Source organism: Oryctolagus cuniculus, chromosome Y (assembly GCF_051225735.1).
Source record: "Oryctolagus cuniculus isolate XC-2025 breed Fujian yellow rabbit chromosome Y, ASM5122573v1, whole genome shotgun sequence".
NCBI classification, from domain to species: domain Eukaryota; kingdom Metazoa; phylum Chordata; class Mammalia; order Lagomorpha; family Leporidae; genus Oryctolagus; species Oryctolagus cuniculus.
In genome coordinates, this window is record NC_142889.1 from 14,026,642 (window position 1) to 14,170,820 (window position 144,179).

At 46.5% G+C, this 144,179-nt stretch overlaps 1 protein-coding gene, 2 long non-coding RNA genes and 2 pseudogenes across 5 annotated transcripts; 3 read left to right on the forward strand and 2 right to left on the reverse strand.

Annotated features, from left to right (window-relative positions):
• The first annotated feature begins 43,951 nt into the window (after positions 1-43,951).
• On the forward strand, positions 43,952-52,716 carry LOC149119257 (sodium-dependent neutral amino acid transporter B(0)AT1-like). The gene is given in 13 exon segments (XM_089325307.1): positions 43,952-44,100; positions 44,627-44,730; positions 46,609-46,749; positions 47,148-47,282; positions 47,466-47,647; positions 47,754-47,868; positions 47,932-48,034; positions 48,815-48,934; positions 48,994-49,149; positions 49,703-49,908; positions 49,992-50,151; positions 52,094-52,256; positions 52,513-52,716. Coding segments are annotated over 13 exon segments (1,938 nt in total).
• Positions 52,717-55,182: 2,466 nt separating this feature from the next.
• On the forward strand, positions 55,183-63,045 carry LOC149119258 (sodium-dependent neutral amino acid transporter B(0)AT3-like; annotated as a pseudogene).
• A 3,689-nt stretch (positions 63,046-66,734) lies between these two features.
• LOC149119259 (telomerase reverse transcriptase-like) lies at positions 66,735-76,205 on the reverse strand (annotated as a pseudogene).
• Positions 76,206-77,198: 993 nt separating this feature from the next.
• Positions 77,199-94,688, reverse strand: LOC149119260 (uncharacterized). 3 transcript variants are annotated; one of them, XR_016228663.1, is made up of 3 exons: positions 94,432-94,688; positions 92,215-92,301; positions 77,199-77,244 (listed from the first exon to the last, which is right to left on the reverse strand). It is a non-coding gene; the product is annotated as an uncharacterized LOC149119260 (long non-coding RNA). The 3 variants fall into 3 exon arrangements; XR_016228664.1 differs by lacking the exon at positions 77,199-77,244 and adding an exon at positions 84,006-84,130; XR_016228665.1 differs by lacking the exon at positions 77,199-77,244 and adding an exon at positions 87,288-87,361.
• A 40,654-nt stretch (positions 94,689-135,342) lies between these two features.
• On the forward strand, positions 135,343-137,779 carry LOC149119261 (uncharacterized). Its single transcript, XR_016228624.1, has 3 exons — positions 135,343-135,652; positions 135,761-136,019; positions 137,144-137,779. It is a non-coding gene; the product is annotated as an uncharacterized LOC149119261 (long non-coding RNA).
• The last annotated feature ends 6,400 nt before the right edge of the window (positions 137,780-144,179 follow it).

Below are 144,179 nucleotides of genomic sequence, written 5' to 3' on the forward strand. Positions count from 1 at the left end.
TGCATGATAATAAAAATGTATTATTCTGGATCAAAGTCTGATGTTGTCTTAGGTTCCTTCCAGAAAATAACTTTAGTTATGTATTATTTATTAATACTGTATTATTTACTAATAATCATTTAATTATTCAATGTAAATAATATAATGTGAAATAATTCAATATAAATAAAACAAAGATGGGTAAATGGTCTTAGGATGCAAATGCATCTCTGTTATTAGCATCTCCATACTTTCTGTATTAATAATTTCATTGCTTTTGGGTAACAGTGATAGCTAACACATACAGCTATTTAAGGTGACTTTACATATTAATTCACCTAATCATTAGAATCATCTTATGAAGCAGGCTCTAATGTGCCCTTTTCCCAGATGATGAGACAGACACTGAGAGTTAACTCCCCAAGTTACACAGCTAAGAAGTGGCAGAACAGATTCACACCGGGAATTCTGAACTCAGAGCCCAGATTTTAGTTATTTCTTGTATTCTGCTGTGCCTGAATTACCTTCAGAGGCAAATTACAAGACCAACTTTCCCTTCTGCCTTTCATCATAATTTATGGTTGTTCTCCTCCAAGTGGTATGTTAACATGTAACTGCAGCCCTCCAAAAGCTGACTTGCAGCATTTGCCAATTACCATGGTGTAAATATTCCTCCCATGGCCAATTTCACATCATCCACTTGATGTCACTGAGCATGGAGTTGGGAAGAAGCATGCAACAGCACTCCATTACATCATGCACAATACATATACAACCTCAAGAGAACTGAAAATAATAAAATGCAGTTAAAAAGATAAAGAATGATTAATTTTCAACATTCATTATTTTTAAAAGTATTTACTTGTTTTAATTTGAGAGAGAGAGAGAGAGAGAGAGAGAGAGAGAGAGAGAAAACAAGCTTACATTCACTGGTTTACTCCCCCAAGTCAGGGCTGGACCAGACTGAAGCCAGGAGCCAGGAACTCTGGGTCTCCCATAGAGGTGGCAGGGACCCAATTACCTGAGCCATCACCTGAGCCTCCCAGGTGCACATTAGCAGGAAGCTGGAATGGTGAGTGGAGCCAAGATAGGAACCTATGCACTCAAATATGGGATGCAAGTGTCCCAAGTGGCATTTTAAATGCTGTACCAAATTCTCATTCTTATCTTCATTTTTCATTTAACTTAACTCCAGTTTTTAAAAAAGTTTTGAATTACAGTTGTGGGTTACAGCCTCTATACTGGCTCACTCTGAGCCCTGCTCCAGACAAATCCCTGGGGTCATCAGACTCTCCTCTGGGGAGATCACTGATGGAAGGGCTTGCTCAGTGCAGCCGAATGTTGCTCTGTGCTCCGACACCTGGTGGTTGGAATTGGAACTTGCTCTTTTCTCTGTGGCTGTCTTGCTCCATGTTGCAGGCTTGCCTCACTGACACTGAGAGTATTCTTTACCCACTAGCACTTGCAGCTCCTTATTAGGCTTGCAGAGGGTAATTAGACTCTTTTTGCTTATAATCCCCTGTACTAAGGGCTTTAACCTAAATTCCCAGGCATTGGGCCAAAGGGCACTCAAGTACAAAAGTAACTGAGTTTTTCTCCTTCCCTGAGATTCTCACCCCAACCATACAGTGTAGGGGGAGGAGGACCTCTCCAGGCTTGGCCCATAAGGGGCAGTCAGAGTATCAGTGTCCTAACACAAATCTGAAAGTCCTGTGTCTTTCTTTCTTTCTTTCTTTCTTTCTTTCTTTCTTTCTTTCTTTCTTTCTTTCTTTCTTTCTTTCTTTTTTCTTTCTTTCTTTCTTTCTCTCTTTCTTTCTTTTTGAGATTTGTTTATTTAATTGAATGGCAGAGTTAGAGAGAGGGAGACAGAGAGATCTTCCACCTGCTGGTCCAACTCCCCACGTGGCTGCAACAGCCAGGGCTGGGCAGCAGAGGGTCAAGCACTTGGGTCATCTTCCACTGCTTTCCACATTATCAGGAAGCTGGATCAGAAGAGGAGTAGCCAAGGAACAAACTGGCACCTATATAGGATCCTGGCACTGCAAATGGAGGCTTAGCCTACTATGCCGTGGCACTGGCCCTTTTGTGTCTATTTTTTAAGAAGTTGATAGGGTTCATGTGGGTATACCATGCTTCCAAAAAGGAAAGATTTAATCACATCCTCCATCCCATAAGTCAGCCAAAAGATGCAGGTAGCTGAAGCTGCAACTTAAATCTACTATGCCACGATAAACCAGATATCTTGTCAGATGTAAATGAATTGAAGGTTCCAGTTTGATCTCTGTGATCTGTTGAGCCTTATCCCTATATTATATTATGTTCCTATATCAATGACTCTTCCCACCTTTGTCCTTTCACATTCCCCATTTCGTACTGATCCATTCATACAAAAAGTTTTTTTGGAGCACAGCAAGGTACCAGTTGCTTGACTACGGGATGTGGCTATGCAGATGAGTGAGGCACGGGCCCAGTCCCTGCTCTTGGGGCTCTGTGTGGTGGCAGTAGAGGCCTGGGTACACATTTGAAAGAGTCCGATAGAGCAGGATTTCCAGCAAGCAGGATAATGCAGCCCCCTCTCAAAATGGTGGTCAAGGCATGGTCACTTTTAACAAGACACAGAAAATGTTGGTAAGCCATGTTAGCCATTTCCGGAAAGTCCTGTTCCTTGAAATGAACAAGTGCCCCCCCTCATAAAAAAGAGGAGGAAGAGATAGTATGAGCTGAGTTGGACCAGGACATAAACTTTGTCATTCTAAGGATTCTTTAAGAAATAAGTTAAGGAGCCGGCGCTGTGGTGCAAAGAATCAAGCCACCACCTGCGAAACCCACATCCTAAGTCTATACTGGTAGAGTATTTTTAATCTATGATCCATATTAATATTTTGTCCTTGGCTTACTGATGTCTTCTCATGTTCCCAAGTTCTCCTGCCTTAGCTGTATGTTTCCAGCCTTCTGTAATCAGGAACCATACACAGCCTTTCTTTCTCTTTAAGATTTATTTTATTACTGCTTCCCACCCCAGCTGCTCTACTTCCAATCCAGCTCCCTGCTGATGTACCTGGGAAAGCAGTGGAAGATATCCACATGCTTAGGCCCCTGCCATCCACATTGGAGACCTAGAAGAAACTCCTGGCTCTTGGGGGCCGTGGCCATTTGGGGAATGAACCAGTGGATGGAATCTCTCTGTGTCTCTCTCTCTCTGTAATTCTGCCTTTCAAAAAATCAAATCTTTTTTTAAAATAAATTTATTTTTGTGCAAAAATTTTGAAGTCCATTCATACAAGTTGTGGTGATCATTATTATTATTTCTAAGTGGAAATGTTATCTAACCACCCAGTAGTGGTGGGGAGGGCTCATCTCAGACCCTCACTGACTTAGGGGTCAGGAGCCGGCTGACCAGGGGGAGGGGATGAGTTTCCAGGCTGGGAGTATTGAGTGATGCTGGGACTGCACACTCAGTGCTCATCTCCGGGCCTGTTAAGAGTTGTTCCTGGTGCAAATCAATTGTCTCATGGCTCTCCTTGCTGTAGAAGATGTTGTACCCACAGATCCTGTATGCAATCTTTGCTGTAGTCAGGGAGGTTGGATATCTGATTCTTTGTGCTTTAAGGACAACATGCTATGACTAGATTGTGTCTCTAGGTGGCAGCAAAAGATCAGACATGGAAAAGTCAGTTGGCAAAGCCTTTTGCAGAAGTGTATCACAATGAGTCTGCTTCTTTGAGTGGCTTACAGAAAAGACCTGAAGTATTTAGCAGCCATAATTTCAGTAGATGCAACACATCAATTGAATCATCTTGTGTGTTTTTCCATGTGATTAAAAATATCTGAGGGAGCCAGAGCTGTGGCTCACTTGGGTAATCCTCAGGCTGCAGTGCCAGCATCCCATATGGGCGCCTGGTTCTAGTCCTGGCTGCTCCTCTTCCAGTCCAGCTCTCTGCTGTGGCCCGGGAGGGCAGTGGAGGATGGCCCACGTCCTTGGGCCCCTGCACCTGCATGGTAGACAGCGAGGAAGCACCTGGCTCCTGGCTTCAGATCAGCTCAGCTCCAGTCATAGTGGCCATTTTGGGGGGTGAACCAATGGAAGGAAGGCCTTTCTCTCTGTCTCTCTCTCACTAACTCTATCTGTCAAATTAAAAAATATATCTGAAACCTTCGGTGCAAATATCATACAGTAATGCACTCTTAGCAATTTTCAGACAGGCTGCATATATGATGGTGGTCCCATAGGATTATAACGGAGCTGCAAAATTCCTACTGCCATCGCAACGTCCTTGTGCAATGCATTATTTGTATATTTGCAATTTATTATTTATACACTGGCATAAATAAACCTACTGTGCTGCCTCTCAAGTAAAAATACAGCCACACAATGACATGCAGTACCTGATACCTGACAATGATCATAACGGTTATGCTACTGCCTTATGTATTTTCTGTGCTATACTTTTTAGCATTATTTTACTCTACTTTTTTTTAAAAAAAAAAGTTACTGTAAAACAGTATGCCCTGTTACCCAGGCAGCAGCCTCACACATCCACGTATTCTATTCCTTGATTGCAGTAAGAGGCCACATGGCATGACTGACCTGTATAGTTTAGTTTCCTGCAAGTGCCCGCTGCAGTGTTTAGCTGACAATGACATCGCTGGTCCCCCATTCAGATTTCTCGCAGTAGCTGGTAGGTTTGATTACATATCTTCTTCCTTACTGTATACTTTACTACATTATATCTATTGTTGTCCGTGGTTTTCTTCTTTTCAGATTTCTTCCAGATTAATCAGGACATTAGTTTTAACTAATTCTCTCTTCACTTCTTCTTCTCAAGCAATACAAAATTTTTATTTCATATTTAAAGATCAAAGTCTCTATGAATGTATGTAAATTCAGGGTCACTTGGATTCCCTGAAGCTTTTTTTTTATTGTATTCAAAAGGCAGAGTTACAGACAGAGAGAGTGAGAGATCTTCCATCTGCTGGTCCACACATGGCCACAACAACAGAGCTGAGCCAATCCAAAGCTAGGAGCCAGGAGCTTCTTCCAGGTCTCCCATATGGATACAGGGGCCCAGGCATTTGTGCCATCCTCCACTGCTTTCCCAGGTCATTAACAAGGAGGTAGATCAGAAGTGGAGCAGCTGGGACTTGAATTGGTGCCCATTTAGGATGCCAGGGCTGCAGGCAGAGACCTAAGCTACTAGCCATAGTTCCAGCCACCTGCCTGAAGCTTAAACACCATCACTCCCACTCTCTCCCTACCTTGGGAGACAGAATGTGTTTGGGATCTCATATATTTTCCCATTCTTATCCTCTATATTTTGTTAATTCAATTAATAATTTATATGAGGGTTCAAAAAGTTCATGGAAAAGAAAGTTTAAAGATAAGTTTATTTTGGTGCAAAAATTTGTGTAGTGCAGTTTTTAAAAACAATATGCATTTCCCATAAACTTTTGGATACCCCTCATTTAGGGAGTTTATAATTTTTTTGAAAGCAACTCTAAAATTGGGGAAATTAAAATAGCACAGAGAATATCTGCAATTACCTTCACTCTGATTTGTCAATTATTATTAACATTTTACCCCATTAACTCTTATTGGCTTTCTTTTTTTTTTCTTTTTTAATTTAACAAACGTATACCAATTGTACATATTTGTGGGGTACTTTGTGATATTTTGCTAAATATATATAATGTATAAAAGTCCAATCTGGGCAAATCTATTTATCCTTTCAAGCATTTAACATTTCTTTACTGTGAAATCATAAAAAAAAATATCCTCTAGTTCTTTTTACAGAAATACACAGTAAATTAATATTATCTATCTTTATCCTGCTGTGCAATAGAACCCCAAAACTTTGCTCCTGTTTGGGTATAACCTAGTACCCCTCCCACCCTCTTTTTCTCTCTCTCTCTCCTTTTCTCTCTCCCTCTCTCTCTCACACACACACATAAACACACATCTGTACCATCTGAGGATAAATTACATGTGTGTAATTGTCCTATCCCTTAACACTTCAGTGTGAACTTCCTAGGAAGAGTGACATTCTCTTACATAGTCACAGTGTGGTCATCAGTTTCCTAAGTCTATACTGGTAGAGTATTTTAATCTGTGATCCATATTAATATTTTGTCCTTGGCTTACTGATGTCTTCTCATGTTCGCAAGTTCTCCTGCCTTAGTTGTATGTTTCCAGCCTTCTGTAATCAGGAACCATACACAGCCTTTCTTTCTCTTTAAGATTTATTTTATTTATTTGAAAGAGTTACAGAGATAGGTAGAGACAGAGAGAGATATCTTCCATGCACTGGTTCACTCCCCAGTTGGCTGCAACGGCCAGAGCTGGGCCAATGTGAAGCCAGGAGCTTCTTCTGGGTCTCCCACATGGGTGCAGGGGCCCAAGGACTTGGGCCATCTTTTGCTGATTTCCCAGGCCATAGCAGAGAGCTGGATCAGAAGAGGAGCAGCCAGAACTTAGAACTGGTGCCTCAGCAGGCGCCGTGGCTCAATAGGCTAATCTCTGCCTTGTGGCACCAGCACACCGGGTTCTAGTCCCGGTCAGGGTGCCAGATTCTGTCCCGGTTGCCCCTCTTCCAGGATGGAAGGAGGATGGCCCAAGTGCTTGGGCCCTGCACCCACATGGGAGACCAGAAGCACCTGGCTCCTGGCTTCGGATCAGCACAATGCAGCCATTGGAGGGAGAACCAACGGCAAAAGGAAGACCTTTCTCTCTGTCTCTCTCTCTCTCTCACTGTCCACTCTGCCTGTCAAAAATAAAAAAAATAAAAAAAAGAACTGGTGCCTCTATGGGATGCCAGTGCTTCAGGCCAGGGCTTTAACCCACTGTGCCACAGCACTGGCCCCACACAGCCTTTCTTAATCTGCTGGCACATACACATTCTTTGACAGCTCCCCTGCCATCTTTACAGTTGGATGTTGTTTGATTCTGTGTGATTCAGCACAGGCCTTCTCACTCAAGCTCATCAAGGAGTGTTTTCCTCAGGGTATCCCACTGGAGGCGCTGGGGAAATCTTTGTCCTCCCCTGGGAATGTTAATGTTGATCATCTGATTTCTCTAGCATGATGGTTCTATTTTTTTCCCTTGCAATGGGTAAGCAATCTGTAGTGGTTTATCTTGTTAACATGCACGTATATGCCAAATTTTCTCCCAGATTTACACACTGATGCGTCTTGTTTGACATAATCATTACTAATGATGTTTGCAAAATAGTGGTTTCCCATCTCCATCGTTCCCAAGAGATTTGTCAGTCATCTCTTGCCATTCAACCAGAAGCAAGAACCTGCTGCCTTCTAACTCTCTCTCTCTCTCTCTCTCTCTCTCTCTCTCTCTCTCCCCTAAACAGTGGCTTTGGACTGGTGTCCTCTAAGCTCTTCCGGCGCTGTCAGGTGGTGGCCCTGTGGGCATCCTGCTAGCTCTGGTTGAGTTGTTCCATCAAGTTCAAGGTCACAGTGCCTGTGCTGTGGCTCGCTGAAGCACCTCCTACAGACTGCAGTGACAATGACCTTCTTCAGGCCTTTTGAGGGGGTTGCTTTGCATTGCCGGTCTGTGGCTCACCAAACAGAGGGCTGACGTCTCCAGAGCTGCTCCCCTAAACTCAGGGTCAGTGATGCCCTCACTATGCCTGAGTGCCCCTGGAAGCCGGGAGCCCCGCAGTCATGGTGCTGCCCTGGCTGTGGAGTCACCAAGCCCTTGCTTTCCAAAGCAGCGGGGGACTCTCAAAGAAGGCCTGGAAGCCTTAGGTCTCTGATGGACACAGAACCTCCGCTCCCGCCCACACCTGGGAGCACAGAATCTGCCTTCTAAAATATGCAGGGAGTACATCCAGGGTCGCTGATCACCCTTCCTCATCCCTGAGTGTGACAAGGGCCGGGTCTCGGGATGGCTGCACCTTGGCTGAGTGCGCTCCGTCGCGGCAGGGGCTTCAGGGTCCAGCCACTCCTCCCCGCTAAGGAGCTGAGGAGCTGTCCAGAGCAGCCAGAGCCCCTTGCCCTGCAGGTCTTCACCGAGAGCCGGAGACACCAATGATCCCTAACCCCTACCCCATGTCCGCACCCCGGCAGGGAACAAAGCGGGTCCCTCGACTCCACGCAGTCCGCGCTTTGCTCGGGAGAGCACAGCTCCATCCTGGGCTCCGGCACCGAGCGCGGGGTCCCCGGTGCCTTGTCCCCTTGTCCCCTCCCGGGCCGTGTGCGCGGGCAGCGTCGGGGACTCCCGCGCAGGCGGGCAGAGCAGCGCTGCAGAGAGGCCACACACCTCGCTCTGCAAGGCGCAGGGGGCGCGGGCTACCAGGTGCTGTGGAGCCGGTAGGCGGAGAACTTGGGGTCCCTGGCGGCCAGCCCACACGCATTCTGCCCTCCCGCGTTCCGGAAGATGTAGGAGGGTGAGGCTGGTGGTGCTGTAGGGGACGCCCTGGATGCGGGAGGAGTCGGTGCTCCAGCCCCTCTTCTTGCTGCTTTCCCAGCCTGCAGTTTTGCTCGGTGTTTTTCACTCCCTGGGTGTTCAGCAGGTGGAAAGGGAGCTCCTCCACACCCCAGTGCCCAGCAGCCATAACTGGGTCGATGGGAAGCCAGAAGCCAGGAGCTTCATCCGGGTCTTCCACATGACTGCAGAGGCCCAAACAGTTGGGCCATCCTCCATTGCTTTCTCAAGCACATTAGCAGCGAGATGGACCGGAAGTGGAGCAGCTGGGACTCCAACCCAGTCCATATGGGATGCGGGCACTGCAGGCACCGTGTTAACTTGCTCCATGACAGCACTGCCCCCCCCCCCTCGCCACCAACTCTGTCACAGTTAAAGCTCCGGCAGGTCACTTACTTCCAACTCAGTTCCCATCTCTGAGACTGGGCTTGGGATTTAAAGATCAAACACGTCCAAAATAATGTGATTAATAGCTTTTTGTCATGTTTAGAATTTGTTTCTACCTCTACAAGTGGAAGTTATGGAACCAAACTTCCCTTGCACATGAAACACAGGTTCTGCAGCTACAATTTGATGAGAGGTACAAGGTCAACTGCCCTGCTGGAGCCGTATTTGCTGGATCTCCTGCTGTTCTTGGGACCTGGCCGCTACAATGGCAGGGTGTTTTTAATATGCGTGGAAGACAGTAAAGTCACATGCTCTCTCACAGAAGACATAAGCCCCTTGCTTTTCTGGAGCTTAAACCTAAAACTGGATTATCTTTAAATGTATAACTAAAACCTGTATAGCTTGGTAGAAAATAATGTGCTTATTGGGTCATCAAACTCTAAATTGTACCCTCAGCGTGGGTTACTATTTTGGTAACAGCTTACAAGAGCTTGACTCTTCCTTAGGGCTGCAAAGTCTGAGTCTCCTGAAAAGTGAGACCCCACATTCTTGGAAGAAGTCCTGGAGCAATGGGGGTTCCAGTGGCCTATGGGCTCTGCTGTTGGCTGCAGACGAGGCTGCTCTTGTGTGACAGCAGGACATGGGGAGCCCTTCTCTGTGTTGAAAGAACCACCTATAAATAAAGAAAATGTTCGTCTTGGCAGTGAACTGGGAGATACCAGGTGAGCCTTCTACCATCAGCTCATTAGAGATCCAGTTCAGCTGACCCTTCTCGGCATGTTTTAAAGATAAAATCTTGGGCATCCTAGTGTTTGCAATGGCAATGTCCAAGCCCAACAGACCTTCTCCCTAACTTGTTCACATTCCGGGAATACTTTAAAAAATAAGTAAAAACCCAGACACAGCTTTTTCATAATATTCCTTTCCCATGAGCTTTTTGAAGACCACCATGTATGCATGGATTTCAAAATTGCTTGGCCCCAAAATAAACTTATCTCCTAATTCCATTTCCCACTAATACTTTGACGTACCCTTGCATGAGAAGCTGACACATTTCTCAAAGTTGCTAAGTGACACCAGTTTCTGAGCAGTACTCAAAGAAGTGTGCAGCCCGGAGCCACTTTGGTAATTACTCAGCATGTTAGCATGTTCAACACTCTTGGTCTGGCAGGAAAGCAGTCCATTTCATCTGCTCCAAACCACTTTCTCAAACTGATTTCACACCCCCCCCCCTTTTTTTGTGGAATACATATTGAGAATGGTAATTAAGCAGCCTGTCCATGAAGAAATATTTTACAGATGTTAAAGAGTTAAGTTACATCTCTTTCCAGCTGTCACTTTTCAGATGAAAGAAAAGACCAGGAGTAATGATCAATCTTTGCCCACAGTAACATTGGTTAATATCTAGCTGGTCAACATTAAGATTATCGAATTCTCTTGGGCTTCTACTACATTCACAGTCTTTCTCAATTCACTTGTGTCTAGCTATCTCTTACCTGTATTTTGATTATGTTCTCATTGACTCCAATTACCTGGTTTCCCTCAATTGAGAAAAAATCCCATTTTGGAAATTAACTGAAAGCCTCATAACAAATCGCAGTTGATTTGAGTGCTGTCCATTCTAGATCATTTGCTTCACTAATGATCTAGACAATTAAAATAGGGTACAGGGACCCATTTGGGTTTGCAGTTAAGCTACCTGTTAGGATTCACATGTCCCATACTGGACTATCTGGGTCTGATTCCTGGTTTAGGCTCCTGATTCAGCTTCCTGCTAATATGGATCATGAGAGGCAACAACAAAGTCTCAAGTTATTGGGTTCCTGCCACCCACATGAGAGACCTGAACTGAGTTCTGGCTCCTTGTACTAAGAGCTGCCAGCTGTTGTGGGCATGTGAGGATTGACCAGTGGATGGGATGTGTGTGTGTGTGTGTGTGTGTGTGTATGTGTGCACGTGTGTGTCTACCTCTCAGTATTTAAATAGACCATAATTCCTACAGTAATAGCCGTAGAGAACAAATCAGCCCTAATAGCCCCTCAATCTCAGCTTCTACTTCCAAGACCAACTCTCTTGACTTTGCCTCTTTATGTTCTAGAACAGTATGGCATCACCAAGAAATCCCACCTGCATTAAAGAAAGTCACCAAGAGGAAGAGCATGTGCTGAGCAGTGAGATGTTGTTGGTGAGTCCTGGGATGAACAGAGATGCTGAGGAAGTCTGGGACATCTGTCTCTGAGGAAAATGGTTGTGGGACCTAGTGGAAGAATGTCCCTTGGGGAAAATCCTAGCCAGGTGACAGTATTCAATGGTAACTTCTTGCTGTTGGTGAAGCTGCTACTATGTGTATCAAACTCTTTTTGGAACTCTTTTGTCTTTAGCTTTGATTTTTACCTTCAGCTTTTGATTTTAATAATTAAGGGCTGAATGATGTGAAATATGCATGAAATAGTCATCAAGGCATGAGTTTTTCCTGGACTTCCACAAGGAGCTCAGCCCTATGGTGGGCTGCTGTTGTAGGAGATGTTGGGAGTTTCTCTTAAGACTTATCTCCCTCTGTGAAGTCAGCTAACTTCTGAGTGGCTCAGTCATCTCACTCAGTGTGTGTTCTCTAACTTCAATTCTCTTTTCCCACAGGGCTTGTTAACCTCTTTACAAGTGGACTGACCTTAGTAAAAAGAAGCTGAAACATTCGTATCAGAATTGCTTGTATCTTTCATTGTGTGCTGTTTTAACTTCATTGCAGTGTGCAGCAAGTGGCAATTGCTTAGTGAAATGACTGATATTTAAATTGGAGCAAGTCCTCCAGTTTTTTAGTGGGATATCTGGGGATGTTTCAGTTCGGTCTCCATGCAATCTCAGCTTTCAAATCTCTGGGCACCTGGCCTGGTGCTAGTCAGTTCTAGATTGGAATCTTGCCTCTGACACAAATTTTGAGCTAGCTAATCACTTGGAACTTGCCTTTCCATTATACAAGGGGAATGATCTCTTTACCTTTTAGGATAAATGTCAAGTTTCTGCAGCACAGTGACTGTGTGTTAGTTCCTTGCCACTCCCTAGCCCAGATAAACTTCCCTGCAAAGTTAGTGTCCACTTTTGCTTAAAATTCATAAATAATGCTTTCCTTATGCTCTCATTTTCTTTTCAAGTGAAGAGGTCAGGTGAACACACTTCATAGATACAGAAGCTCAGAAAAATGATTTGTCTAAGGCTTGTTTAAAATAAAGTAGGTGGCTACTGTAGTTGGTGACATGGAGTATAGCTGCAGACCAGGATTCATTTTCACTAGCTCTTGCCTAAGGAGGAGCCTACAGATGCTTAGGCTGCTATGAAGTCCTTTTGCTTCCCAGGTTACTGCTTTAGTCACACCCATAGAAGGAATCCAGTCCATGAAACCTGTGATGGGAGCAAGAGTATGGTTTTGCAACCTTGGGAAAATCATTCTGAATCTATTTCTCTGTCTAAAATTGGAACCACCTCATCATGCCAATGGAGCAGTGAATGAAAACATGAAAATGATTGTGTACTGCCTAGCATGGTTCATGAATCCAATAACGTGAGTCCAAACAACAATAAGTTCAACTTCATTTGGAAAAATATTTGATTTTGGTTCAGATATTTTCTAGGCTATTCATATCTGTGTCTTGTGGACTGCATTCAAATAGGCTGCCAAGCATAATGAGAAGTGGTAGGCTTATTACTTGGATAATAATTAAAAAAAAAACAATCTGTGCTTTTCCATCAGTTAAAACATTCCCAAATCAAGATCACCTTGACCTGAAGAACCAGTGTGAGGGGAGCATGTGTCCTGAGGAGGCAGAGTGAGGACTCTTTAACTGGGAGACAGAGCAGGCATAAGAAGATACCCCAGGGTCTCAGCACCACAGAACCCTACCCTCCTCTCCTGCACAGAAAGTATTAGGTTTCTCTTACTACTCTCTCCCAACTTTGCCATTGCAAATCTCCCTTTGCTGATACACAAAATGCATAAAAGTGTCCAAAAACCAAGCTCAAATGCTTGCATAAGTGATGTCCAACCATATTCCACCTTCTCTGGATAGCCTGTCTTGGTCTCTTTAGACCTTCAGCCTTCCACCAGATTTCCAGGGCTTGTGTCCAGACTAGCTCAGTGGACATCCACAGGCCCCATTGGGAATGTTGCTCTCAGTCCCATCTTTCTACTCTGAAGGCCCTATTTCTAGCTTGAGCCCCAGAAATACTTGCCACTTCCTGAAGGATTTTGGATCCAAAAGACTTCCATAGCCTAGGCAGCTCATGTTGAGAGCCTTGGGGGATAAATGACATCATATGTAAGAGTGTTAACTGTTAAACTAGCAACAAGAGTCATGGCACTAACTTCCCATGCAGGACCTCTGTCCTCAAAGAGAATGGGACCAGGAATGGGAGAGGGAAGGGAAGGAGGGGTGGGAGAGTATGTGGGAGTGTGGGTGTGGGGGGAAGAATCACTGTGTTCCTAAGGTTGTGCTTGTGAAATGCATGAGGTTTGTATTCCTTGGCTAAAAGGTTTCTTGGGGGAAAGATAAAAATAATAATAAATAAATAAAGCAACACAGTCAGAGAAAAAAATGCCAATCGTTAGCATCATGGCCACATCACCAGTCAATGCTCTGTCACATGAGGGAGGAAGCCAGAGACCAGGAATAGAGTGAGTGCCACACTTTCTCACTACAGCCCGTTCTTTCCTTGAACAAACTTGAAAAACCTCTGCTGTCCTACTCCTACTTTTGTCTCTCCATGCTATAATTACTTGCTCCCACAATGAAGAAGGATCAAGGGGTAAGCTGGGCACCACCAGTGACACACCCACCTTTGGTCTCCTGTGAAAGTATTCCCAAGTATTAGCTGCCTGGAATCTAATTCAACACACCCAAGTGTTCCCCACTGGAGAATTTACCAGACACATCACAACATCGTGTTCACTGGAAAGACTTCATTTTATAAACAGAGACTCAAGATTTTATATCTAACAATCCCTAACCATCCTTACCTCCTCAACTGGCTTTTTATGGCCATTTCATAACTTATCCCTATTTGTAGAAACTGCCTGTAATCAACTGCTCCTCTAAGAACCTTGTATTGTGCTCGTCTTAATTTCTTAATCTGATAGATGTAATGGGAAGCCTAAGGCAGATTTAAATCTGAATTTTCTTCTAGGAATTTAACTTGTATGATATAGGTTTGGGTTTTCTTCTGGAGAATAGGAATCTTTAGAAAAGTTACTTGGGGGGCCGGCACTGTGGCACAGTGCATTAACGCCCTGGCCTGAAGCACCAGCATCCCGTATGGGTACTGGTTCTAGTCCTGGATGCTCCACTTCCAATCCAGCTCTCTGCTATGGCCAGGGAAAGCACTGGAAGATGGCCCAAGTCCTTGGGCTCCTACACCTACATGAGAGACCTGGAAGAAGCTCCCGGCTCCTGGCTTCAGATTGGCACAGCTTCAGCCATTGTGGCCAGTTGGGGAGTGAACCAGCAGATGAAAGACCTCTCTCTCTCTCTGCCTTTCCTTTCTCTGTGTAGCTCTGACTTTCAAATAAATAAATAAATCTTTAAAAAATAAAGAAGTTACTTGGTTCATGAATCAAGCCCAAAAGGCCCCACGCTTGGGCCTGAAGTGTGTATTGCTAGCAATTATGAGTTAAATGAAACACTTTATATTCATTCTCTATAGGGAAAAAATGATGATGGGAGCTCTGTGTAGGAAGTTCTGACCATTTGAACTTCTCAGAGGCTATGGAATTCAGAGAAAGGGAGAACTTGAATGGGGAACTTGATCTTCTCCAACCAATAATTAGAACCACACGTCAACCAGCCTCCCAGGTCTCCACCGTTCAAATTCCGTATGTTTCCTCTCAGTCTCTTCTGATTCTTAATTTTTACCCTCGTTATATTAAAGTTGGAGAGGAAGGACCTCTGTTAGATATAATTCCATCTTCCTGCTTTTACAGATGGGGAGAGAAGTCCAGCAGGCACGGGGCTTGTACTATCAGGAGGCATCTATCACACAGTTCAAGCAAACTTGGCAGCTCCGTGGAATCCACTGAACGCAAGGCCTTCATGCTAGTGGGGAAGGAAGGCGGCAGGAGCATTTGCCACTCAAAAGGCAAAGGTGCTCAGGACCTGTGAAATGCATGCACCTACCCTCCTGGACTCTCCACCTACGGGTCACACTGGCCAGCAGGTGGAGCTGCTGGTTCACCTCCTTGTCAGAGTCCGTGTAACCTGGGAAGGCCAGCTGGACAGGAGTTAGAATCCTGTTTGAGTCAGGTCTTGAGCCATTCTCTCCACATGTTATGATCAAGCACCCAGTCTTCTAGTCGGCACTGTCCCCAGCTAAGCTTTGTCTATATATGCTTTGACCTGTGCAGAGAAACCCTTACTTGCGCATGCTCAGACTTGCTTAATGGAGACTCCCTGGCAGAAGTCTTGTGTCATGCAGAGAGTGATAGGGGAGTGTGGGTGCAGTTTGTTGGGAAGATTGCGTGAGTCTCAAACGAGGTTTTATTTGAAGGCATAATTGAACCCTTTATTTTCTTCCCTCTCCATTCAAGGAGAAATATCCCATTTGTAGAAACACCTCATTTGGGTGTCAGAGCCTCGGGCTAGGTCGCTCTCCGTAAGTACAAGGTAAAGGAGCACTTAGGCACAGAACACTTCTACAAGTCACTTATTCAGTTGTTAACAGGCACTGAAGAAGGATTAGGACTACAAGACAAACAGAAACCCATTCTAGGACTACAAGACAAACAGAAACCATTCCTGCCTTCACCTTCAATGTAGAGGATCATGAGAAAGCAAGGTAAGTGGGAAGTCACATGTAACTGACATGCTGAAATACAAGTGTCACTCACATTCATGGGAAATGGAGCTGAAAGCTACATTTATTTTAGTGGAAAAAATTCAAAATCCATGCATATGTTTTTGCATTTTTCATGAACATTTTAGAAACAGCTAGTATGGCACCCCTGAGTTACTAGGGGGTGGGGATATGTTAGGATGTGCTTGTATGAAAGAAGGAAATGAAAATGAAAACTTGACCTTGACCAAATCATGAAATGAATTTGAGCATCACCTGTATAACATCAGGAAGATCCTGAATGACAGACCTGCATTTCGGGTGAGAGTTTGAGACATCCTGTCCTTAACCTGCACCCACTCTCCTCTCTCCCTCCCTTACACACAGTGAAACAATCTCCTCCAGTAATTCTCCATTAATCCCCCGGGGTGGGTTTGGGGGGAGACAAGGCTCAGAGGTTCTGATTTCTTTTCTGCCTTGCTGTATTGTGGGGCAGGGGCTACACTAACAGAATGCAAGGATTCCCATCAGCTAGTCACACATCCAGTTGTTTATAGCTGATTCTGGAAACATGCTATAAAACAGATTGACTTTGCTGCAGACTGTGGGCCCTTCTATAAGAAGCTGTTAGCCTGATAAAGGGTAGATAACACACTTTACTCAATTCCACATGAGCTTCTTCCTGTCCTCCCTGTCCTCTTCTGGGATGAATTGGAAGCAAAACATGTTTGAATCATGCACCTGCTTTCACTAATCTTTCTTTAGAGGGAACTTGGAGTTTGCTGTTCCTGCCACCTGCAATACTCCCCTCCCTTCTTTCACTTCTCTGCCCATGGGTCACCTCTTTTCTTACCACTTTTCTTAAAATGCCACTGCTTTTCCTCCACCCCTTCATCTTGGCTTGTTCTTGTGCATTCTCACATGAGAGTAGCAGGGCCCCAAGTGGTTTTGTTTTCCACAGTGTCCACAAATGTCCTGGCAAAATGTCATGTGTCCCCCAATGTACAGGCATAATCATCTGCCCAGTGAAGGGGGGGTGGGGCAGTTGCTTTGGTATTCTGACAGCTCCTCCCACAGCCTCAGGGTGGACAAGCAGTCAGTGTTCTAAATCTGCTACCCTCCCTAGTGAGGGAGGGAGGGAAGGAGGAAGGGAGGGAGGAAGGGTATGGGTCTGGTTGAGGGCTAGACTGTACAACAGGTGGAGCAGGAGCATCATGAAAGCAGTTTCTGCTCCTCTGTCCCCAATGCCTTGGTGCTCTGGGCAGAACTTGAGTCACCTTGCAAAGACTTCAGTCATAAGTGGGGACACACACTTTCAATGCTCATGGGAAGATAGGAACGGGTAGTGATGGCACATTATGGGTACAGAGGACTTGAGGCAAACAGCAGTTTGACTGCAAGCTGGTGGGCTTACCATGGTGTGGCTGCGTGGCTGGTCAGTTGAGTGTGGGGTGTAATCTCACCCACAGCAGCAACCCCTGAGACCTGGCCTCCTTCATCCTCTTGCACAGACACAGGGAGACAGATAGATCTTCCATCTGCTGCTTCACTCTCCAAGTGGCCACAAAGACCAGGGCTGGTCCAAGCTGAGGCCAGGAGCCTGGAACTCCATCTGGGTCTTCCACATGAGCACAGGGGCAATCTTCTGCTCTTTTCCAGGTGCATCAACAGGGAGCTGGGTCAGAAGTAGAGCAGCCGGGACTCAAAACTGAAGCTCATATGGGATGCTGGCATGGCAGTTGGCAGCTTAACCCCTGGACCACAAAGTTAGCCACAAAGCTGATATTTTTTTAAGATATATTTATTTATTTGAAAGGAAGAGTTACAGAGAGGCAGAGGCAGAGAGCAAGAAAGGAAAAGATAGAGAGAGAGAGAGAGAGAGAGAGAGAGAGAGAGAGAGAGAGAGTTTTCCATCCACCAGTTCACTCCCCAAATAGCTGCAATGGCCAGAGCTGGGCCAATCCAAAGCCAGGGGCCAGGAGCTTCTTCCAGGTCTCCCACATGGGTGCAGGGGCCCAAGGATTTGGGCCATCTTCTACTGCTATCCCAGGCCATAGCAGAAAGCTGGATTGGAAGAGGAGTGGCCGGGACTAAAATCAGCACCCATATGGGATGCCGGAGCTTCAGGCCAGGGCTTTAACCCGTTGCGCCACAGTGCTGGCCCTTTCCAGATTCTTTACTGAGTGAAACCATTCCAAAATATGAGGTTACTAAGGGCAAGCTTTATGGCACAGCAGATTAAGTGGCTGCCTGGGATGCTTTCACCAACCTGCCTGCTTCTGCCACTGCTACCGCTACTGCTGCTCAGGGAAGCATGAGATGACGGTTCAAGTACTTGGTCCCCTGATCTCTGCAAGGGAGACCTAAATTGTATCCTGTGCTCCTGGCTTTGGCCGGGCACTACCTGACTGCTATGTGCATTTGAGGAGTGAATCAATTTATGGAAGATCTGTCTGTCTGCCCTCCAAATGAATAAAAATACATAAAAATTAAAACATGATGTGAATAAAGAAAATTTCCAGACAAAAGTACTAACATAATTAGTCATCAGCAGACCTACACCATTGAATACTGTAGGAAGTCTACAAGCTGAAAAAAATGTTGGAAGATTCTTTATTGGATGTACAGCGACAAATCAGAATCACTAAAGATGACAAGCATGTGCAGTGGTGAATATAGATAATTAATTTCCTTAAAAGAGAGATCGTTATTTGAAGCAAAAGCTATCACACCATGTGTGGCACACATGTGTTAATTCAGTATGTACACATTGGTATAAAAATAGCACATTGTACAGGGATCTTAATGGAATTGTTGTTTGAAAAATACCCTATATTCATATGATGCAGTGCAGTGTTAATCATGTATATTGTGGTAAATTATTCATATTGTAATTCCTTAGAACAATTAATGCATATGGTTATGTGTCAATTGAAGAAAATTAATACAAGAAAGCATGGTAGGGGCCAGCACTGTGGTGTAGCAGGTAAAGCTGCTACCTGCAATGCCAGCATCCCATATGGGCACTGGTTTAAGTCCTGGCTGCTCCAGTTGTGATCCAGGAAAGCAGTGAGGATGGCCCAATTCCTAGGACCCCTGCACCCATGTGGTAGAGCCAGAGGAAGTTTTTGGCTCCTGGCTTTGAATCAGCATAGCTCCGGCCATTGAGGCCAATTGAGGGATGAATCAGCAGATGGAAGACCTCCTCTCTCTCTGCCTCTCTTTTTCTCACTGTAACTCTGACTTCCAAATAAATAAATAAATCTATAAAAAAGAAAGAAATAAAGCATTGTATGCCCTTACTAAGGTCACCATAATTCAATACTATAGACTGAGTGGATTAAACAACAGAAATATATTTTTTCATAGTTCTGGAGAATGAAAATTCAAGAGTGAGCTTCTTCAGACTTGGTTTCTCCTAGGCCTTTTTCTTTGGTTGGAAGATGGCCAAATTCTATGTCCTCACTTGATCTTTCCTATGGCCCATCCTTGGTGTTTCTCTTCCAAAGACAGCAGTTGAATTGGATAAGGGCTCATCCAAAGGACCCTATTAATCTCAATTACTCATTTGAAGGTCCTATGAATGTCCACATACATCTTTTGGAAAAACATGTTTCATCTATAACATAGATCTAAATATACAACAGGAATACCATATGAAATATTTAAAACACTTTATTGGCAATGGCTTTTAGCCTAGTGCTTAGATGTCAGTTAAGATGCATGTGTGCCATATTTGAGGGCCTGGGCTCAGACTCACAGTGCTAGCTTCCTTCTTGGGAGGACCCCAGTAGGCAGTGGCAATGGCTCAAGGGACTTGTGTTCAGACATCTGTGTGAAGTGGGAGGAAGAGCTTCAGTGAGTTCCCAGGTTCTGGCTTCAGCCTGGCTCAGTTGCAGTCATTGCAGGCAGCTGGGGAAGTAAAACAGAGAATGGGAATTCTCTCCATGTGTGTACCAAATAAGCAATGTAAATAAAAAGGTTTTTAAAAATAATTTAAAATATTTGATGACCTCAAAAGAAGGTAGAAAAACAGAGAAACAAATCAAATGAGATAAGCAGAAAATAAATAATAAAATAGCAGACATAATTTCAACCACATTTTAATTAAATGTAAATGGACTGATGATTAACACAGAACTCATCAGGTTTGATTAAAAGAACAAGACATTTCATTATGCAAATCCATAAGTGATCCATTTTAATACAGGTACACAGACTAAAAGTAAAAGAAGATGCACCATGCAGAGTGGGATGTACAGTGTAGGAAAGAAAACTGCATCCCATATTGGAGTATGTTGGTTTGATACACAGTTCTTGCTTCCAGCTCTACTTTGCTGCTAATTCAGACTCTAGGGGGCTGGATGACGCAAGTAACTGAATTGCTGGCTGATGATTTCAACACAGCACAGTCCCAGTCATTGTAGGTATTTGGAAACTGAATCAAAGATGAGACCTCTCTCCATCTCTGCCATTTAAATAAAAATAAATATTTTACAGAGATATACTATATGAACACTAATCATAAAAAGCTCAAGTTGAGGGGGCTGGTGCTGTGTGGCAGTAAGTTAATCCTCTGCTGTGGTATCAGCATCCCATGTGGATGCTGGTTCTAGTCCCGCCCACTCCTCTTCTAATCCAGCTCTCTGCTGTGGCCTGGAAAGGCAGTAGAGGATAACCCAAGTGCTTGGTCCCCTGCACCCACATGGGAGACCAGGAAGAAGCATCTGGCTCCTGGCTTGGGATCGGTGCAGCTCCAGCCATTGCAGTCATTTGGGGAGTGAATCAACAGAAGAAAGAACTTTCTCTCTGTCTCTCCCTCTCACTATCTGTAACTCTACTTCTCAAATAAATAAAATCTTTTTAAAAAAGCTCAAGTGTGTATCATATTTGGTACAAAATAACACTATTTATGTAAAATATGTTACCACAGATGTAGAGACTTTTCTTCACAATAAGTAGCTCATGTGGCATTATGATATAATAATCATAAATGTCCATGTTCATAAAACAAATTTCAAAGGACATGAGGGGCAGCACTGTGGTGCAGCAGGTTAAAGCCCAGGCTTGCAGTGCCAGCATCCCATATGCACATTCATTCGAGCCCTGGCTGTTTCACATCCCATCCAGCTTCCTGCTAATTTGCTTGGGAAAGCAGTGGAATACCACCCATGTTCTTGGGCTTCTGCACCTATGTGGGACCAAGACCAAGAGCTCTTGCTCTTAGTGTCAGATCAGCTCAGCTCTGGCCATCACAGCCATTTGGGAAGTGAACCAAAGGATGGAAGACCCTTCTCACTCTTTCTCTCTGTCTCTATTTCTCTCTGTAAGTCTTTCAAATAAATAAAAAATAAATCTAAAAGAACATGAGACAAAACCCACAGAACTAAATAAGAAACTGAAAAAAATCCACGAAGTTAGATAATTAATACTTTTCTTTTAGTAACTCATGGACCAAACAGATAAAAATCAGCCAGATATATATGAGTGCATTGATCAATGCATGTCAACCACTTTGTGGAACAGTCACCACAACAGAACATTACCTGCACAGTAACTGGCGGACCCCAACTGAGTCATCACAACTGCCTCCTGGGATCTTCATTAGCAAGAAGGTGGAATCAGGAACCAGAACTGGAAGTCAACCCCATGCACTCTAAAGTAGGACTTGAACATTTTCTTTGGTATCATGGCTACTAGGCTAAATGCTAACTCTCTCTTTACACATTTTTTTCCTCTGCTTTATTTGAATGTACTGTACATACTCTTCTGCAAATTCTGTTTCTACTAGGACCACACTGATGGCATTTTATCTTTTTCCCTGAACTTTTCTAGTTTCCTCCACTTAACATAACCCATCTAAATATTCCTTCTGGTCTTCCGTGCATTCTATTCTGCAGTTCTCCTTGTTAAATTTGACCCTCTGTAGTCTGACACTCTTTTTTTAACTTTTATTTAATGAATATAAATTTCCAAAGTACGGCGTATGGATTACAATGGCTTCCCCCCCATAACGTCCCTCCCACCCACAACCCTCCCCTTTCCCATTCCCTCTCCCCTTCCATTCACATGAGGATTCATTTTCAATTCTCTTTATATACAGAAGATCAGTTTAGCATACATTAAGTAAAGATTTCAACAGTTTGCTCCCACACAGAAACATAAAGTGAAAAATAATAGGTGATATTTTAAATGATGATGAAATCAGATCAGACCTATTGTCATGATTAATCCCAGTGAGAGTCAAGTTGGGAATTGATAATTTCTTCTTTTTTTTAACAGAAGATCAGTTTAGTATACATTAAGTAAAGATTTCAACAGTTTGCACCCCCATAGAAACACAAAGTGAAATATACTGTTTGAGTACTCGTTATAGCATTAAGCCTCAATGTACAGCACATTAAGGACAGAGATCCTACATGAGGAGTAAGTGCACAATGACTCCTGTTGTTGACTTAACAAATTGACACTCCTGTTTATGGCATCAGTAATCTCCCTATGCACCAGTCATGAGTTTCCAAGGCTATGGAAGCCCCTTGAGTTTTCCGACTCTTATCTTGTTTAGACAAGGTCATAGTCAAAGTGGAGGTTCTCTCCTCCCTTCAGAGAAAGGTACCTCCTTCTTTGATGACCTGTTCTTTCCACTGGGATCTCACTCACAGAGAGCTTTCATTTAGGTTTTTTTTTTTTTTTTTTTTTTTTTTTTTTTTGCCAGAGTGTCTTGGCTTTCCATGCCTGAAATACTCTCATGGGCTTTTCAGCCAGATCGGAATGCCTTTAGGGCTGATTCTGAGGTGAGAGTGCTGTTTAGGACATCCGCCATTCTATGAGTCTGCTGAGTATCTCGCTTCCCATGTTGGATCACTCTCCCCTTTATTTATTCTATCGGTTAGTATTAGCACGTACCAGCCTTGTTTATGTGTTCCCTTTGACTCTTAGTCCTTTCATTATGATTAATTGTGAACTAAAATTGAACACTTGGACTAGTGAGATGGTATTGGTACATGCCACCTTTATGGGATTGAATTGGAGACCCCTGGTATGTTTCTAACTCTACCATTTGGGGCAAGTCAGCTTGAGCATGTCCCAAATTGTACATCTCTTCCCTCTCTTATTCCCACTCTTATGTTTAACAGGGATCACATTTCAGTTAAATTTCAACACTTAAGAATAACTGTGTATTAATTACAGAATTAAACCAGTCATATTAAGTAGAACAGACAAAAAAACTACTAAGAGGGATAATGTATTAAGTTGTTCATTAACAATCAGGGCTATGCTGATCAAGTCACCGTTTCTCATAGTGTGAATTTCACTTCAGGAGCTTTCCTTTTTGGTGTTCAGTCAGATGTCAGGGAGAACATATGGTATTTGTCCCTTTGGGACTGGCTTATTTCACTCAGCATGATGTGTTCCAGATTCCTCTATTTTGTTGCAAATGACTAGATTTCGTTGTTTCTTACTGTGGTATAGTATTCTAAAGAGTACATATCCCATAATTTCTTTATCCAGTCTACCGTTGATGGGCATTTAGGTTGGTTCCAGGTCTTGGCTATTGTGAATTGTGCTGCAATAAATATTAGGGTGCAGACCGCTTTTTTGTTTGCCAATTAAAATTCCTTTAGGTATATTCCAAGGAGTGGGAAGGCTGGGTAGAATGGTAGGGTTATTTTCAGGTTTCTGAGGAATCTCCAGACTGACTTCCATAGTAGCTTGACCAGCTTGCATTCCCACCAACAGTGGGTTAGTGTCCCTTTTTCCCCACATCCTCGCCAGCATCTGTTGTTGGTAGATTTCTGTATGTGAGCCATTGAAACCGGGGTGAGGTGAAACCTCATTGTGGTTTTGATTTGCATTTCCCTGATTGCTAATGACCTTGAACATTTTTTCATGTGCCTGTTGGCCATTTGGATTTCCTCTTTTGAAAAATGTCTATTGAGGTCCTTGGCCCATCTCTTAAGTGGGTTGTTTGTTTTGTTGTTGTGGAGTTTCTTGTTTATTAATCCTTTATCTGTTGCATAGTTTGCAAATATTTTTTCCCATTCTGTCGGTTGTCTCTTCACTCTCCTGACTGTTTCTTTTGCAGTACAGAAACTTCTCAATTTGATGCAATCCCAATAGTTGATTTTGGCTTTGACTGCCTGTGCCTCCCGGGTCTTTTCCAGAAATTCTTTGCCTGTGCCAATATCTTGAAGGGTTTCTCCAATGTTCTCTAATAACTTGATGGTGTCAAGTTGTAGATTTAGGTCTTTAATCCATGTTGAGTGGATTTTTGTGTAAGGTGTAAGGTAGGGGTCTTGCTTTATGCTTCTGCACGTAGAAATCCAGTTTTCCCAGCACCATTTATTGCATAGACTGTCCTTGCTCCAGGAATTGGTTTTAGATCCTTATTCAAATATATGTTGGCTGTAGATGTTTGCGTTGATTTCTGGTGTTTCAATTCTTTTCCATTGGTCTATCCATCTGTTTCTGTACCAGTACCATGCTGTTTTGATTACAACTGCCCTGTAGTATGTCCTGAAATCTGGTATTGTGATGCCTCCAGATTTGTTTTTGTTGCACAAGATTGTTTTAGCTATTCGAGGTCTCTTATGCCTCCATATAAATTTCAGCACCATTTTTCCAGATCTGAGAAGAAGGTCTTCAGTATCTTGATTGGTATTGCATTGAATTTATAAATTGCTTTTGGGAGAATGGACATTTTGATGATATTGATTCTTCCAATCCATGAACATGGAAGATTTTTCCATTTCTTGGTATCCTCTTCTATTTCTTTCTTTAAGGTTTTGTAATTTTCATCGTAGAGATCTTTAACGTCTTTGGTTAAGTTTATTCCAAGGTATTTGATTGTTTTTGTAGCTATTGTGACTGGGATTGATCTTAGAAGTTCTTCCTCAGCCATGGCATTGTCTGTGTATACAAAGGCTGTTGATTTTTGTGCATTGCTTTTATACCCTGCTACTTTGCCAAACTCTTCTATGAGTTCCAATAGTCTCTTAGTAGAGTTCTTTAGATCCCCTAAATCAAGACTCATATCTTCTACAAAGAGGGATAATTTGAGTTCTTCCTTCCCAATTTGTGTCCTTTTAATTTCTTTTTCTTGCCTAATAGCTCTGGCTAGAACTTCCAGATCTATATTGCATAGCAGTGGTGAGAGTGGACATCCCTGTCTGGTACCAGATCTCAGTGGAAATGCTTCCAACTTTTCCCCATTCAATAGGATGTTGGCTGTGGGTTTTTCATAGATTGCTTTGATTGTATTAAGGAATGTTCCTTCCAAACCCAGTTTATTTGAGTTTTCATCATGAACGGGTGTTGTATTTTATCAAATGCTTTCTCGGCGTCTATTGAGATAATCATATGGTTTTTCTTCTGCAGTCTGTTAATGTGGTGTATCACATTGATTGTCTTGCACACATTAAACCATCCCTGCATACCAGGGATAAATCCCACTTGGTCTGGGAGGATGATCTTTCTGATGTGTTGTTGCATTCTATTGGTGAGAATTTTATTGAGGATTTTTGCATCTATGTTCATCAGGGATATTGGTCTGTAATTCTCTTTCAATGCTGCATCTTTTCCCAGCTTAGGAATTAAGGTGATGCTGGCTTCACAGAAAGCATTTGGGAGGACTCCCTCTTTTTTTATTGTTCTGGATAGTTTGAGAAGAATTGGAGTCAGTTCTTCTTTAAATGTCTGATAGAATTCAGCAGTGAATCCATCTGGTCCTGGGCTTTTCTTTGTTGGGAGGGCCTTTATTACTGCTTCAATTTCTGTCTCAGTTATGGGTCTGTTTAGGTTTTCGATGTCTTCCTGGTTCAATTTAGGCAGGTTGCATGTGTCCAGGAATCTATCCATTTCTGATAGGTTTCCCTATGGCATGGTATATCTTTTTCCAGTCTTTCACTTTCAGTCTGTATGGATCTTTGTTGGAAAGATGTGTTTCTTGTAAGCAGCAAATAGATGGGTTTTGTTCCTTAACCCAATCAGCCAATCGGTGTCTTTTAACTGGACAGTTCAGGCCATTAACGTTCAATGTGACTAATGATCAGTGGTAACTTTGCCCTGCCATTTGTGAAAGATAAGTTCTAATACATGCTTTGAATTCCCTGTGATCTTTTGCTGTGAGGTTTCCTTCCTTTACCTTCTTTCATATTGATGACCGTGTTTCTGTGTTTCTGTGTGTAACACATCTTTAAGCATCTTTTGCAGGGTTGGACGAGTGGCGACAAATTCTTTCAATTTCTGTTTGCTATGAAAGGTCTTTATTTCACCTTCATTCACAAATGATAGCTTTGCAGGATATAATATTCTGGGCTGGCAGTTGTTCTCTCTTAGTACCTGGGCTATATCTCGCCATTCCCTCCTAGCTTGTAGGGTTTCTGATGAGAAGTCAGCTGTGAGTCTGATAGGAGATCCTCTGAGAGTAATCTGATGTTTCTCTCTTGCACATTTTAGGATCTTTTCTTTATGTTTCACTGTGGAGAGTTTAATTACAACGTGTCGTGGTGAGGATCTCTTTTGGTCGTGTTTATTAGGGGTTCTGTGAGCTTCCTGTACTAGGATGTCTCTGTCCTTCTCCAAACCTGGGAAATTTTCTGCTAATATCTCACTAAGAAGGCCTTCTAATCCTTTCTCCCTCTCCATGCCTTCAGGAACTCCTAGAACCTGAATGTTGGGTTTTTTAATAGTATCCTGAAGATTCCTGACAATATGTATTAGATTTCTAATTTCCTCTTCTTTTCTTTGGTCTAACTGTATCCTTTCCTGTTGTCTGTCTTCTAAGTCCAATATTCTCTCTTCTGCTTCACCCATTCTGTTTGTAAGGCTCTCTATTGTGTTTTTCGTTTGATCTATTGAATTCTTCACTTCATTATGATTTCTCGTCACTATCACAGTTTCCTGTTGTACTAGTTGTTTCGTTTCATTTTGATTCCTCCTTAATATTTCATTTTCACAAGAGAGATTTTCTATCTTGTCCATTAAGGATTTCTGTAGTTCAAGAATTTGTTTTTGAGAACTTCTTAATGTTCTTATCAATTTTTTGAGATCTGCTTCTTGCATTTCTTCTATGTCATCATCTTCATAATTTTGAATTGGGGTGTCTTTTTCATTTGGGTGCATCATGGTGACTTCCTTGTTTTTATTACCTCGGTTTTTGTGTTTGTTATTTGGCATATTGGAGATATTTGGTTTCTTCACTGTGGTGCTTTTTCTTGTTATACTATGACTCTAGATTAAGTGGACTGTCTGTTTTTCATGGAGCCTTAGAGGCCTGAGATGGGTGTGGCCTGAGAGCTCTGTTTGGTGTGCCAAAGGTGACACTCCCAGGTTAGGCGTGGTAGATCTCTCTCTCCTTCTTTCTTTTTTTTTGATTCAAAAAGGATGTAATTCTGCACAGCTGAACAAAGTTGGAGGTAGTTAGCAGGCAAATGATACAAGCACAGGAGCCAGAGATTGGGAGCTCTTTCCCAAGGACCACACAGGGAATTTGTTCTGCCCTCAGAGTGGGCTCAAATTCTCCTTTAGTCTCCCTCTGGGTTGCCAAAGTTACAGAATTGTAGCATCTCTGGAGAGTACTCACGTGAATTCTGTGAGTTCTCTCCCCCACCGTCTCTTTTTTCACAGTCTCAGTTCAGTAGCACCACAAATTTACTAGGTCCTAATCTCCTGTTAATTCGCAACACCCAGAGTCAGGTTTTTCTGCTAGGCTCAGGGCCGGTGCAGACCTGAGGTCACTCTGCTTATGACATATGTCCAAGATGGCGGCTGTTCTTTGTCTTGCTCGCCCTTGAGAGGTGAGCGGAGAGAAAGAAACCCGTGTCCGTACCAGTCACCTTTTTTTCTCTCTCTCTCTTCCAGTTATCCTGGTGAACTTCCCCCCCCGGGGGTCATTCCCTCTAGTCTCCTCTCTCTGCTTGCCTGCTGGTGTCTCGGACTATTGAGGTTCGGCTCACCTCGTGTTCCAAAGCTGATGTGTTGAGTCTGCTGCTGGTGTCCCGATCTGTGGGCTCCCATGCTCTCCATGCAGGTCCACTGTGAATCACGTGTTCCGGAAAAGTTTCTTCTGCTGTTTCCTCCCCTACTCTTCCTTGAACCTGCAGTATCTCCACTTTTATTAAACTGTCTCTCCCCGGACTATCAGTGTGCTCCCTTCCTATTCCACCATCTTGCCAGTCTGACACTCTTGTTTCCCTCTAGTTTGGGTCTATCCCACAGCCTTCAGACCAAAGCTTCTACTTCAGAATGAATCCTCCTTTATAGCTGTCTAAATCACACCTCAAGCTCAAAAACATCTAACTTGAAAATCATATCATGGGGGCTGGCATTGTGGTATAGAGGATAATATTGGGGCCAGTGCTGTGGTGTAGCCAGCATCCCATATGGGCCCAGTTCAAGTCCTGACTGCTCCACTTCTGGTCCAGCTCTCTGTTATGGCCTGGGAAAGCAGTAGAAGATGGCCCAAGTGCTTTGGCCCCTGCACCCACATGGGAGACCTAGAAGAAACTCCTGGCTCCTGGCTTCAGATCAGCCCAGCTCTGGCCATTGCAGCCATTTGGGGAGTGAACTAGCAGATAAAAGATCTCTCTTTTCTCTATTTGGCTCTCTCTCTCTCGCTCTCTCTCTCTCTCTCTCTCTCTCTCTCTCTCTCTCTGTAAATCTGCCTTTCAAATAAATAAATACAATCTTTTTTAAAAAGTATATATATATTGCAACCTGAACTTTTTTACCCACTACTCCATAGGGAAAATAAATATAATTATGTATTTTAGTAAACCTTTTTTGGTAATTGTTCCAAAAGACATGCCTCCCTGTATCCAAGTCTTCAAATGGTCCTTCAACACAGTTGCCTTTGACTGTGCCATTTTACTTGGATTAGCCCATGGACCATCAATATATATCAGACAAACAAAGTTTGAAGAGCTTTGCCAGGGCCAGCCCTTTGGTGTAGTGGGTAAAGCCTCTGCCTGCAGTGCTGGCACTCCACATGGGTATTGGTTCAAGTATTGGCTGCTCTATATCTGATCCAGCTCCCTGCTAATGTGCCTGGAAAAACATTGAAAGATGGCCCAAGTACTTGGGCCCCTACACTACATGGAAGACCCAGAAGAAGCTTTTGGCTTCTGGCTTCAGTCAGACCCAGCCCTAACTATTGCGGCTATTTGGGGAGTGAACCAAATGAATGTTTCTGTCTCCCTCTACCTCTGCTTTTCAAATAAATAAATAAAAGCATCCATCTCAATCAAGATATCAGATGATTAAACCCTACTTTATGATCCAAGGAAAGACAAGTCTATGTAGTGTAGCTCACCTCCAAAAGATTGATTCAAAATTACAAATGAAAGGATTGTATTTTCAATCTGCATATCTCTTGTAGGTTCTCTACACATCAAATGCTGATGTATATCAGGGAATAGAGAAGAAAGAACTGAAATTCACCAGCATTTTATAGTCTCACATAGAAGTCACCACAAGCATGATACACGCCAATCACACAGCCATTGTCTGGAGACTATAAGACTATGCTTACTGTTTTACATATGTGTGGGCATTCAATTATGCTATATTTGTATTTAGCAAACTACTTAGCAACAAAATATGATTTTTCCACTTTAAATAAATGAAAATAGACTAACTTTAAAATTCTTTTATATTTAATGTTGCATAGAATGGATAACTCTCATTAAAGGGGGAAAATATAGCAATTTTAACACAATCTTCAAAAGTACAGTGTTACAAATTGATTCATTTCTGAAAAGTATCCCAAAACTAAATATAATTTTTTAACTTTTATTTAATAAATATAAATTTCCAAAGTACAGCTTTTGGATTACAGTGGCTTTTTCCCACCCATAACTTCCCTCCCACCCACAACCCTCCCATCTCCCACTCCCTCTCCTATCCCATTCACATCAAGATTCATTTTCAATTATCTTTATATACAGAAGATCAATTTAGCATATATTAAGTAAAGATTTCAACAGTTTACACTCACACAGAAACACAAAGTGTAAAGTACTGTTTGAGTACTAGTTACACCATTAATTCACATAGTACAACACATTAAGGACAGAGATCCTACATGGGAAGTAAGTGCACAGTGACTCCTGTTGTTGATTTAACAATTGACACTCTTGTTTATGACATCAGTAATCACCCTAGGTGTGTGTCATGAGTTGCCAAGGCTATGGAAGCCTTTTGAGTTCACCAACTCTGATCTTATTTAGACAAGGTCATAGTCAAAGTGGAAGTTTTCTCCTCCCTTCAGAGAAAGTACCTCCTTTGTTGATGGGCCGTTCTTTCCACTAGGATCTCATTCACAGAGATCTTTCATTTAGGTCTTTTTTTTGCCAGAGTGTCTTGGCTTTCCATGCCTGAAATACTCTCATGGGCTTTTTAGCCAAATCCAAATGCCTTAAGGGTTGACTAAATACAATTTTCACTATGACAAAATGCAGAACAATTATCAAAATTAAAGTGGCTGACATCTACAATGATATGACTGTAATCAACTCACTTATCTCCTAAAAATTTGTTCCATCTTTCTTTTTTGTTCTTGCTGTTTTTAAATATTTATTTATTTATTTTAAAGTAAGAATTACAGAGACAGAGAGGCAGTGGAAGAGTGAGACAGAGAAGTCTTCCATCTGCTGGTTCACTTTCCAAATGGTCACAATGGCTGGGGCTGGGCTAGACCGAAGCCAGTAGCCAGCAGCTTCCTCCAGGTCTTCTATGTGGGTGCAGGGGCCCAAGCACTAGGCCCTCTTTTACTGCTTTTCCTAGCACTTAAAGCAGTTGTTAGCAGGGAGCTAGACTGAAAGTGGAGCAGCTGGGTCTCAAAAAAGCACCCATATTGGATGCCAGCATTTTACCTGCTACACCACAGCTCTGGACCATTCCATCTTCCTTGTCAGGTAAAAAGATCGTGGCAATCTTCCTGTGATACCAGAGCTATCAGGATTTAGGAGGCATCAGCACATTTGCAGTCACCAACTTTGTTGACAGACTAGGTTTCAGAGAGCTCCAATTCTGGAAATAATGGAGGTAAAATGAAGTGGTAGAGAGCAACACAAATAGATTGTCAGAAAAGACAGATTATCCCTCCAGTGATAGCCATACCTTTAATAACTTTCTAAGTACTACTTCCTAGATCCTTGCCTGTCCTCAACCCACTCACATATCTCTTCTAAAAGCTTATACAAACTTTCCAACATCACTCTATCTTTGATAGCTTATGGATTAGGTGAGGTATCATCACTTAAATCTTAAATCACTCTTGGCATTAGAGTGAATAATTAATTGCTTGGGCCATGCAAAGCTATGGCCTTCCCCCTTCTAGGATTCCCTTGCTTCTGCTGTGAAGAACTATTGAGAACATTTGGGCCAGAGGGATGTTCCTGCAGGTGAAATCCCTATTCATGGAACCCACTGCTTCACACACCATTAGCTACTTTGTTCTAAACTAAACAGGATCAGGGCCAGCACTGTGGCACGGAGGGTTAACACCTGGCCTGAAGTACCGGTATCCCATATGCATGCTGGTCCTGATCCTGGCTGCTCCACTTCTGATCCAGTTCTCTGCTATGGCCTGAAAAGCAGTAGAAGATGGTCCAAGTCCTTGGGCCCCTGCACCCACATGGGATACCCGGGGGAAGCTCCTGGCTCCTGGCTTCAGATTGGCACAGTGCCAGCTGTTGCAGCCAATTGGGGAGTGAGCCATCAGATGGAAGACTTCTGCCTCTCCTCTCTCTGTGTAACTCTGACTTTCAAATAAAATTAAATAAACCTTTAAAAAATCTTTAAGTGTCTGAAAATACTAGCTGATAGAATAAAAAAGGGAGAGAATGATCCAACATGGGAAGTGAGATACACAACAGACCCATAGAATGGCAGATGTCCTAAACAGCACTCTGGCCTCAGAATCAGCCCTTAAGGCATGTGGATCCGGCTGAAATGCCCATGAGAGTATTTCAGGCATGGAAAGCCAAGACACTCTGGGGAAAAAAAAAAAAAACCTAAATGAAAGATCTCTGTGAGTGAGATCCCAGTGGAAAGAATGGGTCATCAAAGAAGAAGGTACCTTTCTCTGAAGGGAGGAGAGAACTTCCACTTTACCATGGCCTTGTCTAAACATGATCAGAGTCAGTGAACTCCAGGGGGCTTCCATAGCCTTGGCAGCTCATGACAAGAGCCTAGGGTGATTACTGAGGCCATAAACAAGAGTGTCAATTTGTTAAGTCAACAACATGAGTCACTGAGCACTTACTCCTCATATAGGATCTTTGTCCTTAGTGTGCTGTACATTGAGATTTAATGCTATAACTAGTACTCAAACAGTATTTTTCACTTTATGTTTCTGTGTGGGAGCAAACTGTTGAAATCTTTACTTAATGTATTCTAAACTGATCTTCTGTGTATAAAGAGAATCAAAAATGAATCTTGATGTGAATGGAAGGGGAGAAGGAGTGGGAAAGGGGAGGGTTGCAGGTGGGAGGGATGTTATGGGGGGGAAGCCATTGTAGTCCATAACCTGTACTTTGGAAATTTATATTCATTAAATAAAATTTAAAAAAAGAAAAAAAAAACTTTAAGAAAATAAACTAAATGGGATTGGCATTCAATTTCCTAATTGTTCTCACAGAATCCACTGTGCTTGGAAAGCAGATTTTGTGTAAACAAGAGCATGGGCAGGATACACAGTGCAGGAATGGGCCAGAAACTTCATTATCTGAGAAGGCAGCACAAAACCTACTACTGTCTAATAGTAGGGCAGCCTGTGCCACTTCACAGTGAGTTATCTGTAAATTTGGGGGTATTTCACTGGTATTGTTAATATCTTAATGCTACAATGGATAAAATAATGTCATCCAGGCCACTAAAATGATTCCTCAGTGGCTGAGCTGGAAGTGGACTTATACCACAGGCCTCCCTGCTGCTCACACAATCTGTAGGCTCCCCTTTCTCCATTGTCATCTTGGATTGTCCATTCCATCTGTGGAGATTCTGGAACCACATCTGCACATGTGAAAGAACACACTGGCTTTCTGGAACAGCACCCACAACTGAGGAACATCTGTCTCACTTTCTAGGGCTCCCTGTGGGCCTGTGAGACCTCTATTTACCTTATCCCCAACCTTCAGGGAAGCAGAATTCATTCACAGCTTGTGGAGCAGCATTGGGAGAAACACAGGGCCTAGAAAATCTTGGAAGAACAGGGCAGGGCTGAGAAGGATGGCGCATGCTCAGAAGGAAATGGAAAGGCCTTCCGATGGTTCTTCACTAATGGTGTCACAAGATGATGAGACTACATTTCTCATAAGCCTCTGCACCCCTCCACTAAGAAACAAGAAAAGTGGTATGTCTATTTGCTCACTATTCAGTCCTACTGCCTGTGAATACATGTAATGCATTGAGATTGGTCTCTATCCAAGTGGAATTCTCATGATCAATTCTTAGCCTGACAAATTCACATTTGAAAGAAATGTGCTAGGAATGGAGAAATTTGAACATTGCTGTTTAATGCTATTTGTCACTACTTTATTTCTATTTTTCTGTTAACTGTTTTGTAGGTATAGAACACACATCTAGGGGCTGGCACTGTGGCATAGCAGGTAAAGTCACTGCCTACAATGTGGGTATCCCATTTGGGCACCAGTTCACATCCCAGCTGCTCCACTTCCAATCCAGCTCTCTCCTGTGGCCTGGAAAAGCAGTGGAGGATGGCCTAGGTCCTTGGGCCCTTGCACCCATGTGGGAGACCCAAAATAAGCTCCTGGCTCCTTCCAGATCAGTGCAGCTCTGGACATTGCAGCCAATTGGGAAGTGAACCAATGGATGGAAGACCTCTCTTTCTCTCTGCCTCTCTTGCTCTCTCTGTGTAGCTTTGACTTTTAAATAAATAAATATGTCTTTAAAAAAAGAATACGTATCTATTTATTACAGATACTTAAAGCATGAGGAAAGTCACAATGACTCTACATTAAGATACCTAAACAACAAACTAATATTCTGTGGCAACTCATATTTCACCCTTGAAAAAAGAGGCTTTCTCTAAAGTACTACAGTAATTCATTACCTATCAACGGATCATATTTCCCAGTTAAGAAAACTATCCTAGAGCATATACTGGAATAAAATAGTGGGCCTTAAGGTGGATATACCTCAAAATCACTGTACAATCACAGATCTGCCATTGCCTGGAATGAAGGAACTCATAAGGCCTCTCTGTCCAACCCATACACCATCTATCTGACTACCTAATAAATTTTCATTGTCTAACAGCTGAACCTGAACTTTTCCCTCCATTTGTGATTTCTGCCACCAATTAGGCAAGGAGATCAGTGCAAGGGTTTCATGGCACCCCACCCCTATTGCTGCTCTCCTTCCAATTGAGATAAGCCTGTATTCTATAGTCAGAGTTGGTGTAGGTTTGAACAGGGATGTGAAGGCATACTCACTCTTACCCAACAATTTACCCCTTGTTGTTTCTATCCATAAGATATGGTTTTCCCTGTTCTCTGATCCTGCCTTTGCCCTTCAGTGATTGTCTTCTGCAAATTAAGAAACCTGCCTCAAAATGTTAAGCCTAGATCTCTCCATTTCTGATCAGATTGGCAATTGCACCTGAATATGTAGTTCTCAAAGTTGTATTCCTTGAAATAGAAAATGATTTGCAGGAATCAAAGAATTAGCTTGAGGGCCAGCATTTTTGTGCAGCAGGTTAAGCCACTCTGAAACAATGTCATAACATATGGTCACAAGTCTGAGTCCCAAATGCTCCACCTCCATTCCAACACCCTGCTAATGCACCTGAGAAAGCAATGAAAGATAGCCCAAGTTCTTGGGCCTCTGCCATTCACATGGGAGACCTGGATGGAGTTCAAGACTCCTAGCTTTGGCCTTTCTCAACAGATGGAAGATCTCTCTTTCCCCCACTCTTTCTCTGTAACTCTGCATTTCAAATTAACAAATAAATCTTTTAAAACTTTTTAAAATGAATTAGTTTGTTCCATGAAGTAGCTAGTTGATTAGTCCTTTTCTAGTAATTACTGCTCCAGAATGGTGGTAGTCACACACCTCTGTCAGCAGGAGTTGTTCATACTAGGATTGGAATGTGGATTCCATGAGGAGTTCTAATAAGAGAAAAACCTGAAAGATCATATCCATTTATAAGTAGTTGACCTCAGGCACTCACTCCCTCTTTGTCTTACCTGTACTCTCATTTATTTATTTATTTGTTTGTTTGTTTATTTATTTATTTTGACAGGCAGAGTGGACAGTGAGAAAGAGACAGAGAGAAAGGTCTTCCTTTTGCCATTGGTTCACCCTCCAATGGCCACTGTGGCCTGTGCACTGCGGCCGGCACACCGCACTGATCCAATGGCAGGAGCCAGGTGCTTCTTCTGGTCTCCCATGGGGTGCAGGGCCCAAGCACTTGGGCCATCCTCCACTGCATCCCTGGCCACAGCAGAGAGCTGGCCTGGAAGGGGGGGAACCGGGACAGAATCCAGTGCCCTGACCGGGGCTAGAACCTGGTGTGCCAGCACCGCAAGGCAGAGGATTAGCCTAGTGAGCCACAGCACTGGCCACCTGTACTCTCTATGTAATGAGTAGAGCTCATGATTTTGAGCATTAACTAAGTGACAGGAGTTCTCTGATTTGTACCAAATGCATAAGAATTAATAGTCCCTCATGTGATGATAAGGGAAATGATGAACCAGCAGTAGGATTGACTAATTGAGAATACCATAAGGAATAAAAGCTGAAATAAGTCCTTTCTGATACATCACTAATAAAAATATTTAGGCATATACCTGTGGTGTCTGACCATGCTTGGTTATCCATTAATTTAATTCATGAATATATTTTCAAAGAAAGACATATGAGATAAGACTAATATCACCTTTCTCCACCATCCCCTGCCCCAAGTCAATCACTGTATTTCATCCATTTCTATGCTGCCATCACTTTCTCTTGCATTTATATCTATATCTACACATAAATGTGCAGTACAGCTTACATAGGGGAAGTCACATTTTACATGAATTTGAATTTGAAATGCATTAAAAATGTTACATAAAATTTTGATAATTCAATACACCTGGCTAAAACTTTGTCAATATGATATCACTTTTTTTTTTGACAGACAGTTAGACAGTGAGAGAGAGGTACAGAGAGAAAGGTCTTCCTCCTGTTGGTTCACCCCCAAAATGGCCACTATGGCTGGAGCTGTGCTGATCCGAAGACAGAAGCCAGGTGCTTCCTCCTGGTCTCCCATGTGGGTGCAGGGTCCACACTTGGGCCATCCTTCACTGCCTTCCCAGGCCACAGCAGAGAGCTGGACTGGAAGTGGAGCAACCGGGACAGAACCAGCACCCCAACTGGTACTAGAACCTGGAGTGCTGGTGCAGCAGGTGAAGGATTAGCTTAGTGAGCCATGGCATTGGCCAATATCATATTCTTAAGCAGCAGAACTGAGGTATGAATATATTTCACTTACCATGAAATTCATCCATTAAGGGTGTACATACAAGCCACCAGCTTCCAGTTATGTATAACAATAACCACCATTACTTTTAGAATATTTTATCACCCCCAAAATACATAGGGAGAGGCATTTGACCAAGTGGTTAAGATCTACCTGGTTACATTCACATTCTAGAGTGGCTGGGTTTGAGTACCAGTTCCACACCTGATTTAATTCCAGCTTCCTACTAATGTGTGCCCTGTGAGTACATTGCCCAGTGAGCAATAACTTAAGTAGTTTTGACCCTTTGAGCCATATTGGAGACCTGGATTGAGTTCTAAGCTCCTTACTCCTGTTACATTGTGTGTTTTTTTAAATATTTATTTATTTATTTGAAAGGCAGAATTACAGAAAGGCAGAGGCAGAGAGAAGTCTTCCATCCACTGGTTCACTTCCCAAATGGCTGTGATAGCTGGAACTGGGCCGATCCAAAGCCAGGAGCCAGGAACTTCTTCCAGGTATCCCACATGGATGCAGGGACCCAAAGACTTGGGCCATCTGCTGCTGCTTTCCCAGGTACATTAGCAGGGAGCTGGATTGGAAGTGGAACAGCTGGGACTCGAACCATCACCCATATGGGACACCAGCACTGCAGGCAGTGGCTTTACTCGCTATGCAACAGTACCAGCACCTCCCTTGAAGTCTTTAATGAATTAATTAGAAAACAGTAAAAACAGAGAGAGAGCTTCCCTCTTCTGGTTCACTTCCCATGGTGGGCTATATTACAACTAGGAGTCAGGAATTCCACCCACACTTCCCATATGATACAGCACTCTAACATGACATGAAAAAAACAACAGTATGTGAATTTGAAAATATTTATCTTTTGTGTTTACTAACTTATTTAAACAATTGTAGATTTTTTAAGAAACTAAGATATTAAAAAAAAGCATGGTTATAATTTGAAATCATGTCTTGCCAAAGAACAATTCTAGAAACAAAGAGCCTGGTGCTGTGGCATAGAGGGTAAAGCCACCTCCTGCAGTGCCAGCACCCCCCATATGGGTGTTGGTTTGAATCCTAGCTGCTCCACTTCTGATCCATCTCCCTGCTAATGTGCCTGGGAAAGCAGTGGAGAATGATCCAAGTGCTTTGGCCCCTGTGACCATGTGGAAGAACCAGAAGATCCTGTCTCCTGGCTTCAGAGAGGACCAGCTCTTGCCATTGCAGCCATTTGGGGAGTGAACCAGTGGATGGAAGATCCTCTCTCTCTCTGCCTTTTACTCTCTGTAACTCTACCTTTCAAGTAAATAAGTAAATATTTAAACACTAAAAGAAACTAAATTAAATTATACTTCTTACAAATGAAATAAGGAACCTTGCATCACACCTTTTATGCACTATTGTTCTTAGGTCAAAATTATACATTATTTTAAAGTATCTAAGAAAAACAAGTATACCTTTTGCAAGCAAAATAAATTAATGACTCTGAAAACATCTTTAGTTTGTTTTTACCAACAAATTTGAAACAATATAAGGTGTCACATGAGCCAAAATATATTTGGATTAATTTAATAGTTTCAATTTATGTGAGTCATCGTTGATGTATGTCACATAAAATAGAGCTCTTAAGGAATTTTTACCATGTAGGTGCACCATAGAACATATGCACACACACATATGAAACACATATATCATAAGACAGAATAATAAAGCAGTTTCTGTTCGGCACCATGGCTCACTAGGCTAATCCTCTGCCTGTGGTGCCAGCACCCCGGGTTCTAGTCCTGGTCGGGGCTCAAGATTCTGTCCTGGTTGCTCCTCTTCCAGTCCAGCTCTCTGCTGTGGCTCAGGAAGGCAGTGGAGGATGGCCCAAGTGCTTGGGCCCTCCACCTGCATGGGAGACCAGGAGGAAGCACCTGGCACCTGGCTTCAGATCTGCACAGCGCACTGGCTGTAGTGGCCATTTGGGGGGTGAACCAACAGAAGGAAGACATTTCTCTCTGTCTCTCTCTCTCACTGTCTAACTGTGCCTGTCAAAACAAAAATTTAAAAAAAGCAGTTTCTGTCAGGGCTGGTGCTGTTGCATAGTGGGCTAAGCCTCTGCCTGTGGCACCAACATCTCATATGGGAATCAGGTTTGAGTCCAGCTGTTCTACTTCTGATCCAACTCTCTGCACAAGGACTTGGATCATCTTCTGCTGCTTTTCCAGGTTGCATTATCAGGAAGCTGGATTGGGCGTGGAGCAGCTGGGACCCAAACTGGTGCTCCTATAGGATGCTGACATTACAGGAGGAAGCTTAACCTGCTACACCACAACACTGGTCCCTGGGGTCCAGTTCTTCCCACCACTTTTCTTTCTCCTTCCCTCTTCTGGGCAAAGGACTTGCCAGATATGAAATAGGTAAACTAGCTCCCAAGGTTTTATTACTGAATGTTATTAGGTTGGTAGCCCAGATGGTACCAGGAGATTCCTCTGGGGAGCTTATCTTGGGAGAAGGCTAGGACCACCAGTAATGTTATCAGGGTAGGAGTAGTATTCTATGGTGGAAAATGCTAGGCAGGACAGAATGTGTGCTTCTGAGGCTGCTAAGGGCTGCTGCAGTGCTTTCCCTTCTGTGGTGCCTTGTGTTCCTTAGGTCCCTCTTACACGCATAGGCTAATTTTTAATTTCCTACCTAACACATTGGAGCTGAATGAAGTGTGTCATAGAGAAAAATAGTTGATAGTTTTGGAAGTATTAGAGGAGAAAGTTGTCAATTGGTAATGTGGAAAAAGATCTGGATATATAGGCATTTATTGCCAGACTTATTGCTATGGATTGATCATGTTTTGTCCACTCTGTCATTGGGAGATCGAATCCCAATAATGAGTTATTAGGAAATAGAAATAGATGACATCTTATAATGTTATGGACTAGGTGTAGGGCCTAAATTAACTTTCCAGGTTCTTGCTTTTACTTAGAGAAGAATACTAAATACAGGCCCAAACACAGCATGCAATGTGATAAACTTTTTACAAAGTGAGAAACATACACACACCCAAAAGGGCTTAATTAGGAAGAATGGGGCCAAAGAAAGGGAATTATAGCCTGCTCTGCTCCTCCTGAGTCTAGGTGGATGACAGAGAGCTTCTCTTCTTCCTAGCTTTTTATACTCTTAGAAAAATGGAAGTGTTGGGGCCCATGCTGTGGTGTAGTGGGTAAAGCTGCTGCCTGCAGTTGAAATTGGAGAAGACCCCCTAAAATCTACACTAAAAATGTGGCTCTTAAAGTTCTGGGGTGTCACATGTGCTACCAGAATTTGGGGTGCCATACGATTTCACCATGGGCTTGTTACTAAATCCCCAATATTAATAAGCCCTAGAGGGTTCTTGCCTATTATTTAAAGAAGAATTCTAAATATCAGCACAGATAAACGAGGCAGCATGGTACATTTTAAGCTTTTATTTAGTGAGAAAAATGCATAGGAGAGTTGAGAGCTTTATTTAAGAGAGAGGTAAATAGGGGTTCATACCGAGCACCAGGAACCAGCCATATGAAAGAGCATCTAGGCCAGGAAGCCTTGGCCATGTGCCCTGGTGGTGCAGGGCTACAGCCAGCCCCCTCCTGGCAAGAGTCCAGGGAAGAAGAGAGGGCCAGGCCACACCATGTCACACCTTTTAACCCACTTCCAAAGGCAAGTGGTTAATTAAGCTGATTGGCTGGTGGGCACCCAAGTGTGGCCAGGTAGGGGAATGAGGCCACACAGGGCCATGGTGAAGGCATCAGTTAGGGGCATGTGGTCACACAGGGGTGTGGTGAAGGTGTGGCCTTCCAGTTCACAAATCTAATCAATTTTATCCTGTATGTCTGCCTACTTCATAGTGCCGGCATCCTATATGGGTGCCAGTTCATATCCCAGCTGCTCCACTTCTGATCCAGCTCTCTGCTATGGCCTGGGAAAGCAGTAGAAGATGGCCCAAGCCCTTGGGTCCCTGCACCTGCATGGGAGACCTGGAAGAAGCTCTCAGCTCCTGGCTTCAGATCGGCACAGCTCTGGCCATTGCAGCCAACTGGGGCATGAACCATCGGATGGAAGACCTCTCTCTCTCTCTCTCTCTCTCTCTGCCTCTCCTTCTCTCTCTGTATAACTTTGGCTTTCAAATAAATAAATGAAACTTTTAAAAAAGAAAGAAAAATGGAAATGTTTACATGGTACAACCCCCATTTCCTGGGTAAGAGGAGGCACTTCCTGGGGTGGGGATCCCTGATTGACAGGAAGATGAATATGAAAATATAAAGTGAACTAGGTGTGACTTCCAGCTCATTAACTTAAAATTACCTATCTAATCTTCACCACATCAATAAGAGGTGATTAGGATAAGTCTTTTCATGTGATTAATGAGTTATTGCCAGAGGTCTGCTATAGAAATTACTTTGGGGGACTGGCTTTGTGGTATAATGGGTTAAATTGCAACCTGCAATGCCAGCAAGCCATATGGGTGCCAGTTCAAGTACTGACCACTCCAATTCTGATCTAGCTCCTTGCTATGTGAGAGTGGCAGGGATGTCCCAAGTGCTTGCCTCCCTGCACCCATGTGGAGATGGGGATGGCATTCCAGACTCAGCATTGGCCTCATCCAGATCTGGTCATTTTGACCACTTGGGGCATGAACCAGTGGATAGAGGATCAATCTTTGTGTCTCTCTGTGTGTGTATCTCTTAACTCTTCCTCTCAAGTAAATAAATATATCTTTATTTAAATATTTTATTTATTTATTTGAGAGGCAGAGTTACAGATAGAGAGAGGGAGAAACAGGGAGAAAGGTCTTCCACTCACTGGTTCACTCCCCATATGGCCACAATGACCAGAGCTGCAGCAATCCAATGCCAGGATCTTCTTCCAAGGTCTGCCATGTGGATGCAGGGGTCTAAGCACTTGGGCCATATTCTACTGCTTTCCCAAGCTATAGCAGAGAGGTGGATGGGAAGAGGAGCAGCTGGGACATGAACCAGCATCCACATAAGATTCTAGCACCACAGGCGGAGGCTTTGCTCCTTACTCTTCAGCGCCAGCCCAGCAAATATATTTTTAAAAAGTCACTTTGGACTGGCCTCTCCTACATTCCTTTTTTTGGGTTACATAGCCTCTATACCACATCTAAGCCTCTGTCAAAAACAACACTGCAATGATAGACTGCTCCCAACCTTGGATTTGAGCCAAATAAAGCTACTTTTTTATAACTTACACGATAACTCTATAGTATTGTGTTATTAGCAACAGAAAACAGCATCAGACACTGAGGAAGGTCTATGCTAAGAGGATTGGGTTGTGGGCTTGATGATCTGTTTCCCAACTAAGAGTAATCAGGTCACCCCTGGAGAGAAAGGAGGGAGAGAGGACCCTATATGTCACAGCTTCTCTTCCATACATGATGAAGTCTGTATTCTCCCTGAGAATTCGCTCATCCTCACAACACAATTTGGCAAGATTGGCTCTAGGACTGAGCCAAGGAAACTAAATGCAGGGATGAGAGAGCATACTCATAATCCCAGCTGCCAGCCCAGCTCACATCCTGAAAGCTTGAGGCGGTTGTTTCTACACACTCTCCATTTTTCAGCTTCTGAGGTGTTTGGGCATCCTTCTGATGGCTCCTGTGGTGAGGAGAACTCACAGAGCAGCAAACGCTGAGCCACCAAGGGCCTCTCTTGGGAACAGACTAGAGAAGCTGTGTTTGGCAACAACAAGATCAAAGATCCCATATGGTATCCAGTGTTGTCTCAGCATACCTGATTGGACAGTTTGTTCAGCTGGTGATTATACATGACATCAGAAAAGATTCAACCAATCAGAATTGCCCTAGCATATGGGTAGTCCTTTGGGCAGTTTCTGTTGGGGGACATTCAGCTCAAGTCTAAAGCCACCTCATCCTCCTGGGGGCTGGCTCTCTTGACAGCAGCCTGTACTGTCATGTCCCTGATGATTCCACCTGAGATCCCTCAATCCCCACCATGTCTGTGATCCTTCTGGGATCTTGTGACCTAGAACTTAGCCTCACAGTCACAATTTACTAACATTTACTGAGTCTTGAGCCTTTCAGTTTCATCATATTCTTGGCATACTTCTCTTGTATGTCACTTCAGTATTTTTTATTGTTTTGAAGAATATTTAAAGATACTGAAAAGACTCATTTGCTTCTAGTCTGTATCTTTTTCCTTTAAAATAGATTTCTACTTGTTTCTTAGTGATATATAGTAACCCCATTGATGGTATAAGTTAATCTTGTACCCAGGATTCTTGCTTAGTTCTCCTATCAGTTTGTTTTAGGATTATCTCTGTATAGATAGTTTTGTTACTTAAAAATTTATCATTGGGGCCAGCCACTGTGGCGCAGGCATCCCATATGGGCACCAGTTCGACCCAGCTGCTCCACTTCTGATCCAGCTCTCTGCTATGGCCTGGGAAAGCAGTAGAGGATGGCAAGTCCTTGGGCCTCTGCACCCACATGGGAGACCTGGGAGAAGCTCCTGGCTCCTGGCTTCAGATTGGCGCAGTGCTGGCCATTACAGCCAATTGGGGAGTGAACCATCTGATGGAAGACCTCTCTCTCTCTCTCTCTCCTTCTCCTCTGTGTAATTCTGCCTTTCAAATAAAAATAAATAAATCTAAAAAATGTATCTTTATACTCAGTGTTTAAATTTCATTGTTTCATTTCCCTGATTACACTTTTAGTACAATATTGAAAAGAAAGACCCATCTCACATGGGTCTGCTGCCAGAGGAAAGAGCTTTATTTATTTTTTTAAAAAAGATTTATTTATTTATTTGAAAGACAGAGTTACAGAGAGGCAGAGACATAAGAGAGAAGTCTTCTATCCTCTGGTTCACTCTGTAAATGACCACAACAGCAAGAGCTGGGCTGATCTGAAGCCAGGAGCCAGGAGCTTCTTCTAGGTCTCCCACTCAGGTGCAGGGACCCAAGTGCTGGGGCCATCTTCTGCTTTCCCAGGCCATAGCAGACAGCTGGATCAGAAGTAGAGCAGCCAGGACTCAAACCTGGCACCCATATGGGATGCTGGCACTACAGGTGATGGCATTACCTGCTATACCACAGTGCTGGCCCTTGAGAAAAGAGCTTTCAATGTTCCATGTTAATTTTCCTGTTTTTGTTCATTATAGACAATCTTAACTATAATAGGGACATTCCTATAGTTTACTGCTCTGCTAACAGTTGCTTTTTTATGGTCAGATGCTCAACTTAATTAATGCTTTTAAGCATTTAGTTTAAATAATTGTGATTTTTCTTTTTGTATTTTTTAGTGGTTTATTTATTTGAAAGAGTGACAGAGAGAGTGAAATGGAGAGGAGGGGAGAGAGAGAGAGAGAGAGAGAGAGAGAGAGAGAGAGAGAGAGAGAGAGAGAGAGTTATTAAGCTTCATCAACTAGTTCACTCCTCAAATGGCTATAGCAACCAGAGCTGGGCTGAGTTGAAACCAGGAGCCAGGAACTTCATCTGGATCTCCTGTACGAGTGGCAGAGATCCAAGTACTTGGTTCATCTTCCACTGCTTCCCCAGGTGAATTAGCAGGGAGCTAGGTCAAATATAGATCCAGGATTCAAATCAACACTCTGATTTGGCATCACAATTCATAGCTTAACCCACTGTGCCACAATGCCAGCCATTGGTTCTGGTCCTTTTTCTGTTTTAGGCAGTAGCCTGATTGACAAGATTTCTTTTCAAATAACTATAACGCTTGATATCTTGGGAGTATTGCTGTCTTGCCAATGTGGGAAATCTAGTAATGTTTACAAATGAGTAAACTCACAGTATCCCGGAGCTCAGGACACACCTGGCTGTCTGGCGCACGTGGCCGAGGGCTTCAGGCCATGGCCGGAAGGAGACGGGATAACTGCGGGGTGCCAAGGCAGGACCGGCCAGATTTAAGGCCACCCCTGCTGCAGCCCCGGTGGCACAGTGGCACGACACGAAGGAGGCCGTCTCTGCCCAGCGAATATGTTAACTCCGCGAGGAGCCGGTGAGGGGCACAAGGCGGTTCCCAAGGGAGCAGCGGGAGACTTTACCGACACCCACTCACCTCACAAGATGTGCGGAGAAACACTGGAATGAGAGTTAATTGCGGGTACAGGCGGAAAACAACTCCAGGGGAGCAGCTGAACGTCTGTGGCCGCGGCAGCTGGGAGGCAGAGGCCTCTCCCCACACGCAGGTGCTGGGTGCCCATGCTCCTCACACTCAGTTCTCGGGGCGCACTGGGCAGCAGATGAGGGCACAGGCCCAGCAGGTGCTCTGTGGTGGCTCCCCCGGGTTCTGCCCAGGCTTGCAGCAAGATGCAGACCATGGCATTGGGAGCGCCAGAGCTGGGGCCAGGTCGGGGAGGCCAGCACTGGAGACCAGGATGCTTCCAGAGAACCCTGGCCAACCTGGTATGCTGGCGGTGTGACTTGGCGCAGCCCGGACAAGTGGTTAAGTGGCCACAGGGAGAGATCTGTTCTAGAACGTTGATGACACAGAAGTTCATTTCCACCTCTGCCATGTGGCACAGGGTCAGGGAGGCCTCTGCTTCCTGCTCCTGGGCGCTGCCTTCAGCACAGGCCGAGGTGATCCTGTGCCACATCCAGAGACGAGACATCACCCACTGGGTGTCAGGTGTGGGGCCACCGTTGGCATCCAGGCTTCTGGCTGTGTGGTTTGCTGCGTGCCTCCTTCCTGGTGAAGCCCCCAGCTGGAAGGGGGCCACCTTGGCCCACCCAGGGCCTGGGAGGCACCTGTGGACACCAGGTGGGGGCTCACCTGTGCAGGCCATTCTCATGGCCCACTGGACATGTGCAAGCCATGATGGCCTGAGGCCTCTACTCAGTGTTGTCCCAGCCTCAGGCTGACTCGCGCCAGTGGGGACTTCTCCTTTGAGTTTGCGTACAACCTGACAAACTGAACTTTTTGGTCAGTCTCCTGTTCCTGCCCAGCCCTGAATTCCTGTAATTTCAGAATGAGGTCAATGTCATCCACATTCAGAGGTCACTTCCCAGAAGTCTCAGGCCAGAGCTCCCAGGGAGGGCCGGGAGCATCCCCTTAGGGTGAGGACGGTGGGGGAAGCGAGGAACCTGAGATGGGGGGACCTCAGCCTTGGGGAGGCAGAGCTGGCTGCAGACCGTGCCGTGTGCAGTAGGGGCAGCAGTGCCGTGTGCAGCTGATGGTGCCGTGTGCAGCAGGGGCAGCAGGTGGGGCCATGTGCAGCTGCCTCTGCCACCTTCTCAAGAGCTCTATCTCCCCAGCCCAAAGCTGGGTACCCACCTGTCCCTGACTCCCAGGCCCCACCCCAGGCAGCCCTGCTCTGCTTCCTGTCTCTCTGGGGTCCTCCTGTGAGTGAGGGCTACAGGCATTCTTTGTCATCCACTAATGTCACACAGCACCCAGGCCCGAGCACAGAACTCCTCTGCTCCTCTGTCCATCTGTCCATCCATTGGGGGACAGCTGCCTTGCTCTGCAGGGTTGGGGCTGGGTCTTGGGGAGACCTGGGCTTAGCTCTGGGGTGGGCACTCTGATCGGCCCTCATCTACTGAGACGTGGCCCTTGCTGGTCCAGATCTGAGTGATGGTGATGTCTTGAGCAGAGTCCAGCTGCTCTCTGGGTTCCTGGGCGAGAATCCCTGAGGTCAGAATGCACCAGCATTTCCTCACAGGTTGCCACTGTCCCCTGGTGCTGTGTGTTTTTTTACTTAACTAACTTACTTGAAAGACAGCTCTACCTGCTGGTTTACTCCCTGAATGCCAAGCCACATGGGTGCCGGGGAGCCAGGTCCTTGAGCCATCTCCCCGGTGGCAGTCAGTAGGAGGCTGGAACTGGGAGTGGAGCTGGGACTCAAACCCAGGCCCTCTGGAGTGGGCTGTGGGCCCCACACCCCCAGGCCAAACAACCACCTTGGTGTTGTCTTTGGACTGAGAAAAATTCCCATCAATGTGATTCTCATGGAGCACACACAGGGCACAACCAGGAGACCTGACAGACACTGAAGGCCAAGTTTGGTAGTATACACACACACAAGCACACATACACGTGTGCACACATGCACACACTGCACACACATGCACTCACATGCAAGCACACATACACACAAAACACAGTACACACACGCCCACACACAAGCACACACATGTGCATACATGCACACATGTATATCGACATGCACACACGTGTACACACAGCACATGCAAAATACATGCATGCACACACACGTGTGCACAGTTCTGTCAGGTCTGGGGCTGGACATACATGGACGACAGAGCTCCTGCATCTTGGCTAAGCTCACTGGGAGCCCCAGGGGAGCGGCTCCAGGGGCAGCAACCAGTCTGTGATGGATCAGTCACTCAGCTGCAAGGCGGCCTGGTCCTGCCTGGCTCCACGCTGCCGGCACACGCTGGGGCTCCTGGGCAGTCGCGGGCTGGGAGGGCCACCAGTCTGGCACTGCACAGCTGCTACGTGGCCCCTCCAGAAGGGGACCTGCCCTGACTGGTGCTGCCTCCCCAGGGGCCTTCATGATCCCATTCCTCATCCTGCTGGTCCTCAAGGGCATCCCCCTGCTGTACCTGGAGTTTGCCATTGGGCAGAGGCTGCACAAGGGGCCTGTGGGCATGTGGAGCGCCATGCACCCAGCCCTCAAGGGTGTAGGTAGGCCCCTCCCTGGGCACCGGGAAGTGTGGGCAGTATCGGCATAGAGTGGAGGGGCACAGCCTGCCTGCCCAGAGTAAGAGCCCAGCAGGGGGCGCTGGCCACCTGCTCAGGCGGCCTCCATCTACTCCCACACCCTGCCAGCCTGGGGGGTCACTCATTGACCAGCTCTGTGACCGGGGCACTGGCTCCCTCAGACCTCCGGCCAGGGCAGGGGGCAGGGTCCACTGATGAGAGCTCCTGGGGCAGGAGGCCCTTGCCCTGAAGCCCAAGATCCAGGCCTCCCCTGCCTGCCTCTCCTGGTCCCTTCATGCTTGGTTCTGTTAGAGGCAAGCACCTACAGGAGCCCCTGCCCCACCACGTGCAGAATCTCCCCTGAAGCCCCCTCGCCCACGCAGGCATCACCGCCATGCTAGCATCCTTCATGGTCGGGCTGTACAACTCCATCATCGCCTGGATCTTCGGGTACTTCTTCAACTCCTTCCAGGACCGGCTGCCCTGGAGCCAGTGCCCGCTGGACCAGAACCTTACTGGTGAGCTGCACCTGGGGCCGAAGCCAGGGTCCTGGAGGGGCTGGGGACAGGGAGCCCCGAAACTCCGCTCCACCCAGGGCAGCCAAGGGAGAGGGAGGCCGTCAGGAGCTAGGGAGCATGCAGCCCCGGGTGCGTGCACGTGTGCTGCTCCCGCCGACACGCGTCACGGCCGCGCCCTGGCAGGCTACACGGATGAGTGTGCGCGCAGCTCCTCCGTGGACTAATTCTGGTACCGCGAGACGCTCAACATATCCACGTCCATCAACGACACGGGCTCGGTGCAGCGGTGGATCCTGCTGTGCCTGACGTGTGCCTGGAGCGCGCTCTACGTGTGCACCATCCGCGGAATCGAGACAACGGGCAAGGTGCGGGGCGGGCACCGCGCGCGGCTGCGGTGCTGGTGCTGCGGTGCTGCGGTGCAGGGCGCGCCCTCGCCGGCTGCCGTGAGCCCGCCTCCCTGCCCCGCTGCAGGCCGTGTACACGACTTCTAGGCTACCCTACCTCGTGCTCGCCATCTTCCTGATCCGCAGCCTGAGGCTGAAGGGCGCGGGCGCCAGCATCGCCTTCCTCTTCACGCCCAACGTGAGTGCCGCCCGCAGCTGCCCACTGCCCGCTGACGCTGCGCTCTCGCTCTGCGCAGGTCACCGAGCTGGCCAACCGGTCACCTGGCTGGATGCGGGCGGGCAGGTGTTCTACTCCTTCTCGCTGGCCCTCGGCGGCCTCCTCTCCTTCTCCAGCTACAACTCGATGCAGTGAGTAGAGGGTGCAGGGGTCCTGGGGCGCCGGGAGCAGACCACGCCTCAGTTTCTCCATCAGACCTGGAAACCCAGCCACCCTAGCGAGAGCGTGCATGGCAGCCCTTGGTGGGGGCGTGCTGGGGGAGGTATGAGGAGGGCGACCCTGCTGACCCTGTGGCACCTGGCTTCCCGGGTGCTGACCCTTACAGAGGCTCCATCTGGCTGGCAGGACAGGTGGCTCCCACGTCTCCACCACCTCTATCCAGTTCCAGAACATTCTCCCTACCCCACCAGCCCAAGTCCCACCCTGTGACCCACTCTCCCTGTCCTGCCAGCTCTACAGGGCCTTGCGGCTGCTCCACAGGTGCCTGGGGCTCTGTGGCTCTTGGGAACGACCCCACCTCCAGGCACGTGCCTGGGAGTGGAGCTGTGGGTCCAGCCGGGTCTCCATGGCCGACGGCATCATGTGTGTCGGCTGCACCAATGCCCGGCAGGTCCAGGGGCACCTGAGGCCCAGCTGGGACTTGAACCCAGGGATCTCCTGCTCCAGAATCAAGGGGACAGCTGCTCCGGGGACCCCAGAGCCAGTAGGCTGTGGTGGGGGAGGCGTGAAGGGCAAGGGCCAAGGGTCCCTGCTCTGGGCTCCCATGCATGGCATAGCCCTCTGGCCCTCTGAGTCCTCAGCACCTGCACCTGCTTGGAGGGGCACAGGTGGACTCCCGCCCAGCTCATTTCCCAGCAGGCCTTGGGCCCTCAGTCCTGGGCCTGGCAGTGGTGCCTTTGCTGACCTCTGCCTGTGGGGTGCGAGATGGTGGTCATCTCCATCAATGGCTTCATGTCCGTGTAAGCGGCCACAGTGATCTACTCCATCATCGGCTTCTGCACCACCGAGCGCTATGACGACTGCTTCAGCACGTGAGTGGTCCCGCCCCTGCCACGCCCTGCGCCCAGTGTCATCCTGGCTCTGCTCCTAGGAACCTCCTGACCCTCATCAACGCCTTCGACCTGCCGGAGGGCAATGTGACCCAGGAGAACTTCGCGGAGATGCAGCTCTGGTGGAATGCCACGGACCCCGCAGCCTACGCCCAGCTCACATTCCAGAGCTGCAGCATGAACTCCTTCCTCTCAGAGGCAGGTCCTGGGCACCCCAGCAAGTGGGAGGCAGAAGCGCCCCCGCCGGCCCCCCAGGTTGCTCCCTGGGGCTGCCATCCACTTCCCCTTGGTCGCCACAATGCTGGCCGTGGCACATCCTGCTGCCGCTCGGCTCCCCACACACTGCCTCCTCTCTGTTCGGGAGCCCCCAGGTTGTGGGGGTGTCACTACTTCCAGGCTGGCTCCCACAGCACCAAGCTTGGTGATGGGATGTGGCGTCACCTGTTGTCAGCTGTGTGTCACCTTCTGGGCCCCAGGTGGCTGCTGGCATTCCCCATCCCAGCCCAGGCGCCCTCAGCTGCTCCTGGCTCTGCCAGGGCCGGGCACACCTGGCGAAGGGCCCCGGGCCCCGTGCACCCTCACCTCCCGGCCCGCAGCTCCGCTTTACCTGTGTATCTGGAGCCAATAGGAGGCCTAGGATCAGCCTCATTCTTGCTTGGTATGGTTCAGTCAGTGGGCTGTGCGCTGACAGGATGACCAGTGTGGCCGTCAGGGACCAACAGGCCCTGGGTGACTGGGTGCCATCATGCGGGGCATAAAGGGCATGGGCCTGGCCTTCATTGTCTTCACAGAGGCCATCACCAAGATGCCGGTGTTGCTGCTGTGGTCCGTGCTGTTCTTCCTCATGCTCTTCTGCCTGAGCCTGTCGTCCATGTTCGGGAACATGGAGGGCATGGCTGTGTCACTGCAGGACCTCACGCTCATCCCCACCAAGTGCCCTAAGGAGCTGCTCACAGGTGTGTGTGCCACGGGGGGCCCAGCTGTGTCCCCTTCCCACTGGGCCACAGGTTGGGACCCGCTCGGCTCTGTTTCCCTGCAGGCCTCACCTGCCTGGGGACCTACCTCCTGGCCCTCATCTTCACACAGAACTATGGCCAGTACTGGCTCTCCCTCCCAGACAGATATGTGAGCTCCATCCCCCTGCTCATCATTGCATTCTGCTAGGTGTTCGGGATCCTCTACATGTATGGCATTGATAGGTACGAGGGAGGAGGCAGCAGGGAGTTGGGCCGGGGCCAGCCTCAGGGGGCACAGGACAGACAGCAGAGCAGCAGCCCTGAGTCCCGGGAGGGGGCTCTGCAGGGCCCCTCTGTCTTCCAGATTCTCCTACACCTAGCTGTGCAGAGCAAGCACTGACAGCAGCATTGGGAGACTGCCCAGAACTTGGGGTATATGAGCATGGAGGCCACAGCAAGAGCAGGCCCTCTGCCACATGGCTGAGCAAGAGCCTTGGTCTGGGCCCCTCACAGCAGCCTGGGTGCAGGTGCAGCAGAGGAACTATGGGTGGGTGGGCAGTGGGGCTGGGGTCCTCAGCCTGGGGTACCTATGTTGCAGTGGGGGGCTGTTCCTCCTTGGAGTCCAGGCTATCCAGAGCGGGGACTTTCAGCCCCCACTTGGCCAGACATCTGGGCACTCACCTTGCTGGGTGGGGTGGCCACCAGAGAGCAGCCTGAGAAGCTATCAAGGCGAGCTGCTTCTGAGACCAGGTGTGCAGGCACAGGTGTACAGGTACAGGCATGCAGGCCAGATGTGTGAAGGCCAGGCATGTGCAGGCCAGGTGTGCAGGTACAGGCATGCAGAGGCACAGGTGTGCAGGCACAGGTGTGTGCAGGCCAGGTGTGTGCAGGCCAGGCATGCAGAGGCTAGGTGTACAGGTACAGGTGTGCAGAGGCACAAGTGTGTGCAGGCATAGGTGTGCAGAGGCCAAGTGTGCAGAGGCCTGGTATACAGGTACAGGTGTGCAGGCACAGGTATGTGGAGGCACAGATGTGTGCAGGCCAGGTGTGTGTAGGCCAGGTGTACAGGTGCAGGTGTGCAGGCACAGGTGTTTGTAGGCCAGGAGTGTAGAGGCTAGTTGTACAGGCACAGGTGTGCGGAGGCCAGGTGTGCAGAGGTACAGGAATGCAGAGGTACAGGTGTACAGGCACAGGTGTGTGCAGGCCAGGTGTGTGTAGACCAGGTGTAGAGGTACAGGCATGCAGAGGCACAGGTGTGCAGGCACAGATGTTTATAGGCCAGGAGTGTAGAGGCCAGTTGTACAGGCACAGGTGTGCGGAGGCCAGGTGTGCAAAGGTACAGGCATGCAGAGGTACAGGTGTACAGGCACAGGTGTGTGCAGGCCAGGTGTGTGTAGACCAGGTGTAGAGGTACAGGCATGCAGAGGCACAGGTGTGCAAGCACAGGTGTGTGCAGGCCAGGTGTGTGTAGGCCAGGTGCACAGGTACAGGTGTGCAGGCACAGGTGTGTGCAGGCCAGGAGTGCAGAAGCCAAGTGTGCAGAGGCCTGGTATACAGGTACAGGTGTGCAGGCACAGGTATGTGGAGGCACAGGTGTGTGCAGGCCAGGTGTGTGTAGGCCAGGTGTACAGGTGCAGGTGTGCAGGCACAGGTGTTTGTAGGCCAGGAGTGTAGAGGCCAGTTGTACAGGCACAGGTGTGTGGAGGCCAGGTGTACAGGCACAGGCATGCAGAGGTATAGGTGTGCAGGCACAGGTGTGTGGAGGCCAGGTGTGCAGAGGTACAGGTGTGCAGGCACAGGTGTGCACAGGCACAGGTGTGCAGAAGCCAAGTGTGCAGAGACCTGGTGTGCAGGTACAGATGTGCAGTTACAGATGTGGAGGCACAGGTGTGCAGAGGCCAGGTGTGTGCAGATATAGGTATGCACAGGTGTGTGCAGGCCAAGTGTTCAGAGGCCGTGTGTGCAGGTACAGGTGTGCAGCTGAGGGGCAGGCCAAGGTACACAGGGTTGGCCATGCTCTGGTAACATCATGCAGTGTGGGTTTGGCCATGTGCCTGGCCCCACAGCTGTGCAGCTGTGCTTGGCACTGTACATGTCTACACGTCCATCTGTGAAAGGCCCGGAGTACAGGGTGAGGCAGCATCTCACCCAGGTCAGTTGACACCATCCCAGCCTCTGTCTCCAGGTTCAACAAGGACATTGAGTTCATGATTGGGCACAAACCCAACATCTTCTGGCAGCTCATGTGGTGGGTTGTCAGCCCCCAGATCATGCTGGTCATCTTCCCCTTCTACTTTACGGTCAAAGTCAGCAAGGAGCTGATCTACAGTGTCTGGTACCCCAGCTACGTGAGTGCCTGGGGCCGCCCATGCCGGGAGGGTCTCAGGTCGGGGTGGAGGCCCTGCGTGTGCTCAGGGAGGGTCACAGGTCAGGGTGGAGGCCATGCATGTGCTCACAGGAGGGTCACAGGTCAGGGTGGAGGCCCTGTGTGTGCTCAGGGGAGGGTCACAGGTCAGGGTGGAGGCCCTGGGTGTGCTCAGGGGAGGGTCACAGGTCAGGGCAGAGCCCCTGCATGTGCTCACCTCTGGCCTGGTTCTCCCCCAGGAGGAGTTCCTCAAATCCTGGCAGGTCAGGTACCTGCCCTGGGTGTACATGGTGGTGGTGGTCGTGGCTGCCATGCCCAGCCTCATCATCCCCTGTTTCGCCATCTGCAAGCTCATCAGGGGCCACTGCCAGCAGCCAGGGGACCAGCAGGGCCTGGTCAGCATGCAGTCCACGGCTTCCATGAATGGGGACCTCAAGTACTGAGGTCCCCAGGCTGCGTGTGTGTGTGAGTGCACGCATGCACACATTTATGTGTGTGTGTGTGAGCATTTCATATGTGTGTGCACTAGCTTGAATATGTAGACATGTACATTGTACATGTGTATATTCATTCATGTGTATGTGATGTTTCTCCATATGCATGCATGTCTATGCACACGTGTGTGTACATGTGAGTTATGTCAGCATTGTGTGCATGCCTGGATATGTATGTGTTGTGTGCACGTATGCCTGTGTGCATACATGTGCATGTTTTATGGGTGTGTGCATATGCATGTGTATGTGTGTACGTGCATCTGTACATATGTAGCTATATATTTTGTGCACATGTGGACGTGTGCATTGTGCTTACATGTATATGCACACTGCTTGTATGCACGTGCATGTGTGTGCATATCCAGGTGCACACGTGTTCACACACATGTGTGCATCTGTGTTTACATGTTCATGACACACACGTGTACCATGTGGGCCCAGTCTCCTTGTCATGAACACAGTACAGCATGCCACACAGCCCTGAGTATGTCCCCCAAAGTCAAGAGCTGAGGGGTGGGGAGGCTGCACCTGCTGCACCCCAGGTTGCCATGGATGGCCATGGAGCCTGGAGTGTGGGCTGCTGACTCGGCCCTGCAGCCATTCTCATTTCCCAGCCCTCACCCTGTGTCCTCCCCCTATCTACAGATGCTTGACCTAGAGACCCCCGAGGTCAGGGTTTGGGCCCTTTTACCAGAAGCCCATTGAGCCTGTGGTGACATGGCCACACACCCCCTCCATGCCCTGGCCCCACCACCCCTGGCTTAATGAATACTCACCATTTAATCATTGCTTCTGCCTGCCATGGACAGACGCTCTGAGTGCAGCTCAATGCGGCCCAGCCAGAGGAAGACATCAGCTGTTTTCTTACAGGGACATTAACTGAATTGTTAGCCAGATGTTGGGAGAGAGGGTTACAGGGTAACTTGGCCTCGGCCCCTGCCACCAAGGATGCTGTATGCCTCCTGGCTCCCCTGGAGCCCAGGGCTGTGTCAGGGTGGATGGCCCTGGGACTTGGCACCAACCTCAGCCCATGCAAGCTGTGCCTGTGGTGTCTGCTTCCACAAACGGCCACCTCCACGTTCTGCAGAAAAGCCTGAGTGCTTCCCTTCAAGTGGACTTTATAGAATTCTCACAAGTTGGGCTGGGATGCTGGGGGGTCCCCTTCCTCCCAGAGACCCCGGCCACAAACTCCAGTCCTGCAGTTCCAGCTACCTGGCACACTGCAGACACGGAGCAGGGTGGAGCTTGGACATGTTCTGACCACTCAGCACTCACCCCTCCACTGCCCTGCAGTGCCCCTGGCACGGCACGGCCAGGTGTGTCATCCAGGAGGCTGGTGGTTGTGTGACACCTCCAGAACACAGTGCTGCTGCTTGGCATCCTTGTCAACATGACAGACAGGCAGGTTCATGGACATCAAGTGTCCCCATCTAAATAAACCACTGCATCCACTGTCCTCGAGTGTGCATCCAGATGGGTGAGTGTGTCCCCAGGGACAGTGTGGCTGGTGGTCAGCTCCACTCCCCCGTGGGCTGCAATCAGGATGCTGTCCACAAAGCCACATGCTGTGGCCGGGACAGGCTGGGCATTGGGCAGGACTGTCTGCCTCTCAAAGGCCCTGCTGTGCTCAGTGGGGGTCACCCCAGGGACTCCTGTAGCTCTAGGGAGGGTGTGGGCTCCATTCTGAGGCCCCCAGGCTGGGCTAGGGAGCAGGTGCAGCCCCTGGTGCAGGCCACATAGGACTGGCCAGGAAGCCATGGTCAGACTCCTGAGGTGTCAGGAGACAGGTGTGGTCTGAGGACTAAGCCCCCTCCTACGCTGCCCCAGAAGCAGGGAAGCCACAGCCACCACACCACATGTGGCCAGGCAACAGCCTTTATCTGCTAACCCCATTGGGAACTGCATGGCATGGGGAGGTCAGGGGCTGCCAGGGTCCTGGATGGAGGGTGGGGGTCCCTGGTGATGAATGTTCTGGGTCTTGAGGTGTCCACACCCTCGACTCAGCTTCACAGGATGTGGCCACCTTGGTAAACTGAGGGTGGGGGAGGGGAGCAAGGACCTCTGACCCTGTCACAATGAGCATGAGTTTGCATTACCTCAACATCAAAACACTTGTTACAGATAAATAACTAAAAGCCAACTCACCGTGCCCCTGAGCATCCCCAACAGGAGCACACAGCTGACACGGGGACAGCTCTCTCTGTGGTGGTACCAGTCTGCAGCTGACATTGGACACACTCATGGGAAAGGGGCCAGGGATGCAGGCATGGCCAGGCCCCAGGTTACCAATTAACAGGGCTCCACCAGCTTTCCTTTAAATAAACCAGAGGATGTGACGGAGGGGACGCTCGGGCTCTAGGCCAGCAGAGAGTGCAGGTGCGGTGTGGTCTGGATGCTCCCAGACACTGGACCACTATGGCCCAGGACCTTGGCCCAGATCCAGCCTTGGATGCATGGGAGGACGAGAGGCCCCAGTGGGACAACAAGCTCCAGTACATGCTCAGTTGTGTGGGGTTTGCTGTGGGGCTGGGGAACATCTGGAGGTGCCAGACCCACAGTGGAGGTGAGCCTGCCAGCCACATCTGGGTACCCAAGGGACTGGCCTTCCCCACCCCTGACCTCTGGGCAGCACCACTGTCCCAAAAAGCCAGACATGTGGGGCCCCAGGAAGAGCCCAGCCTTGGCATCTGAGCCCTGGGGACTTCAGGGGCCTGCACATGGGGTCCCAGGCCAGCATGCAGCTTCATTCTCAGCGGCACTGCCCCTCAGTGTGGAGCCAGTCTCCAGGGGGTGATCACCCTGGTGTCCATGTTCGTGGGGGCTGGTGTCTCCCAAGGCTCCTTGCAGGATGACAGGAGCCCTGGGCTCACCAGCAGTCACAGCACACAGATGCACCTGTGTGGCCCACACATGTGCACCAGCCAGGGGCTGCTGCCCTCAGGGCTGTCATTGCCCAAGTGCCCCCATGTGATGGCAGGCCTGGGACACACAACCCTCTCCAGTGAGGAACCTGGGGAGACTCCCCCAGGGGCCAGGGCCTCGGGGATGCAGAGGTCGGGGGATGGGGCTTCTCATCAGGGATGCAGGCGAGGGAGGAGTGGCCGCCCCAACATGCTGCTATGGCACTTGTTTCCAGATGCAGCAAGCATGGCCAAACATGCCGTAACATTCTGTCTTCTTACTCCCCGTTCCTCCCCAGGCTGTGCTGACGGGTGGTCTCACCCCAGCCACTCAGTGCCCATCGCCCATCACTCAGAATTTTGTAAAGAGTGCCCCCACATCTTGCACAGCCGCACTCACCCTCCTCGCTTCTGGGCAGTTCCAGGGTCTTCTGAGCTTGTGGCCCTTCCTCATCCTCATGCCAGCTCCTGTTCCAGGTGTCTGCTTGCTGGCTCCACCTGTCTACACTGGCTGTGCCCACTCTACCTGTCCACACTGGCTACACACACTCCTCCTGTCCACACTGGCCACATACACACTGTCCACACTGGCTGCACACACTCTGCCTATCCACCCTGGCTGCACACTGCCTGTCCACACTGGCCACATACACACTGTCCACACCGGCTGTGCACACTCCACCTGTCCACATTGGCTGCGCCCACTCTGCCTGTCCACACTGGCCATGCCCACACTGCCTGTCCACACTGTCCACACTGTCAACACTGGTCGCACACACTCTGCCTGTCCACACTGGCTGCACATACTCCACCTGTACACACTGGCCATGCCCCCTCTGCCTGTCCATACTGGCCACTTACACATCTTCCACACTAGCTGGGCACACTCCTGTCTACACTGGCCACACACACTCCGCCTATCCACACTGGCCGCTCAGACAGCCTCTGAATCTGCTCCACAGTGCTGCCTGGCTGGTTTATTCTCCCATGAGGCTGAGCATGCAGCCAGCAGCTACACCAACCACACCCAGCCAGAACCCAGGCTGGCCACTGGCAGCATGCCAGGTGACCCAATGGGGAGCAGAGGGTGGCCACCCCGACCCCTGTGTCCTGACAGGGGCCTTTTTCATCCCCTACTTCATTGCCCTGGTCTTTGAGGGGATCCCACTATTCCACATCGAGCTTGCCATCGGCCAGCACCTGCACAGGGGCAGCATTGGGGTGTGGACAGCCATCTCCCCCTACCTGGGCAGTGTAGGCAGGCCACCCCCTTCTCGGCTCCCCAGGAGGACCTGCTCTGCACGTGGGTGGCACCGCTCCTCCCCTGCTGTGTGACACTTTGTCCTCGCTGTCTGCAGGGCTGGGCTGCCTCATGATGTCCTTCCTGGTCAGCCTGTACTACAACACCATCCTCACCTGGGTGCTTTAGTACTTCCTCAACTCATTCCAGCACCCATTGCCCTGGAACCACTGCCTGCTGGAAGGCAACAGGATGGGTAAGGGCGTGGCCAGTGTGGACAGGTGACCTCTCCTGTTCACTGGTCCCCGCTGGACCCAGGGACCACCCAGATCCCCATCCGCTCACACACCAAGCCCTGGGCCTCCCTTCCCCATCTCAGCCTCAGAGCGAGGTGAGAGAGCACAGCTGGGCTGGAGGGTGGGGGCCGCTTCAGTGCGCTGGTGCCCGTGGCCCTGCTGGCTTTCGAGGCAGAGCGTGCACTGGGCCCGGGCCCTGTGGCCAGCCTGTGACGGGACTGCTGGCTGCAGGGTTCATGGCAGAGTGCCAGGGCAGCAGCGCCATGAGCTACTTCTGGTACCGGCAGATGCTGGACATCACTGCTGACATCAGCGACAGTGGCACTGTCCAGTAGCGGCTGCTCATCTGCTTGGTCATCTGCTGGGCTGTGGTGTATCTGTGCATCATCAGAGGCATTGAGACCACTGGGAAGGTGAGAGCAGCTTCCTCCGGCTCCGAGGCCCCCTCCCCATGCTGCCAGTGTTGGCTCAGCATGGGGGAGCAGGCACACTCGGGGCCCCATGGGCAGCTTCTCATCCTGGTGACAGTCTCTGCCCTGAACCGCACTCTGTGCCAAGGCAGCCATGCCGGCTCTCTTCTGGTGGCGACTGTGACTTCTCCCTGCCCCTCCATCTCAGTGGACAGTGCCTCTCATAGCCACTGCTCCACTGGGTCTGGCCTGAGGAGCCCCCACTCAGAGCCAGCACCTCCCTGGCGGCTCAGGTTTACCTCTGCCTCCTGACTGTTCCCCGTCTGGTCCTCCTCCTCTGTTCTTTATGCCTCCACTCTACCTCCTGTGTGGCGGAGGCACTGTCAGGCTTCTGACTCTCGCTGGATCCCAGAGCAGCACCAGGGAGGAGGGCACATGTAGCTCACGGTCTGGAGGTTTGGGCTCCGAGATGGGCAGCGCCTTCGGTTCAGGCAGCCGGGCGGCTGCAGGGTGGTGAGGGACCACCCTGGGAGAAGAGACACAGGGGATTCACAGCTCTCAGAACCCGTGCTCCCACTGGAACCACCCCTCAAGGCCCTGCCATGACCTCCCCGGACCCTGCCAAGCCACCAATGGGTGGGGTCTGCACCCAAATCCCCCTGCCAAGGGCATGCGCCTACTGGCTGGTACCGGATCTCAGGGCCTGTCACGGGCCGTCTTCAGGTGACACATGTGCCCCACGTGCAGTGGTCTGCATGCACTGTCCTCCAGGAACACCCCCCTTTTCCCTTCCACTCCTCTCCAAGCCTTGGCCATGTTCTTACACTTACTTAAAACATGTGATAGAGAGCAGACACTGGTTTCTCTCACAGGCGACTGGTGTCTAAGGGCCTTCCCTTGGGGCCACTGGGGCACACGGGTGGGGGGTGTTGAACACTCATGGCATGGTCAGGGCTCCTCACACCCCCTGCCCCAGGGTGGCCCACAAATCCAGCAGCCACCAGCCTGAGCCTTTTCCCACGAGGCTCTGAGGACAGAGCCAGTGACCAGACCCTGTGGCTCTCACAGATCATCCTGTTAGGAATGTGCTGGGGAGGCCCTGTGGCTTTGGTCTGTGTGGGGATGTGGGGCCGGCCCTGGCCCACCGCTGACTGGGAGCCACCAGGACAGGGGAAAGAGGGGGCTGGGCTGAGAGCCTGAGGTGTGCACAGGAGGACCCAAGGCAGGACGAGGGGCAGCCTGGGGTGGGGGAGGGGGCCTGCCTGTCCTGAGTGCTGGTGCCCACCTTAGCAGACCCACGGGTCCTGTGTGACCATACACCTTCAGAGCTTGACCCAAAGCACCATGCCTGTGTGGTCACCTTGGGCCACATGAGTGGTCACAATGGGGCAAGGCCCCTCCCCCGCTCCTGCAGGGCCACTGTGCATCTGACCTGGCATCTCCTCCAGGCCATCTACTTCACGGCCCTATTCCCTTACTTGGTGCTGACCATCTTCCTCATCAGAGGCCTGATGCTGTCTGGTGTCACACACAGGCTCCGCTACCTTTTCACCCACAACATAAGTGGAGGGGGGCAGGGGGCACAGTGGGCAAGGGAGGCGGGCCTCGGGGTCTCAGCAGGGTTGGGACAAGGACTTTGGTCTGGGGTGTGTGGACTGGTGCACCTGCAGGAAGTCCAGGTGCTGACAAGGTAGGAGTGTGGGGGAGGGGCTGGCAGGAATCAGCTGTCACCTGGGGCAGAAACATCCAGCAAGTGTGGCACACAGGACCAAGGGGCTTCTACTCAGAGCCTGCAGCACTTCTAGACCATTCCATTGGTCCAGGATCCCAAGGGGGTTTCCAGGGCTGCTGACCACCACCAGGAGTCAGCTGCACACCTGGGCATGAGGCTGTCTCCCCAGACACCCAGCAGTAGGCAAATGGGGCAATGGGTGCAAACACCCCTGCCCAGGGGCCTCACACGGTTAAAGCCATGCATGGGAGAGGATAGGGAGCATTCCCGGGTCAGAGTCAGCTCAGATCTAGTTCTAAGCCCCACCACCAAGTGCCAGCCACACTCTACCGTGGGCCTGATGAAGCCACAGCTTGCTGGCTGCATCGCAGAACAGGGGAGCCGTGTCAGCTACCACGCCAAGCAAGCTCCCTCCTGGCACAAAGTCCTGAACGGTTCTTGGAATCTGTACAGGTCACACCTGGTTATGGTGTGACCCAAAAGGACCAGGGAATGTTCTAGAACAGCATCTGCTGTGTTCATGTTTCAGAGGCAGATTCTCCAGAACCTGTGGGTGTGGATGGATGCAAGCCACCCAGATCTTCTCCCGGTCCCTGGCTTTCAGTGGACACATAGCCTTTGCCAGCTACAATCCATCCAGGTGGGCACCTGCCTCAGCTTGCTTGGCACCCTGGTGATGCGGTGCCAGCCAGCCAGGGCTGAGCTGGGGATGGTGCTATGGGACCTGCTGGCCTGGGGTGGGCTCCACCTGGCTTGTCTGTTCCAGGAGCTGCTGTGTGTGCCCAGCCTGACTGGCCTGGGGCAGGTCTGGGGCCCACAGGGCACTCAGCACAGATCTGAGCCTTTCCACAAATGGTCAAGGAGTAGAGTGAGGCAGTGGGGAGGGGCCCAGGCTCAGTGGGTGGGGGCCCTCCCGAGGCCCTGAGTGCTCCCGTGTGCAGGAACAACTGTGAGAAGGACACCATGGTCATCTCTCTGGTGAATAGCATGACCTCCCTGTATGCCTCTGTTGTCATCTTCTCCATCATGGGCTTCCAGGCCACCACAGACCATGGACAGTGCCTGGGCAGGTGAGGCTGGGCCACGCCATGGACAGGGGCGGGGCAGGCACGCCAGTGTTCTGAGGACTCTCACTGGAAAAAGGGTCTCAGCAGACAAAACTCGGGTGTGGATGGAGCTGAGGTTGCCCTGGGGAATGTGGGCCCCGAGTAGGGGACAGCCACAGGGGGCAGGAGGGGTGCCCTCTGGAGCCTCTAGGGGGCTGCCACCTGACCCCGTGTGCCCGGGGCCTCTAGGATCACACGCACTATGGATGTCTCCACTCTGAGATATGCACAGTGCACAGCCCTAAGGCAGCCCCAGGAAGCCGATGCTGCCTAAGCAACCCTGAGGCCCTCCACCCGACCATCCAGACACGTCTCATTCAGGGAGTTGGGTGGGCTGCAGCCTCTAGCACAGGGAGCTCTGCCCCTGCAGAGTACACATCCCTGGAGGGGGCTTCAGGCACCCAGTGGGTGGGGCAGGGGTCCTGCTGAACCCGTCGGCACCCAGGATGGCCCCCACATGCAGAGCCAATGGGTGGTGCCTGTGCCAATCCCAGACCGTTCAGAGGGAGGAGGCAGAGGACAGGCCAGCCATGACCAGTGCGGTAGGAGCCGGTGCCTCAGGAACACTGTGTGAGCATGTGTGTGCTTCACACGTGTGTGTGTGTGCCTCATGTGCACCTGTGTGCCTCACATGTGTGTGCACCTCATTTGTGCTTCACTGTGTGAGCCTCACCTCAGCACCACCCTCACCAGTGCAAGAGGGGCTTCTCCAGCTCCTTCACCTGGACCCCAAGGACAGGGTCCTGTCACATCCTCGCTGGATTCCCAGAGTTTCATAGAGCATAGCAAGTGGTGGCCATGCTGCACCATGCAAAGCTGCTTCTCTCTGTTCCAGGGCTCCCACTCCCAGGGTGTCTGCCGACTCTGGGTTAGAGGGTGCTGGGCTGGGGTTCCCACTCCCAGGGTCTCTGCCGACACTGGTGAGGGAGTGCTGGGCTGGGGCTCCCACTCCGGTGGCTGTGCCCACACTGGGGGTGCTGGGCTGGGCTGGGCACCTGGGGCATCAGGATGAGGCTTGCACTTCCTGCCCTGGCTGCACTTGGCCCTTCTCTGCATGGCTGCGTGAGACCCTGCATCATACAAGGCACCAACATGGAGGGGATCATCATGCTGCTCCTGGACATGGGGGTCATCCCCACGGGGATCCCCAAGGAGGCCCTCACAGGTGAGTGCACAGCTCAGCCACAGGGATGCCTGCTGCCTCCTATACAGAGCTCAGGGGCCCTGGGCTAGCCCACTCCCCGAGGACAGCCCAACGGCTCCGGGAAGGACATGGGTGGACCTGCCCTGACCATGGCCCACTGAGGCCAAGCTCTGACCCACCTCTGGCAGGTGAGGTGAGGTGGGGTGGGGGAAAGGGGCAGGTGCAGGCCTCCCACCCAGACCCTGCACCTCAGGGCTGGCCTGCCTAGCCTGCCTGCTCTCAGCCACCTGCTTCATGCTGCAGTCCAGAAGTTACTGGCTGGAGATCTTCAACAGCTACACGGCCTCCTTCAACCTCATAGTCTTCACCTTCTTCAAGATGGTGGGGGTCATCTACATCTACAGCCTGCGGCAGTGAGCTGAGGTCCACAGGAAACCCAGGGGGGTGGGGAGGGCCCCGCAGCGCCACTGAGCCCAATGTCTGTGCAGGTTCTGTGATGACATTGTGTGGATGATGGGGCAGCAGCCAGGCCTCTACTGGCGGGCGGTGTGGCTCATGGCCAGCCCCCTGCTCCTCCTGTCTTCCTGGCCTACCTCGTCCTGCTGGCCCAGAGGACACTGAGCTACCAGGCCTGGAACCCTCAGCACGTAGGTCCTCCCACAGGGATCAAGGGGCTGCAGTGACCTGCAGGGTGACCCTGGTAGGACCGGAGCCTCTCGAGGGCCTCAGAGCAGTGTCCAGTCCCTGGAGACATCAGTCCTTCCAGCCCGCACTTTCCACATGGACAGCCAGCCAGGGAAGCGACAATTCTAGTGTCTGGGAGAGGTCAGGAGGCAGACTGGCGAAGGGTCACTCCCTGCCTGGTCCACACAGGGGACTATGTGACACCTGGCCTGGGCCGCCCCTCCAAGTGAGCACCAGAACCCCTCAGGGTCCGCCTGGGGGAAGTGAGAATTTTCTGCTTTATCCTGGGGTCTCAGACCACACCTCACCTGTCCACAAGTGTTGGAGGCCAGTGGGTGGGGACCACATGCCCCTGCCTTCCCTGAGGGCTTCCACCCAGAGGGAGCCTCAAGCCCCAGCTCCCTCATCCCTGAGCACCCACCCAGGATGCTGCCCTCCTGTAGTCCCAGGGAGGACTGGGGCTGCCTCCGTGCACAGGTGGTCGGGTCAGCCTCGCTCTGTTCAAGGCCTGGGGTCTGGAGCCAGAGGTCTGACCACTCCAGGCTGAGCTCTCTCTCTCTTGTTCCCCCTGCAGGAGCAGTTCCCCTCCAGGCAGGAGAAACTCTACCCTGGCTGGGTGCAAGCCATCTGCATGCTCCTGTCCCTGCTGCCTGCTCTGTGGGTCCCGGGCATCGCACTGGCCTGGCTGGTGGCCAAGTGTAGGAGGCAGCAGCAGGATGAGTGGCTGGACAGCAGCCTGAGGCTGCAAGACAGCAGGGCCCACTGAGGGGCAGGGATGGCCGTGGGTGACCTCATCACACCCTGCCACCAACTCTGCAGGACCCTTGGCTCCCCATGTCTTGGGCCTGCTCTATCCAGGGTCCACTCTGCCCTCAAATGGGAGGCAGAGTCCACCCAGGGGCACACCCAGTTCCTGGCTGCCATAGGAGTCCCTCTGTGACAGTGCTGCCCACACAGCCTCAAGCTGTGATGATGGACAAAGGGCAGGCGTGCTGACGGCAGGCCAGGCCCTGCACAGCTTCCCTGCCAGGAATCCAGCCCCAGGCTGACCCCCAAGTCCAGCCCAGGATAGGGGGCAGGAGTCATCTGCACACATGTGAGGGGTACACATGGGTGCTGGGAGCCCAGCCAGGGAGGACTCTGGGAGACACCACCAGTGTCAGCACCCATGCTCAAGGGCAGAGGCTGCTGAAGTCAGATTTCCTACCGCGGGGCCTCTCGGCCACTCCCTCCAGGTCCCCAGCCGCCCTCCACCCACCAAGCACCCAGGCAGTCAGCCCCCACCTGCCCACCCCCCCCACTTCCTTCTGACCACTGACCTCGGCCTCACACTGCCAGACCAGTACCCACAGAGCCCCTAGCCTTTTCCCAGTGCCCTGCAGAAACACATAGCTGGCCACACCCCCTGTGGCACCTGGCAAGGCATGTGTGTGTTATCACTCAAGGAGCATCTGTGCTGGGAGCAGCTCTCGCCACCATGGGTGTGACCAAGGCCCAGCTGCAGAGGAGCTGAGAGCTAAACACCCACTCAGCCCCAGCGCTCCATGCACGTCTGAGCCCACAGTGGGGGGAGGCTGGCACTTAGCCCTCCATCATGACACCCCCTCCCCATGCCATGCTAACAGGTGGCAGTGAGCATGGGGTGTCACACAGGGGAGCCCATACCACAGGGGGCATCCCAGGGCTCAGCCCCATCTTGCTAGCTTGGACATCACTGCTAACAGCAGCTCTGAGCAGACAGCCGAGGGGACGGGAGCTCGCGGGACCCACAGGCATCTGCCCACTCTGAGCTCTGCCCTGCGGTGTCCCTTTGGCCAGCCACCCCCTCGTATGCTGTAGAGACCTCACGGTTCATGACCTGCCCTCTGCACAGTAGACAGTGCTGGCAGGGCCCCCATAGAGCTAGGAAGTGAGGGCAACGCTGTCCCGACACTGCCGTTGTGGCCTGCAAACCCTACCACTGCCCTGAATGGCTCCGGGGCTGCCCTTCCTGACCACACCTCACCTGGCCACCTTGTGCCCAGAAGCTTGGCCTGGAGGGGCCCTCAGGGGCTGGCGGTGGTGGTGTCAGAGCCCTGGTTCAGTGACCAAGAGGGAAGGGGTGGGGCATGGGGACAGAGACCCAATGGACACCCAGCCTCCAGAAAACTCAGCCATGGATGTGTGGACAGATGGGCACTCATGTGAATGTGGACATGGCCCAGGGGCTGCAGAGGGCAATGGTCGACCAGCGTGACACCCCCATGGGCATGAGCCCTCCATGTGATATCCCTGACTGGCAGGGGCTGGCACAGGAGCAGATGCTGCCCTCATGTGGCCAAAACAGAGGAGTCCACAGAGGGCCCCTCCCTCCTGGACACCGTGTTCATGGGCAACAGCCCCCGGGGCAGACAGGGCCACCACCACCACAAGGTCACCCAATGGGGGACTACAGTTAGCACGACCAGGAGGGGGCGCTGGGGAGCCGGGCACAGCCATCTTGTTTTTTGGGGGGCGCTATCCCTCACAGTCACAGCAGCCCCCACAGGTGACTGTAAGCCTGCCCCCTGGGGGTTCCGCCCCATCTCCCTCTCCCTGCCCTGCCCCTGTCAGGAGCTGCTCACTGGGAAGGCCAGAGCTTGGGCAGCAAAGAGGCTGATGCCGTTTCACCTGTGGGGATCACGTGCCCACAAAGTGGCCACTCAACACTGTATCCCCTGTAGGTACTGGCTGGAGTCCTGGCTGCCCTGCTCCCACCCAGCTCCCTAATGGCCTTGGAAGGCAGCAGAGGATGCCCAAGCACCTGGGCCCCTGCTACCCATGTGGGAGACCCCGATGGAGCTCCTGGCTCAGTGTTGGCCATGGCAGCCACCAGGGGAGCAGGTGGATGGAAGCTCTCTCCCCCTCCCTGTCACTCTCAAATGAACCAATAAATCTGTGAATTATGAAAGCTCAGCTTTTCCAAGGTTTGGCAAACTCAGTGAAGCCTGAGAACCTGAGTGACAGTACAGCAGGGCCTGGGGTTCCCCATGGGCACAGCGGCTTAGTCACCAGGACGGTCTGGGGTCCCATGGGCACATTGGCTCAGTCACAGGATGGCCTGGGTTCCCCTGGGCATGTTGGCTTAGTCACCAGGAAGGTCTGGGGTTCCCGTGGGCACATCGGCTTAGTCACCAGGATGGTCTGGAGTCTTCCTGGGCACATCAGCTTAGTCACCTGGGTGGTTTGGGGTGCCCTGGGCATGTTGGCTTAGTCACCAGGAAGGTCTGGGGTCCCTGTGGGCACATCGGCTTAGTCACCAGGAAGGTCTGGGGTCCCCTGGGCACATTGCCTCAGTCACAGGATGGCCTGGGTTCCCCTGGGCATGTTGGCTTAGTCACCATGATGGTCTGGGGTCGCCGTGGGCATGTTGGCTTAGTCACCAGGACAGTCTGGGGTCCCCTGGGCACATTGGCTTAGTCACCAGGAAGGTCTGGGGTCCCTGTGGGCACATCGGTTTAGTCACCAGGATGGTCTGGGGTCCCCTGGGCTTGTCGGCTTAGTCACCAGGACATCTTTTGAATGCAGCAGCAAAGGGGCACATCCTGTGCCATAAAACCCAGCACGAGTTGCCAGGAGCCCTGTCCAAGGTCCATGTCCATGACCCCATCTGTGACATCCCATTAGGTTCTGGAATTACTCACAGCAGCTGAAATGTCACACAGGTGCCTGCTCTGCCAGGCTTCAGGCTGCCCAAGCCACCCCTGTGGCTGAGGCCACTCCTTCACCAAATCCCCCCCAGCACTGCCCTTCCTGCTCTCAGTAGGGTCCTCAGGTCACATTAGGCCCCCTGTACGCTGGGGCCTGCCAGGGGAAGGGGGCTCCCTACTCATCCTCATCAGGCACTAGGCAGCGCCACGCTGCCTGACAGATATGTGGCTCTAGCACGTGAACAACACTCCTCCACAGCAGCCACGTGTCCTCCTGCCCTGGCATCTGAGGACGGGAGGGGAGTCCACACACACTGCACCAGACACTGACTCCAGAGGACCACTGCAGGGACGGAGGCAGGGACGGGGCAAGGGGAGGCCTGGGCGGGGCTGCACAGTGGACACCTTGGGTCAGGGATGCTCAGCCTGGACTTTGGATGAGGGGGTGGGTAGCTTGCTGCTCCCAGGTACATGTGGGTCAGCGCCCTGGGGCCTCCCCTCACTCAAGCTTAACCAAGCACACAGCACAGGGCTTCCCTTGGCAGCCCTGGATCACTCGGGGGTGATGAGCAGGCCCGGGGCAGGGCACATGCTCACAGGCCCACGGCCCATGGCCAGGTCTTCCATGAGCTTCCTCCTGGCTGTTCATGATGGGGTCTTGAGAGGGCTCTGCTCCCCTGACAGTAGGGAGGGGACTGACCTGAAGGAAGAAGGCCCCAAGGACAGGCCCTGCCCTGTGTCTCAGATGACCCCTCCCCCAACAGCGATGTGCCCAGCTCCTCTAGCCTCAGTCCAGGATGGTCTTGAAGACTGCGGTCAGGGCCGGGTCAGCTGCAGCCTCCAGGGCCTCCCAGTGGACATCGCCCAGGCCCAGCACAGAGGCACCCAGCAGGCTGGGCCGCTGCGCCCGCTCGTAATTGAGCATGCTGAACAGAGTCCTGATGTGCGAGGTCCAGGACTGGGCCTGGGCCACACAGGATGCAGCTTCAGGGGGGCTGTAAAGGGTGGGCAGCCACAAGCCCACCCAGCTTCCCAGGGTCCTGGGAGAGCCCAATGCAGAGCCGGCCTTCAGCCGGGCTCCTCAGGGTTCCTGTCACTGCACCTCAGGAACCCTCACCCAGCAACACATGTGACCCTCAGGGATGCTAGCCATCCATCCAGCTCCAGCTGAGCAGCTGCCTGGGGCTGGGGTCCGCAGCACCCTCCCCCACAGAGGCCAGATCCTTGGAGTGACTGCAGCAACGTTAACTGATGACAAAATCACCCCACCGTGGCAGAGGCACCAGCAGCCATGGGGGCAAAGCCACAGAAAGAGCCACAGGGGGCGGGGGGAGCCACGGGACGAGTCCTGCGGTCCTCAGGGGGCAGCGACAGCTGTTCTTCCCTCCCCTCCATGCGGCGCCATGGCAGGATTCTGAGGGCCCTGGCCAGTGCCCCCTGTGGGCTCCCAGGCCCAGCTGGGTACCTCCCCCAGCTCCTCGTCCACTCACAGCAGGACCCACCTTTGAGCACACAGGCACAAGCCTGTGAGCTTTTGTGTGGGGCAAGATGGAGGCCAGGTCACCTTCTCCCTGCGGAATGTTCTGGCTCCCACCACAGAGTCCGGGTTCACAATGGGCCGCAGCCCACTGGGCTTGGGGATGAAGCACAGTCTGGCCATGGGCAGGGCCAACCTGGCCTGCTGCTAGACCTCTGCATCCGACAGCTCCCGCAGCTGTACCTGCTCCAGGTGCTGCCTTCAACACACCTGGGGCTGGGGTCAGGGCCAGGATCAGAGGGGGTCAGGGCCGACCTGGCTGCTGCTGGACCTCTGCATCTGACAGCTCCTGCAGCTGCACCCACTCCAGGTGCTGCCTGCAACATGCCCGGGGCTGGGGTCAGGGCTGGGGTCAGGGACAGGGTCAGGGCTGGCCTGGCCTGCTGCTGGACCTCCGCGTCTGACAGCTCCCACAGCTGCACCCACTCCAGGTGCTGCCTGCAACACGCCCCGGGGCTGGGGTCAGGGAACCTTGGTCCCCGTAGACACAGCACACTCTGTGGGGTGGGGCGAGGGCTACAGATGCCCTTGCCCACCACAGACACCTCCCAGGAACCCCCACATGGGGGCCTGAGGCTCCCATCCCACACCTGGCATGACTCGGCATAATCAGTCCTGATCCCTCAGTCTGACTCAGCAGAACCAGGAGCCAGCATCTCCACCATTCAGGCCCCATCCCCTGATGCCACCCCCACCAAGGTCATCCAGAGGGGATGCCTGTACCCCCAGGTGTCCCTGCAGGAGGGGTCTCTGCGACTCACGACCCAAGTCCCTCAGAAGCGCCCTGAGGGGACTGAGCCCAAGCATGAGCATATAGGGTGTGGGCCAGCACAGGGTCTCTGCAGGCCAGCACAGGGCTACCATGGGCCAGCATGAGGCCTCCCCTCCGTGGGCCAGCACAGGGCCTCGCAGCCTGTGGGGAGCCGGGACATGGATGCCACACGCGGTACCTGATGCCTACGCTTTGCAGCCTGCTCCAGACGCTCCTGTGGTAGAAGAGGAGCTGGTTCTTCTGGAACGTGGTCTCCATGACGTAGAAGAAGGACCTGAGCAGCCCCACCACATAGATGTCCAGCAGCCAGAACAGGAACCTAGCCAGGATCCCCTCCCTCAGTCTGTGCTCCATGGCCGGGACGTGGCCATGCCCTGGAATGAGGCAGACCCCGAACGTGCACCCTCACGAGGCAGCCACGGTGGGAGTGCAGGGCATGAGGGACCCTGCAGTCCTGAGCTGGCTGCCCTGGCTTTGGTGAACATGTCGCTGCACGTGTACTGGCCCCTGGCATCCCATTGCACACGCGGCTCACAGGCAACGCTCGGGTTGGCACGCAGAGCAGACAACATGGAAAGGGCTCCCAGGTGTGACGTCAAACTCACAGCCTCCGGGCGGAAGACCAGGGGCTGGCAGGACACACAGCATGGTTACACGGCTGGACCCCTGTGGACCCTGGCATCAGACCTCCCAAGCAACTCAGGGCCCACCAATAACCGGTTCAAGAGAAACTGGGGAGGGGCTGGGGCAGGGCAGACCCTGACCATAGGGATGGCCGCTAGGCGAGCAGGGACAGTGGCCAGAGTCCAGGTCCCTGCTCAGGACAGCCAATGGCACTGGGCCGGGTTTAATGCCCTCAGCCACCCACAGGTGGCTTACAAGGACCCAAAGGCAGAATATGGCAAAGCCCGAGGAACGGGGACACCAGGGAGGCAGCGGCGACGGTGCCGGGGACCTGGAGGCTACTCCTGGCTCCTGGCTTTGGGGACTGCTGCAGGCATTTCAGTGGTGAGCCAGAGGATGGGTGCTGTCTCACCGTCTCTCTCTGCCTCTCAAAGAAATGATGAGCAGCACACTCTGGCCAGCCTCTCCCTAAATGCTGTCCAGCGGGCTGGAAGTAGTGGAAACCTCACCCGTGTGTGTGGCTGAGCTACAGCTAAGCCAAGGAACCCAGCAGAGTAAAAACCCAGGAGCAAATGGCACCGCGGTTTCACACCCAGCCGAGGATGGCGCTGTGGAGCAGTCAGCTGAGCCGGGAGGTGGCAGAGCACAGGAGATGGCCCCTGGGGCCGAGGCTTGTGTAGCAGCCAAGGGTCCCACCATGTGCCTGCGCGGAGACTGAAAACTCACCACCCCACGTCACCCCTGCAGTTGACCATGCTGAGCGGGTAGAGCTGACCCTCGGGAGCCCGGCACAGGAGCCGTAGGATACCACCCAGGCCTCATGGTTCAACTGTCCCCCTGTGCAGGCTCCGCCACCTCAGAAGTCACCACAGAGGGACTGGTGCTGTGGAGTTGCAGGTTAAGGACCGCATGCAACGCCGGCATTCATGGGAGAGCTGAGCGCCAGTCCTGGCTGCTCCACCTCCCTGCTAATGTTCCTGGAAAAGCAGTGGAAGATGGCCCCAGTGCTTGGGTCCCTGCACTCAGGTGGGAGGCCTGGAGGAAGCTCCTGGCTTCAGCCTGGCCCAGCCCGGGCAGTTGCAGCCATCTGGGGAGTGAACCAGCAAATGAAAGCTCTCTCTCTTTTCTTCTCTTTCAAAATAAATCAAATTTTTTAAAAAGTAACTGATATCAAAATAACTGCATATTACTACATAAGGTGCAGCAAAAGCAGTACTTAGAGGCTAATGCATAGCCACACATCCACCATCAGAAATTTATAGAATGACAGGAAAGCCTGAAAAAGGCATTAGGAAGAAGATAAACAGAAATCACTGAAATTCAAAACAAAGGCTTGAGAGAGGACCCCATGGGACAACAGAACTCAGTCACTCTGAAGGTCAAAGGGCAATGGGGGAGGGGTGACAGGAGGCTGAGCCAGACACAGAGCCACACACAAGAACACAGGGTCAGCCCTCAGGGAGGGGAGGACTCAGCAGGCAGCACACAGTGGCTTGGGTGAGGCCATCCGGCCGACGCCGAGGGCAGAGCGAGGGAGACAGGGTCCCCGCAGCTGCAGCAAGAGGGACCAGAAACAGCCCAGCACCAGCAGCACCACCTCTCCCGTGCACAGCCCACACTGGGAAAGCTGGCTCATCCTGCCCCATGCAGCAGGCGGCCAGCTGGCCTGGCAGGAGGCAGATCCCCAACCCCAGCATCTCTGCTCCCTCCGTGAAGGCAGTAGAGTGGCCACTGCCTGAGCACACAATGTCTGGGTGGGTGCACAGAGCAGTGCTGGGGGTGCCCGGGGCTGATGTCACACCTCCCGCTGTGGGGGCATTTCCACGACACAAGGACAGAGCGGTCACTGCATATCTCCATCACTGGCCAGGTTTCTTGGGGAGCCTGACAGGGCATCCACCCCTACAAGCCCTCCCCGTCGGGCCTTAGGGAGGCAGCCATCTGACTCAAGCCCCACCTATCCAGGAGCAGCCCGGGAGGTGGGGGGCCTGAGCTGGCAGACACTGCCACAGTCCCCTGGAGCTCAAATGGGAAACATCATGGGGGCGCTGGCTCAGCCACACAGGGAGCCAGGGCAGGAGCCCCATTCCCTCCTCCTGGGCAGCACTCACAGGAAGTCTAACCTTGCTCCTCTCCCCTGCCCAGCACATGACCCGACATCCCCCACCCCACCCCATCAGCAGGGGACTGTCCAGTCCAGGGGGCGCGGGGCAGCCTTACCCACCACCCCCTCAGCTCCCGGCTTGGCGCTGGCCAACGCCAGCTCACCTGGGCTCTCGCACAGCCAGGTGCAGTCCTGCACCCTCACCTACCAGATCAGCTCCCGAGATGAACTTCTTTGTATTCCTCGGGAGGGAAGCTTGTGCCTGGAGCCCCAGAGGCGCGCGGGGGGGGGGAGGGGAGGGGGGATGGGCGGCACTGACAGGCCAGCAGGAACTCATGCACCTGCCACGGGCTGCTGTGCTGCTGCAGGAGCCTCACCAGGCGCCAGGCGCCAGGAGCCCGTGTCCTCCTGGGGGTCAGCGGCCAGCCTTGAGGACTGCACCTGCGTGGCCGGCCCCCGCAGCGGGCAGTGCGTCCGGAGGAGCGAGCCATAGGGGCACCGCGTGTGGTTCGCAAGCAGCTTCCGGAACAGGGGCCGCGGCCTGCGGCTACCCCTGGGCCTCGGCATCCAGCCCAAGAAGATGGCCTCCAGCAGCCTCCGGGCGCCCGCCAGGCTGGGCCGCAGGGAGCTCAGTGGGAAAGATGTGCGCAACCGCTCGCCGTCGCCCAGTAGTAGAGGAAGCGCTTGGTACCTGCAAACACTTGAGCCTTCGGACGTGGTGACCACCGGGCAGCGGAGTGGCCGGGCTCCCGCTTAGTCCACTCCCGTGGAAGCCCTGGAGCGTGTTGTCTCCGAACACTCCGCAGGCGTCATCGCACAGGCCCGGGACAGGCCCACGCCCCAAACTGCAGGCGGGCGAGCCCAGGGGCGCCCAGGCCTCGCCACCGCTGCTGTTCCGAACCCATTGCATGGCCACGGGGCCCACCTGGGTCCCACAAGCGCATGGTGCAGGAGGGCCGGGCCTGGGCGACTGGCGCAGAGCTCCTACAGAGGCGGCCCACACACCTTGTAGGCGCAGCTCAGGGACACCAGCAGGTAGAGCGCGCAGCGCGCCAGCAGGTGCATGAGCATGTTGCCCACGTGGCGCAGCAGCAGCCCCCACGCGCCGCTGTCGCGCAGCGTCTGTCACAGTGTTGGGCAGGTAGCTGCTCCTGCAGGTGGTGAAGGCCCAGGGCAGGCCTCCGCGGGCGCCGTCCAGCAGCACGAAGCTGAAGGCTAAGTCTCGGCCTGCAGCGCCAGAATCCCATATAGGCATTAGTTCATGTACCAGCTGCTCCACTTCAGATCCAGCCCCCTGTTAATGGCTTGGGAATACAGTGGAGGATGGCCAAATACTTGGGCCCCTGCACCTGCGTGGGAGGTCTGGAAAAAGTTCCTGACTCCTGGTTTTGGATTGGCCCAGTTCTGGCCATTGTGGCCAACTGGAGAGTGAGCCAGCAAATGGAAGACCTAGTCTCAATAATTCTCAAATAAATAAGTAAATCTTAAAAAAAAAATTAAAAACGGAGCAGAGATGGCCACAACAGAATGTTCTAGGCTAGGCCAAAGCCAGGCACTCCATTCAGGTCTCCCACATGTGTGGCATAGGTCCAACACTTTGGCCATTTTCCAAACTAGGACCAGAATTATAGAGGGGATATAAATCAGCACTCCAATATGGGATGTTAGCACTGCAAGTAGTAGCTTAACCACTGTGCCTCAAAGCCAGCCCCAAAACGATTCCATTTGAAGTCAAATGTACATCATCATACAGATCTAGTTGAAATTTAGACAATTCTTGTTCAAAATAACTACCCTGGACTTAACACGAATTTATCAGCCTGGAAGTAATGAGGAACAGTTGCCTCAGATTTTGCCCCCTCACCTTTCTGTGCATTTATCTAGGCCATCCTGTAACAGCCCTCCTCCCAAAGATGTCCATATCTCCTGAACCTGTGAATGTGTTAGCTTACGTGGCAAAACAGACTGCAAGTGCAATTGTGTCTAAGTTCTTAGGGTAAGAAAATTAACCCAGATAAAGTAGGTGAGACCATTCTCAGTACACGAAGTCTTTACAAGTGAAGAAGCTTTGCTAGCTGTGGTCAGAGGAACAGTGGACTGCAGAAGGACAATGAGATGGTGGAAAAAGCCTCCAGTCAAGGAATGCAGGCATCTTCCAGCAACTCCCAAAAGCAAGCAGATTCTCCCATGGAATCTGTAAAGAACTGTGGCCAGCAAAAGGAAACTCAGGCAGCGAGGACTGCCTTGAGCACTAATAATGAGCATTTGGTGCCAGGAGTGCTCCCCAGACACTACCATAACCGAAAAGGCCCTCCCAGACTTTCAATGTCCCTGAGGTAGTGCAACCCCATCCTAGCTGAGAATCACTGCATTCATGAAGAGTGACTTGTCAGAAACATTGAGAATGAATAATCAGATTCTAAGACTGAAGTTCAAATATTCTGATTGATGTTAATAATTACTTTTAATGTACTCATAGGCCTTATTTTCAAAATATTCAAAATTAACACACATCATATTATTTATGTACTTCAATGAAATACATGTGGGAAGCAATTTTATTCCTAACTTTCTGATCAATTTCCTTACCAGGTCAGCCATTCATAACCCATCACTAGAATGGAATCTACACTTATCTTAGCCAAAAGCCTGAGAAGCAATTAGAATGGAATCTAATGGAAGCCAAAGGGAGATATATTTTTTGACTCTAAAAGAATATATGGTGGGAAATGTGGCACCGCAGATAAAGCTACCATTTGGGACACTTGGTCTGTCATATATATTCTTTCTATACCTAATGTGGGGAGGGTTTTTATAATTAAGAGGTTTTAAAATTTTTAAGGTTTATTTTTTATTTATTTGAAAGTCAGAGTTAGAGAGAGAGAGGGAGAGACAGAGAGAGACAGAGGGGGGTCCTCCATCTGCTGGTTCACTCCCCAAATGGCTGCAACACCTGGCGCTAGGCCAGGCTAAAGCCAGGAGCCAGGAATTTCATCCAGGTCTCCCAGGTCAGTGCAGAGGTCCGAGCAAAACTGGGCCATTTTGGAATGCTGGCTCAAAGTTCTAGCTGCTCTGCTTCTGATATAGGTTTGTGCTGATGCACCTTTAGAGGCAGCAGATGTTGCCTCAAATGTCTGTGACCTGACCCTGACACCCACTGCCAAAACCCAGATGGAATTCCAGGCTTCTATCTCTGGCCTGGCCCAGCAGAAGCAGTTACAGTCATTCGTGGACTGAAGAAGAAGTTGGAAAATCTGTCATTCTGCCTTTCAATTATATTAAAATAAACATTTTTTTAAAAGAAACACACTCATTTAAAACCATTTAAAAATAAATTCAGTATGATGAACTTCACTCTCAACAGTATGATTTTGGTATTGTGCTAAATTATAATTTCATATATGAAATACGAACCGGAAGATTTTACTGTAGGGGCTGGCACTGTAGTGTGGTGGGTTAAACTGCCACCTGAGAAACCAGCATCCTATATGGGCACCAGTTCAATTCCAGGCTGCTCTGCTTCTGATCCAGCTTCCTGCTAATTCACCTGGGAAGGATGAGGAAGATGAATTTGGTCTGGCCCAACTCCTGCTATTGTGGCCATTTGGGGAGTGAACTAGTTGATGGAAGATCTCTCTCTCTCCTTCTCCTTCTGTAATTCTGCCTTTCAAATAAAATAAATAAATCTTTTAAAAAATAGATTTTGTTGTACTCACCTAAGGAGTTAAGAAGGAATAATACTTTGATATTTCAAAGATGAATATTTTTTTAAATAATAAGTGACATAATATATGTGAGGGCTTCAAAAATTTCTTCAAAAAATGCAAATTGAAAGGGAGGGTAGAGGAGGAAAGTGTCACTATGTCCTTAAATCTGTATATATGAAATATATGAAATTTGTATAACTTAAATAAAATTTTTTAAAAAATGCATATTTTCCACAAATTTATTGATGGAAATTTAACTTCTGTTAATGTATTTGTATCATCCTATTTTTATGGTCTTGCAAATAATGAAACTTTAGGGAACTTTAAAGAGCTTAGAGGGAAAAGGAGAGTTAGTATCAGCACTTCAAAACTCTGCCAAAGAAGGATTCCATGAACAAACAATAATTTGGGGCTTGGTTGTCACTTTTGCTTGGTCATTCTGGTTATCTGAAAGCTTTATTTCATTATTTGCATTTGTGACTCTAATACTATACCAATGAAAGTACAGGAACGAAACTGCATGAGACAGGATCAGGGCATCAGGTTGAGGCAAGAGACAGCTGCAGCTTAATTAGAGAAGCAAAGAGAGAGAAGAAAATTCTGAGAGCTTCAAAAGGTAAAAACAACTTGTTTTTCTACTTGCTTCACATAGGATAAGTTACTCAAAGTTACCTACGTAGGGTTAATTTTGGGAAACACCTGTACAGTGACATTTCCCAAGGATCAACAAATGTCACAAAACTGCTAATTAAGTTAAATCCTGAGGAACATCTCTTCAGACAAAAAAAGGTTATACAAAGATCCATATGTAAAAAAAAAAGAAAGAAAGAAAAAAAAGAAAGAGGCCGGTGCTGTGGCTCAATAGGATAATCCTCTGCCTTGTGGCACCAGCACACTGGGTTCTAGTCCCGGTTGCTCCTCTTCCAGGCCAGCTCTCTGCTGTGGCCCAGGAGTGCAGTAGAGGATGGCCCAAGTGCTTGGGCCCTGCACCCCATGGGAGACCAGGAGAAGCACCTGGCTCTTGGCTTCAGATCAGCACGGTGCGCCGGCTGCAACACGCCAGCCGCGGTGGCCATTGGAGGGTGAACCAATGGCAAAGGAAGACCTTTCTCTCTGTCTCTCTCTCTCACTGTCCACTCTGCCTGTCAAAAAAAAAAAAAGATCCATATGTATCACAAAGATCAAAACAGAAAAGCCCATCAACTGAAACAAACAAAAATAGATGACTGAGATCCACCTTGGTACTATAAAGAGAAAAAGCTATGGCCACAATCTTCCATGAGAACTTCTAGAAAAGAGAAATCAGCTCCATGACAGCATCAGCCCACCTTCAAGACTCCTTACCTAACAATCAGCCTTTTAGAAACCTCTGCCCCAACACCCTCTAGGATCCTTAAATTCTTTCAAAATAAATCTAAAAAGAAAAAAAAAGTTCTCCCTGGCTTACTCTTCTCCCAATCTACATAAATGGCAACATGCCTGTTAAATTTGCAGAAGTGGCTGCTTAAAGGCATGTCTTTAGCCAGTGCTACTTGTCCCTTTACCCTTATTCAAGAACCCACAGTGCTTATTGCCAGGAACATTTTTCTCTTTATTTACTTGTTTATATAAAGGCCTCTCACAGGTTGGAGAGAGAATGTCTCTCTCTGTTTCAGTTGGACAAGCCTCAAAAGATTCTGGCACAAGGAAAACACTAAAAAGATTCATAAAAATCAATAAATTAAAAAATAATTAATAAACTAATATTGTAAGAGGCTCATCCAAAATACGAAAGGTGAGGCCAGCATTGTGGCATAGTGGGTAAAGCTGCCAACTGCAGCACTGGCATCCCATATGGGTGCCAGTTCAAATCCTGGCTGCTCTACATCTGATCAAGCTCCCTGCATAATGCCCCAAATACTTGGGCCCCTGCACCGACATGGGAGATGTGGAAGAAGCTCCTGGCTCCTGGCTTTGGACTGACCCAGCCCAACCACTGTGGCCATTTGGGAAGTGAGCCAGCCAAAGAAATATCTCTGTCTCCCACCCCACCAACTATACCCCATAACTTCACCTTTCAAATAAATAAAATCTTTAAAAGGAAAAAAAAAATGGTTTCCTCATAAGGGTTCCTTCCCTTGCCCTGCCAGCAAAAAGAAACCAATTTCTTCAACTTTTGTTATATATCACCAACCACATGCAAATTGTTTTTTGAGAGGACAATTGCTGCTTCTTTCAAAAATATCTCCCAGGACAGATGTGTCCAAGTGTAACAATGCAAAGATACACTATCACTGATCACAAGACCAGATCACCTGAGAATCTTCCAGTGCACAGAAGAAACATACAAGGCCATTCCTGAAAGCCCAAGACTCCTCCTGAATTTCCCCCAGCTGCTGTTTTGTGCCTATGGCAAAGCCCTCCCTGAGCAACAAGGAAATAGGTGGTTTGGAGCAAGAGCCCTTACCTCCTATGTTGGCCACCCAAGTGAACTCCTCTTTGTAAAAACTGGTGTTTTGGCCTTGCCCTCTCATTTCAGTGGTAGAGTCTGAAGAAGACACACAGAAGTAACACCTCACAAAGAGAAGGAAAATAACAGGTCATTAGCCTGGATACCAGGTTTCTGAGAGAGTATCTTTGGTATCTGTCACTTCTTCACCTCCTTCAATGACACCTTTGTCTATGTCACTGTTTGTCAAGGAAACCATCTGCCCAGTGACAGGTGTGACAAAGGTGAAGGCTGACCTAGACAAATCCTCACCATATACTTCCATGTTGGCTGGCCAGACGTGGCCCAGAGGTGCAACCAGCCAGGTATCACTGCCCTACACATCAAACTCTGGGCCACAGATGAACAGAACTAAGACCCCTGGACCTAGGGCCCAGTCAGCTCACTTGGGTACGATTGAGGACGTCACCCAGACGCTCACACAGCACCCACAGGAAAGGTGACAGTTGTGGTTGCTGACTCACCAGATGGCTTTCTGTTAATAAACTGCCATGATGGAAGCTAAAAACAAATTGGTTTTGGTGTAGCCAACTATGCCTTATAAAGAGCACCAGTGAGAGATGTCCTTCATTCAGTTCAACATGGACTCTGACATTGACAGCTTTAAGACCAGTGACTTTTTTTTTTTTTGACAGGCAGAGTGGACAGTGAGAGAGAGAAACAGAGAGAAAGGTCTTCCTTTGCCATTGGTTCACCCTTTAATGGCCACCACGGCCGGCGCGCTGCAGCCGGCGCACTGCGCTGATCCAAAGGCAGGAGCCAGGTGCTTATCCTGGTCTCTCATGGGGTGCAGGGCCCAAGGACTTGGGTCATCCTCCACCGCACTCCCGGGCCATAGCAGAGAGCTGGCCTGGAAGAGGGACAACCGGGACAGAATCTGGCACCCTGACTGGGACTAGAACCCAGTGTGCTGGTGCCACAAGGCGGAGGATTAGCCTATTCAGCCACGGCGCCAGCCAAGACCAGTGACCTTTAAAAATCATTTTCTCCTAAATAATGTAAGTTATGATTCAGTTTAAGAGTTTTATACTTTTAGACTACCTAGCCAAGGAACATCTTTAGAAGAGTTTTCCTGATGCTAATTTCTAACTTATTGAGATATTATGTGAGGATATTTACAGGTAACCTCTATTGATCTGAATTGCTGATTTTCACTTTTCAGATCCTAGGCCTTCTAAGATTCTTTTTTCTCAAAATGCCTAAATCTGATCAACTTAACCAAAAAGTTTTATAAAAGAGAGAACTAATGCTGTAAAAAGATTATATCAAAAATGTTGCTTTTGCATCTGGAAATACGAATAAAATGTAATAAGACAGAATAATGACACTGGAAAAAAATCTGAAATTTATATCTAACTTTACTACCATCAATGTTCAGTAATTATATCAATCACACATTATTAAACATTATTCTTTCTAAATCCTTGAAGTCTTTTTAACTTATCAAGAATTATAAACCACATACAAATATTTATGTAATAAGGACACAAATTTATTATACTACGACTTTGATTTAAAATAGTCCCTTTCCAAATGTTTTATTTTTAATATATAATCCATTTTGGTATACATTTATATGTATATATAAATATATAAATGAATATATAAAATATATATGTATATATACATATACACACACAAATGCCTGTGAACAGAACTTTTTTTTAAAGATTTATTTTACTTGAAAGTCAGAGTTACACAGAGAGAAGGACAGGCAGAGAGAGAGAGAGAGAGAGAGAGGTCCTCCACCCACTGGTTTACTCCCCAATTGGCCACAACAGCTGGAGCTGAGCCGATCCGAAGCCAGGAGCCAGGAGTTTCCTCTGGGTCTCCCATGTGGGTGCAAGGGCCCAAGAATTTGGGCCACCTTCTACCACTTTCTCAGGCCATAGCTGGATCAGAAGTGGAGTAGCCAGGTCTTGAACCAGTGCCCATATGAGATGCCGGCACCACAGGCGGTGGCCCCACCTGTTAAGCCATAGTGCCTATACTAATGTAGAACAACCATGAGTGACTCATTTCAAGACTTTACTTTTAGGCTGGCACTGTGGTACAGCAGGTTATGTTAGAGTTGAAAAAGCGTCCACCACCCCAAGAACGACTCCAAGAGGCTTTCTCTCATGCAATTAGCAAAGGGTAAGGTTTATTGATGATCCAACATGTTGGGGCCCCTGAGCATAAGAGAACAGGCAGCCCCAAGAAGTAGAGAGTTGGGGTTTTTATACACATTTAAACAAAGAAAATCAATCATTGCATAGATCAAACAGTCGGTGCAGAGTAAACAACTGATACAAGTTAAGTGATTTTACAATCAGTTGATTTATGAATACAGGGAGTACAGGATATCGAGTAAGGGCTTGATTAGACATCAGAGAACCATATGGCCTATACAGGGAGGATCAAAAAGCCTCCTATTACCAAAAGGGAGGGCCACACAACAAGGTTACAAGAACTGCCTCGATGGTACCTAGGAATGCAGCCGAATGGCGATAAGGGACATATGGTGGGGTCAGAGTTCCAGGAGCAAATAGATTTCTTAGTGAAGGTTTGTTAATTTCTAAACAGTGACTCCTTCTATCTTACTTAGGTGAAACTAAGGTTACGTCTACATTGGGGTAATTCACTGACTAACTAACTTTAAAGAGAATGGCTATACAGAGCAAGTCTAACAAGGTCAGGAAGTTCACCAGAGGAGGGCAGGGGGAGCGGGAGCGGCTTTTAACTTTTTAACCCTTCAGTTACATATCTGGCTGCCAGTTTAAGTCCTGATTAGTTTTTTTTTAATATTTATTTATTTACTTGAGAGGCGGGGACACAGGTAGAGGCAGAGAGAGAGAGGTCTTCCATCCACTGGTTCACTCCCCAAATGGCCGCAACGGCTGGAGCTGTGCTGATCTGAAGCCAGGAGCAAGGAGTCTCCTCCAGGTCTCCCACACAGGCACAGGGGCCCAAGGACTTGGGCCATCCTCTATTGCCTTCTTAGGCCATAGCAGAAAGCTGGATTGGAAGGAACAGCTAGGATTTGAACCAGTTCCCATACAGGATGGCGGCACCACAATCAGCAGCTTCATCCACTATGCCACAGCACTATTCGCTGCTTTGCTTCTGATCCAGCTTTCTGCTCACTCACCTGGGTGAGCATCAGTTGATGCCCCAGGTGTTTGGGACCTGCTACCCACATGGGAGACCCAGATGAACTTCTACTTTGTCCAGTCCTGGGTATTGCGGTCATTTGAGGAGTGAACAAGTGATGAAAGATCATTCTGTTTCTGTCCCTCTGCCTCTCAAATAAAATAAGCAATTCTAAGAAAAATGTCCCTTTTCTGTACCTTAGTTGGAAATGCTACTTTTAAGAGAAATGAGGTGAAGACTGGGATTCATTTGAAAAGAGGTGAATGGAAACCTAAGGAATAGTTTGGGAATACTTTTGCTTCACACTGAAAAAAAATCACTATGCTAAAAAGATTTTGAATGATGTAAAACTACAGCGATAATACAGGGGAAATTTTAAATATGATCATTTATATAAGTACAGTTATACATTTTTAAATCAATATGTAAGCATCTCTTCAGGAGAATTTCTATCAATCCAAGGACTGATTACACCATGAATTTCTACAGGCATGTTTGACAGGCAAAGGGATGGGGGTGGGAAGAATGAAAGAAAAAGAAAGAGCCTGCATCTCTTGATTCACTTACTAAATGCTGGAACAGTCAGGGCTGTATTTGGCCAGAGCTCTGTGCTGGGAACTCATTCCAGATCTCGCACATGGACAGCAAGGACCTAAATTCTTGAGCTGCCTTTCAAGGCCCATACTGACTGTAAACTGGAGTCAGGAATCAGAGTCTGAATCTGAACTCAGACCCTCCAATGTGGAAAGCAGATATCGTAACTGGCATCTTAACTACTATTCCAAATGCCCGTCCTCTACATGCATTTTTAGGTTTACCCAGACTTTTATTATCTTTGCTGGATTCTTAATTTCATCATTGCATATTAGGTTACTTTATTAATTCTTAGCACATGCCAAGTGTTTAACATAGTACCCAATTCTTTATAACATGGTCTTTCAGTTGCATGTAATCCAAAGTTCTTAAAACCATTAAAATTTATTAATCTTGATAAACAATCCTTACTAGAAATAAATTATAGTAGGATTATCTTCTAAACATAATCTACCTGGAACATATGTGTAAGAGAATAAAGGGTGGGGCAGACAGGGAATAAAATGCCCAGAAGAATCTCCATCCAAAAGCAGTATCTTTGGGTCTGGTGGTGTGGGGTAGCAGATAGCACTGCTGCCTGCTATGCTGACATCACTTATGGGTGCCATTTTGTGTCCCAGCTGCTCCGCTTCTGATCCAGCTCTCTACTAATGGCCTAGGAAAAGCAGCAGAAGATGCCCAGGTGCTTGAGCCCCTGCCACCCACATGGAAGACCCAATAGAAGACCCAATAGAATTGCTCTTGACTTCAGCCTGACTCACCACTGGCCATTGCACCCATCTGGGGAGTCAACCAGTGTATAGATCTCTCTGTCTCTCTCTCTCTCTGTAAATGACATTCAAATAAATTTTCTTTTTTTTTTTAAATCCAATAGACCTCAATATTTACATCGATCCCTAATTTGTAAATGAGCCTTTCTGACTGCCTGATATCAAGGTCCCCTGCCTTATACACCTCAGGTCTCTTTGTAAAGGAGTAATACATAAGGTGTCCATTGCCTTGTCATTTTTTAATTCAGAGAGGGAAGTATCAAAGAGAATGTCCCACAACAAAGCACTTTAGCAGGATCACTGAGCTGTTGGATAATATGGGCAAGAGCAAACCTGACTAGAAGCTCCCATTGGGAGAAACTGACTTTGACTAAGAGGCCTCCAGAGTTACAGAGGGAGGAGTGATTTGGTTCTCTCTGGTACAGGATTTACAATATGACTCTGACATCTCACTACAGAGATCATCCTTGTTATTTTTGGATTTTACAGTTCCCTGCATCCTGATTCTCTTCACTGTCATAAGAATATAAACCATAAATGATACTTCTGGCCTCCTGAGATTGTGGATCTAGTTTGAGCATTTGATCTAGTGATTGCTCTAGTGATTAAGATATAGGTTTAAGATGCCCTTGTCCCATATTAGCTACCTAGGTTCAAATCCTGGCTTGGCTCCCACCTCCAGCTTCCTGCTACTGTGCATCCCAGGAGACACCAAGTTAGGACTCATTTAATTCTGTCTCTGCCACTTACATGGAAGAGAAGAACTGTGTTTCCTGTCCTTGGCCTGTGCACTGCAGAAATTTATATGTAAGTTGGGCTGGAAGGTGGGAGACTTCTCTGTTTCTGTTTCTCTTATCTCCCTGTCTCAAATTTAAAAAAAGGTGTCAATTGTCTTTCCAGCTAAATTTTTTTTTAAGATTTATTTATTTGCAAGTCAGAGTTACACAGAAGAGGCAGAGAGAAAGGCAGAGAGAGAGAGAGAGAGAGAGAGATCTTCCATCTGATGGTTCATTCCCCCAGTTGGCCACAATGGCCAGAGCTGTGCCAATCCCAAGCCAGGAGATAGGAGCTTCTTCCAGGTCTCCTACACAGGTGCAGGGGCCCAAAGACTTGGGCCATCTTCTACTGCTTTCCCAGGCCATAGCAGAGAGCTGGATTGGAGGTGGAACAGCCGGGTCTTGAACCAGCACCCATATGGGATGCTGGCACTTCAGGCCAGGGCATTAACCCACTGTGCCACAGCACAGACCCCTCCAGCTAAAAATTTTAACAAGAGTCAAGAGAAGTTGATGGTTCATTCAGCCTATCATCCTTTGCAGCTGCTGATCTTATATAGATCAATGTGCTTAGTCTTCTAATTTCCAGCTTTTCAACTACATCCACAGCTTTTTAAAATTAACACTTTGGGTACTTTTAAGACTTACCTATGGTCCCCAAACAACTCAAGTTTAAAAATTAAACAGATGGCATTGTGGCATAGCAGGTTAAGCTGCCACCTGCCCCACTTCTGATCCAGCTCCCTGCTAACGTACCTCAGAGTGCAGTAGAGGGCAGCACCACCATGGGAAACTTGAAAGAAGCTCCTGGCTCCATGCTTTGGACTGGCCCAGCTCTAGCCATTGTGACTATGTGGTGGATGAACCAGTGGATAGAAGATCTCTGTGTCTCGCTCTCTCTGTGTAACTGACTTAAAAATAAATAAATACATATTTTTAGAAAGCTAAACAGACCTTAATTTTTGTATTTTTAAAATTATATTAATCTACTTGAGGGACAGAGAGCTTCAGATAGAGCAAGGGAGGGAATCCCATTGGGTGGTTCACTCTTCAAATGACTATAATGGCCAGGGATGGACCAGGCTGTATCTCAGAGCCATGAACTCAATTCAGGTCTCCAAATGGGGTGGTGAGAAATCAATGACAGCTGTGCATCAGCAGAAAGCTGGAATTTGGAGTGAAGTAAGATGCAAACTTAGGCACTCTAGCATGGGATTTAGGTGTCCCAGGTACCATCTTAACCACAGGCGAAACACCTGCCCCAGATCTTAGTTTAAATCATATTTGGCTGCTTAGTAACAATGATCATTGATAATAATCTATACTCTCTTTATCTAGTTTTCACTATCTGAAATGAGATAATAGAGGTATAATTAAGCTCAAAATATGCACATGGAAGTCCAGTCAATAGGTAGTAGGGATGCAAAATCAAGGTTTTGGCTGAATGAGTTCCAGTTGACTACAGAGTACTTCCCTCTCAGCAGAGCTCACACATGAGTGGATCTAAAGTAGCAGACACTGACATACATACAAGGAGCTCACCACAGGGTGCCTCCACATCTTTCTCATCATGCACTGCTCACAGGCTACATGTAGCTGCCTCACAATCCGAGATGATCACAGTGCTGTCCTGGTCGAGTCTCCAAATCCAGTATATCCTTTCAGTCATTAGGCTTATTCTTGATCAAACAGAAAAGTACAGTAGAATGGGAAAATTAAAATTAATAGAAAATCATGGCTATGACATCAAAACAGCATCCAGTAAAAATGAGTTACATTTATTGACTGAGTCCATAATCAGATCATTTAACTGTAGTAGTCTTGAGTCATGAGAAAAAGAGCTGAAGGAATGTTCTGAATGTGTGTATGTGTACATATAAAACTACACAACTCATTCCCTATAAACACTCATAGAACTTTCTGCAGAATCACTCCATAAATCACCACGAACATTAATAGGGTAAGACAAAACTTTGCAAGCAGTAAAGTCTTGATATTTACCTTCCTTCTAAAGGAAACACAATGAGTGTGTCCATGGCTAAAGTGAAGTGCTAGAGGCTAATTCAAAGCATAGCCATTGAATTCTGCATGATATACTTTGACTTTTGAAACACAGGCCCATAGTAGACCTCCTCCAAGAAGTTAAGCACAAAATCTTTTTTTTTGGGGGGAGGGGACAGGCAGAGTTAGACAGTGAGAGAGAGAGAGAGAGAGAGAGAAAGGTCTTCCTTCCATTGGTTCACCCCCCAAATGCCGCTATGGCTGGGGCACTGCACTGATCCAAAGCCAGGAACCAGGTGCTTCCTCCTGGTCTCCCATGCAGGCGCAGGGCCCAAGCACTTGGGCCATCCTTCACTGCCTTCCCAGGCCACAGCAGAGAGCTGGACTGGAAGAGGAGCAACTGGGACAAAACTGCACACCAACCGGGACTAGAACCCAGAGTGCCGGCACCTCAGATGGAGGATTGGCCTAGTGAGCCACAGTGCCGGCCTAGAATTTGAGTCTTGTACTATACCTCCCAAGCTAAAGTCTTTGCCATACAGGAGCCCCTGAGAATTCTACATTACAAAGCTGCAGACTATAAGAGCCACATTTTGTGGGTAACATTTCCATATGTTTAGTCCACATATACAAGTATAGCCTGCCTTTGTTTTTATAACATATATTATAAAAAAGAATGTAGCATCTGTGAGCAATATATAAAAGGAATCTCTTACTGCACTAAAGTATGTAATTCTAATGAAATCTGATTGGAAAGGACACAGAACTGACTCACAATCTAATGTGTCAGCAGCTAAAAGCTCAAAATGGATAAAAACCCTCTTTGGTAGTAATGCTTGTCCAGAGCCCCCTTCTTCCTGAAATGTTTGTTAGAATACTACTAATACTAGTCTACTATTAGAATAACAGGATAATAATTCTAATATTTTTTATAGATGGAAACTTCTATTAACAAAGCACACTTCACAGTTCCTTGGTGCTTGCAGTTTCCCAGAATAACCAGCACATAATAGCGAAGAGCAGTGAATGTTGGGGCAGTGTATTCTGGTTTCCTACTGTCACTTTAGGGGTGCTGTGTCTCAAGCCCTAACAACAACAGAAAACCTGAAGAATACATCTCTTGATTCTGAGACCTCAAAAGTATCTGGAGATAAGTGGTAAGAGATAAGTGGCATCACCTCAAAAAGACCCACATAAGGGCAGGTAAAGCAGGATGGACCACTAAGTATGACTTCAAGTGACTTTAGATTGCTATTTCCAGTGCTGTTACTTGATGTCTGAGGATGTCTACTCTTTGTCACATTCTAACAAGAACATGTGCATTCTCACCAATAAGGCTGTAGTATGCCTACAGTGAGGACATTCTGGCCAGGGGCATTCCTGTGCTACAGACTGTGCTATAAACAAAGGGACATTTACTCTAACACATCATGCACCATAATGAAGTTGCCATAGGTTTTGAGGACAGATTAAGGAGGAACAGACATGTAAGGGAAAAAGATGACAAAGTGCATGCCTACTACAAGGCCAGATGAGAAAGTACTCCTAGGAGTCTATGTCCCAAATGACTTCTCCATTGCACCTGAAAGTATAGGAGAAACTGAGCTAAATTGTTATGTGATACTTGTGTTCTCAGCCTTCTCAACAAACTCATTTCCCTTTCAAAATGAAAGCAAAAGTTCTAGGTTCTGATGGAAATGTAAAAACACAAAATGGTGACAATGGTGTAAGGGCTGGGAACAGGGGATGCAAGCTGGAGGGTTCTGTTTAACACATACCAACACTGTCACAGCAGCCTTGGCATGTGGAGGTGAGCTCTATTCATTAAGAAAGGGGCAGGTGCCATCCACATGTCTACACAACTGACTTAGCCTTGCACAATAACCATCTTAACTATCCTCATGGGAAGGACACAAGTGAAAGTCACTTTTCACCAAGAGGGGGGAGAATGAAAGGGGAATGCCAGGAGAAGAGGGGGACCTTGACACAAGGAAGACTGTGACAAAGACTCACCCTGGAAAGGAATGTGTAGATTTTGGAGAGAAGGCTGCTAAACAATGAGATTCTGCACTCTAGGGGCATGACAATGGTATGCCAATCCCCATATTCAATGCCAGGGAGTGACTGGATAGAATGTATGCTAGAATACCAGGGTCACCAAGGATATCCTAGCTCTGTCCCATGCACTGTATCTGAGCTCTCCAAAGGGCAGTTACCATCCTTGGCCAGCAAGTATATCCGTATGGAACTTCCCCAAACTGCAGGTGTACTTTCAACACCTTTCTCAAACATTCCATCTACCCCTTTCCTATTGTGCTTCCTGCCTCCCCACCCTGCCCCAGACATGTCTCCTTAGGAAGAGACTGCCCCGAAGAAGGAGGGATCCCTCAGAAATTCAGGCCTCAATATCACCCCCACCTCCCTAACCCTTGGGATGAATCCAGCATGAAGAAACCAGTGCAGGGTACCTTACCTAGGAGAATTTCAGACAGGGAGTAACTTTCAGCATATCCAGTGGACAAGAGGCACAGCACCATCCCTGCCTGCTGCTGTGTGTGTCAGAGCAAGTCAGGGCCTGGGGCAGGAGCACAGGGCTGTGGCATGAGCACAGGAGATGCAAGATTCCTACTCTAAAACTTTTGAAGAAAGGAAATGGGTTCATTTTGGGTTAAGTGTAAAGAAAGAAGGGTGGAGGACAGAGGGTCAGGGAAAGAAATGCACATTTTTACATTTTACATTAAAAGGAAGGTTTGAAAAATTGGCTCTTCACTTAAAGACATAAACAGACTTTGGAGAGTAGTGTTGGAAAGACAACTCACTATGTGCAATGGAACTGTAATAAGACTGTCAATATATTTTTCAGCAGAAATTTTGCAGTCCAGAGGGAGTGGTATGGTTTATTCAAAGTCCTGAAAGAAGTAAACAAGAAAATGTGAATCAATGTATTATTTTCAGTGATCCTGTATTTCAAAAATGGAATATAAAGAAACTTTATTTAAAAAAAAAGGTAAAGGTGTTTATCACCATTCACTGGAAAAACTGCTACAGGAAATTCTTCAAGGGGAAGGAAGAGGATACTAACTAGTATAAGGAAATCATGTGAGGGGCCGGCATTGTGGCTCACTTAGTTAATCCTCTTCCTGCAGTGTCGGCATCCCATGTGGGTGCTGGGTTCTAGTCTTGGTTGCTCCTTTTCCAGTCCAGCTCTCTGCTGTGGCCCGGGAAGGCAGTGGAGGATGGCCCAAGTGCTTGGGCCCTGCACCCACATGAGACCAGGAGGAGGCACCTGGCTCTTGGCTTCAGGCCAGTGCAGTGCTGGCCATAGTGGCCATTTGGAGAGTGAACAACAGAAGGAAGACCTTTTTCTCTCTCTCTCACTGTCTATAACTCTACTTGTCAACATAAAAATAAATAAAAAAAAAGAAATCATGTGAAAATACAAAGCTCATAAGCCAGTGTGCATACAGTATCAGATTCAAACCACTAATATTCTAATTATGGAAGACTGATAAATTATATCACTAGTAAAAGGTTAAAAGACACTCTATAGGGGCTGAAGCTATGGCATACTGGGCTAAGCCTCTACTTGTGGCACTGGCATCCCAGGTCAGCACCAGTTCTTGTCTCAGGATCATGTCTCGGCTAATCTGCTTCTGATTCAGCTCTCTGCTATGGCCTGGGAAGGCAGCAGAAAATGGCTGAAGTGCTTGGGCCCCTGCACCTGCATGAGATATCTGGAAGAAGCTCCTGGCTCCTGGCTCCTGGCTCCTGGCTTCAGATCACCCCAGCTCCAGCTGTTGTGGCTATTTGGGGAGAGAACCAGTGCACAGAAGACCTTTCTTTCTTTCTCTACCTCTCTCCATCTGTATCTCTACTTCTTAAATAAAATAAATAAATAAATGAAAAATAACTATAGCTGCAACATTTCCTAAATGATACAAAGTATAAGGTGAAAATGTGACATTCCAACATAAAATGTAGGAGGAGGGGGAGTAAAAGGATAGTCTGTGAATGATATCAGAATTAAGGCTCTCAACCTAGAGTTTTTTTTTTTTTTTAATAGAAGAATTAGGAAAACCACTAGGCAAACAACTATATCATGAGGGATCTCTTAAAAGTTCAGGAAAATGTGCAATTTCAAAATATTTTTCACCAAAATCAACATATTTTAATTCTAATTTCATTAACTTTTTGAAATAGAGATAATAAAAAGATTTTTTAAAAGATTCAAAGTATGTCACTATAGAAAATCATCAAGTCACAAAGGATATTGGTTAGAGATGAAAAAAAGATGAATTTATAAAACAACAGTATTAATAAAATAGTAATGAATCCTCACCTCTTAATAATTATTTTGAATGTAAATGAATTCTCTAAATAAAAGGCAAACAATGGATGGAGAACAAAAAAAAAGATAAAGATATGACTATATAGAGGCTACAAGAGGCTCATTTACTTTAAAGGGCATTTATAGATTGGAAGTGAAGGGATGGAAAGAGATAATCAATATAAATGAAAAGCAACAATAATCAGAGGTAACTATAAGTCAGATCAACTAAATCAGACTTTAGGCCAAAGTTGTAACAGAGACAAAGGTCACTGTATAGTGATAAAAGTATCAGTTCATCAAGTGGATATAAAATTGTACACACACCTAAACTCAGAATATCTCTCTGTCTCTAAAACACAGGAATACATATAAGAAATTTAAAGGAAAACAGACTATTACACAATAAAGGCAGGGATTTCAAATCCCCATTTTCAACAATAGATCATCTAGATTGAAAATCAACAAGAAAACATTGGGACTGAATTATGCATTAGGAACAAATGGTCCTACCAGACATATACAAAACATTCTGGGGGCTGGTGCTATGGTGTGAGCTGAGACTCTGCCTATGATGCAGGCATCCCTTGTGGGTGCCAGTTCTAGTCCTGGCTGCTCCTCTTCTGATCCAACTCTCTGCTATGGCCTGGGAAAGCAGTGGAGGATGGCCCAAGTGCTTGGGCCCCTGAATCCGTGAGGGTGACCTGGTAGAAGCTCCTGGTTCTGGGCTGAAGATTGTCTCAGCTCCGGCCATTGCAGCCACTTGGGGAGTGGACCAGCAGATGGAAGACTTTTCTCTCTGTCTCTCCCTTTCTGTAGCTCTGCCTCCCAAATAAATAAATAAAAAATAATTTTTTGAGATTTAAAAGCAAGATTTATTAGAGTCAAAGACCTCATGATAAAACTGGAAGCTCCCAAGGACAAGTACTTCTGACCTTGCTAAAGGTAACTTTTGGGATAAATAAAATCTAGAAAAAGAACAAGCAAAAAAAAACATATTTTGTCTAAGAACAATACAATAAAATCAAAAGTCATCCAAAGTACACATACAATATATGTGGTCATACATTAAGCCACAAAAATAATGTCAACAAATTTAAGATTAAAATCATATCAAGTATAATTTCACACCCTAGTGGTCTGAAAATAGAAATTAATAATAGGTGAATTAGAAAATAGACAAATATGTAGGAACTAAGCCATATACAACCCTAAATAACTACAGGATCAAAGAAAAACTAAAGAGGGAAGCTAAAAATACCTTGAAGAAAATAAGGAAACAGCATACAAAGCTAATAGGATGTAGCAAAATGAAGTACAATATCACCACAACAAAAAAGAAGATATCAAATAAACAATTTAATTATCTAATGTTATAGCTCAACAAATTAGGAAAAACACTAAATAAGAAAATCAGCAAGAAAAGGAAATGACAGAGATTAAAGAAGTAATTAAAAATACATTATGGGGGGCCACACTGTGGTATAGGGGGAAAGCTGCTGACTGCAGTGCCAGCATCCCACATGGGCAATAGTTCCAGTCCCAAATGCTCAACTTCCAATCCAGCTCTCTGCTATGGACTGGGAAAGCAGTAGAAGATGGCACAGGACCCTGGGTCCCTGCACCCACTTGAGATACCTGGAAGAAGCTCCTGGCTCCTGGCTTCAGATCAGCCCAGCTCTGGCCACCACAGCCATTTTGGGAGTGAACCAGTGGATGGAAGACTTCTCTCTCTCTCTGCCTCTGCCTCTCTGTAACTCTGCCTTTCAAATAAATAAATAAATAAATAAATAAAGTTAAAATAAAGCCCTCATTTAAACATCATAAAAATAACTACTTATGATTGAATTAACCAATAAGGAGAATGATCTGTATACTCAAAAGTGTGACATATGAATAAAGGAAATTGAAGACAGCAGAAACAATGGAAAGCTAGTCCATGTTCATAGATCAGAAAAATAATACTGTTAAAATGTCCTTCCTACCCACACAAAACAATGTAGATATTTAATGCAATCCCAATCAAAATTTTAATGTCATTCTTCACAGAAACAGAAAGCAATATTAAAATTTGTATAAACAGGAAAGATTAAGAATCACCAAAACAATCTTTAGCAAAAACACCAAAGCTAGATGTATTACAAAGCTACAGCATGGTACTGGCACAAAAACAGAAACATTGACTGATGGACTAGGATGGAAAGCCCAGACATAAACCTAAAAATTGACAATTAACTGATTTTCAAATAAGGTATACAAATGTAGTAAACATAAAATGTAGTAATAGTAGTCTCTTCAACAAATCCTGCTGAAAATAATGTGCCATCCACATGCAAAATAAATTGGCTACATCTAAATATTTATATGCAATCACTAAAAAACAGATTTCATGCTCAAACATAAAATTTAAAACTAGAAAAGTACTAACAGAACAGGAAAAAGTCCCAAGACATCAGTCCAGAAAATGATTTATTGGATGTAATGCCAAAAGCCAGGCATTAAAAGAAACACAGATTACTGGGATTATAGGAAATTAAAAAATATTTATACTGCAAGATAAATGACAAAGTGAAGAGAAAAGCCACACATTAGAAAGAGGCTAACAACAAATATATATAAGGGAATCTAAGTACTCAAAATAACTCAAATATCTTTATTAAAATAGGAAAAGGACCCAAATAGACATTTCTCAATAGAAGATATATAAATGGTCAACATATGAAAACATCTTTGATATTATTAATGATGAGACACAAATAAAACAAAAATAATGTATCACTTTTCACCTGATGGAATAGCTACTATCAAAAAGATGCAAAATAGTTAAGTGTTCATAAGTACAATAGTCTCTGGAAATGTAAATTAAATCAGATAGCTTAGAAAGCAGTATGAAGTTTCCTCTAAAAACATAACATAGAACTTGCATTGGATTTATTAATTCCAAAACTATGTATATATTTGAACATGAAACCATTATATTTAAGATATAGCTGTACTCCCATGTAGAGTACATAAGAAATAAAATCCATGAATATGTTCACCAACACATGAATGGACTTAAAATGTATTCTACTCAGATTGAAAAAGAAGAAAATTCTGTCACATGACAAGATACATGAATAGAGCACATTATATTATGTGACACAAGTCAGGCACAGAAAGGCAAATATATTATCTTGTTTATATCTGAACTCTGAAAAGCCAAAATGCATATAAGATTCACTAAGTCATAAAACAGACTAAATAAATGTTAAAAGGACTGAACTCACAGAAGGTATTTTCTGATTATGAAGGATCACAAGAGAAAATTAGGGGCGCACATTTGCCCTAGTGGTTAAAATGCCCCTTTAAATGTCCATGTCCTGGATTTGAGCCTTGGTTCTGCCCAATATTCCAGCTTCCTGAAAATGTGCACACAAGTGATGGATCACGTACCTGAGTCTCTTCCGTGCATGAGAGAGACAGGAATGGAGTTTCAGGATCTAGGCCTCACCCTGGTCTGGCTCTGGCTGTTGTGGGCATCTAGGGAGTAAACCAGTGAATGGGGGATATTTTAAAAACAATATCTGATATCAGTAAACTACCCTTCTACCTTAAGAAATTAGAAAAATTGGAAAAAGCTAAAGCCAAACCAAAGAGGAAAAAGATATAGAGAGAGTAGAGTGGAAAAAGACAAAGAAACGACGGTGCAGCAGTGGCTACTTGCAGGTAGGGAACCAGGGGCTGGGGATGATGGCACATTGTGAGATCTTTCTGCCCAGCAAGATCCTGCTATCTCTGCACCCAGCCATACTGTACAGGATCTCTCCTTGACCCCAATTTGCTCTACTCATTCCTGTCTCACTTTTGCATTCTGCTGATTCCTCTGGGACAGGCCATGCAAGATTCACAACCCACTTGCTTCTGTCCACCCAATGCCTGGCAGGCTTGCTTAGCTTGCAGTGTCAAGAAATGTATAGTGTGTAAGCCAAGTTCACATGTAAGCAGCTTGAGCATGTTTGGATCTCATGGATACTAACAGTATATCTGCAACCCTGGTAAAAGAGAGAACTATGCTACTCACTGATAAATACAGAATTTCTTCATCAGGAAAATGATCCCCATGTCTCATCTGGAGACCAGGGGATATGCAAGGATCTTGATGAACACGGTATGAGTGGTGGTCAAGAAAGGCAGAGAAATCAGAACCCTAGTCCAGTCACAGGAGCAGCTGCACACATCTCAGAAAGCAAAAGCAAATGAGGTCCTGCCCACTGCCATTGGTGGTTCCTGAACCAGGTGACCAGGTACTGAAACTGCTCCACCTCAGGAGACAGATCAGACGCACAGTGTGGACAGAATGTGTGCAGCCTCATCCATAATCCATGCTGCACTCACAGTGAGTCCCATCATTCCCAGTCACTCCTTCCCTCTACCCCTTGACCTCATTTTTCAGACATGCAGGCTCAGGAAGAAGGCCCTGAAGTCACTACCTTCCCAAGTAAACCTGGCTTCAGCTCTGTCCAAATATATACCTCCCCAGCTCAATCCACTCCTGATCCCTCTCAGAGCCTGGGTCTCCCAACTGCCTGAAAGATACTCTGGGGAGCAGAGATACTCTGCAAGATGCTTGTCTGATACAAAGCAGTTGCAGGACAGGACCAGTGCTTTGGGATCATATCTTCCCAGCTTGGTGAAAAATTAAAAAATGAGCATCAATATTTGGGGCATCCAGTTTGAATAACTAAAGCTTCCATGTCCAGGTCCTACTTTTGTTTTCTTCTTTTCTGTTTCTTACCCCTGTTTCCTTGCTGTACTCCATCTATAAACCCATGGAGAGAGGTGACTATGTCTCCTACTACGATCTGCCAGCCCCCTTACACTAGTTTTCACTTTATATATGTGAGTTGACAGAAATATACAAAAAAGTATAGCTTTTAAATACACTTAATTAAATTTCTTAAAACAACTGATTTTTCTCAGTCTCTAAAAAAATTATCTTTAAGTCAATTCTGAGGAAAGAATAGCTATCTCGCCTTTGTTTAATTTTTTACAAAACACAAATAAGCATTTATTTCCCTTTAAATCTGTTTATTCTTGTATTGCAGGTCTGCATCTCATGACTGCATTTGGGGGATCCTCAAAGGCCATGACTAGGGCTAATGTGCTTTTCCCAAAGGGCAGCAGTGGAGGTGGGAGGGTGATTTGCAGGACTGTCCTCAGCATGCACAACAAGAAAGGCGTGACTACAGCTAGAGCACCCATCAGCATGTAGCCTGGTCACCTGGGAAGACCTGGGTGAAGTGTCCGTCCTGACTGGGGATCTGCTGAGATCTAAGCTAAAAGCAAATCCAATCAGAAGTCAGAGAGGACCTTGTGGTTGGGAAACAGAATTTCACAGCAACTTTGAATGAAACTGAGGATCAACATGAAGGGGGATAATGACAATAAAACGACTAAAATCCAAGTAAAACTATTATAGCACCAGACACGACTGTCTTTATGTACAAGGGTATCCAACAGGGAGAGAAGGAAATAGAGGTCAGACTCGGACCAGGATTCCAGGACTAACGGGAGTAACCCGTTTCAACAAAGTGTAGACAAAAAATAAAACGCTGGCACAGTCAGTGACAACAGAACACAAGGAGGATGGATGCACACAGGAGAGCCTACCATGGAGACTGCAGATGCCTGAACCAACTCTCCTCAAGACCGGGAGCGCAGGAGGAACCGGGAGAAGCGCGCAGCACACCCGCTGACTCCTCCTAGTCGCAGCCTCCGACTTAGAAGGCGCTGACGGACCTGAGAGGCTCAGGCTGAGGGCTTCTTCCACCACCACAGCTTTATTCCTGGCTCCAACTTGGAGACCACCTCACGGCTGCTAACGCAGGAACCTGTTAGGAGGGAAAAGAATCCTTAACGCCAGGCTCCGGCGGCCACTGGACCGCCACCGCGCACTTTTCGCCAGTTCTGCTGCGCCTGTGCGGAGAGGCCGGCAAACCCGGCGCGCTTGCGTCACTTCTCTCTTCCAAGTTCCCGGGACGGTGCCGCTCGGCACCTGCGCGGGACAGCCGGCGGCTCAGGTTGCAGGCTCCTGGGCGATACCTGCTGTCAGTCAACGGGTCGTTTCTCCCGCCAGCCCTCCTCCTTCCAGTCCCTCAGGGAGGCGCGGTGGAGCCCGCCCCAAGGTCCCCCGGGTGCAGGAGAAGTGGCTATGCGGCCACGGTTCCGGGATTCCCGCCCGCGACCCGGACGGCCGATACAGGTCCGTCCCGTGGACAAGGGCTCCTGCTGCACGACTCGTGTGCTCTCCAGGAGCCCTCCCCCCCACCATCCCTGTCCCAACCCTCAGCCACCCCAGCATCTTTCCAGGGCTTCCCCCGCTGCTGAACCCCTTGCCTTCTGCCCCCTTTCTCTTTCCACTCGCTGCAGATTCTGGGAGCCCGTTCAGTCTCTACCGGGGATGCCCCGCCCCCTACACTTCCCTGCTACCCCTACCTTTAGTCTGGGGCTCAAGCCACTGTTTGAAGGTCACCCTCTGGGTCCCCTAAACTTACCCCGTAATCACTTGCAGACTCTGGTGGTCCCTCACCTCTTTCCAACTTAGCCCTTACGTACTTGTTCCTCCCCATTTTGCTAAGCCCCTTGGGTTTTTGACTTTGCAAATACTTTAACAACTTACTCCTCACCCCTCTTTCTCTTCCTAGCCTACCCCTGAATTGCGTCTCTTCCCTGGTTGGAATTCCAGCTCTCTACTCCACTTCATCCCCCCTAAGGGCTCTTTCAGTCCCACGCTGTATTCCTAGTCTCCTGTTTCATGTGTAGCAGTCTAGAGCCAGGCAGTTCTGGTCTCTTTGAATATTACAATTTCTGCCGCACTGTGGGGAGTGCTGGGAGACAGACAAGTGCACCGAGGGAGGAGGGGAAACATTTATCCTCTTCAGAAACTCAACTGAAAAGAGGGTATTTATATATGTGGGCAAACACAAAAACACTCCCCGCCTGCACTCGGTCTGGAGGTTTGGAAAAGCTGAGAGTATTTATATGGTCATTTGAGGGTGGGGGTGCCCTGGAGATCTCACTGATTATAATTAGGAAAGGGTTGAGGAGAAACAACTGCAGCAGGCAGTTCTTCAAACACAATCTAGTCTAGTTGTACTTCATGCTGGCATTGTGGCCCAGCAGGTTAAATCTCTGTGTGCAGCGGGTCCTGGCTGATCCACTTCCAATCCAGCTCTCTGCTAATGCACCTGGGAAAACAGAAGTTGGCTCCAATATTTGGGACCCTGCTACCCATGTCAGGGAGACCCAGATGGAGTCCCAAGTGCCTGGATTCAGTCTGGCCCACACCCAGCTGTTGTGGTCATTTGGAGAGTGAACCAGCAGATGGAAGAGCTCTCTAACTGTTCCTTTCAAAGAAAGCAAGAAAAGGGGGAGGGGTGAGAGAGAGGGGAAGAGGGGAAGGAAGGAAGAAGGAATTTGTCATCATTAAGTCAAATTCTTTGAAAGACAATGGCTTGGGTTCAGGAGTTGTGCAACAGAAGGGCCAGTTTAAATCCTTTGCTGGAGAATGTGGATACTCACATCCGTCATGGACTCAAATCCTATACCTAAACAGAATTACACCTTATAAGGTAGCTACTTGCTTATCAAATGAGATGAAATAGGTAGATTTGGGTGTGACTGGGGAGTGTCACTCACCCCAGCATGGCAGGCTGCTGTAGATCTCCAGCATCACATCCCTGTACAGGGTCCTCTGAGAATTGTCCAGATGCTGTTACTCACATTGGGTGGACATAACAGTCTGGTCTTATGACACCAATATCTTTTACAGAGCATTTGTCTTCAGCATTTCAGCTCTGGGTCACAAAACAGGTAAATAGGGAATCCATTCTCTCAGTGTGTTTTACGTGTCTCTAATGTAAGATGAAGCCTATTTTGTGCTCTGTATGCTGACAGTAAGAAAAACACAATGGAAATATATTCCATCTGTGTTAATGTTGTAATTGCAAATATACCACAAAAGTTTTTCTTATATACCTAGAACTAACCTTCCCCACAAGAAAGGAACAATGGAATTCTGACTGTGTTAAGAGATCACAGTGACAGGCTAGTGGGGCCACCATGCGGCTGGCCAGGGGCACACTGGGAAGTGGTTCGAAGGCTAGCCTCAGTGCTGTGGGCATCTGTAGGTGCCTGCATGTGACAAAGTTGTGGCCCTTGGCAGTTGGGAGTGAAAGGGTAGGGTAGCCACCCAGTGCCTTCAACTAGGTGCTGCTGTAGTTCATGGTGTGCCTCCTGTCCAAGAAGCTGCTCAATTTGAGGCATCAACAAATGAATTGATTAATGAAGAGTTGGGAATAGCTTATCCCATCATTGATGGGATTCCTAATAGGATACCACAGGCACTAAGGATGATCTATCCAGATAAGAAGAAACAGAGCGGTACTAGATCATGATTTTTAAAAAACACAGCAACTAAATGTTGTTAATACCATATCCATTGCCGGCACCGTGGCTCACTAGGCTAATCCTCCACCTTGCAGCGCCGGCACACTGGGTTCTAGTCCTGGTCAGGGTGCCAGATTTTGTCCCGGTTGCCCCTCTTCCAGGCCAGCTCTCTGCTGTGGCCAGGGAGTGCAGTGGAGGATGGCCCAAGTGCTTGGGCCCTGCACTCCATGGGAGACCAGGAGAAGCACCTGGCTCCTGCCTTCAGATCAGCATGGTGTGCTGGCTGCAGTGTGCCAGCCGCGGTGGCCATTGGAGGGTGAACCAATGGCAAAGGAAGACCTTTCTCTCTGTCTCTCTCTCTCACTGTCCACTCTGCCTGTCCCCCCCCCAAAAAAAGGCTAAATACCGTATCCATTTATAAAACAAATCCTCAATTAGAGAGATATGACACATTATTCTTTTAAAAATGTTTATTTATTTATTTTATTTTCTTCTGAGCCAGAGAGAGAGAGAGAGAGAGAGAGAGAGAGAGAATCTTCCAACCACTGGTTCAAATGGCTGCAACAGCCAGACCTGGGCAAGACCAAAGCCCAGAGCACTTATGCCATCATCTGATGTCTCCCAGGATGCATTAGTAGAGATATGGATCAGAAGCACAGAGGCTGGGACTCAGGCCAGGCACTATGATGATAGGTATGTGAATCCCAAGTAGTAGCTCAACCTACTTCTCCACAGTGCCTTCCCCTGGTAAATTCTTTTTAGCTTTATAAGCTATATACATTTCAGCTCAAAGGCAGCATCAGAGTTAACAGGGAAGTACTGGAAGATAAGACTGTTCCATCATCACAATCCTTTAACATTTTATATGAGATATTAGTCAATAAGAGAAAAATAATTGAAAATTATTATGATTTGCATACAATATACACCTGCAAGACCCAGATGATCTCCTGAAAACTACTATCAGGATGATTCAATAAATTAGAATATAAAAGTAATATAAAATCATCATATCAGAGTGGGAAATTAGCAAAGCAACTAGGATGCCCATGTCCTACATTACAGTGCCTAAGTTTGATTCTCACATCTGGTCCCTGACTCTAGCTTCCTTCTAGTGCTGGAAGTGTATGATTCAAGTGACAGTCAGTCACATGGAGACCTGGATCAACTTTGTGACTCCAGATTTTTACGTGCCTAGCCCCAGCCCCAGTCATTTTAGGCATTTGGGGAGTGAAGCAGTTGATGGGAACTTTCTTTGTCTTCTTATTTCTCTAAGAAAAATCAATAAATACATTTTAAAATATATATTTATTTATTTGAAAGCCAGAGTTACAGAGAGAGAGGAGAAGCAGAGAGATAGAGAGAGAGAGAGAGGTCTTCAATCCACCGGTTCACTCCCCAATTGGCTGCAATGGCTGGAGCTACACCAATCTGAAGCCAGGAGCCAGGAGCTTCCTCTGGGTCTTCCCACGTGGGTGCAGGAGACCAAGGATTTGTGCCATCTTCTATTGCTTTCCCAGGCCATAGCAGAGAGCTGGATTGGAAGTGGAGCAGCCAGGACTTGAACCAGTGCCCACAAGGGATGCTGGCACTGCAGGCATCGGCTTTACCTGCTATGCCACAGTGCTGGCCCCTCTTTTTCTTTTCAATAAAAATTCTAAAAATTGAATGCTTACAGTGATTATGCTGTTTGTGCTCTATGCCTGCACATTGGGCCAGAGAAACAGATAACTTTCTGCTTAACTTGCAGGTCTATGGATCAAGAAAAGGCACATCTGGACATAACATAATTTCCTGGCATCACTCAGATTCTAAATTTGAGTGCATAGTGATAAATAGATGGCACTTTAGGGCTGTGTTATTGAGTATGAAATGTGGTTAAGATACATGTTAGAGGAGAGAAATACCCATGTGTGGGGACCACTACCCACTCATTTTCAGTGTTGTTTCCTATGAGAGGATCACATACTCCCACTCTCACTCTGGAAAAAGTCAGAGAAGGGCAGAAAAATGACTCTGGTCAAGCAAATACAGTGAAAGGGACGTGTTTCACTTCTGAGAACAGCACACTTTTGGTTCCTTGCCCTCTTTAGTCACAATGATCAGCAATGTTCTAGGAGAGGCCATTCTATCAGCCTGAACTTAAAATGAGATTTGATATACATCTTGAACGTGGAAGCCCTGAAGAGAGTAAGAGTCACTGCATATCAAACCATAATCTAGTTAACTGCCCTAATATCCTGAGAAATCAGCAAAAGAGCACCAGTTGAAGCAAATTGCCTCCTGGGATATCACTGCAAGTCTATGGATTGGGCCTGTGGACTTTTCAATAAATTTTCATGAATACATACATGGAATAAAGCTAAAGGTGATTCCACAGTTCACAGAAAGTATACAAAAATTTGAGAAATATGTGAACTGCCTGACTTATTAGTATCAAAATTTCTTATAACAAAATTAAAGAAATAGGAAACAAGGTAAAAAAAATGACAAGTTACACCACAGATTATTTAGGTTCCTGATAATAAAATCAGACATTGATACGAAAAGGAAGTAAATGGCATCTGAATGGAAAACTGAACAAAGGATTACAGCTTACTTCCTGTTTTGCAAAAACCAATCTTTAAAATATAAATTGCTGTAAGAAAGGAAATACAGGGGCTGGTGCCATGGCTCACTTGGTTAATCCTCCACCTGCAGTGCTGGCATCCTGTAAGGCACCAGGTTCTAGTCCTGGTTGCTCCTTTTCCAGCCCAGCTCCTCTTCCAGTACAGCTCTCTGCTGTGGCCTGAGAGGGCAGTGAAGGATGGCCCAAGTGCTTGGGTTACTGCACCTGCATGGGAGACCAGGAAGAACCACCTGGCTCCTGGCTTTGGATTGGTGCAACCCCGGCCAAAGCAGCAATTTAGGGGGTGAATCAATGGAAGGAAGACCTTTCTCTCTCTCTCTCTCTCTCACTGTCTATAACTCTACCTGTCAAATAAAAAAAATAAATAAATAGAAAAGGAAATACAAATTAAAATTATACAGTGTATTGTTTCAACTAATATGTTTCTTAGATTCAAACTTTTGTGTCTTGTTTTATGATTCAATAGTTAACTATGATCATACTTTAGCTCTAATTGCTAAACATACCCCATATTGGACCAATCTGTATCAGTACTATTGTAATTACTGTTATAAAAACTACCATAAACTGTCACCTTTGTGGCACTAGTGGTTTCTTAAATTGATTCTGTACTTCCAAACTTTCCCTGAAAGAGACCTAAAGAAGAGAAAATCCAACAGATTGGCAACTGTGGGAACTCAACCCAGAGACATTTTTCATGTTATGAGAGTTTCCAGATTCTGAAAAAGTTTAAGGTAGAAATTAATTCAAGGTAAAAAAGGGTGAAAATCAGACTACTTCATTTATTCTCATCTCACTGAGGATACAAAATTATATCAGGGAAAAGGGCAACATTAATGAGATCTCAGATGAAAACACTGGATATTGTGTGATTGGGGCAGTATCAGACTTCCCTGGAGGTGGGGGTCTGAAAATATGCAAAGTAAAAACAACATTTTCCAAATTTGTGGGTTTGTCCTGTGGGGCCCACGCTGTCAGGATGGTGGGGCGATGGTGTTCCTTGACAAGAAGCACCAGAGACAGTTTTGGTGAACATGTCTGTTTATTAGCAGTTAGGCACAAACTTTTATATGGCAGGCAAAGGGGAGTATCTAGCTCAGGGTAGCAACACTAATTCTATAGGATAAAGCCGATACTGGTGCCACTATACTACTCCAATCAGCTTGAAGGTTATGTAGCCTATGTAGTCTTCCAGGTGACCTTATGGGTCTGGGCCACATCTCAGAGCTGATCATTTAGCTGACAATTAGAAGGCCCCCAGCAGGAAGTGGGGGTGGGAGATATGTACCTGGGGCCCCTGCTGCCTGCCAGCAGTCATGCCATATGTGGGTCGCAGTGTGCTAAGCCCTCACCCAGGGTTTTTCCCATGGGGCATGGTGTGCTATGTCCTCTTGGCCTCCTGCATAGGCTAGGCAGGCAGTCTTCCAGCCTGGAACAGGATAAACCACACAAGCTTACTGAAAATCATAAGCTCACTGAAACAGAAAGCTTAAGCTACAGATCACAAGCTATATAAGAAAGGATATGTTTCTCAAAGCAAGGATTGGGGCCGGCACCGCAGCTCAATAGGCTAATCCTCCGCCTTGCGGCGCCAGCACACTGGGTTCTAGTCCCGGTCGGGGTGCCAGATTCTGTCCCAGTTGCACCTCTTCCAGGCCAGCTCTCTGCTGTGGCCAGGGAGTGCAGTGGAGGATGGCCCAAGTGCTTGGGCCCTGCACCCCATGGGAGACCAGGAGAAGCACCTGGCTCCTGCCATCGGATCAGCATGGTGCAGTGGCCATTGGAGAGTGAACCAACGGCAAAGGAAGACCTTTCTCTCTGTCTCTCTCTCACTGTCCACTCTGCCTGTAAAAAAAAAAAAAAAAAAAAAAAAAGGATTGGCCCTTGGCTCTGCTCCTGGTAGGTTTTCTTACAACATTTAGAATGTGTCACCTGGAGGATGACTTAATTGACCTTCAGGTTTTTGGCCACATGGACGCTTTGCTTCTACAATGTAATTCTGGTGACAGGTTTTGGGCCATGTGGTATCAGTTCTATCTCTGGATGTGTTGGTGACTAACAAAAGCCATATGGATGTACAAACATCTCTGTTATGAAACCTCAATATGGACTCTGAACATAGGCTCATATAAGATTGGTTGTCAATGTCCCATGGGTATTATCACCCACTGTTGTTGGGAGTAGCAGGCAATGACAATAAGGTTCCACAACTGGAAGCTCATCCCTTGGCTCATTGCAGTGGGTCCTTTTTTTGGTAATAAACAGAAATTGTAAGTATGAAGATTTCTGAGCAACCTTGAAAAAGTTACAACAAATGAACTCAAAGGCCACACCAAAATAGGAAGTGAGCTAAATCTGGCACATAGGACTATTTCCCTATTTCTGCTTTGTAAAATCATCCCTATGCAAGAAATATTTCACTTGCACAGTAAAAAATACACCTGAAGCAGTGACTCCTGGGACAGAAAAAATGAAACTATGAATAATGAAGAATATTAAATGTACAGGACATGTTTTTAAATATAAATAACTAGAGTATCATAGTGATAACAGCATATTTAGCCAGATTAACCCTTAACAGAAAAAGAAACTGAAATTAGAAGAAATTTGTAGCACAACTACCTGGGGAAGAGAGGAGGAATCAAACTAAAAGGCAGGAACTGGACTGAGGGGACATATAAAGGGGAAACTCACACATTTGGGAGATATTACCAGAAGACACACTCCTGCACATGTACAGATCAAGGAAGTAAAAGTTGCCTTTTCATTGACTCAGGATGTAACAGGGAAAAATCCAGGGCTGAGAAGACAATAAAAAATACTGGGAACAGAAATTTAAGTACTGTAGAAGAGAAAGCTCCTAAAATTGCATGCAAAATGGATCAAAATTACTGACGCCTATGCTGCAATCATATGGGAAATTTCAGAGGAACCAATAAAAAGCATTGGACTATTGGAAGGTGAAAGAAATAGTTACTGGGGCCGGTGCCGTGGTGCAATAGGTTAATCTTCTGCCTGCATTTCATATGGGCACCGATTCTAGTACTGGTTGCTCCTCTTCCAGTCCAGCTCTTTGCTGTGGCCTGGGAAATCACTGGATGATAGCCCAAGTCCTTGGGCCCCTGCACCCACATTGGAAACCAGGAAGAGGTGCCTGGCTCCTGGCTTCAGACTGGTGCATGTCCAGTTGTTGTGGCCATTTGGGGAGTGAACCAATGGAATGAAGACCTTTCCCTCTGTCACTCCCTCTCACTGTCTGTAACTACCTCTCAAATAAAGAAATTAAAAAAAAAAAAGAAATAGTTACTAATCACTGTAAAAATTAAAAGTTTGGGATTTCAATTGAACCAAGTAACTGCCTTATGAGACAGAAATCATTCACCTAAGAATTTAATAGTATCCACAATTTCTACATTTCATTATAATAGTCAGGATAAAATTCAGAATCAGTACATGTAAGAAAGAAAAATTAACTCATACTCAAGGGAAAAAAATCCCTAGAAAGAAATGTATTGAGATGTTGTAAGTAGCATAAAAGACAGCTAAACTAAATACCTTTTAGTATTTAAATGACAAGATAAATATAAAGAACAATAAATAATGAAAGTTTAAAAAAACCATAAATTTATTTCTATAGCTATAAAATAGAACAACTACAATAGAAATCTACATATGGGCTAAATAACAGATTGGAATAGAAAAACAACCCACAATATTGGAAATTGAAAAAACCCACAGAATTTGAAATACAATCTGACCTTATTATGTCCTCCCAAAAGAATTTGTTGGAAACCTAATTCTCAAGGTTTCTGTCCTTAAGAGTAAGTTAACCCAAATTTTAAAAGAATTTCAGGCTATGAGTTCCATCGCTTGCTCTCACCATGTAATGACCTCTGCCATGATAGGATGCAGGCATATGGCCTCTTGACATTGGACTTCTCAGCCTCCAGACTGTAATTGAGTGGTATTTTTATGAGACAAAATAAAATGAGAAAAAAATAGATTGATATTGCCTAATCTTTATGAAAGAGAGAAGGAAATTGGTTGGGAAACTATGGAATAATTTAAAGACAAATTTAACAAATGGAGGTGGCACTATTGCATAATAGGTTAAGCTTCTGCCAGCAGCAGGAGCAGCCCATGTGGGCACTGTTTCAAGTCCTGGCTGTTCCACTTCCAAGCCAGCTTTCTGCTAATGGCCTGAGAAAGCAGTGGAAGGTGGCCCAAGTACTTGGGTTCCTGCACCCACATAGCAGACCTAGAAGAAGCTCTTGGCTTCCAACTTTGGATCAGCCTAGCTCTGGCTTGTTGTGGCCATTTGGAGAGTGAAAAAGCAGATGGAAGACATCTCTATCGCTTCCTCTTTATGTCTTTAATTTTGCCTCTTGAATAAATAAATCTTAAAAAAATTAACAAATGTTACTTTAAAAACTTTTCAGAAAGTGAAATTAAAGATAAGTTCACCTGACTAAAAACATTTTTAAATCCACATGGACCCAGGTCCAGCATTGTGGTAAGTGGGTTAAAGCCCTGGCCTGTGGCATTGACATCCCATATGGGTACCAGTTCAAGTCCTGGTTGCTCCACTTCTAATCCAGCTCCATGTTAATGTGCCTGGGAGGGCCACAGAGGATAGTCCAAGTTCTTGGGCCCCTGCACCCACATGGAAGACTGGGAAGAAGCTCCTAGCTCCTGCCTTTGGTCTGGCCCAACCCCAGCTGTTGCAGCCATTTGGGGAATGAAAGAGCAGATGGACTATTTCTCTCTCTGTTTCTCCCTCTCTCTCTATAATTCTTCCTTTCCAATAAGTAAAATAAATCTAAAAAATCCATATGTGTGGTGGAATGAGAAGGCCATGCTAAGATGGCCACTGGCAAGTGAGCATCAGTTACTCAGGAATGGCTTTGAAACCCACCTGGCAATGGAGCCTGCCTGGCAACAGGCTGTGATTGGATGGCTTTGGAAACTGCCTGGCAACAGGCTGTGATTGGTTGCGGCATAGACTGCCCCTTGACCAGATTGGCTGGTCTTGGCTATATAAGATGTTGTACCAACTGAAATAAATGAGTTTGCGGGCTGCTCACCTCAAGCCTGCTTTCACCTGACTCCCGGGGTCTGTGTGGTGACTCCACGCCTCTTGCCCCCACCATGCTGCTCCTCTCAGAAATGAATCCACTGCAACATTGTTGAGAAATCAATGGCAACACATATGGACACTTTTTAACTTTTAAAATTGTTTGTTTAGTTATTTGACAGGTAGACACTCAGCAAAAGATCTTTCATCTGCTGGTTCACATCTCAAATGTTTGCAAAGGCTGTTACTTTGTCCAGGCTGAACCAGGGAGCCAGGAACTTTACCTGGGTCCCTCACATGGGTGGCAAGGCCATCTGCTGTCTTCCAAGGTATACCACCAGAGAACTAGATCAGAAGCAGAGAAGCTGGTACCCAAATGACACTCTGACATGGAATGCCAGTGTCCCTAGCAGTGGCTTTACCTGCTTTGCCACAACATTGTTCTCATCAATGAACTTCTCAAAAACTCCTTGTATGTATGGATTTCAAAAAAAAATTCTTACAGCAAAACAACCTCATTTTTTATTTCAACTTTCCACAATCTTTTTTGAAATATTCTCATACATACCACTGGACTTTGGGAGGAAAATAGAAAGAATAAATCACAAAATGTATTTTTAGACATGGATAAAACTTCCCAAGCTTTGTAAAAGACATCAATTTTTTAAAACATTTTATTTATTTGAGAAGTAGAGTTATAAACAGTGAGAGGGAGAGAAAGAGAGAAAAGTCTTCCATCCACTGGTTCATTCTCCAAATGGCCACAAAGGCTGAAGCTGAGCTGATTTGAAGCCAGGAGCCAGGAGCTTTTTCTGGGTCTCCCATGCAGATTCAGGGGCCCAGCTTGGGCCATCTTCTACTTTCCCAGGCCATAGAAGAGAACTGGATTGGAAGAGGAGCAGCCAGGACTAGAACCAGTGCCCATATGGGATGCTGGCACTGCAGGTGGAGAAATAACCTTATATGCTACAGCACCAGCCCCCAAAGACATCAATTTATCTCATCAAAATGTCCAACAACTCCTTATTCAGAAAAGATAGAAAATGATTCTAGGCAAACCACAAACTGAAGAAACCCAAATACAAAGAAAAGGTCTTGAAAGCAGTGAGAGAAATTTTAGCTTGTGACATACTAGGCACAACTAGACTTAAATGATAGCTGAGTTCTCTCCAAAAATGATGAGATGACACCTTCAAAGTATTCAAATAACATCTCCTCCTATCCCTGATTCAGTATTTCTAGATACTGTTTTAAAATGTGAGGTGAACAGGAGTGGATATCATAGTGCAATGCACTAAGCTGTTGCTTGGGATGCCCACATGTTGTATTTGACTGCCTGTGTTCAATCCCTACCTCTGATTTTAATAAAGTTTCTGAGTAGTGTGCACCTAGGGAGGCAGCATGTGATATCCCAAATACTTGAGCCCCTGCCACACTCTTGGGAGACATGGATTGATTTCCAGCCTCCTAGCTTCAGCCTTGCTTTGCCCAGCTGGAATGTAGACCACTGAGCCAGTGAATAAAAATCTGTCTCCCTGTGTGTGTGACTGTGATTTTTAAATAAACATTGAAATATGAGGTGAATAAGACACTTTCTAATGAAAAAACTCTAAATTGATTATCAGTAGAACTACACTATAGAATGCTAAAGGAAGTTTTCCAGGTTAAAAGAAATGGCTGTACAGGAAAGTATCAGGATAAAAAAAATGTAAACATGTATGTGTTTAAAGATAAGAGACTATATACCTTTTTAAACTCTTAATTTAAAGCAAAGATGATTACTTGAAGCAATATGTATCACATTAAGTCACGCATATAATGACTTAATATGTAAACATAGGTATGTTCAGACTGAAAGTGAAAGGCTGGAAAAAGATATACCATGCCAACAGAAATGAAAAAAGAGCGGGCGTAGCCATCTTAATATCGGACAACATAAACTTTACCACAAAAACTGTTAAGAGAGACAAAGAGGGGCACTATATAATGATTAAGGGATCAATTCAACAGGAAGATATAACAATTATCAATGTATATGCACCTAACTACAGGGCACCAGTTTATCTAAAATATTTATTAACGGACTTAAAGGAGACTTAGACCCCAATACAATAGTACTGGGGGACTTCAATACTCCACTCTCAGAAATAGACAGATCAATAGGACAGAAGATCAACAAGGATACAGTAGATTTAAATGACACTATAGCCCAAATGGATCTAACAGATATATACAGAACTTTCAATCCTACAGCTAAAGATTTTACATTCTTCTCAGCAGTACATGGAACCTTCTTTAGGATTGAACACATACTAAGCCATAAAGCAAGTCTCAGCAAATTCAAAAGAATTAGAATCATACCATGCAGCTTCTCAGACCATAAAGGAATGAAGTTGGAAATTAGCAACTCAGGAATCCCTAAAGCATATGCAAACACATGGAGATTGAACAACATGCTCCTGAATGAACAATGGGTCATAGAAGAAATCAAAAGAGAAATCAAAAACTTTCTGGAAGTAAATGAGGATAACAGCACAACATACCAAAACTTATGGGACGCAGCAAAAGCAGTGTTAAGAGGAAAGTTTATATCAATAGGTGCCTACATCAAGAAATTGGAAAGACACCAAATAGATGAGCTTTCAACTCACCTCAAGGATCTAGAAAACCTACAGCAAACCAGACCCAAATCTAGTAGGAGAAGAGAAATAATTAAAATCAGAGAAGAAATCAACAGGATTGAATCAAGAAAAACATTGCAAAAAATCAGCCAAACAAGGAACTGGTTTTTTGAAAAAATAAACAAAATTGACACCCCATTGGCCCAACTAACCAAAAAGAGAAGAGAAAAGACCCAAATCAATAAAATCAGAGATGAAAAAGGAAATGTAACAACAGACACCACAGAAATAAAAAGAATCATCAGAAATTACTACAAGGACTTGTATGCCAGCAAACAGGGAAACCTATCAGAAATGGATAGATTCTTGGACACATGCAACCTACCTAAATTGAACCAGGAAGACATAGAAAACCTAAACAGACCCATAACTGAGACAGAAATTGAAACAGTAATAAAGGCCCTCCCAACAAAGAAAAGCCCAGGACCAGATGGATTCACTGCTGAATTCTACCAGACATTTAAAGAAGAACTAACTCCATTTCTTCTCAAACTATTCAGAACAATCGAAGAAGAGGGAATCCTCCCAAATTCTTTCTATGAAGCCAGCATCACCTTAATTCCTAAGCCGGGAAAAGATGCAGCATTGAAAGAGAATTACAGACCAATATCCCTGATGAACATAGATGCAAAAATCCTCAATAAAATTCTCGCCAATAGAATGCAACAACACATCAGAAAGATCATTCTCCCAGACCAAGTGGGATTTATCCCTGGTATGCAGGGATGATTTAATGTGCACAAGACAATCAATGTGATACACCACATTAACAGACTGCAGAAGAAAAACCATATGATTATCTCAATAGATGCCGAGAAAGCATTTGATAAAAGACAACACCCGTCCATGATGAAAAATCTAAGCAAACTGGGTTTGGAAGGAACATTCCTCAATACAATCAAAGCAATCTATGAAAAACCCACAGCCAACATCCTATTGAATGGGGAAAAGTTGGAAGCATTTCCACTGAGATCTGGTACCAGACAGGGATGTCCACTCTCACCACTGCTATTCAATATAGTTCTGAAGGTTCTAGCCAGAGCTATTAGGCAAGAAAAAGAAATTAAAGGGATACAAATTGGGAAGGAAGAAGTCAAACTATCCCTCTTTGCAGATGACATGATTCTTTATTTAGGGGACCCAAAGAACTCTACTAAGAGACTATTGGAACTCATAGAAGAGTTTGGCAAAGTAGCAGGGTATAAAAGCAATGCACAAAAATCAACAGCCTTTGTATACACAGACAATGCCATGGCTGAGGAAGAACTTCTAAGATCAACCCCATTCACAATAGCTACATAAACAATCAAATACCTTGGAATAAACTTAACCAAGGACGTTAAAGATCTCTACGATGAGAATTACAAAACCTTAAAGAAAGAAATAGAAGAGGATACCAAAAAATGGAAAAATCTTCCATGCTCATGGATTGGAAGAATCAATATCATCAAAATGTCCATTCTCCCAAAAGCAATTTATAGATTCAATGCAATCCCACTCAAGATACCGAAGACCTTCTTCTCAGATCTGGAAAAAATGGTGCTGAGATTCATATGGAGGCAAAAGAGACCTCGAATAGCTAAAGCAATCTTGTACAACAAAAACAAAGCCGGAGGCATCACAATACCAGACTTCAGGACATACTACAGGGCAGTTGTAATCAAAACAGCATGGTACTGGTACAGAAACAGATGGATAGAACAATGGAACAGAATTGAAACACCAGAAATCAACCCAAACATCTACAGCCAACTTATATTTGATCAAGGATCTAAAACTAATTCCTGGAGCAGGACAGTCTATTCAATAAATGGTGCTGGGAAAATTGGATTTCCATGTGCAGAATCATGAAGCAAGACCCCTACCTTACACCTTACACAAAAATCCACTCAACATGGATTAAAGACCTAAATCTATGACCTGACACCATCAAGTTACTAGAGAACATTGGAGAAACCCTTCAAGATATTGGCACAAGCAAAGAATTTCTGGAAAAGACCCGGGAGGCACAGGCAGTCAAAGCCAAAATCAACTATTGGGATTGCATCAAATTGAGAAGTTTCTGTACTGCAAAAGAAACAGTCAGGAGAGTGAAGAGACAACCGACAGAATGGGAAAAAATATTTGCAAACTATGCAACAGATAAAGGGTTAATAACCAGAATCTACAAAGAGATCAAGAAACTCCACAAAAACAAAACCAACAACCCACTTAAGAGATGGGCCAAGGACCTCAATAGACATTTTTCAAAAGAGGAAATCCAAATGGCCAACAGGCACATGAAAAAATGTTCAAGGTCATTAGCAATCAGGGAAATGCAAATCAAAACCACAATGAGGTTTCACCTCACCCCGGTTAGAATGGTTCACATGCAGAAATCTACCAACAACAGATGCTGGTGAGGATGTGGGGAAAAAGGGACACTAACCCACTGTTGGTGGGAATGCAAACTGGTCAAGCCACTATGGAAGTCAGTCTGGAGATTCCTCAGAAACCTGAAGATAACCCTACCGTTCGACCCAGCCATCCCACTCCTTGGAATTTACCCAAAGGAATTTAAATTGGCAAACAAAAAAGCGGTCTGCACCCTAATGTTTATTGCAGCTCAATTCACAATAGCTAAGACCTGGAACCAACCTAAATGCCCATCAATGGTAGATTGGATAAATTATGGGATATGTACTCTTTAGAATTCTATACTGCAGTAAGAAACAATGAAATCCAGTCATTTGCAACAAAATGGAGGAATCTGGAACACATCATGCTGAGTGAAATAAGCCAGTCCCAAAGGGACAAATACCATATGTTCGCCCTGATTGGTGACAACTGACTGAACACCAAAAAGGAAACCTCCTGAAGTGAAATGGGCACTATGAGAAACGGTGACTTGATCAGCATAGCCCTGACTGTTAATGAACAACTTAATACATTATCCCTCTTAGTAGTTTTTTTGTCTGTTCTACTTAATATGACTGGTTTAATTCTGTAATTAATACACAGTTATTCTTAAGTGTTGAAATTTAACTGAAATGTGATCCCTGTTAAACATAAGAGTGGGAATAAGAGAGGGAAGAGATGTATAATTTGGGACATGCTCAAGCTGACTTGCCCTAAATGGTAGAGTTAGAAACATACCAGGGGATTCCAATTCAATCCCATCAAGGTGGCATGTACCAATGCCATCTCACTATTCCAAGTGATCAATTTCAGTTCACAATTGATCATAATGAAAGGACTAACAGTCAAAGGGAGCACATAAACAAGTCTAGTACCTGCTAATACTAACTGATAGAATAAAGGGGAGAGTGATCCAACATGGGAAGTGAGATACTCAGCAGACTCATAGAATGGCAGATGTCCTAAATAGCACTCTGGCCTCAGAATCAGCCCTAAAGGCATTCCGATGTGACTGAAAAGCCCATGAGAGTATTTCAGGCATGGAAAGCCAAGACACTCTGGCAAAAGATCTCTGCGAGTGAGATCCCAGTGGAAAGAACAGGTCATCAAAGAAGGAGGTACCTTTCTCTGAAGGGAGGAGAGAACCTCCACTTTGACTATGACCTTGTCTAAACAAGATAAGAGTCGGAGAACTCAGAGGGCTTCCATAGCCTTGGAAACTCATGACTGGAGCATAGGGAGATTACTGATGCCATAGACAGGATTGTCAATTGGTAAAGTCAACAACAGGAGTCACTGTGCACTTACTCCTCATGTAGGATCTCTGTCATTAATGTGCTGTGCATTGAGATTTAATGCTATAACGAGTACTCAAACAATATATTTCACTTTGTGTTTCTATGGGGGTGCAAACTGTTGAAATCTTTACTTAATGCATACTAAACTGATCCTCTGTAAAAAAAAAAAAAAGAAATTATCAATTCCCAACTTGACTCTCACTGGGATTAAACATGACAATAGGTCTGATCTGATTTCATCATCATTTAAAAAAAATCATCTATTATTTTTCACTTTATGTTTCTATGTGGGAGCAAACTGTTGAAATCCTTACTTAATGTATACTAAGCTGATCTTCTGTATATTAAGATAATCAAAAATGAATCTTGATGTGAATGGAAGGGGAGAGGGAGTGGGAAAGGGGAGGGTTGTTGGTGGGAGGGACGGTATGGGGGGGAAGCCATTGTAATCCATAATTCGTACTTTGGAATTTATATTCATTAAATAAAAGTTAAAAAAAAACATAGGTATGTTTATAATGAAACAATACAATATGTAGATGTCAAAAGAACTATTCTATTGAATAATTACTATATTGTATGTGAAGTAGCACAGTATAACTCCAAGAATATTATGATAAATTATGCATATTTTAAATCAGTAGAGCAATTATCAACAAATTAATGAATAAAATTATCATGTCATTCAGAGAAAATGCAACAAGCAGTGTATTTTTTTTAAGTTTTATTTTATTTTATTTGCAAGGTAGAGAGAGGGAGAGGCAGAGAGAGTGAGATTTTCTATCTGCTGATTCACTCCTCAAAAAGCTGAAGCCAGGAGCCAGAAACTTCATCCAGGTCTTCCACATCAGTGCAGGGGCTCATGCACTTGAGCCATCTTCTACTGCCCTCCCAGGCACATAAGCAAGGAACTGGATCAGAAATGGAGCAGCTGGGACTAAAAATGGTGCCTATATGGAATGCTGGTAGTGCAGGGACCTGGTATGCCACAATGTGAGGCCCAAAGCAGTGTATTTGCTAAAGCAGCCATAATATGGTTCCATACATAGATTGGGTGCCTTGAGCAACAGAAATTAACTTTCTCAAAGTTTTGGAGAATTAAAATTCAAAATTAAATGTCAAAGAGAAAGATGCCTGCCGGCTTGGTTTTTATTTAGGCCTTTCTATTTGGTATGAAGATAGCCAAATTCTCACCATGTAATCTCTTGGTCTTTTTTCTGCATCATCTCATTCCTGGTATATCTCTTTTGAAGTCACCAGTTGAATTGCATTAGGACTCACACAAAGGTCTACAGTTAGCCTTAATTGCCCATTTGGTGACCCTATCTCCAAATACAGTCATTTGGGGATTAGAGTTTCTACAAATGGATTTTGGGGAGAAAATAATTCAGTCTATAAATAGTCTATATAAGTACCACAATAAAATATTTAAGATAGTTTATGGGCACAGCCATTCACCCTAATGGTTAAGGTGATAGTTAAGATGTCTGTGCACCACATTGGAGTACCTGGGTTTGACATCCAGCTTTGCCTTCCAATTCCAGATTTCAGGAGGGGTGAGCCCTGGTAGGTAGTGGTGACAGTAAGTAATTGAGTTCCATATACCCAGGGGAAGGATCTGTATTGAATTCCCAGCACTTTTTTTTAAAGACTTATTTATTTGAAAGGCAGAGTTACAGAGAGGCAGAGGCAGAGACAGAGAGGTCTTCCATCAACTGGTTCACTCTCCAGTTGGCCATAATGGCTGGAGCTGTGCTGATCCAAAGCCAGGAGCCAAGAGCTTCTGCCGGGTCTCCCACATGGGTGCAGGGGCCCAAGGACTTGGGCCATCTTCTACTGCTTCCCCATGTCATAGCAGAGAGCTGGATGGGAAGTGGAGCAGCCAGGACTGGCACTGGGATGCCAGCACTACTGGCAGCAGCCCTATCCACTATGCCACAAAGCCGGACCCCTCCAGCACTTGGTTTTAATTTGGCCAGCCACTGTAGATATTTGAGGAGTAAACAAGTGGATGGGAACTCTCTGAGTCTCTGTTTCTGAAGTAAACAAAATTTTTGAAACTCAAAATTTGATGAGCCCAACAGAAGGTAATTAAGGGAAAACACAGGAAAATTCTGATGTGAACCACAGAAAATACATAGCCATACTATCATCTGTATGACCAATAAGTTTCTGTTTCAGACTTCATGTTCCACAAGAACCTAGAATATTCTCCTCTAAGCATCATCTTGAAGCATGTAACAATTATTTCTTTTTGATATGGCATCAGAAAGAACAGAGATGGTAACCATTTAGAGATGCACTTGAAATTTAGACAATTTGGGGTTTTTTGTAAAGATTTATTTATTTATTTGAAATTCAGAGTTACACAGAGAGAGGAGAGGCAGAGAGAGAGAGAGAGAGAGGTCTTCCATCCATTGGTTCACTCCCCAATTGGCCGCAATAGCCGGAGCTGAACCTATCTGAAGCCAGGAGCCAGGAGACTCTTCTGGGTCTCCCACATGGGTGCAGGGGCCCAAGGATTTGGGCCATCTTCTACTGCTTTCCTAGGCCATAGCAGAGAGCGGGATCAGAAGTGGAACATCTGGGTCTTGAACTGGCGCCCATATAGGATGCCAGCACTGCAGGTGGCGGTTTTACCCACTACACCACAGTGCCAGCCCCTAGACAATTCTTTTTTTTTTTTTAAATCTTGGATTGAATACAAATACATTACACTGGAATTAGGTAATGAAGGACAACTGCCTCAGATTTAGCCCTCTTCCCTTTTCTGTCTTTATTTCTAGTCTGTCCTGTACATACATTTCAAGGACAGGTGAGAGGAATCCATGGGACATGACACCAAGTGGACATCAAGGATCACAGGCTGTGACAGTAGCAGAGTGTCATGATGATTCATCATTTAATGTCGCCACTTTAACCTCTTTCAGACACAAAGTATAAAATAGTTGAAGATAGGAGGAAATATTGAGTGTTATAAAAGTCATTTGGAATGCAAATTTAAAAACTCAATTTGGTTGCGAGGCCCCATATTCTGCCCTCCCATTGAATTGTTCCTCAGCAGTAAGGCCATTAAAAAAAAGTGAAAGGAGCTGGAGCTGTGCTACAGCAGGTTAAGGCCCCAGCCTGTGGCACTGGCATCCCATATGGGCACTGGTTCGAGTCCCTGCTACTTTACTTTTTTTTAAAGATTTATTTATTGGGGCTGGCATGGTGGCACAGCAGGTTAAAGGCTGGCCTGAAGTACTGGCACCTCATATGGGCACTGGTTCAAGACCCAGCTACTCCTCTTCACATCCAGCTCTTTGCTATGGCCTGGGAAAGCAGTAGAAGACAGCTCAGGTCCTTGGGTCCCTGAACCCGCTTGGGAGACCTGGAAGAAGCTCCTGGCTCCTGGCTTCAGATCGGCACATTTCTGGCCATTGTGGCCAACTGGGGAGTGAACCAGCAGATGGAAGACTTCTTTCTCTGCCTCTACCTTTCTCTGTAACTCTATCAAATAAATAAAACAAATCTTTAAAAAAATATTTATTTGCTTGAAAGTCAGTGTTACAAAAGAAAGAAAGAGGAGAGAGAGAGAGAGAGAGAGAGAGAGTGAGAGCGAGAGCCGGCGCCATGGCTGAATAGGCTAATCCTCCACCTATGGTGCCAGCACACCGGGTTCTAGTCCCAGTCGGGGCCCTGAATTCTGTCCCAGTTCCCCCTCTTCCAGTCCAGCCCTCTGCTCTGGCCCAGGAATGCAGTGGAGGATGGCCCAAGTGCTTGGGCCCTGCACCTGCATGGGAGACCAGGAGAAGCACCTGGCTCCTGGCTTCAGATAAGCGTGGTGCGCCAGCCTGCAGTGCGCCAGCCACAGTGGCCATTGGAGGGTGAACCAATGGTAAAGGAAGACCTTTCTCACTGTCTCTCTCTCACTGTCCACTCTGCCTGTCAAAAGAGACAGAGAGAGAGAGAGAGAGAGAGAGAGAGAGAGAGAGAGAGAGAGAGAAAGAGAGAGATCTTCCATCCATTGGTTCACTTCCCAGATGGCCACAATGGCTGGAGCTGTGCTGATCCAAAGCCAGGAGCCAGGAGCTTCTTCCAGGTCTCCCATGCAGGTACAGGGGCCCAAGGGCTTGGGTCATATTCTACTGCTTTCCCAGGCTATAGCAGAGAGCTGGATTGGAGTTGGAACAGCCGGGACTCGAACCAGCACCTATAGGGCACTGCAGGTGGCCATTTTACCTGCTATGCCACAGCGCCCCCCCACCCCACCCCAGCTACTCCACTTCTGATCCAGCTCTCTGCTATGGCCTGGGAAGGCAAAAGATAGACCAAGTCATTGGGCCCTTGCACCTGTGTCAGACACTTGGCAGAAGTTCCTGGCTTCAGATAAGCTCAGATCTGGCCCTTGCAGTCATTTGGGGAGTGAACTAGCAAATGGAAGACCTCCCTCCCTCTCTGGCTGTACCTCTCTCTGTAACTGTCATTCAAATAATTAAAATAAATCTTCAAAAATGTGAGAGTTCTTCCTGGCATATTAACAGGCAGCCTTTCCCTTGAACATGTCTTAATCCTCTAAACCTGTGAGCGTGTTACCCTATATGGCAAAATGGATTGCAAGTGTGATTGTGTCTAATTCCCTGAAAAGGGAAATTAACCTGGAGACTATAGGTGGGGCAATTTAAATTACAGAGGTCTGTAAAAGTAAAAAATCTTTCCCAATTGTGCTCAGAATGTGACCTGACTACAGAAGGAAAATTAGATATATTTTTTTCAGGGCCAGCACTGTGGCGTAGCACGTGAACGCCCTGGCCTGAAGTGCCGACATCCCATATGGGCACCAATTCAAGACCCGGCTGCTCTACTTCCAATCCCGCTTCCTGCTATGACTTGGGAAAGCAGTAGAAGATGGCCCCTACACCCACGTGTGAGACCCGGAAGAAACTCCTGGCTCCTGGCTTCGGATTGGCACAGCTGTGGCCATTGTGGCAAATTGGGGAGTGAATCAGCAGATGGAAAACCTCTCACTCTCTCTCTCTGCCTCTCCTCTCTCTACGTAACTCTGACTTTCAAATAAATAAATAAATCTTAAGAAAAAAGAGAGAGAGAGAGAATATACCAGAGCCACCACAGAGGAGAGTGTTTAGATTGGGTGAATGTTAAAAGGCAAGGGAAATGTGTGATTAATTATATGTATACCAGTTCTCATTTAAATGTGATTGTAAAATGGTAATTAAACAAGATTTTAAAAGAGATATTTTTTCTGCCTTTAAAATGGTGGGAGAGTCCTCTAGCCAAGGAAGGTGGGCATCTTCCAGAGCAGGATTGGGGAATGGGAAGCCCTCAGACCACATATAGCCCATCTAATCATTTGGTGTGGCCCTGCCAAGGCAACCACAGGAGGGACTTGAAAGTCAATAAATCTACAGCAGATTAATTTTTACATTGCTAATTATTCATGGTTTATGAATTATACATATCCAAATGACCCATGGCAAAAAAAAAGTTTCCCCACTCCTGTGAGGCTGGTAAAGGGAATAAATTCTGTAAAATCTCTGGGTGGAAATGCAGCCATACCCTTGCCTAGATACTAAACACATGAGGTCTTTATTGGACTCCTAAATAACCACAAGGAAATCAATGTATTTCTTCAAGGCATTCAGTTTGCAGTAACTGGTGACAGCAGCAGTAGAGAACTCATGAAGTGCAGGAGTGTCCTGGGCACTGATAATGACCATCTAGTGCCAGCAGTGCTCCCCAATCACTGCCATAAATGAAAAGGCCCTCCAAGATTTTTCCATATCACTGAGGTAGTGTGACACCAATCCCAGAGGAGGTTCATTGAATTCATGAACAGTGAGTTGTCAGAAAAACTAAGTATAAGGCCGGCACTGTGGCATAGTGGGTAAAGCTGTCGCCAGTGGTGCCAGCATCCCATATAGGTGCTGGTTCGAGACCCAGATGCTCCTCTTCTGATCCGGCTCTCTGCTATGGCCTGGGAAAAGCAGTAGAAGATGGCCCAGGTCCTTGGGCCCCTGTACCCACATGGGAGACCTGGAAGAAGCTCCTGGCTCCTGGCTTTGGATCAGCACAGCTCTAGCTGTTGTGGCCAACTGGAGAGTGAACCATCAGAAGACCACTCTCTCTCTCTCTGCCTCTCCTCTCTGTGTAACTCTGACTTTCAAATAAACAAATAAATCTTCAAGAAAAGAAAACTAAGTATAGGGGACAATGCTGTGGTGCATAGTTAAAGCCTCAGGCTGCAGTACGGGCATCCCATATGGGCACCGGTTTGAGTCCCAGCTGTTCCATTTCTGATCCAACTCTCTGCTAATATACCTGGGAAAGCAACAGAGGATAACCCAAATTCTTGGGCCCCTGCACCCATGTGGGAGACCTGGAAGAAGCTCCTGGCTCCTGGCTTTGGATTGGATCAGGTCCTGCCATTGCAGCTGTTTGGGGAGTGAACCAGCAGATGGAAGACCTCTCTGTGTCTCTACCTCTCTCTGTAATTCTGTCTTTCAAATAAAATAAAATAAATCTTTTTAAAAAAGAAAAATTAAGTATAAAATAATTGTTTCTAAGATAGAAATTAAAGATTTGGGGCTGGCACAGTTGTGACATAGTGGGTTAAGCTACCACCTATGATGTTCTCATTCCATATGGGCAACCGTTTGTGTTCCAGCTGCTCCACTTCCAACCCAGCTTTCTACTGATATGCTGTGGGAAGCAGAAAAAGATGGCTCACTCCACTGATATGGGAGACCTGGATGAAGTGCCTAGTTCCTGGCTTCATCCTGGCCCAGCCCTGGCCATTGTGGCCTTTTGGGAAGTAAACCAATAGATGGAAGACCTCTCTACCTGGGTCTCCTCTCTTTGAAATTCTTTATTTCCAATAAATAAATAAATAAATAAATAAATAAATAAATAAATCTTTGCAAAAGAAATTAAAGGGTTTTTTTTTGATTAACATGAAAATTTATGTCTGATACATATGTAGGTCTTATTTTTTATCATAAATAAACTTGCCATAAAAATCATTTCCACTGTTATTTATACTTTTCAGTAAAAACTGTGCATAAAGCAATTTTATCTCCAACTTTCTGATGAATCTTTTCAAATATCTCCCTGTGCAATTCTACTGTAAAATAAGATTCAAAAACCAGAGTTGACTGAAAGGTTGGGGGATTAATAAATCACAAGAAGCTGTAGTGCTTGTTGCCAGAAACCCATTTCCTCTTTATTTATCTACTTGTATAGAGGTCTCTTGCAGGTTGATGATAAAAGGCTTCTCTCTGATTCACCTCTACATGTCTCAAAAGGTCTGGCACAGGGAAAACACTAAGGAGAGATATACTCAATGAATTAACAAATAAATAATACTTTTTAAAAATATTTATTTAAAAAATGTTTTTTGACAGGCAGAGTTAGACAGTGAGAGAGAGAGACAGTGAGAAAGGTCTTCCCTCCATTGGTTCACCCCCCAAATGGACACTACAGCCGGTGTGCTGCACCAATCCAAAGCCAGGAGCCAGGTACTTCCCACTAGTCTCCCATGCAGATGCAGGGCCCAAGCACCTGGGCCATCCTCCACTGCCCTCCCAGGCTACAGCAGAGAGCTGGACTGGAAGAGAAGCAACTGGGACAGAATCTGGTGCCCCAGCTGGGACTAGAACCCGGAGTGCTGGTGCCACAGGCAGAGGATTAGCCTAGTGAGCTGTGGGGCTGGCCTAAAGATTTATTTTATTTATTTAAAAGACAAAGTTACAGAGGGAGGTAGAGACAGAGAGAGAGGTCTTCCATCTGCTGGTTCACTCCCCAGGTGGCCACAATAGCTGGAGTTGCACTGATCCAAAGCTAGGAGCCAGGAGCTTCTTCTGGATCTCCCATGTGGGTGCAGGGGCCCAAGCACTTGGACCATCTTCTACTGCTTTCCCAGGCCATACCAGAGAGCTGGATGGAAAGAGGAGCAGCCAGGACTAAAACTGGCACCCATATGGGATGCCGTCACTGCAGGTGGAGGATTAACCCACTGCACTATAGTGCTGGCCCAATAATACTTCTTGAAGTAGTATTCTCACAGGGTCCTCCTAAACACAAGAGGTCTAGTTCCTCCATTGAGTCCCCTTCCCTTGTCCTGCCTGCAAAAGGAAACCAGTTTCCTCAACACTGTTACAATCATTAAACACAGGCAAATTTCTTTCTTAGAGGAAAGTTACTGTCTCTTTCAAAAAGTAACTCCTCAGGATAGATGCTCCTAAGTCTCACAGTGGTAAGTTTTGTGATGTTGATGATCACAAGAGCAGATCCAATGGCAATCTGCAAATGCACAATGAGAGAAGCACCAAGACCACTCCCCAAAGCCCAAGTCCTCTCTTGAATGAATGTCCCCCAGCTTTTGTCTCTGTATCTATGGTAAGTCCTTCCCTGAGCTACTGGGAGAGATGTGGTTTGGAGCAGTAACCTTATCTCCTATGCTGGCTACACAAGTAAACTCTTTTTCAGCAAAACTTGGGTCTTGACTGGCGCCATGGCTCACTAGGCTAATCCTCCACCTGTGGCGCCGGCACCCCAGGTTCTAGTCCTGATTGGGGAGCCAGATTCTGTCCCGGTTGCTCCTCTTCCAGTCCAGCTCTCTGCTGTCACCCAGGAGTGCAGTGGAGGATGGCCCAAGTGCTTGGGCCCTGCACCCTCATGGGAGACCAGGAGAAGCACCTGGCTCCTGGTTTCAGATTGGTGCAGCCAGCCATAGCAGCCATTTGGGGAGTGAACAAATGGAAAAGGAAGACCTTTCCCTCTGTCTCTCTCTCTCTCTCTCTCTGTCCACTCTGCCTGTGAAAAACAAACAAAAACCAACTTGGGCCTTTATTCAGTCCATATGACTTAGACATTGAATGCTTTATTTGTAAGACAGGCAACTTGAAAAAGCATTTTCTACTAAGTAATGTATTTGTGTTATATTTTATTTTATTTTATTTAAGACTTATTTATTGAGGCTGGTGCTGTGGCATAGTCTTAAAGACATTGCCTGCAGCACTGGCATCCCATATGGGCAGCAGTTTGAGTCCCAGCTGCTCCACTTACAATCCCTCTCCTTGCTAATCTGCTTTAGAAAGCAGAAGACAGTGCAAGTCCTTGGGCCCCTGCACCCATGTGGGAGATCCAGAAGAAGCTCCTGGCTCCTGGCTTTGGCCTGGCCCAGTGGGCCATTGTGGCCAATTGGAGAGTGAGCCAGTGGATGGAAAATCTCTCCCTCCATCTCTCCCTCTCTCTGTAACTGCCTTTCAAATAAATAAATCTTAAACAAAAGGCATATGCCACAATGCCAGCCTCTGCATTTTTTTTTTTACAGGCAGAGTGGACAGTGAGAGAAAGACAGAGAGAAAGGTCTTCCTTTGCCGTTGGTTCACCCTCCAATGGCCACCGCAGCTGGTGCACTGCGGCCGGTGCACTGCACTGATCCAAAGGCAGGAGCCAGGTGCTTCTCCTGGTCTCGCATGGGGTGCAGGGACTCAAGCACCTGGGCCATCCTCCACTGCACTCCCGTGCCATAGCAGAGAGCTGGACTGAAAGAGGAGCAACTGGGACAGAATCCAGTGCCCCGACCAGGACTAGAACCCGGTGTGCCAGCTCCGCTAGGTGGAGGATTAGCCTATTGAGCCACAGTGTCGGCCCTCTGCATTTTATTTTAAAAGTTCTAAAATGAATTGGACTTCCTGCTAAAGGAACATTTTTACAAGTTTCCCTGGGGGATCAGCATTGTGACATAGCATACAAAGACACCTCATATGAGTGTCTTGGCTGCTCCACTTCTTTTTTATTTTTTAATATTTATTTATTTATTTGAAAGGCAGAGTTATAGAGAGGCAGAAGCAGAGAGAGAGAGAGAAAGAGAGAGGTATTCCATTTGCTGGTTCACTCCCCATATGGCTGCAATGGCTAGAGGTGCACAGAATCTGAAGCCAGTAGCCAGGAGCTTCTTCCAGGTCTCCTACAGGGGTGCAGGGGCCCAAGCACTTTGGTATCTTCCACTGCTTTCCCAGGCTATAGCAGAAGGCTGGATCAGAAGTGGGGAAGCCAGGACTCTAACCAGCATTCAAATGGGATGCCGGTACCACAAGCAGGGGCTTTGCCTGCTGTGCCACAGTGCCAGCCCCAGCTGCTTCACTTCTAATCCAGATCCCTGCTAATGGCCTGGGAAAAGCAGCAGATGATGGCCCAAGTACCATCTGCACTCATTGGGGCCATTTGGGGACTGAACCAGCAGGTGGAAAATCAATCTCTCTCTCCCTCTCTCTCTCTTTCTCTCTCTCATTCTGCTCTTCAAGTCAATGAATGACTCTTCAATAAATAAACAAACAAATAAATAAATCTTTTAAAGAAAGAGTTTTCCTGAAGTCATTATTATATGAGAACATTCACAGTTAAGCTGTAATGATTTCAGTAGTTGATTTTTACTTATGGGTTCATAGACCTTCTAATATTCGCAAATACTTGCATCTGATCCACTTATAATTAGACATTTTATGAAAGAGTGGACTAACACTATTAAAAAATTATAACAATGTCATTTTTTCATCCTTTTGGAAATACAAATAAAATGTAAAAAGAAAAATAAAAAACAAAAACAAATAATATATGTATATATATGTATATTTAACTAGCTTATCATGATTGTTCTATAATTATGTCAATAACAAGTTATTAAATTTCTAATGCTTCTTTCTAAATCTTTGAAGTCCTTCAAACACATCAGGAACATATATCATATACATTACAGAAAGCAACTTTGTAGTTCTTCCTACAGCACAGACAAAGCAATAAGATGAGGGCAAATAAGCAATAAAGTGAAGAAAAATCTGTGCTCTATGCAAAGGGAACAGCGGGAAGAGATAAAGCTGCTCAGTTTTCTGCTGTAGAGTGCTGTGCCCTGCCTGCTTACCCACTGACCATCTGCTCCCAGAGGCTCAACCTGATCCTGAACTTGGACCAGGTACTAGTGCTACAAGCAGGAAGGGTGCGGTGCTGGACTCACTACTGCCCTACACAACCATCCCCATTTGCTGTCCAAGCAGCAGATAAAGGGAAGCCAGCAGGGATCCCACCACTCTCCTTGAGGGCCCTGAGCCCCATCCCCCATGCTATGGGGTTCTCATCTCCATCTGTCCACAGCTGGGCCAACACAGAGGTTCTGACTGCAGGTTTGCGTTCTCCTCTGTGGCTCCAGCTCTCTTCATTTCCCCAGAGAGGAAAATGACATCCTGGTTTCCTCTTGGGAAACCACTCCTCAGTGGACAGAACCCAGAGGCTTCCCCAGAATCAGGCCTCTGCTCTGCCCTTTTTTGCAGCTGACACTCAAGGTGGGGTTTCTGAGACAGGAGCCCACCTGTTTATTTTATTTTTGATAAAATTCCCATCTTGCATTTTGTGTATTAAAAACAAAATACTTTTGACATGAGCTGAAGCCCCCTTAGTATGTGTGCCAGAGCTGGGGGCTGGTGAGAAGGGATCTCTCCAGCCTCAGGATGGAGGAGGTGAGGAAGGGCCTGTAAAGCTCCCCTCCATCACAGTGCTGTTGTCTTTCCAGGCTCAAGGGCAGGTCAGTTGGCAGGGAGAGCACTGCTGACAGCTGCCAACCTGACACTCCTAGGTCTAGCATACCAGGGCATAATGTAGGCCAGGATAGCCTCAGGGCCTGGGGCTGACACTATGATGATAGACCCTTAGGTTCAGCAACATAGTGGTTAGGACCAGGGCAGCAGTGAGAGCCCCAAACACCATCAAGGCAACCAGATTAGACCCCTAGCCCAGACCTTTGCCTAAACACCAACTCCTTCACTGAGATCCATGGAAGAACAGTCCCCATAGTGGGGGAGCGGGGAGCTAATCCTGTGACAGGTGCTAAGGTGGTCCCTAGAGGGGTATCCACAGTGGTGAGGGGTTTGGGGCAAGTAAGACAGTCTCAGAAGTCTTTCCCCCATAGACATTGGGGCAGAGGGAGTGAAAGTCAAATGCTTGATCCCCACGCAGGCTCTTCTCTGTTGAGAAGGCAGAAGTGTCCAGAAAGGCCTTCAGGGCAGAGGCAGGGGAAGCAGTTTATGACATCAAGGCAGGTGGCACCATTGACACATGGCCACATCAAATAGTTGCCTACATTTGTCATTTTCCACAAAGCCTTCTGGGCAGTGGTAGGTGAATGTGAGCGCAGACTCAGACATCTCAACACCTCCTGCCATTCTGTCATGGGGAGCTGAGGTTGGGATAGAACAGGACATTGATGCCAAGTGGCCAACACTGGGCAGTGTCCTGACCACAGCATCCTGCTAGAATTTCTAGCTGCATCACATTAGGTCACTCTCTTTGAGCTTCAGATACCTTACTTAAAACAGTACCCAGCTTCCAAATCTTGGGAGATAAATGAGATAATCCAACATCAAACAGCACAGGATCTGTTCCATAGCAAGGCTCAGTTTCAGTGTGCTGTTATTAGTCTCACAGGTGCCAGAGCTTGAGAAATAAATGAAAACAAGTCCAGCCTGAGGGGTGCCTCTCATTCAGATAAGGGGCATCAGGCTGCCATGTGGAATTCTCTAATGTCACTGGCTAGCTTTCTGGAAGGACAAAAGGAAACCTAGTCTCCTCAACATATGTCTGCTCTATCTCCACATGTGTTTGTTGTATCTCCACATGTGTCTGTTCTATCTCTGGCTCCCACAGATTATTCTTCGAGACATGGTTCAGAAGGTACCAAAGAAAACTTAGAAAGCATGAGCTGGGGACATTGGCATGCATTCTGGGATTTTATCTTAGGATACACCCAGCTGGGTCTCCCCTCATTCTCCACCCTCTTAACAGCCCTGCCTCTTCCCTCACTCCATCACCAGATTCTGGTCTAACTACTCCACACAGCCCATTGGCCCAGCACTCACTCTGCCTGCTCCCAGTCCAGCCTTGTACTCACAGTCACCATTATGTATACCTGGTGGGCACTAACAGTGGCCTTAACCACATTTGTCACACTTACACAGGCTTCCATTCTGAAAGGGGACTGAATAGTACAGATGTGCTCATCTGGGGAGGATGTGGGACATGGGTTATCATGGTAGAGGTCTTTTGTCTTTTAATTAAAATGGTTTCTAACTAACATGATTAAGGTTGTGGTAGAGGCCTTCCCAAGTTCAGAAGACAAAGGGAGGAATTTGTCCTGGGAATGAAATGTAATTGTTATCTTCTTGTCTGTGGATTTACTATCTGCTTGGGTTCCTGCTTGTTAGCACTAAGGGATGGTGTTAACCCTTGCTAGACAGTGTAACACTCAGTATGTGTGTGGAAAAGAAAACATCATCAGTAACTATGTATGCATGCACAATATTGTATCATCTCCTGCAGCCACCATGAAGCATTGGAATACCCCCCAAAATGCATGCATGTATCCATAGAAGGGAGACAAAGAAGCTAAAACTGTGTATAAGAAAATACCCAGACCAGTGCTGTGGCATTGTGGGTGAAGCCACCTCCTGCAGTGCCAGCATCCCATAAGGGCACCAATTCGAATCCTGGCTGCTCTGCTTCCTTTTTTTTTTTTTTTAACCAAAGTTGTTTTATTTGCAATACAATACTTTGCATAACAATTTTTGGTGCAGTTCTTAGAACACATTGGAAATTGGGACCAAAATTTTGACTGGGTAATATTTGGCAGGCCAGGTGGGACCTCACCCCTCCAGAATTCCTGATCTTCAAACTCTCCAGTTTCTCATGAACAGAGCAAAGGACAATGGCAGACAGCCTAGACTATCTCGTTCATGCTACCGAGAGTGGGAGTTCAGGCCTCACTGAGGTAGCTCCTGCCTTGGTGCTGTTGCAACTGGTCCAGCATCCCTGCCCCTCAAAATATCCAGTGGCTACACTAAGAATTTTTGCTTTTAAGAAGTCTCAGCAGAGGCAAGTGCACTGACTGCTGTTGTATGGCTATAAATCATTTTTGAGTGTGGTCTAGAAATGTCCATGTAATGTTAGATTCTGGAATCTGAAGACCCTCACCTACAAGATAAAGCAGTGCCCTAGCATGAGGTTTGACTAGCCAATTTTTTAAAAAAGATTTATTTATTTATTTATTTGAAAGTCAAAGTTACACAGAGAGAGAAGGAGAGGCAAAGAGAGAGAGAGAGGTCTTCCATTTGATGGTTCACTCTCTAATTGGCCATAATTGCCAGAGCTGTGCCAATCTGAAGCCAGGACCCAGGAGCCTCCTTGGGGTCTCTCACATGGGTGTGGGGGCCTAAGGACCTGAGCCATCCTCCACTGCTCTCCCAGGCCACAGCAGAGAGCTGGATTAGAAGTGGAGCAGCCTGGTCTCGAACCAGAGCTCAAATGGGATGCCAGCGCCTCAGGCCAGGGCGTTAACCCACTGTGCCACACCGCCAGCCCCTGATTAGCCAATCTGAGGTAGGCTACACAAGCAGGTTAGAATCCTCTTGGCAGATTTTGCCCATGACAATGCAGGGCTTGAATCCTTCCAAAGGCACTAGGATCCTTGTTAGCATCTGTGATTTGAGAAATTGTCAGAAATTGTCGGAAATGCCTGGCTCTTTTTCCTTCTGCTTTTTTGTCTGATCAGGCTGGCCTCAAAGGGAAATTCTTTCCCCATGTTTCTTTCCCAGTACACCCTGGCTCAGAACCTTTGCTATCCATCCTGATAAAAATCCACCTGGGCCTTTTGCTGGAATAAATAATAATACTTCCTGTTAAAGGCTTTGGTGTCTCATCTCTGTACAAAAATCCCACTACAGGATGGCCCCTCACATCTTGTTCAAAGACCTGTATGGGCCCCATTTGCCAGGCCCTCTGGACCCAAGGCTCTGTGTGTGTGGCTCATACTAGAATCCTGCCCCAGGGTGATATGGCATTCTGGGATGGTATTCTGGGGTGGTGGAGGGGACTATAACCTTTCTGAGCCTCTGTTTTCTTACATGCAAAATAGGAATACACTTCACAGGGTTGTGTTGAGGAATAAAAATGATGTCTGCCAATGCCTTCAGAACCATTTCTGGGATGTCTGAAACACTCACAAGCATTGAAAAAAGAGTGACCTTGAAAGGTCATCAGGACTACTTTCCCATCCCAGTTCTCAGAAAACATCTGGCCTATTTCACTGAAGCCCTTCAAGTATGTATGCAGAGGTCTTCAAATAGTTCATGGAAAATGTGTATGATGAAAAATTTATGCTTGATTTTCAAAACCTTTTGTATGAAAGTAAATTTGTTTTTTAACTCCATTTTCCATGAACTTTTGAAGTACTTCTGATAGTCTCAAACACCCACAGCTGACCGAGCAAACTGCCCTGTCTGCTCCCTTCTCTACATGCAGAAATTCCCCCTGCTACAGAATCTGCCCAACCTGCACCTCAGAGAGTCAGTTACTGAAAGGCTCTTCACAGAGCCTCTTTCAACACAAGCGTCTCCCAGCAGCACTCCCCACCCCAGCCTCCCTTGCCAGGCTAAACCATTCTCTTTCTTTTACCTTCTGCTTTCCTCATGTCTCCCAATCTCCAGATTATTGTCAAGCTTCAGGTCTCCTGTCAAGCACCTTGAGGAACAACATGTCAGACTCCCTGAATCAGACTTGGAGGGGTAAAGTTGATGAAGCAAGAGGCAGGCAAAGGGCCAGCACTGTGGTGCAGTGGGTGAAGCCGCCGCCTGCAGTGCTGGCACCCCACATGGGTGCCGGTTTGAGTCCTGGCTGCTCCACTTCTGATCCAGGTCTCTGCTACCTCCTGAGAAAGTAGTGGAAGATGCCCCAAGTCCTTGGGCCCCTGCACCCATGTAGGAGACCCAGAAGAAGCTCCTGGCTCCTGACTTCAGATCAGGACAACTTGGACTGTTGCAGCCATTCAGAGAGTGAACCAGCAAGTGGAAGACCTTTCTCTTTCTCTCTCTGAAATCTGCTTTTTAAATAAATAAATAAATCTTAAAAAAAAAATAACAAGACAGGCAAAGTGGAATGCTGGGGCTGGGGTGGGGTTTGCCGATTTGTGGCGTTGTCCTGTTGCTATTGGTGAAATAGAATGTGAACAGCGAGTCTCATTCCCTAAACATTTGTTCTGGGGCTTGACCTTATGGGTGTGTAGGGCTGAGGAATAGGGAGTCAATGGTTTGGGGGCAGGTACCTTTAAGAAGACGTGAAGCAGGCTGCATCGTGGCCCAGGTCACAGTGCAAGCTGCAGTCATCAACTACAACAGATAGATATGGGAGAGGAGAATCTGGGTCATAGTAAGGCTCCCTGAGATGTGGGACTCTGGAGATGATTCCAGGTTCCTGGCAGTAAGTGGATCCGGTTCTGGGGCAGGGCCATAGAGATGCTTTCCACTCCAAAGCACGACCTGGGTCTCTCCAGCTCTGCCCATGACAGTGGCTACAGTGTTGTCTGTGGCCGGCAGACATCAACCTGCAAGCTGTGACCGCTGAAGAGAGCGAGGACAATGCCGACAGGTGCGCTCACAGCCGCCGGCTGCCCTGGTGCGAGGGACAGGTGGACGTCTGTGTCAGACGCTGGTTAGAAGATGGCCAGAGGCGGAGATAGTGGAACAGATACGGGAACCATGTAACTGTACCCAACAAGGGATCGGAGCTCTGGGATGGAAGAAGGGAGCGGAGCGAGGGCAGTGGGGAGGCGGGGACAGGAGAGAGTTGAGTTTGCATGGGGACCTGAGACAGGAAACGGAAAGGGAGTCTGCAGGAAGGAGACAAAGGATGGGCTGAGCAGAGCATGGCCCAGCGCGAGAATGCCGGGGCTGGGCTCAGGGTCGGGAAGGATGAGGTCCGCGGCGATGAGGATAACGTCGAGAGGCGTCCTCGCACGTGAAAGGGAAGCGGGAAGGAGCTGGAGGAAGGGCAGACTCGGTGGATCCCAGCGGCGTCGCCTCCAACGGCCCCCTGCCCACTCAGGACTGGCTGCTGTGTCCCACTCATATCTCCGCAGCACCCGGCTTCCTGGGCGGCGCAGGGCCTGGGACACCCTGGCGACCCCGGCGACCCCAGCTCCGCGCGTCCCTGCCTACGCGGTTTTCATTTCCGGCTGGCAGTGGGCGGGCTCGGGCCCCAGAGGGAGGCCAGAACCGTTGGGCTCCACTGCGGGTCGTCCCTAGTTGGCTACAGGCCTTGTCACTGGAGGCGACTGAAGCGCCGGCTTGCTAGGGAATCCGGGTCTCTGGGCGACCCCAGGCGGCAGCTCCCGTCCTCAACCTTGAAGTTTGCTACCCGTCCCCAGTCCGGCGCCCAATCCCCCACGATACAGGACGCTCACTTCATCCTGCCCCTCTGGTCGCATGCCCGCTCACCCCAGACCCCTGCCCTCTGCCACCACCGAATCTGGTGTTCTTCAAGGAAAGAAGGAAATCGTGGGCACCGTAATGGGAGCAAAGGGTCAAGCGCCCGCCAGAGGTGCATGGCCCCGCCATTCTCCATCCCCGCTTTTCTGACCTGGGCCCCGCTGCTGCCCGTCACGCATCTCCTACGTATCCCAGTCACACGAGAGGCACCCTTGACGCCGGACCGGGACGCTGCATTCACTAGCCCACTAGGAAAGCCCTCAGCCTGCTCCTTTATTATGGTGGTCGCTGTTTTGTTTCCTCCTTGCCATATACAGTTTCCTAGCATCCACCTGTGTCTTTCTAAACATCCGACATCTGTTGGTTTCAGTGGTCAGCTCTGGGAAAGCTCCATGGACAAGGAACCCCAGACTCCGTCAATGGGCCCTGAAATTCCCTCTTCGGCACCCTAGCACAGCCATCCTGGGCTTCAGCTGCACCCTCCAGTGCCTCAGCCCAGAGCTCAGAGTGTGAGACTTCCAAAGGGGAGGACACCTCTCTAGGTCTCTCCACAGCCCCAGTTCAGAGTGCAGTCACTTTTGTGCAGGATGGACTGCAGAGATCAGGAATGCTGCAGCCTATCTGGCCCTCCGGACGGCGATTACATCATTTTAGTGGAAAACTCAGAGGTTTCACTTCATTAAGCCCGTGCAGAACAGCTTCTCCAGAAGTCCTCACGGGGGCAGATTTCTGAAGTCTTCACTGGAGGTGGACCTAACCCCCCCACACCTCCACTCTCCAGCAGGCTTCCCCTCTTCAATAGCTTCTTCCCCAAGAGGTTTTTGAATTTGAGTAAAGATGTGGCTCTGATCTTTATTTTTTCCAGTGAAAGCTGCAAACAAGTTACAATGCTAAACACTGTTGTGCATAAATAGATTATATCGATGAATAGACTTAGTGGGGAAAGGCCAGACACAAAGCAGAACCTATTTGGGTATTGGTAGCAGCATTTCTGGATGCTGGAGGTACTGTTTTTTTTTTTTTTCTTATTGATCTTTTCAGCATTTCCCTTTTTTCCAAAATGAACCACACTGTATTAGATTAAAGTAAAAAGAAAAAAAAATGCCCGAGATTTTGTGAGCTTGGTAAGGTCACAGTTATTTTTCTTTTTTAAAGATTTATTTATTTATTCAAAACTCAGTTACATGGAGAGAGAAAGAGAGGCAGAAAGAGAGAGAGGTCTTCCTTCCACTGGTTCACTCCCCAGTTGGCCACAAGGGTCGGAGCTGGGCTGAGCTGAAACCAGGAGCTTCTTCTGGGTCTTACATGTTGGGTGCAGGGGCCTAAGGACTTGGGTCATCTTCTACTGTTTTTCCAGGCCATAGCAGAGAGCTGGATTGGAAGTGGAGCAGCTGGGACTCGAACTGAAGCCCATATGGGATGCTGGCACTGCAGGTGACAGCTTTACCCACTACACCAGAGTGCCAGTGCCCAAAGCCACAGTTTTTATAGTTTTGACCCCTTTTCTTATCCTGATTTTTCACACAGATATAATGTGTCTACAATGTTTTATCCTGGCTCTTAAAAATGTTTACTATTTATTTGAGAGACACGACAGAAACAGAGCACTCTCATCCACTGGTTCACTTTCCAAATGCCTGCAACAATGCAGGATAAGCTGGGTGAAAGCCAAAAGCCAAGAACTCTTTCCAGATCTCTCATGTATAAGGATCCAATTACTTAATCCATCACCTGTGGCTAAGGAAGCTGGACTCAAGAGCTAGAGTGCAACTTGAACCCAGACACTCTGATATGGGATGCAGGCACCTTAATCACCAGACTAAACACCACTTCATGTCATATATTCATAGTTTTTTTGACTTTTTATGACTCTGTGATGTTCCATTAAATAGATATGTGATAACTTCTTAAACATAGCTAGGTTAAACTTATTGGCCACTTAGGTTATTTTGACATTTTTGTCATCATAAAGCCATTCAATAAATATTAATTGAGTATCTATGTGATAATACCAGGTGCTGGACATTATCTTAGCACTGCGATATAGCTCTCAGGGAAATAGTAAGGCCACATATTACCATGTTTCTACTTTTTCTATTATTCAAGCTTCTTCTTTAAGAGTCTGAATTGATGAATGAGTTCAAGTTGGGAAAAATGAAAATATTTCATTGATAAACAGTATCAAACTTCATTGATGAGCAATAAAGATATTGGAAGCCATTGAAGGTGATGGCATCATATTCCATCACCAACTACTCCCTCCCTCGTGCTTTGAACATTTTAGTAGCTGACTTGTCATTCTCTTAACAACCACTTCTGAAAAATTCTTGGTTTTCTAAAATGTATGTGAAAGGTTGGAGGCAGGGAGAAACAGGCAAGACTTGTGGCTGCAGAGGCCGACCTAGAGCATGCAAAAGGCCATAGCCCTAGGGAACAGATATGCCTACACAAGAGATTGTTTAGGCTACCTGACCCTCAACCCTGATCCACGTAAAGCAAATAAAAGTATATGAACATTGAAATGCAGGGCTCAGACCTGTGAATCTGCAGTCCCCTGGCCCTCATGTTGTTTCCACCTGAATCTGTCTCTGAGCAGATTTTTATCTCCAAACACACAGGGGTAGCTGGACCAACCTGGCAATAGGCAGAAATAATTCACTCCCTAAATGCCTGCAGCAGCCAAGGTTACTATAGGCTGAAGCCAATAGCCTAGAACTCTACCCGGGTCTCTTACATTGATGGCAGGAGTCCAAATGCTTGACCCATCTTCTGTTGCCCTTCCCATTCCCAACCCGGGGAAGCATATTATCAGGAAGCTGGATTGGAAGTGGAGTAGCTGGGAATCAAATCAGTACTCTAATATGGGATGGTAGCATTGCTCACAGCAGCTTAACTTGCTGCACAACAACACTGGCTACATCTGTTACTTTTAGATGAAGGCTATTTTGAACAGCTTACACTAGCAGTTTGGAATGCTGTAATTTCTCCATGACAGCAGAGTTGACATGTAAATTATCTAAACTCTTCTGCATAGGGTTTTTATACTCTGTCATAATTATTTATGCATCCAGTTGTTTCTATAAGTATAGATTTATAGATAGCTATTTTATTTCTTGGGTATATTCCAATGATATTTCATTTACTTTCTTATGGACATATTCCAACTTTGGTTATCAGGAGGTTTTTCAATTGGTTTCTGTATCCTTGGCCATACGCACACAACCATTTCTTTTTAGCACTTCTTTATTTCTAGTGCTGCAAGATGTTCCTGGCTTATTTTGTATATTACTTGCCTCATCTTAACTCAGTCATTCATCTGAAGAGTTTGGGTGCCTTTAATTGGAGAATGGCATGAAAATTGAGGATCAGATTATGAGGTATGCATGTTGTTACAGAGAACAAGTTACTTTTAGGCCCACTCAGCTAATAGCAGGAGTAACCATATTAAGTAACCTATGTGGATACATGTTATTGCCATTGTGTAGAAACAAACATGACTCTCAAAATTTGTTTAGATATGGAGAACAATGATTCCATGTGTGCACACACACACATAAAGAGACTATGAGAATTTGTTATGTGTTATTTCACACAAAATGAATTTCTGGAGAGAGAAGAGTGGCTTCCCAGGAGGTTCAAACACATAACTTGAAATAGCAGGGAAAGGAGATTTGTTTCTGGTTTTGTAAGGGTTACAATTTGGGCTGGGATGAAGGACCCTGTGTTTGACTTGAACTCCTACTGGTTAGCCTCTCTAGATGTAGAAAAGTAGTAGAAGTCACTTGGGTGAGGCTTCAAAGATGCCCCAGTTAAAATTAAAAAAAAAAAAAAAACACGCCAGAATCTTACTCTTCATTATAATACACATAGCAGTAAAGATTTTACATGTAGCATTTTAACTGTGATAATAGCCCAAATGACTCCATTTTGCTTTGTAAAAACTGTTGTCTTTGTGACTAAACTTATGCTTAAGAAACAAGTTATGCCTGCTTAAGGATTTTAGAATATGATCTTGAGAAAGTCAGCTGAATTTGCCAAGTAATATAGCCTACCCCAGTCAGCAGGACCAGAGGCTGGGGTTTGTGACTACAGGCTCAAACTTAACCTCTTTGACTCTGACCAGCCCTCTTATTTTCTGCCAGAGCCCAACATGCAGCAGGGCCTATCATTGATGCCCCTTATTCCTGATTCCCCATTCTGGTCTCATCTGAAACAATCCTGCTACCCTGAGATGCTGCAATTGTCTTGGTGAAAATCACATCCTCCTTCTCCCAACATTTCTGGCTTCTTGAATTAACCTGCTTTCATGCATCAGTTCTTGACTCTTAAATATTGGTTTGCAAGCAGAGAGAAACTTTACCTTGCTTTTGGTAACATATCTATATTAAGAAAACATGAATTTATACTATATATTTAGTTCAATATTACATGCTTCATTCTTCCTTACTCATCATCTCTACTCCCTCCTTAACAGTGAGAATCTTAATTCCCTTCACATAATTCTGCTTCAGAATGTATGTATAGTGATTTAGAATTAACAAGTGCAGCCAATAATGTAGCCATATCAACTACCATATAAAATGTAGGCAAACTCCTTTTCTCTTTGAGCTTGAAAATGCCACTCTTTCCCTCCTTAAAATATCTATCTATGTATTTGAAAGGCAAACTTATAGAGTGATAGGGAGAAATAGAGAGATAGAAATCTCCCTCAGCTGGTTCACTCCACAAATGGCCACAATGGCCAGGGCTGGGCCAGACTGCAGCCAGGAGCCAGGAGTTTCATCCAGGCCTCACACATGGGGGCTGGATCAGAAGTGGAGTGGCCACAAAGGAGCTAGCGCCCATATGGGTCTCTGGCTTTGCAAGCAATGGCTTAACCTGCTATACCACAATGCTGGCCCAGTGACACTCTTTTCCAAATTGTTAACATTAGAATCTTATGCCTTCAGGCTCTTTAGTGAAGTGCTTCATGCATAGTGCTACTTCTATCCTTTTATTACAATATGCAGATGTTCAGGCTTTGCTCTACCACTGTATGTAAGAGGAAGGTCCTCAAAAGTTTCATGCATATGAAAGTTATTAAAAATTAATATTTCAAACAATTGTAATTTTAAAAAGCTATGACTTTTATTAACTTTTCTTTAATCAGATTGTTAAGTACTAGAGCATGACAATGTGCTTTGACATTTACTTTTTTTTTAAAAGATTTTATTTATTTATTTGAGAGTTAGAGTTACAGACAGTGAGAAGGAGAAACAGAGAGAAAGGTCTTCCATCTGCTGGTTCACTGTCCAAATGGATGCTATGGCCGGAGCTGCTCCGATCTGAAGCCAGGAGCCAGGAGCTTCCGCCGGTCTCCCACACAGGTGCAGGGGCCCAAGGACCTGGGCCATGATCTACCGCTTTCCCAGGCCATAGCAGAGAGCTGGATTGGAAGTGGAACAGCCGGGACTAGAACCAGCACCCATATGGAATGCTTGCACGTCAGGCCAGGGCATTAACCCACTGCACCACAGTGCTGGCCCCTTTGACATTTACTTTAAGCTAGTTTTCTTTGTTGTCATTTCAATCTTTATGTACAAACACATAAAAAATTCAAAATAGGGATATTCAAGTGGTGTGTAGATTGTTTTTATTGTGAAGTATAGCTGCAACAAAAGGAGATTTTATAATATATTTTGTCTCTATGAACATGAAAGAGTTGAAAATCTGTGTTGGAAAGCACTCTCGACTATACTGTGAAACAAGAAATTTTAACAGCTCGAAGGATCAATTAGAGTGGATTGTGCCAAAAATACATATTCAAAAAATCTCTAAATATGCATGTATATAATAGAAACTATGATTGTTTGTCTTATCAATTACCATTGTACTATGGAAGAAAGGATCAGCAGCTTCAAAAACTCTTATTTGAGAATTGGGAAGTTAAACACAAGCAACACAAACTTCTGACTTAAAGGAGGCTATAACAAACAATTCAGATAGTTTTGTCCTTTTCTGTGATGTCTCTAAACACAATTTTCATTTGGGAATGAATAAATACAGTATATACATACATTGAAAATGATCAGAGAAGAATTACAGAAAGTCATGTGCCCCGAGGGCCTGGTTTCCACCACTCAACCCCAATTGGTATGGCCTGGATACTCACACACCTGGGAGCTTTTAACCTCCATTACAGAACTTCTAAGAAAACAGTCACCACGTGCCAACGTTTCAGTCGCCAACAGACTGCATATACAACAGTGGTCCCATCAGAGGATGGGAATGATACTGTCCACCATCTAGTGACATTGCAGTGCACGCCGTGTCTAGGAGCATGCAGGAGTTCACACAGAACCCTGGCCACCAGGCAGGACATGTCACAGAGGGAACGGAGGGCCTAGAGGAGTGTGCAGCCAACGACCAGGTGTTCCTTTTACAGGACACGTATTAAGATTTCCAGATGCCTTGGAGACTTGTCTGATCTGTTTCTAGCTTATTCCTACCAGGTGGCTGCTCTAGGAGAGTTCTGACCATCAGTAAAGTTAGATTCAGTGTGAGTCAAGGCAACTGAACCACATCTATGAAGTAGAAGTTTACTACTTAGAGATGTCAGAAGAGGGCCCTATGCCCCCGGGTCAGGGGGAAGGGAAAAGCTCTCAGTCAACTCCATGGCGTCCACGGGACAGGCTAAAGTGAAGGTAGGAGGGGGGCGAGTGAGACCAGGAGGAAGGGGCGGGGCCGGGCGTGCGGCGCTTGCACAGTACATGCTGCGTCACCAAGCGGCAGAACTAATTCTGGACGTCGGCGAAGGCCGAGTCCATGCAGAGTGGGGCTGCCCTGAAGAGTGGGGCGGCGGCCACGGCCAGGAAGAGTAGGGCGGCCATGAACAGCAGGGAGGCTGTGACGGTGGCAGCCATGAGTCCTGGCAGGCTGCAGCGTTGGAAGCAAGGAAGTGTGGGGAGGAGGCAGTGTTGAGCGTGGGAAGATGGCGGCCGCAGTGGTCAAACAACGGGCGCTGAGCGTGGGCCCAGCGGCGGTGGGGGCGAAGTTAGACCTCAGGCGTCTGTGTGGTGAGGAAGCCTGGGGCTGCCGTGGGGGAGCCTGGGACTGCAGCAGAGGTGGTGGCCACAGCGCTGGCCTGTGGAGCTGACTTGTGACTGTGTTTATCTTTGAGGCAGTGACAGATCTAGGGCCTACCTCAGTGGAGTGCAGTCGCAGCGTCTGCTGGCAGCAGGCCTCTTGGAGTCCCAGCGGCAGAGGCTCAGACGTGAGAAGAAGTGGCTGGAGTCGGCCGGGCCCTGGAGGACATGGGGCTGGAGCTGGACCTGGAAGTGATACCAAAGTTCAACAACGACGTGCTCGTCTCCGAGTTTCAGATGCTGCTCGGTGTTGGCTTAACCTGGCCAGCTGTGCCTTCCTCCTGGACAGGAGCAGCAGGTGAGTCAGTCCGGTCAGACTGATGCTGTCAGCAGCCTGGGGGCATCAAGGTTAAGGGAAGGGACCCCCAAGCCCTGCAGGCAGTGAGGTGGGCCTCTGTCCCACAGCAGAGAGGGTCCGCATGTATGGGGAGAAATCTGGGGTCTGAGGGCGCCTACAGGAGAATTAGGGGCCACAGAGACAGGTGGGGCAGAAGGGATATTGGGGACTGGGTTTCTCTGGGGTTCTGCAGGAAATCAGGGGCCGATAAGACTTGGGTGTGGTGGCATGGAAGGTAGACCTGGAAGGAAAGCCATGTGCTGTTGGCAAAGAGTAAAACCCCAGCACTTCTGGATTTGAAAGACTGAGAAAAAGGTCGGTGTTTAGAGTGCAGGACCAAGGTCGACAGCACTGGAGGGAAACTCTGGGGGAGCGTTTGGTGCCTTGGAAGAGCTGGGAGACGGGAGAATATGTTTGTGTATGTCTCCATCCGAGGATAGATAGGAAAAGGGAAGAATATTGCTGAAAGCAGATGACTTTTGCAAGAGCCATAGCAGGGATGCATGGGATATGTGAGATGGGGCCTGTGGAAAATCCTTGGGAAAAGTGGGGGAAAGGAGAATTTGGGAGGAGGATCTTTCTGAAAGGACTGGAGCATGAGTGCCGTGTTAATTAGGAAACTTCAAGAAAGGTCTCCAGGATATTGGGATTCGAGAGGGAGCTTACCTGAAAGAAAACGGTTGATAAGGCATTTGAGAAAATGGAGAATTTGACTTAGGCTGAGAATGAAACCTTTTTTGGCTTGTGGTCACTTTGTAGGACTGAATTGAGGCAGAACACTCTGGCTCATTAAAGGAGTGTTTCTTGGCTTTGGAAGAGTTATCTGTTATTTGATAGCTTTTTTTTTTTTCTAATTACTTTAAATAATGCCAGGAGCAACATGATTGTACTTGAAAAAGTTTGTGGGAAGAAAAATTGTACATTTGTTTTGGTATAAAAATTTTTTGATAATCCATGCATGGCTTTTTCATGATACATATTTTCCATAAACATTTTACACATGGTAATTTAATGTTATCTAATATTCTGAAGCTTTTTATCATGTTAGAATTTATGCTCACTTGTTGCTAAAATTCATTTGACAGTGCAAAATGCCCAACGGGAAGGCCATGGTACTTCTGTCAGCATTATTCTGGGTACTGAAAATACTGACCAGAGATAACACAATACAGGTATAAGCCAATCTCATTGAAATCTTCAATTTGTAAGTTTTATGGCTTTTAAACACTACGAGTTTAAGTTGTCACATTGGCTACTGGAAAAATTGCTCTTTACTATTTGATGTGAGGAACACATATGTATGTGTCTATCTATGTATGTGTACATATAGCAAACTGAGGAATATGTACATGCCTATGTATGTGTATATATGTACGTATATGTAGCAGACTGCCTGGGTTTCATTTCTGACTCCATCATGCATCTCCTATGTGACTAAGGGAAAGTTACTCAGGGCATGTCTGTCATGTTTTAACTGAGAAGTAGAGATAACCAAAGTTAAAGCCCCAGAAAGCTGTGATGAGGATCAAAAAGGTTAAGGTGTGTAGATCCCTCAACCAAGCACCTGGCACAAGCCTGCAAGAAGTGCTAGTAAGGACCACCATTTTTACTATAGCTGTGCATTACCAGATTAACCTCTGAAAGAGGTAAATGTTCCTAAATGTAAATTCATGAACTCTTGACATCTTAAATTCTATAAAAGGCACTGGGCCTATAAATAACTGTGCTTTCATCAATTATTGAAGTATGTGAGTTCAAAATTGTTTACTAAGCTTTTGCTAGAAATTAAATTACTTAGAATAAGGAATAATTCTAACAAGTATATGGTAACCAAAATTAAGAGCAAAGGTATGGAATATAAGAGATATGTTTTGAATAAAGGAAAAAGTAATGTTTGTCCTAAAGTATAATGGTGTTTGGCATGGAGAAAAAAAATAGGACTATCAGCTGAGGAAAATATAAAGTGTTGTAGATTTGTGGTAGATTGGCTGAGGTTATCATGGAATTGGCCACATGAGTTTCTGGAAATTGAGAGCATTAATACAAAAGGCACATTGACATGAAGTTAGAATTTTGTCCTACATGTTAATGTTAAAACAACCAGGTTTTCTGTTAGGAAAAAAGTTGACAAGAAGTTTTGATCTTTTATTTTTGAACTCTGCTTTTAGAGTTTTTCAACCCGTCTTTGTAATTTTCCATGTTGCAACTTTTCTTTTTTTTTTTTTTTTACAGTTTGCATTTAGTTGGAGACTTCCTCAGTTTGTCAGTCAGCTCCTGTAGCTTAAAAGTTTAGAGAGCAGGGTTATTTGATTCTGACCTCTAGCTTTTCTTAAGGTATTTAAATTGTTCCAAGAAGTAGGGTGAATATGAGTCTAATTCTATTCCAGGGTTTCTTCTTTGCTGTTTTAGTAACTGAGCTAGGAAATGAGAACTTCAAGTGTAGCACATCTTGGGTTCTCTGATATTGTTTTTAACTTTTATTTAATAAATATAAATTTCCAAAGTACAGCTTTTGGATTATAGTGGCTTTCCCCCACATAACTACCCTCCCATCCACAACCATCCCATCTCTCATTCCCTCTCCCATCCATTCACATCAAGATTCATTTTCAATTATGCTTATATACAGAAGATCAGTTTAGTATATACTAAGTAAAGATTTCAATAATTTGCACCCACACAGAAACACAAAGTATAAAGTAATGTTTGAGTACTATTTATACCATTAATTCACATAGTACAACACATTAAGGACAGAGATCCTACATGGGGAGTAAGTGCACAGTGACTCCTGTTGAAATTTAACAATTGACACTCTTATTTACGACATCAGTAATCACCCAAGGCTCTTGTCATGAGCTGCCAAGGCTATGGATGCCTCTTGAGTTTGCCAACTCTGATCTTTTTTAGACAAGGTCATAGACAAAGTAGAAGTTCTCTCCTCCCTTCAGAGAAAGGTACCTCCTTCTTTGATGGCCCATTCTTTCTGCTGTGATCTAACTCACAGAGATCTTTCATTTAGGTTATTTTTTGTCAGAGTGTCTTGGCTTTCCATGCCTGAAATACTCTCATGGGCTTTTTAGCCAGATCCAAATGCCTTAAGGACTAATTCTGAAGCCAGAGTGCTGTTTAGGACATCTGCCATTATATGAGTCTGCTGTGTATCCCGCTTCCCATGTTGGATTGTTCTCTCCTTTTTAATTTTATCAGTTAGTATTAGCAGACACTAGTCTTGTTTATGTGATCCCTTTGACACTTAATCCTATCATTGTGATCAATTATGAACTGAAGCTGATCACTTTGACTAGTGAGATGGCATTGGTACATGTCACCGTGATGGGATTGAATTGGAATCCCCTGGCATGTTTCTAGCTCTACCATTGGGGGTAAGTCTGATTGAGCATGTGCTGAACTGTACATCTCTTCCCTTTCTTATTCCCACTGATATATTTAACAGGGATCACTTTTCAGTTAAATACCTAAGAATAATTGTGTGTTAATTACAGAGTTCAACCAATGGAATTATGTAGAACAAAAAAATACTAAAAGGAATAAAGTAGTAAATGTTCCTCAACAATCAGGACAAGGGCTGATCAAGTCATTGTTTCTCATAGTGTCCATTTCACTTTAACAGGTTTCCTTTTTGGTGCTCGGTTAGTTCTCACCGATCAGGAGAACATATGATATTTGTCCCCTGGGGACTGGCTTATTTCACTCAGCATGATGTTTTCCAGATTCCTTCATTTTATTGCAAATGACCGGATTTCAGTGGTTTTTTTTACTGCTGTATAGTATTCTATAGAGTACATGTCCCATAATTTCTTTATCTAGTCTACTATGGATGGACATTTGCGTTGATTCCAGGTCTTAGCTATTGTGAAGTGAGTTGCAATAAACATTAAGGTGCAGATAGCTATTTTATTTGCCAATTTAATTTCCTTTGGGTAAATTCCAAGAAGTGGAATGGCTGTGTTGTATGGTAGGGTTATATTCAGGTTTCTGAGGAATCTCCAGACTGACTTCCATAGTGGCTTTACCAGTTTGCATTCCCACCAACAGTGGGTTAGTACCTCTTTTTCCCCACATCCTTGCCAGCATCTGTTGTTGGTAGATTTCTGAATGTGAGCCAATCTAACTGGGGTGAGGTGAAACCTCATTGTGGTTTTGATTTGCATTTCCCTGATGATCCTGAACATTTTTTCATATGTCTGTTGCCTATTTGGATTTCTTCACCTGAAAAATGTCTATTGAAGTCCTTGGCCCATCTTTTAAGTGGGTTGTTTGTTTTGTTATTGTGGAGTTTCTTGATCTCTGTGTAGATTCTGGTTATTTATCCTTTATATGTTGCATAGTTTGCAAATATTTTTTCCTGTTGTGTTGGTTGCCTCTTCACTTTCCTGACTGTTCCTTTTGCAGTACAGAAACTTCTCAATTTGATGTAATCACAATTGTTAATTTTGACTTTCACTGCCTGTGCCTCTGGGGTATTTTCCAAGAAGTCTTTGCCTGTGCCTATATCTTGCATGGTTTCTCCAATGTTCTCTAATAATTTGATGGTGTCAGGTCATAGATTTAGATCTTTAGTCCATGTTGAGTGGATTTTTGTGTAAGGTGTAAGGTAGGGGTCTTGCTTCATGCTTCTGCATGTGGAAATCCAGTTTTCCCAGAAGCATTTATTTAATAGAGTGTCCTTGCTACAGGAATTGGTTTTAGATCCTAAGTTGGCTGTAGATGTTTGGATTGATTTCTGGTGTTTCTATTCTGTTCCATTGGTCTATTCATCTGTTTCTGTACCAGTACCATGCTGTTTTGATTATAACTGCCCTGTAGTATGTCCTGAAATCTGGTATTGTGATGCCTCTGGCTTTGTTTTTGTTGTACAAGATTGCTTTAGCTATTCGAGGTCTCCTGCATCTCCATATGAATTTCAGCATCTTTTTTTCCAGATCTGAGAAGAATGTCTTTGGTATTTTGATTGGTATCACATTGAATCTATAAATTGCTTTTGGGAGAATGGACATTTTGATGATATTGATTTTTCCAATCCATGAGCATGGAAAATTTTTCCAATTTTTGGTATCCTCTTCTATTTCTTTCTTTAAGGTTTTGTAATTCTCATCGTAGAAATCTTTGGCATCCTTGGTTAAGTTTATTCCAAGATATTTGATTGTTTTTGTAGCTATTGTGAATGGGATTGATCTTAGCAGTTCATTCTCAGCCATGGTATTTCCAGTGTATACAAATGCTGTTGATTTTTGTGCATTTATTTTATATTCTGCTACTTTGCCAAATTCTTCTTTGAGTTCCAGTAGTCTCTTAGTAGATTTCTTTGGATCCCCTAAATAAAGAATCATATCATCTGCAAAGAGGGATAGTTTGACTTCTTCCTTCCCAATTTGTATCCCTTTATTTTCTTTTTCTTGTCTAATGTTTCTGGCTCAAAATCTAGTACTATATTGAATAATAGTGATGAGAGTGAGCATCCCTGTTGGTACCAGATCTCAGTGGAAATGCTTCCAACTTTTCCCCATTCAATAGGATGCTGGCCATGGGTTTTTCATAAATTTCTTTGATTGTATTGAGGAATGATCCTTCTAGACCCAATTTTCTTAGAGTTTTCATCATGAAAGGATGTTTATTTTATCGAATGCTTTCTCTGCATCTATTGAGATAATCATATGGTTTTCTTCTGCAGCTTGTTAATGTAGTGTATCATATTGATTAAATTGCCTACATTGAATGATCCCTGCATACCAGGGATAAATCCCACTTGGTCTGGATGGATGATCTTTCTGACCTGTTGTTGCATTCTATTGGCCAGAATTTTATTGAAGATTTTTGTGTCTATGTTTATCAGGGAAATTGGTCTGTAATTCTCTTTCAATACTGTATCTTTTTCAAGTTTAGGAATTAAGGTGATGCTGACTTCACAGAAAGAATTTGGGAGGATTCCCTCTTTTTGGATTGTTCTGAATAGTTTGAGAAGAATTGGAGCTAGTTCTTCTTTAAATGTCTGGTAGAATTCAGCAGTGAATCCATCTGGTCCTGGGCTTTCTTTCTTTGGAGGGCCTTTACTAATTCAATTTCTGTCTCAGTTATGGGTCTGTTTAGGTATCCTATGTCTTCATGGTTCAATTTAGGTAGGTTGTATGTTTCCAGGAATCTGCCCATTTGTGATAGATTTCCCTGTTTGCTGGCATACAAGTCCTTGTAGTAATTTCTGATGACTCTTTTTATTTCTGTGGTGTCTGTTGTTACATTTCCTTTTTCATCTCTATTTTATTGATTTGGGTCTTTTATTTTTTGAGTTAGTTGGGCCAATGGGGTGTCAATTTTTTTTCCAAAAAAAAAAAAAAAAAACAGCTCTTCATTTTGCTGATCTTTTGTAATTTTTGGGGGGATTCAATTCTGTTGATTTCTTCTCTAATTATTTCTCTTCTCCTACTAGTTTTGGGTCTGGTTTGCTGCAGTTTTTCTAGATCTTTGAGATGCATTTATAGCTCATCCACGTGGTGCATTTCCAATTTCTTGATGTAGGCACCTATTGCTATAAAATTCCCTCTTAACATTGCTTTTGCCGTATCTCATAAGTTTTGATATGTTGTATTGTTATCCTCATTTACTTTCAGAAAGTTTTTGATTTCTCTTTTGATTTCTTCTATGACTCATTGTTCATTCAGGAGCATGTTGTTCAGTCTCCATGTGTTTGCATACGCTCTAGGGATTCCTGAGTTGCTAATTTCCAGCTTCATTCCACTGTGGTCTGAGATGATGCATGTTATGATCTCAGTTCTTTTGAATTTGCTGAGACTTGCTTTATGGCCTGGTATGTGGCCAGTCCTAGAGTAGGTTCCAAGTACTGCTGAGAAAAATGTGTGTTCCTCAAGTGTAGGATGAAAAGTTCTGAAGATATCTGTTACATCCATTTGGTCTGTAGTGCAGATTAAATCTGCTGTTTCCTTGTTGATCTTCTGTCAGGCTGATCTGTCTATTGCTGAAAGTGGAGTATTGAAGTCCCCCAATACTATTGTATTGGAGTCTAAGTCTCCCTTTAAGTTCCTTAACATATCTTTTAAATAACCCAGTGCCCTGTAATCAGGTGCATGTACATTTATAATAGTTACATCTTCCTGTTGAATTGAACCCTTAATCATTATATAGTGCCCCTCTTTGTCTCTCTTAACAGTTTTTGTATTAAAGTTTATTTTGTCTGATATTATGATGGCTATGCCAGCTCTTTTTTGGTTTCTGTTGGCATGGAATATCTTTTTCCAACTTTTCACATTCAATCGGCATGCATCTTTGCTGGAAAGATGTGTTTCTTGTAAGCAGAAAATATATGGGTTTTGTTTTTTAATCCATTCAGCCAGTCTGTGTCTTTTAACTTGGAGTTGAGGCCATTAACATTCAAGTGACTGTTGATTAATAGTGACTTTGCCCTGCAATTTTTCAAAGATATTTCTAATATGTGCTTTGAACTTCCTGTGATCTTTTACTGGGAGATTTTCTTCCTTTATCTTCTTTCATATTGATGGCCATGTTTCTGTGTTTCTGCATGTAACACATCTTTAAGCATCTTTTGCAGGGCTGGATGAGTGGTGACAAATTCTTTCTGTTTGCTATGAAAGGTCTTTATTTCACCTTCATTCACAAATGAGAGCTTTGAAGGATATAACATTCTGGGATGTCAGTTTTTTTTTCTCTTAGTACTTGGGCTATATCTAGCCATTCACTCCTAGCCTATAGGGTATCTGATGAGAAGTCAGCTGTGAGTCTAATTGGAGATCCTCTGGGAGTAATCTGTTTCTCTCTTGCATATTTTAGAATCTTTTCTTTATGTTTCACTGTGGTGAATTTAATTACAATGTGTCATGATGAGGATCTCTTTGGGTCTTGTTTATTGGGGGTCTATGTGCTTTTTGTACTTGGATGTCTCTTTCCTTCTCCAAACCCGGGAAGTTTTCTGCTAGTATCTCACTAAAAAGGCCTTCTAATACTTTCTCTCTCTCCATGTCTTCAGGAACTCCTAGAACCCGAATGTTAGTTTTTAAATAGTATCCTGTAGATTCCCAACAATATTTTTTAGATTTATAATTTCCTCTTCTTTTCTTTGGTTTGACT